This window comes from Bubalus bubalis, chromosome 19 (assembly GCF_019923935.1).
Source record: "Bubalus bubalis isolate 160015118507 breed Murrah chromosome 19, NDDB_SH_1, whole genome shotgun sequence".
In the NCBI taxonomy this organism is placed as follows: domain Eukaryota; kingdom Metazoa; phylum Chordata; class Mammalia; order Artiodactyla; family Bovidae; genus Bubalus; species Bubalus bubalis.
The window spans coordinates 33,073,100-33,207,747 of record NC_059175.1 but is presented as its reverse complement, the minus strand read 5'-3'; the positions used below and the strand labels follow the sequence as shown (position 1 = coordinate 33,207,747).

General features: G+C 39.1%; 1 protein-coding gene and 1 non-coding gene across 3 annotated transcripts; both read right to left on the bottom strand.

Moving 5' to 3' along the window:
* Positions 1–13,322: 13,322 nt before the first annotated feature.
* On the bottom strand, positions 13,323–90,514 carry C6 (complement C6). 2 transcript variants are annotated; one of them, XM_006076392.4, is made up of 18 exons: positions 90,348–90,514; positions 83,090–83,252; positions 80,939–81,095; positions 79,452–79,596; positions 72,301–72,442; positions 67,443–67,581; positions 61,997–62,197; positions 55,200–55,440; positions 49,768–49,890; positions 44,399–44,565; positions 42,772–42,997; positions 41,179–41,350; positions 40,496–40,607; positions 36,147–36,279; positions 35,034–35,222; positions 29,518–29,608; positions 23,047–23,288; positions 13,323–13,876 (listed from the first exon to the last, which is right to left on the bottom strand). In XM_006076392.4, exons 2-18 carry the CDS (start codon positions 83,230–83,232, stop codon positions 13,701–13,703), a joined length of 2,799 nt encoding a protein of 932 aa, XP_006076454.4. In that variant the 5' UTR covers positions 83,233–83,252; positions 90,348–90,514; the 3' UTR covers positions 13,323–13,700. The 2 variants fall into 2 exon arrangements, with proteins under 2 accessions (XP_006076454.4, XP_006076456.4); XM_006076394.4 differs by lacking the exon at positions 90,348–90,514 and adding an exon at positions 89,890–90,027.
* On the bottom strand, positions 83,632–83,703 carry TRNAY-GUA. The gene has a single exon. It is a non-coding gene; the product is annotated as a tRNA-Tyr (tRNA).
* Positions 90,515–134,648: the final 44,134 nt, after the last annotated feature.

Below are 134,648 nucleotides of genomic sequence, written 5' to 3'. Positions count from 1 at the left end.
TGGAGGAGGAAATGGTAAACCACTCCAGTACTCTTGCCTGGAAAATCCCATGAGAAGAGAAGCCTGGTGGGCTACAGTCCATGGGGTTGCAAAAGAGTCAGCACTGAGCACATACACATGAGAGGTTTTGACTTAGCTCTTTAGCCTGCCACCCTATGAAGTTTCAGTTGGCAGATGCATTGAGGGAGAGACTTACTCAGTGCTGAAGTCCGTAAATCTCCGTTTTTGTCACTCCTAGTCTATAGGACTGCCAAAAGTCCTGCCGGCTGTTCTTTACCTCATCTGTGACTCTTTTCCAGGAACCAGCCTGGATTTTCAGCCTTTAGAAGTGCTGATGTTCCTATATAGGTACATGTGCTGTGCTGTGCTATGCTTAATCTCTCAGTTGTGTCTCACTATTTGTGACTCCATGGACTGCAGCCCACCAGGCTTCTCTGTCCATGGGGATTCTCCAAGCACGAATATTGGAGGGGGTTGCCATGCCCTCCTCCAGGGAATCTTCCCAACCCAGGGATTGAACCCAGGTCTCCCACACTGCAGGTGGATTCTTTACTGTCTGTGCCACCAAGGAAGCCCAAGAACACTGGAGTGGGTGGCCTATCCATTCTCCAGGGGATCTTTCCAACCCAGGGATCAAACTCAGGTCTCCTGCATTGTAGGCAGATTCTTTACCAGCTGAGCTACCAGGGAAACTCCATATAGGTACATGCTCCCATATAAAATGTGTTAAGAAGTTGCCAGGGTGATCTCATCACTTCCTCAAGGGTTCCTGACTCCTACTTGGTCTTTTCTTCCCAGATCTTGTGCTCCCAAGCACTGGGAGACTGCAAGAAATCCCTCTGCTTTTCTAAGACTCAGCTTAATGTTTTAACCTCCTGTTTCACATCTCTGGAATGTCAGTATTTTGAGAGAGAAAGTGGCCAAATGCCTCAAGCCATTTACTTCTCCATTATCACTCCATTCTGCACAACCAAATGATCCCACACTTCTTTGTGCCCCAGAATTGGCCCACTGCCTGTCTTTGCCCTGATTCTTGGTCTGTAGTAGATGCTGAGAATCAGCATGTATCCCCAGCATGTGAATGTGAAGTCGCTCAGTCGTGTCCGACTCTTTGCGGCCCCATGGACTGTAGCCCACCAGGCTCCTCCATCCATGGATTTCTCCAGGCAAGAGTACTGGAGTGGGTTGCCATTTCCTTCTCCAGGGGATCTTCCCAACCCAGGGATCGAACCCGGGTCTCCTGCATTGTAGGCAGACGCTTTACCATCTGAGCCACCAGAGAACTCCATGTGTCCCCAGGGGCAGAGGCAAATCACCAGCTCACCTCTTGAAAGTCCCTTTTCTGAAATGTTATCCCCTTTAGTCCTTGTTGCTTCTTCTATAGCCTTTTACGCCTTAATAGATACACTTAAAAATATGTCTGGCTTTTCTTTTTGTTTTAGCAGCATGTTGGCCTCCAACCTGCTTAAAAGCAGAAGTCAAATTAGCCTCACTTCTTGGAAAGGTCCCCGACCCTTTCTCAGCTCAGGGTCTTTGCTTGGGCTGTTCTCCACGTCTTCTCTACTCTCCCTCAGACTTCACATGCTCTATGGCTTCTTCCACCTTTTTGGTTCTCATTGCAGTTTGTAATACTGTAACTTACTTACTAGTAATTAATAATTTATTGTTTGTTTCTTCCATAATAATTTATGTTCCATGAGAATAAGAAGCATGCTTGTCCCTAATAATGCTTTTAGTAAACTCTCAATTGAATGAATAAATACTAAAATGAATTAGTGGATGAATAATTCAAAAAAGAAAATTGGGCTTAATTCTCTTAGGGAAATTATTTACTTACATGTTGCTGGTAGATGACTTATACTTTTATATATATATATATATTTTGCTGGTAGATGACTTATACTTTTATATTTCTAATCCCCTTCTAATCCATTTTCTTTATTTCTCTTATGCTTTTACTTCTATTCAAGTAAGTGTATCACTTGCTGTATCAATAGCTCTCTGCTATGTATTTTGAAGTTTACTAAGAAGACTTTTAGCTTAGCTCCTTTCCTCATGTATATCACTATCAATTTTAGTAGACTACTAATAAAATTTATAATATCTCTTTATACATGACACTGAAGCATATAGTAAATATTCAGTATATTATTATTGTTGTTGTTGTTATTTAAACAAGTACCCTAGGTTAAGTATGCTTAAAGTGTCACCTGAGAACTAAGTCTTGCTGGTTTTCATGGGACAAGGAGCTTGTAACAGAATGCATGTAAACTTTAGTACTAATTACACTGCTTACTTTATCCTACCTTTCTTTTTGGTAGCAAGACTTTATGGATAAAGGAAGCAGTTTGCTGCTTTGCATTTTGGTGCTAGCCCATTATCTTTCTGGAGACCATAACAGATAATTCACAGATAAGCATTTTGAGTAGCACTACTTGAGTCAGTTTTGGTACAGGTGATCTTGGCACCAGCTTTTGAGTTGGAGGATAAATTGCCTACCCTTTGACATGGCACATTCTTCTTTCATCCCAGCTTGTCATTTTACTCTCTGCCATTTTTCTCTCCTTATTTTTCCTCCATTCCTTGCTATTTTAGAGCCATACACATTCTAGAGGTAATAGGTAGAAATGAAATATTTCCCTTGACCACTGGGTATCGATTTTACAGATTCCTAAGATTAAAGCTAGAGTCAGCCAGCAAGGCCAGCCAAAGCAGAGGACTTGAGTACAATGCTTGAAGGAACCAACTTTCAGAAAATGCTGGCCATGTGATCTTATTGCCACATGATCTTACTGGCACAAGCCTAGGAATGCTGTGGAAGCCTTGAAGAGGGTGTGAGAGAGTGGGTGAGGGATAGGGTTTGGATTAGCGCCAGTGTCCAGGGACTCAGAGCAGGTAGGGAGTATGATTCCTGTTATATAATAAATTGTCCGCCTCAGCCTAGATCTGAAACAGTTTTGCTGATTGGGTTTCTAATTGAGTGTGTGCTTTTATCTGTTGTGGACATTCTAGTGCAGTAACTCTGGGTGGGACTTGGGAATCAATCTTTTTAAAAAGCTCTCTAAATGGTTTTGATGATTGCTAGGTTTGGGAACCCCTGTTAGTAGATTTCTTATTGCTGTAACAGTGTCTCCACTTTCTGAGGGAGTTATCATTACTCTGATTCATGCCCTCACATTCTTGTAACTCAATGGAAATTTTGAAGCTTTGCTGAGACATTGTACTATTGTATTAGGTATGGTAACCAATCTCAAGGAAATTGCACCTCTCCCTCCATCTCTCTTTCTTCCAGAGGGCTAGTGTCCAAGCTGCTTTACTCTGCATGACCTTGCCTTCTGATCACAGTTGATTGGTCTACACGTAACCATCTTACTGAAGCAAGATTAATGAGAGTCTTCCTGGGGGTTTTAACTTGAGATGCAGAGAGCCAAGATTTATCCACTCATTTCCTGAAAATCTGGATGTCATGTTTTCTACTATGCGATACAGCTCATCTGTGGAGATAGAGAATAAGGCAGAATGCATAAAGAAACTCAAATATGAGATAAGGAGACAGTCCTGATTATATTCAAATGTGAGTATTTTGGAAGGTTTTAACATCTCTGGTCCCATGTTATGGGGTCAGAAACAAAGAGGACAGGATATCCTTACTATTTGCAGGAATGATATTGGTCTTCTACTTTGTGAAATGATTTCTCTTTAATTAAAAAAAAAAAGCTTCCAAGTTTATGGAGAACTCTGAATCTCTTATGGCTAATGATGTTTGGAGTACACCAGATGTGGCAGACAGAATCATGTCTCCCCAAAGATGTCTATGTCCTGATCTCCAGAACCTGTGACTGTGTGGCCTTACATGCACAAAGGGACTTTGCTGATGTTATTAAATTAAGGATGATGAAATAGAGAGATGACTCTGGACTATCAGGGTGGGGTCAGTGTATTCACAAAGGTTCTGATACGAGAAAGTGGGAAGAGAAAAGAGAGAAGGAGGAAGACGTGATGACAGAAGCAGAGGTAGGAGTGATGAAATTTCTAGGTTCAAATGTGGTGGAAGAGAACCATGTGCCAAGGAAAGCAGACAATCTCTAGGGGCTAGAAATGACAAGGAAAGGGATTTGCTCCTAGGGTCACAAGAAAGAATCAGGACTGTGATCATTAACAGTCTGTGTGGAATGATCAGTGGCCATCAGCCCTTAAGTGCAGTCAAGAGTCCTAAATGATTCTTGTTAATAATTTAATAGAATCCAGCTTTTTTCTTGTTGTTGGTTGTTTTTCTGATATGTTCTCATCCTGGTCTCAATAAATTTGACTGTTTGAGGTAATTCATATAAGCAGAATCATACAATATTTACTTCACTTAGCATAATGTCTTCAAAGTTAACCCAGCATATGTCAGAATTTCCTTCTTTTTAAAATATGAATAATATTCTCTTGTATGTATATATATGCTTTGTTCATTCATTCATCCATTGATGGACAATTGTAGAACCCACATCTTAATGGGAAAGAGTAAAAAATTTGCAGCCATCTCTATTATTATCTCTACAATAACCACAGTGTAATTATAAAGATCAACAAATTTAACATTGTTACAGTACCCTTGTTCCTTGAGTCCTTGAGTTAGACTGGGCAGGTTTGAAATCTGTCTCTTGTCTCTGCTTTCTACAAGGTATAGACTTTTGGCAAGTAATTCTGGCCTCTGATCTTTAGTCTCCTCATCTCTAAATGAGGCCAATAATACCTATGTCTTAGGGGGCTGTGAAGCCTAATAAACTATCATGATTCTGGCACCCAGTAGTGGCTTAGAAAGCTTTAGGTTTCCCTTTGACCTTCATAGGATTAAACATACCGCTGAGTGCTCAGGAGGCCTACAATTAGTTATTGGCTGGTTGGAAAGCTTTAGAGGCAACTTCAGTTTTCCCAAAAATGATGAAATTCATTATATGCTTAAACTGTTGCCTTATGAGTTTCCATTTCTGAAGGTTCATCTTTCTTTATCACATGCAAGTTTAGTATCATCAACCAAGAGATAGAATTCTCTATTTTTAAAAAATAATTTATGTCATTTAAAAGAAAAATGTATTACCAATCTAACGTGTTAATACAATGTATTAACATCATGAAGGTACAAACCTCAAGAACTTGACTAATTTCTGAATCAGGATACCTTTGGCTAATGTAGCAGAGCAACAACTCAAAAATAGGTTATGCTACAGAGAAATTGTTATAACAGGAAGACCAGAAACATGGATACTCCAGAATTAGGTAAACCAGTAGATCAATGATTTCACAAGGGTCCACAAAGGGTTCTTTCTATGTCTCTAGTGGAGTCTCTTCCATATGTTGGCCTGGACCACAAATGTAAACCTCCTCATGATGGCAAGATGGCTGCAGCAGTTTCGAGCATCACATTCAGACATGGAAACATTCAGAAGAGACCATCCTTCTTGAGAGCTCTTTCGGAATGAGAAACTCCTTCTAAGAAGCCCTCCAGAAGATGCCCCTCATCTCCCATTCATCAGATTTGCATGGCCCGTACATGTCCAAACCACTTTGGGAGGGGAGTGCAACCCTGTAGATTGACTTAAACCAATTGTAGTTTACTTCTTGGGTCTAGTGTTGGGGCTGGTACCAACCTCTTCTGAAATACTGGCCATTGGCCGGGAGCTGAATAAATTGGTGGGGGAGGAGCAGTAAATACTACCTGCTACAGTATACTAGTTAGATTGTGTTATAACCAAACATTAGAAACTAGAATAAAAAAATCCATTTGGTACATTTGCATCATTAGCAAATGCCTGACGTTCTTTAGAAAGCAGTTTTGATAAGCAATTGGCATGAAACATAATAAGAATGATTTGGTAATCAAGAAAAATGAAGTAGATTTAATTAACTTTGAAATGCTTTTTAAAGTAATAAATGTTTCTAAGATTCTAAAAATTTTCCCAAATATAATAAAGAGATTGTTAAAAGTGTGTTCACCATTTTTGCATTTGCATTTATGTTTCTTCATAGTCCTAGCCAGTAAACTCTCAATGGGAGGATTTATTTTCTTTTAACTTTAATTTTCCACTAATCCATTTCTCTATAAAATGAGGGATGCAATTATGAATGTATTTAAGAACTAAGCATAATCACTCCTCTTCACTAATTTTAATTTGTTCTGTATTTTTTTTCCCAATCATATTAGTGATTATAGGCTCTGTTCAGACCAAAAGCAATTTCTATTTACTCAGTAATGCCCATAGGAACTGAGTGTTCTAGATGTAATCTGGGCAAGTGAAAGAGATCAGCTTCCTATGTCATCATGTCATCTGTTACAGTTAGGATCAAACAGGTAGTAACAATGTAACAAGTATACCACCCCCACATCTCGGAAAGGTTTATATTTCGCTCATGCCATATACCCACAGAAGTTTGACGAGGTATAGAGGACTCTGCTCGTGCTAGTGAATCAAGTTGATAGAGCAGCTACCATTTCAAATGTGCCACAAAGGAGTGTTGGGAGGTCTTCATGCCAGCAATTCCTTGTTTTGTCCAGAAGCTACACACATACTTCTGGTCACATTTTATTTGACAGAATCAATTACATGGCACCCCAACACGTGGGGGCTAAGAAGTATGTTCCTACAAGGTCCCTGGGAGATGGAGAGCCAGCAACAATGGTGAGCAGTATTTTTGACAATGGCAAAGATGTACCAGTGTGAATCATTGCCTTTCAGTAGAAGGGGAGACATGCCCTAAAGGAACATTAGTCTTCAGTAGTTATAACCAAAATGGAAATGCTTCAGTTAGGGTGTGCTCTATACCCTAGTGTTACTACAAATACAGATTCATAAAGGACAACAGAATCTCACCTCATGAACTGGAAGTGTGGTATGGCTTTTCCCTCACATTAAGGGTCATATTTTAGGTAAAATGTAGCCTTTTTCAAAATCTACTCTGTCACTGCATACTGGTAGGGTTCAGTTCAGTTCAGTCACTCAGTCGTGTCTGACTCTTTGCGACCCCATGAATCGCAGCACGCCAGGCCTCCCTGTCCATCACCAACTCCCGGAGTTCACTCAGACTCACGTCCATCGAGTCAGTGATGCCATCCAGCCATCTCATGCTCTGTCGTCCCCGTCTCCTCCTGCCCCCAATACTGGTAGGGTGGTATCAAGCAAATAATCTTGGAGGGTATTTCCAGCTGCCCAGTCTAACTTCCTCTTCACTTTCTAATCGTGGGTCTTCTGTCCACATTGCTTTTGATATCATAGATAGTTAGATTTTTGACTTCAAACATTGAGCCATCTCCATTTATATGGTATGAAACATGATTCATTCTAAAGAGAACTTAAAAAACCTTTACTGCTGGTGTTGCTCATTGTGGTCATGCCTGCATGAGCACAGTGAACAAGCACATTTCATCAGCTTAGTCTGAATACTTAGTTGGAGTATTCTGCCCATTTCTCTCCCCTGAACAATCTAAGTAAGCCCACGGGCTCTTTAATAAATCACAATTCAATGGAAAGAATGGCAATAGATGAAGGGTCTCATATGGAAGGAAATAAAGGGAGAAGTCCAGCTACTCTCATCCACTGGTGTTAAATGATAATAATAATAGTATTTGAGTAGGTGAATGCACATTGCATCCCAGGCTCTTTAGTAGTTGTGTGTATTATATGTTCTAGCCTATTCTCAGAACAAATAGAGAGTTGGCTGGTATTTTCCTGTTTTTACATGAGGAAAGAATCTTAGATGTTTGTTCAAGTTCAAACAGCTGTTCAGTGTCTTCAACTGTAATAAAACTTTGGAATTTAGATTTTATTTTATTGATGTTATCCTTCTAATTTTAAAATAGTTTTATATATTATATAATGCTGATTTAAATACACCTTTAAAATCTCCACAGGGTACTGTAAGTACCTCCAAAATCTTTGCACAATTATAGGTCTAACCCTTGTGACTTGGCAGGTATTCAGACAATGCTTATGAATGAATGAATGCATCCGTGTGAGGCTCACATGTCTACCCTAGCTGAAGACTACCATGTGTGCAAATCTAGACCAGACGAGCTGTCTGACCTCCAAGGCCAATTTGCTATCAGTTTTCTATACAAGCAGAATCAGTTATCTGTTTTTTCTACTTAGGTTGAAAAGAACATTTTAAGAACAATTTTCATGATTGATTATATATAAAAATTCATGCTGAGTAATATATTTAATGAATAATAGCAGCAAACGTGTGAGCATAACAGATCAATATGAAAATAATTTATTAAGTGTAAATTATTTGTACTATAAATTCTAAACATTTGCAATAAGCTTGTGCTACTTTCATGATTGGAATAAAAAGAAAAAAGATTAAAAAATACATGCTGATTCTAGAAAATCTAGGAAATGCAGAAAGATATAAATAAGAAAATAAAAATAATTCCAAATTCCAGAGATTTGTTCTCTCAATCATTCTTTCTAAGGACATGTGGACACACAAAACTTACACAACTGTAAGCATACATAGTATTGCAGCCTGATTTTTCACTTTATTATGTCCTTTAAAATCTTTTTAAAAGATGCTTGTCAGTGGTCTCATACTGTTCTAGCGTATGGAAGGTGCATGATTTATTATTGCACATTTAGGCTCTGTCAATTTTTTGCGATTATAAATAATGTTGTGATGAACATCTTTCTATATAAATCTCTGTGAGCATGATTTTCAGTGCACCGTCCTTCCCTTGGAGTCCCTTGATTGGTGACGCACACCTCTACTAACTGATATTAGACATGTGGGGCTGAAGCTGTGTAGCTAGAACTTGTCAAGAAGACAAATAGTGTATCAGTGTCTCACACTCATAAAATAAAATGGTTACAACCATAATTTCTGCAGACCATTTATTTGGCTAACAGCTAGATGCTTCATTGATTCCATACACAAAGTATCCCTAAAGAATGAAGGTGACCTTGGAGACAGCCAGCCATCCAGAATTCAATTAATCCAGCCTCAGGATATTTGGTGCCCAGCACCGACCAGACCCAGCATGATCTGTTAGATCCTTGTTACTCAGAATTAGAATGTAGGAAGGGATATGGGTTCTGTTTAGTTGTGGGTGCTCTTCAGGAGAACAGAATAGCTTAAATTTTAACTCCTAAGGAATGTTGGTTGTGGGAGTTGTAGGCCTTTGTAGAAAGAGTAACAATGTAGTCTAAAATTTACTGAGCTTTACTGAAGATTACCAAAAAGAGGAAGTATTTGGTTAAGCTTGAATGTCACCACACCAGAGGACTGGAAAAAATCATAGTCTTAGAACTCTGCTTCTAGGACATTTGAGATTTATAGCATGTCTATTTATAAAGTTCTTTAAACTGAGGTCCCATTTATTTTGTAGAATCAACAAAAAATTAAAATCCATATAAAAAATGGACTTGAGTTGGTTTCCAATTGCTTAAGCTACCAGTATGAGTGCTTAGCATTCATCTCTAGCCTAAGAGGATAAAGCTTTTACCTTTAATCTAGAATTTATTTAATCTTCTAGGACAGCACTGGAGAGTCTAGGTCCAAACTCCAGGTATTTAATATGTCTCAGTTTTGCTCTTTGCTTCAGGTGACAATTTTATCACTAGCTTTTAACACTTATTGTACTAAATTGCTATATTAATATTAATGTCAGGGTGTGAAAAATTCAACTGGTAAGTGGTATGCAAATTAGCCTAATGCAAACTTTAATGGATTCATGCACTCAAAAAATCCTTTGAAACAAAGGTAACTAAAGTGATAAAAAAAAACCAACTAATCACCATTAAAAGGGAATATTACTACAAGTATAAGAACAAAATACTTTCAAGCAAGCAAGCTTGACTGATTTTAATCAAACAATATGAATGTAATAGCTGGTATAAACCTTTGATTATATTATGGGGTATAAATAGGAAATATTTTTTTCCCCCCAGTCAGGGTGCTCTGGATTGAATTGTGTCTGCAGTAAAAGACAAGTTGAAGTCCAAACACCTAGCACTTGCAAACAGAACCTTATTTAGAAGTAGTGTCTTCACAGATGTAATACAGTTAAGGTGAGGTCATTGCTAAGTCGCTTCAGTCGTGTCCGACTCTGTGCGACCCCATAGACGGCAGCCCACCAGGCTCCCCCGTCCCTGGGATTCTCTAGGCAAGAACGCTGGAGTGGGTTGCCATTTCCTTCTCCAATGCAGGAAAGTGAAAAGTGAAAGTGAAGTCGCTCAGTCGTGTCCGACTCTTAGCGACCCCATGGACTGCAGCCTACCAGGCTCCTCTGTCCATGAGATTTTCCAAGCAAGAGTACTGGAGTGGGGTGCATTGCCTTCTCCAGGTGAGGTCATTAGAGGGGGCCTAATCCAACAAGATTGCTGTCCTCATAAGGTAATGCACATTTAGGCAGACAGATATGCACAGAAGGAAGGCAATGAAGAGGGCCATGAGATGATGGAAGCGAAGACTAGAGTGATGCATCTACAAACCAAGGAATGGGCAGTATTTCTGGCAAATGCTAAAAGCCAGAGGAAGCAGGGAAGAGTTCTCTCCCATAAGCTTCAGAAGGAACATGGTCTGGTGGACAGACTGATTTTGGATTTCTAGCCCCCTTGGTCTGTGAGACAATGTATTTTCATTGTTCTAAGCTGCCCAGTTTGCAGTGCTTTGCTATGGTAGCTCCAGCAAGCTAGCAATAGTCATAGTTTTCCTCTATGCTCTGCCAAACCCCATTCTTCTCTTGCCTCAATTAAGTCTGAGACAGGTCACATAGATTTCTGGTCAGTTACTATTTTTAAGTCAGTCCAGTTTACATTTCTAATCTCAGATCCAATTTATATCTCATCTCCTTCCCTGCCTCCAGTATCAGCCAGGCCTGTTGGTCAGAGGACTCGGAGTAGGGAAGGGATGAGAATGGTTCTTGCAAATTTCCCACCCCTCTTAGAAGTGATGGGCAGAGGCATGTCTCATTCTAGGACATCCTTGTCTCCTGCATCTGTTGGATCTGGTTCTCTGCTGTTGGAAGGAAGTGGACTCTGAAAGATGGCAGAAGCTTCTTGATACAACAGTCAGTGATGGGGCATGCCCTCTGGACTTGTTCTTACTAAATCTGACTCTATGATATTGGTGGCCCCTGTGCTTCCTTGGGGTGGTGTTTTGCTTTACTCTTACCCGTGCTGTCTCCCAGAACTTTCTGTGAGAGAGGCAGCTATGCTTCCTTTTGGTGTTCCCAATAGGTTCATGTCCAAGACACAGGGTGGCCTCAGAGTTCCTGCCTTTCTTCTTCTCTGTGCTCCTTCCTATGGAGCCATGTAACTCACCAAAGTCCTCCATTCCTTCTCTATGCCTTGGGATTGAGGTGAAGAAAGGGCTGCACCCATCTTTTTTCCCAGTCATGCCACACCACTCCCTTGTCACTATGGAAACAATTCAGGCCATTTTGTCAACACCCTGCCTCCCACCTGCCCTGGGCAGCAAGAGGTCTTGGGCTCATGTAAGACAGAATTGCTCTGGTGTGGATCCATACCTTCCAGAAACTCCTCCAGCAACCTGCTCACCAGCAGTAGTTCTAAGATTCCACAGCCTCCAGCCAGTGAGGGTGGCATCACATATCCTGGATATGGGTGCCCTGACAAGTGATTCTATCAAGGCTTTGGTTGCCTGGCCTCAGGGGATACTTAGAGCACCTCCCTCCCCCTCACCAAGGGGAAGAAAAGGACTTTGGGGAGGTAATAGGATCTTCACTATGAGCACTGCCTCCCTGTGCCTGCAGAGCCCCATAGCCCCCCCGCCCCCTGTCACCCCCAGTCCTGCTGTACAGCCTGGAAAGGTGTGGTGCTGGTGTGAGAGCTGGTAGAGCAGAGCCAAGTCAGTCCTGAGCAAAGTTTCCGGACTCATTTGTTGGTGTCTCTCCTTTGAATGTGGGACTATTTAATGCCTAAACTTTGCCTTCATTCTGGCATCTTGGGATTGCTGAGGGCACAAAACTTACAAGAGTAGCCTGTGCCAATTTGGTAGTGAGAAGGGAGTGGGGCTGCATGATGGGAAAATATGGGTCACTGACTCCTGGACAAAGATCAGTTCCCACTCAATTGCCATTATACCAGGAAAATGGGTTTTCTGTTTCTAGGCTTTTCCCTTCCTCATACTTATCCTTTGATATTGCAAGATGTTTTAGAGATTTTTTTTTTTAAGATTTGGGATTTTTTTTTTTTTTGGCTGTGCTGCTCAGCATGTGAAATCTTAGTTACCTGACCAGGGATTGAACCTGTGCCCCCTGCAGTGGGGATGCAGAGTCCTAGTCACTGGACCACCAGGGAACTCTATAAGATGTTTTAGGTTTTGGCTGAGATCTTAATGAGATGGAGGAGGAGTGCCGTTTAATGTGTAAGCCTAATAAGAGTGCTGCTGGATGGCTGTGACTCATAGCCCCTTCCATTAGGTGAGCATCCCAGTGAAATTTAGAGGAAGGGAATCTGCTTCCACTCACCTGCTTGGAGACTGACTGGCTCAAGTTGGGATCAATTACTTTAGTAACTGGATTAGCTACTTGATGGCTCCACTTCTGGACTGAAAGTTCTCAAAATGTGATCATCATCAGCACTACCACCTGAAAAGTTGGTCGGAATACGGATTCTCAGGCCCCACCCCAGACCTATTGAACCAGGAACTGGGGGTGGCTTGTAGGCATCTGTGTTAAAAAGTGCTCCAAGTGACTCCAACACACCCTCATGCTGGAGAGCCACTGCTCCAAAGATGTTTCTCTTCTCCAATTCAAAATGACACCCTAGCCTCTCTAAGAAATGGGTGTCTATTTGGTAGGGCATAGTATGATAGATATGACTTACCTTAAGAATTATTCTTTTGAAATTTTCTGATGATTTTTCCATCCATCACACACTTTTAGTTTAAAAGCTTTCTGATGCACTTTAGCTGAAGCAAAAAGAGTCTCCTAAGAAGGAGGAAACTTCAGGAATTTAACTACTTTAAGCAAGGCAATTTCCACGTGAATTCAGTTGTCCTTACTATGATGCTTATTAACTATGGAATATTTCCTCACATAAGATGAGGTTTAAGAATGGGACTCACTTTTCCCTGTATTGTCTTCTCCATAAGAATCATCACCATCAAACACACTATATGTTTTGTATGCTTCTATTATGTTCTGTGTGTCTTCCTCCACAAGAACGTGAGTGTCATGAAGACCAGGGCTTTTGTCTGTTTTATTCAGTGCTGGTTCCCCAGAGCCCTAAATAGTGCTAGGTTTGTTACAGACATTCCCAATTATTTATTGAATGAGTGCATGAAAGTTGGGTTTCAAGAATGTGTTGGACAAGTTGTTTAGATTTCTATGTTTATTGATTCATTGAAGAAAATTATGGTTCTTATTCTGATTTCTACTTGTCAGTATGCTTAATACCGCAGGCATCATAAGGTCGTCAGAAGTCCAATCATTTCAGTGTGACATGAACTGAAGAATTTACTAGATTGATGTGGAAGTTATTACCTAGAGATATGCTACAGAGCTGCATGGATGGGAACTGGTCCAGGGAAAAGACACGAGAGAGGCAGGGAGAATTATTGTGTGAAACTAACACCTAAGGATTTTTGTCAGTAACTCCTGAATGTGCCAGTCTGCTGTTTATTCAACAGTGTCCTTTTGTAGGGGTTATTGGGTGGGGGGCAGTAACTCTGTTTTATGGGTAATTGTGTTAGGGCTAACACCTCCCAGAATGCAGTATTTCCATTTCCCTTTTGGCACATTTTACAGCTCCCACTTCACATATGTTCATTGTTTTCCCGCTCACTGATGATCCTATTCGGACGCAGAAGAGTTGGTCTCTGCCCTTGGTGCACTGGGAGGGTAACAGGCAGACACACTTGGAGGTGGTGGCTGCAAGGAGAGAGACAGTGTGACTCTATAGTGCTTTAGGATTTGATCTTATGGCAACCCACTCCAGTACTCTTGCCTGGAAAATCCCATGGACGGAGGGGCCTGGTAGGCTGCAGTCCATGGGGTTGCTAGGAGTTGGACACGACTGAGCGACTTCACTTGCACTTTTCACTTTCATGCATTGGAGAAGGAAATGGCAACCCACTCCAGTGTTCTTGCCTGGAGAATCCCAGGGACGGGGGAGCCTGGTGGGCTGCCGTCTATGGGGTCACACAGAGTCGGACATGACTGAAGTGACTTAGCAGCAGCAGTAGCAGCAGACTCCTCCCCAGAGCAGCAAGAACTTTGGTGGCAGTGAGTGAGAATGTGGGCACAAAGGCACTGACTCAAAAGACCCAACTGCGGTTGAATGGAGCCATCTGGATGTAAGCGAGGAGAGGCTGCTGGTAAGTCAGTAAGATGTAGGAGCCGGGCTACCTCTGATACCTTCCTCTCCCTCACTAGCCACATCCAGTCAGCTGCTCAGTTCAGTTCAGTCACTCAGTCGGGTCCGACTCTTTGCGACCCCATAAATCAAAGCATGCCAGGCCTCCCTGTCCTTCACCAACTCCTGGAGTCCACCCAAACTCATGTGCATAGAGCCGGTGATGCCATCCAGCCATCTCATCCTCTGTCATCCCCTTCTCCTTCTGCCCGCAATCCCTCCCAGCATCAGGGTCTTTTCCAATGAGTCAACTCTTTGCATGAGGTGGCCAAAGTATTGGAGTTTCAGCTTTAACATCAGTCTTTCAATGAACACCCAGGACTGATCTCCTTTAGGATGGACTGGTTAGATCTCCTTGCAGTCCAAGGGACTCTCAGGAGTTTTCTCCAACACCACAGTTCAAAAGAATCAGTTCTTCGGTGCTCAGCTTTCTTCACTGTCCAACTTTTGCATCCATACATGGCCACTGGAAAAACCATAGCCTTGACTAGACGGACCTTTGTTGGCTAAGTAATGTCTCTGCTTTTTAATATGCTGTCTAGGTTGGTCATAATTTTTCTTCTAAGGAGTAAGCATCTTTTAATTTCATGGCTGCAATCACCATCTGCAGTGATTTTGGAGCCCCCAAAAATAAAGTCTGACACTGTTTCCACTGTTTCCCCATCTATTTGCCATGAAGTGATGGGACCAGATGCCATGATCTTAGTTTTCTGAATGTTGAGCTTTAAGCCCACTTTTTCACTCTCCTCTTTCACTTTCATCAAGAGGCTCTTTAGTTCTTCACTTTCTGCCATAAGGGTGGTGTCATCTGCATATCTGAGGTTATTGATATTTCTCCTGGAAATCTTGATTCCAGCCTGTGCTTCATCCAGCCCAGCATTTCTCATGATGTACTCTGCATATAGGTTAAATAAGCAGGGTGACAATATACAGCCTTGATGTACTCCTTTCCCGATTTGGAACCAGTCTGTAGTTCCACGTCCAGTACTACCTGTTGCTTCCTGACATGCATACAGGTTTCTCAAGAGGCAGGTCAGGTGGTCTGGTATTCCCATCTCTTTCAGAAGTTTCCACAGTTTATTGTGATCCACACAGTCAAAGGCTTTGGTATAATCAATAAAGCAGAAATAGATGTTTTTCTGGAAGTCTCTTGCTTTTTCGATGATCCAGTGGATGTTGGTAATTTGATCTCTGGTTCCTCTGCCTTTTCTAAAACCAGCTTCAACATCTGGAAGTTCACGGTTCATGTATTGCTGAAGCCTGGCTTGGAGAATGTTGAGTATTACTTTACTAGCGTGTGAGATGAGTGCAATTGTGCGGTAGTTTGAGCAATCTTTGGCATTGTCTTTCTTTGGGATTGGAATGAAAACTGACCTTTTCCAATCCTGTGGCCACTACTGAGTTTTCCAAATTTGTTGGTATATTTTCTACCTCCTGTCAATCCATTTCCACGATGTCTTCAAACTGTCCTTCATGTTCTCTTCTCATTGGCGCCACCTCGGAACACTTATATCACTTATTGAGCATGCATGACGAAACCACAGAATATACCAAGTGCTTTGCATGCTTTATTTCATTTAACCCTCACATTGAACATATGAACTACAAGGTATCATACTAACTCTACAAACGAAGTCAGCTCAGAGAGGTTAAGTGGTTTGCCCATGGTCCCACAATTTAGTAAGTGGTAGAGGCAGGTTTTAAATCTTAAATGACTTATAGGGCTGCCTTCTTATAATTCTGTACCACATTTTTTATTTCTTCCTAGAATATTCCTAGGTTATGACTGGCAATCTGGATTTTAATAAGCAGTGAAATTGGGTGATACTTTTCTCAGGCTTGGCTTCAAAACCACCCCATCACTTCATAATTCATATAAATCTTATATTCATGAAAGAGTTTTAAAATGACCATTTGGGGTAAAGTTACCAAAGCCAAGTATATTAAATCATTTTAGAGTAAAGGGATATAGGCTCATTTAATCAAAGTTCAAGGTCTTCCACCATTTGGCCTCAATATCCCTTTGCAGCAGATATTCTCTGCTTTCTTCATCCCAGATAGAGTGACTCTCACTCTGTTTCCCAATAAGGACCCCAAGGGTGGTCCAGTTTTTGTCCATTGCCCATCCTATTCCCTTCTTTTGCCAGACTGGTATGCTCTTTCCAATATTCCCGCACATGTCCAATGCCTATAAGCCTTACCTCCTCCATGAAGCATTGTATAGCCACATATCCCCCACCAAGGTTTTGTATAACTAAATTTTAATGGTGTAAATTTCTCAGTACTACATCTGACATTTTTATAATTTTTTGTTAATTAGCTTCCCTGGTGGCTTGGATGGTAAAGAATCTGCCTGCCATGCAGGAGATTGGGGTTCAATCCCTGGATTGGGTAGACTCCCCTGGAGAAAGCTAGCTTTTCATATGTCTTTCTCCCAAGATTGTTACAACTGCTTTGTGAGAGAGCAGTAACCACAACTCATCCTTATGTTTGTCCCAACCAGCTCTTAACAAGGTGCTCAATTAATTCTGCTTCATCAATCGGTTTCAATTCTGAACTTGGGGTGCAGGTATAAGTATTCAAAAAGACAAGTATTTGATGGATTTGGGATAATCTATGTTGCCAAAATATCTGAGTCAGACTGAGAAACAGTCTGTAGCTTCTTTTGGGCAAATATCATCTCTTTCTCATGTATCTCAACTGATGGGAGAAAACAGCAAAAGGAAATGGGGAGATTTCATAAGCACATAAACTTCCTGTCCATGGTAGGAAGCATTTCTTGAAAAGACATGAATTTCCCTTTTACCTTCTTTGTCAACCAGCTAGAGAAGATTTTAGTTGGGGACAGTCTTGTTTGTTATTGGAAACTCTAGGATTTGGTAAAGAACAGGAGACAGCTCTACCTCTAGAGAGGATGTCAGGTCCCCAGGCTTGTGGAAAGGCCATGGTCACCACTCCTGCAGTACGGTTATAACCTAAGTGCTCTTAGCAAGATGATTTTCAGGTTACCAGCATGAAAAGGCCCTTCCTGCCACCTCCAACAGTCGGTTTTCATGCTTCCATCCTAACGAAACCCTTCCAGGCGATAAGATATTTCTCTCTCTTATAGCTCTTATCACATACTGTCTTGCATTAAAGTTATTCATGTAATTATTGTGAAATTTTGGGGCTTCCCTCGTGGCTTAGTGGTAAAGAATCTACATGCTAAGTGAGTTTGATCCCTGGGTTGGGAAGATCTCCTGGAGAAGGAAATGGCAACCCACTCCAGTACTCTTGCCTGGAAAATCCCATGGACAGAGAAGCCTGGTGGGCTACAGTCCATGGGGTCACAAAAAGTTGGACACGACTTGATGACTAAACAACAACACTGTGGAATGTTACTCCAACTGTGAACAATTTGAGGATATAAAGATCCTTTATCACCATACCCCTCACCTTACTTTGAACAATGACTTTAGCATAGGGGATACTAAAAGGATGTTTATTGAATACATTTTCCCCTCTTGGTAGATATTTTTGAAATTTAGACAAAACATTTAATGCCACAAAATTAGACTCCTTGGGAAGGCTCTTGTGTTCCAACTTTTGAAAAGTGAATTTCATGTTACTTTGAAGTTCCACTTTAAACTTTTTCTCATTTCATTTTAGATAGAAAAGGAAAAGGGTAGCAAAGTACACAGTGTAATCAAGAACACAATTTAATCAAGATGACATTGAATTCAACTCAAAATTAATAATACCCCAGCCTGTCATGAGTAGATTGAGTATGAAATACGTTTTTTTGTTTCCTCTTTTCATAAATGCTGTAGTTCATACTTTTGTTCTGGAGTGCCACATGAACAGATATCTCTGTGACACTGACTTTTGCTCACTAGGTAAAGAAGGCTGGCACAGGCAGATCATATCTTTAGAGGGGGAAAATGCTTTCAGTTTTTGGACTGTATGTAGGATCAAAGGATATTTTAAATGACTTAACTCTCTTATTAAGTAAGGTTCATGCTTTATTTTTACTACCCCAAGACATTCTGCTAACTTGACCAATATTTGTTAAGTATTCAAACTTTATATTTCTGTGAAATGAAAATAATTCCTGCCATATCAATAAACAAGAAATGTCACAGCCATTGGGCTTTCCTGGTGGCTGAGCAGGTAAAGAATCTGCTTGCAATGCAGGAGACCTGAGTTTGATCCCTGGGTTGGGAAGTTCCCCTGAAGGGGAATATGGCAACCCACTTCAGTATTCTTGCCTGGAGAATCCCCATGGACAGAGGAGCCTGGTAGGTTACAGTCCATGGGGTCGCAAAGAGTCAGGCATGACTGAATGACTTAATCACAGTCATAGCCATCAGCGATTTCTGGCTTCCAAATGTGAACGAGGCCTCCCAAAACTGAGATCTAGCAGATGCTGCCACCACCTGCGGTGATTGCTGAGGAGCTGGGGAAATGCAAGAAGCAGCCATCTGCCACTCCTTAAGGTGAACAAGGAAGGAAACAGGCTCGGCTCCAGATAGCTGAGGTGCATATGAAAGGAATGAGTTCAGTGAGCCGAGAGGCTTACATCTTCCCATACAAAGAATGCTAAATTCCTTAACTTGGTATCTGATCTTTAATGTTCAGAGGGCCTGCTCCCTTTGTTGCAAACTTGTATATAGCCTGACTCCCCCTCCCACATCCTTGGAGCAGTTTTCTCAGAGCTACTGAGATCCTGTCTCCCGGGCTCAGGCTCATGGTCCTAGATGTTCCCACCAAATAAAATAACTCTCTACTTTCAGATTGTGACTACAGTTTTAGTTGACTGCTCTCTTTTAAAGACAAGCTTAGGATCCTGGTGGCTTAGATATATGTAAGGGTCACAAAGAGTTGGACCTAACCTAGGGGCTAAGCATGCACACGCTAAGCAAAGGGCTAAAAATAAAGATATATTTTGACTAAATCATAAGTCATGTATTGTTACTCAGCCAAATGTGGAAAGAATAATTTGTAGGAAAAGAAAAAGGGGGGGAAAAAAAAGAAACTCTTTGAAACAGAGGAGTTCCATGAAGACCTTTCTCCATGATAAACAAGGAAAATAGATGTTAACACTAAACACATCCCCAAATACCTGTGCTACCTACTGCGGTACAGACAGGCACCATTTGTCCTTCCTGCTGTCCAAGCCCTTTTATTTTTTGTATGTATTTTTGCAATAATGTTCTTACATTATAATTTTTAGAGAAAAAGTTTTATGTTTTAAATCCAAATTTTAAATAAATACATAGTTGTATAGTACTTTCAGCTCTTGTCTACCACAAATTATTGTCTCTGAGAGAGATGTCAGTTAGGTAATGGTGTTGGTCAGGCAACAAAAAAATGAATAGTAATGTTTACCTACATGATGATTGAACAATGATTAGAGTCAAGCAATGTAAGTATTTAGGCCTGGTTTTCCGTCTCCTACGTGAAATTGGAATGCTCAAACTAATCGTACTCATCTCACACGCTGGTAAAGTAATGCTCAAAATTCTCCAGGCCAGGCTTCAGCAATATGTGAACTTCCAGATGTTCAAGCTGGTTTTAGAAAAGGCAGAGGAACCAGAGATCAAATTGCCAACATTCGCTGGATCATCAAAAAAGCAAGAGACTTCCAGAAAAACATCTGTTTCTGCTTTATTGACTATGCCAAAGCCTTTGACTGTGTGGATCACAATAAACTGTGGAAAATTCTGAAAGAGAGGGGAATACCAGATCACCTGACCTGCCTCTTGAGAAACCTGTATGCAGGTCAGGAAGTAACAGTTAGAACTGGAAATGGAACAACAGACTGGTTCCAAATAGGAAAAGGAGTACATCAAGGCTGTATATTGTCACCCTCTTACTTAACTTATATGCAGAGTACATCATGAGAAACGCTGGGCTGAATGAAGCACAAATTGGAATCAAGATTGCCGGGAGAAATATCAATAACCTCAGATATGCAGATAGCACCACTTTTATGGCAGAAAGTGAAGAACTAAAGAGCCTCTTGATGAAGGTGAAAGAGGAGAGTGAAAAAGTTGGCTTAAAGCTCAACATTCAGAAAATGAAGATCATGGCATCTGGTCCCATCATTTCATGGCAAACAGATGGGGAAACAGTGGAAACAGTGGCTGACTTTATTTTGGGGGGCTCCAAACTCACTGCAGATGCTGATTGCAGCCATGGAATTAAAAGACATTTACTCCTTGGAAGGAAAGTTATGACCAATCTAGACAGCATATTAAAAAGCAGAGACATTACTTAGCCAACAAAGGTCCATCTAGTCAAGACTATGGTTTTTCCAGTAGTCATGTACGGATGTGAGAGTTGGACTGTGAAGAAAGCTGAGTGCCGAAGAATTGATGCTTTTGAACTGTGGCATTGGAGAAGACTCTTGAGAGTCCCCTGGACTGCAAGGAGATCCAACCAGTCCATCCTAAAGGAAATCGGTCCTGGGTGTTCATTGGAGGGACTGATGTTGGGGCTGAAACTCCAATATTTTGGCCACCTAATACAAAGAGCTGACTTATTTGAACAGACCCTGATTTGGGGAAAGATTGAAGGCAGGAGGAAAAGGGGATGGAGGATGAGGTGGTTGGATGGCATCACCGACTCAATGGACATGAGTTTGGGTAAACTCCAGGAGTTAATGATGGACAGGGAGGCCTGGCGTGCTGTGGTCCATGGGGTCGCAAAGATTCGGACACGACTAAGCGACTGAACTGAACAGATGTGAAATTGCCTTATTCAGGGCACAAGGTGAGAAGCCCCAGAGAGTGACCTGCTGAGTAGCCACCAGCAGATGGCCTGTTGGCTGTGCCAGTCATGGTGACCCTCTGTCATGGATTCCATCCTGCCACCTGTCAAGGGAGCTGGACCTTGATAATCAGCTTTAAGTGGATTGAGAAAAGCCTGGATTTGGTTTATAACACCTCTCCCTTTTCCCAGGACTGACTCAAAGAACTGGGTTGAAAAGTGAAAGAGAAGTCAAGGGTAATAATAAGGTTTTTATCTTTGTTTTTGCAAAACTAAAGTGGCTTCAGCAGAAGGTAGATGTTAACGATTCAGTAAGTTCCCGTTGCTTACTTTATGCCTCCATTTCAGATGATTTTTTGAAGATGGGCCAGAGGGAAATCTAGCTGCCTATTTGAGTTCTGTTAAGTCCTAATCCTCAACCCATATTTATGTATTATATGAAACTCAGTTGAACTATTTCAGGTTCCAATTTCACCTTAGCACAATTGCACTGCTGTGAAGTTTCTGCTTTTAAGCAATTCACAAATGAAATGCCAATAGGCAATACACTGAAAGAAAATAGAAATGTAATACTACTTTTTAAGTAACAAATAGGCAGAGATATAAACGGGTAATAGCTCCAAGGTTTGGTGAGGGTGTGGAAGGCAGTCTTTATCACACACTGTAAATATGAATATAATATGATAAAGACATTTCTAGAAAGCAAGTTGATACATAGCATCAACAATGACTTTCTATTTTAAAATAGTATTTATCTAGAAACATTCCATTTAAGTATAATCTAAGGATAGAATCTTAGAGTATAAATTTACCTGTGATAGATTTGTCTATCACAGCACTGTTTCTAACAGCAAAATCTGGGGAAAAACCTAAATATCAAATTGAAGATTGATTAAGTAAAATCACAAAATGCCCATATAAGCTTTTGCAGACATTGAAAATTATGTGGGAGAATAATATATAATGATATGGAAATAGTTTCATGATATATCAAAGTGAAAAAAACAGCAATATATAAAATAAGATGCAGTATATGATCCTATTTTTTTCAAACATGTAATGTAATCAATGCCATCCCTGAGGTGTGTGAGGCTCCAGGGAATTTTTTAATGGGGTGTTTCTTTTATATAAAGGACTGAAGTCATTCTAAATTAGTGTCAACTCCTTACTAGCATTCCGATCTCAAGCAATTTTGAGAAAGACTACCCTGCTGGCCAGTGGCTCACCAGGCTGCTCTCTGGGAATGAGGGTCTAGCTCTGAGCCGGGGAGGACTCTGTAGGTAGAGTCCCAGAGCTTCTTGGGACATCACACCTAATGAGGAGAGAAGCAGTAGAGGATAGAAGAATGTCCCACAAGAGGGGAACAGGGCTTGGGCTCACAAGGGATCTCATGTGGGTTCAAGGCATCCTGCCTGTGGAACCTCACCAGCATGGGCTGATCCCAGCCACTACAAAGGGATTTCAAAACACTTGAGGCAGATGCTTCTGGTAGTTGGTATTGGTGAGGAACCCAGTCCAGGGCACTCTATCTATGCTTGCCCAAGCTGGTTCCATCTGCCAGAGGAAACTTAGACAGATTGATAAAAGCCCTCCAAAGGGTGGGGAAGAGGGGTACTGAAGCATGAGATCAGGATGGGTGTTCTTACTTGGGGACAATGGGTGGGTCTGATTATGTATGTACAGAAAAAGACTGGAAAGATTTACATCAAAGTTGTTAAAGTAGTTATTTCTAATTGTGGGTAGGTTGGGTTCTAATTTTCCCTTCTATTTAAATCATTTCCTAACACTTTTTTTTATAATGAAAAAGAATTAGTTTTGATTAAGGAAAGGTTATTTATAAGAAACAATGTATAAATACAAATAAGATGTACTAGCTGAGATGAAGGTTAAGTGATAGCTTTTCTAGTATTACCACTGGATTACCACTGGAGCTTACCTGAACATTTTTCCCAGTCATAGCAGGTGTCATAGTCACAGGATTCATTCTTTGTGCTACTGGATGAAAGTTTTATCCTTTCCAGGCCCCATTTTAACTGTGGACCCTCTTCGCATGAACCAGTATGTAGAAAATGGAGTTGCTGATTATTTAAACATTTCTCAGCCAAAAGCGTACAAGCAGAGGAAGTAAAGTGATGGCTGGATGTTGTATCAAGCACACAGATTTCTTCTGAATAATGGCTGTACGGGAGAGAAAAGCAAGCATTTATACATGAAGACTAGAAAAGATGGTGTGTAGCCAACTCATATGTTAGCTTACCACCTAGTTCTGTACCCCCTACTCTCTTCCCCCCAGTTTTTCTTCTTTCAGTCTCTCATTTAATCTTGCATGCTCTGGGATTCATTGGCCTAAAAAAAAATTTCATTTTAAGCTTGTTACTACTCACAACTGCCTTCAAATTAAAGTCTGAATTCGTTAATTCTGATAATCAAAATCTTCCGTATTTTGAATTCATTCAATCAACTTTCCTTTCTAGAATCAGTTTCCCATCCTCCTTAATCCCTTTTTATTACCTGACAATTGTATTGAGCATTTTCTAGACTGACAAGATTATTCTTCCTTTGCTACCATCCCATGCCCTGCTCAATCCATGTTGCACTGTCTCCCCTCTCCGGCTGTCTATGTCCAGATCAATTCTTGGCTACATTAATCCTGATCAACCTAGCCTATTTTAGTCTGCACTTCCCCTGAACTCAATTACAACACCAAAGTCTTATACATAATTATATAGCATTGCAAGTGTGTTTGTATTGTGACTAAGAGCATGAGTTTTTAGGTCAATCTCTGAATAACTCACTAAATCTAAGTAAAGAGATGGGTCCTGCTAACAAGAAGATAGCCATAGTCTTTCTCTTGCTGAGAGGACAAGAACTTGATTACTCCAAACCTGAGTTTCTTCTCTGATGTCAACTTTAGAGTTAAAAATCAGTGCACCAGTGTGTAAATTTGTTTCCAGGAACTGAAGTCCAGAGAGAGAACAAAAAGCCACTTTCTAAGTTCAGAGAACTTAAGCTGCGGGGCCAGTCACTCTCACAAACACCTTTGATGGCACCTATCAAAGAGGACTGAGGAGTATAGGAAGAGGCTGGAGAGGGAGGGCTGAGCTGAAATTCAGACAGTTTAGAGGAGTCTGTACTCTCATAGTCTGGTATTGCAAAGACAAAGAAAGAAGTTCCCTCTGGGTTACATGGACAATGTGAATGTTGTGAGTTCTCACTAGAAGGCCATCTTCTGGGTGAGGAGACCCCAGCAGCAGGTGGCTCATACAAGGTGGACCACTTGTGGTTGATTCTTAGGAAGGTAGACAGAGCCAACTTTGGGCTGAATTACAACAGTGGAATGTTACAGAAAAAGTCCCTGTAGTGTTCTCATAAATAAATAAATAAACAAAGTGTCCCTACAAGCATTTGTTTACTTGGAACTCAGAAGAATGTGAGAGGCAATCAGTGTTAAAGCTGAAAAAAAACCTGGGTGCAAAGAAATAGAAGAAAAATTCAAAGGTAGCAATTATGAACTGCTGCTGCTGCTGTTTAGTCACCAAGTTGTGTCTGACCCTTTGTGACTCCATGAACTGTAGCCCAGCAGGCTCCTTGTCCATGGGATTTTCCAGGCAAGAGTACTGCAGTGGGTTGCCATTCCCCTCTTCAGGGGATCTTCTTGACCCAGGGATCGAACCTGTGCCTCCTGCATTGGCAGGTGAATTCTTTATCACTGAGCCACCTGGGAAGCCCCAACAATTATGTACATAGACAGAAAAAGAGACACAGATGTATAGAACAGTCTTTTGGACTCTTTTAGGAGAGGGTGAGGGTGGGATGATTTGAGAGAATGGCATTTAAACATGTATAATATCATATGTGAAATGAATCGCCAGTCCAGGTTCGATGCATGATACAGGATGCTTGGGGCTGGTGCACTGGGATGACCCAGAGGGATGGTATGGGGAGGGAGGTGGGAGGGGGGTTCAGGATGGGGAACACGTGTACACCCGTGGCAGATTCATGTTGATGTATGGCAAAACCAATACAATATTGTAAAGTAATTAGCCTCCAGTTAAAATAAATAAATTTATATTAAAAAAATAAAAAATAAAGATGAAAATTGTCCTAGAACAGCCTGCATTGTTTAAAATATATAAAAAGTGAAATATCACAACTGGACACAGTCTGTTGACTTCCTATTTCACCATTTATTCATTCTCTTCCTCAGTAACTTAACTCTAATTTTATTCACCATGTAGGACCACCCAAGACAGACAGGTCATGGTGGAGAGTTTTGACAAAATGTGGTCCACTGGAGAAAGGAATGGCAAATCACTTCAGTACTATAGCCTTAAGAACCTCATGAACAGTATGAAAAGGCAAAAAGATAGGACACTAAAAGATATGGGTGCAATATGCTACTGGAGATCAGTGGAGAAGTAACTCCAGAAAGAATGAAGGGAAGGAGCCAAAGCAAAAACAACACCCAGTTGTGGATGTGACTGGTGATAGAAGCAAGATCTGATGCTGTAAAGAGCAATACTGCATAGGAACCTGGAATGTTAGGTCCATGAATCAAGGCAAATTGGAAGTGGTCAAACAGGAGATGGCAAGAGTGAATGTTGACATTCTAAAGGAATCAGCAAACTAAAATGGACTGGAATGGGTGAATTTAACTCAGATGACCATTATATCTACTAGTGTCGGCAGGAATCCCTTAGAAGAAATGGAGTAGCCATCATGGTCAACAAAAGAGTCCAAAATGCAGTACTTGGATACAATCTCAAAAACGACAGAATGATCTCTGTTCATTTCTATGGCAAACCATTCAATTCACGGTAATCCAAGTCTATGCCTGGACCAGTAACGCTGAAGAAGCTGAAGTTGAACAGTTCTATGAAGACCTACAAGACCTTTTAGAATTAACACCCCCAAAAGATGTCCTTTTCATTATAGGGGACTGGAATGCAAAAGTAGGAAGTCAGGAAACACCTGGAGTAACAGGCAAATTTGGCCTTGGAGTACAGAATGAAGCAGGGCAAAGGCTAATAAAGTTTTGCCAAGAGAACGCACTGGTCATAGCAAACATCCTCTTCCAACAACACAAGAGAAGCCTCTACACATGGACATCACCAGATGGCCAACACTGAAATCAGATTGATTATATTCTTTGCAGCCAAAGATGCAAACAGATGTATAGAGAAGCTCTATACAGTCAGCAAAAATAAGACCAGGAGCTGACTGTGGCTCAGATCATGAGCTCCTTATTACCAAATTCAGACTTAAATTGAAGAAGTAGGGAAAATCATAGACCATTCAGGTATGACCTAAATCAAATCCCTCATGATTATACAGTGGAAGTGAGAAATAGATTTAAGGGACTAGATTTGATAGACAGAATGCCTAATGAACTATGGATGGAGGTTCGTGACATTGTACAGGAGACAGGGATCAAGACCATCCCAAGAAAAAGAAATGCAAAAAAGCAAAATGGCTGTCTGAGGAGGCCTTACAAATAGCTGTGAAAAGAGAAGCAAAAAGCAAAGGAGAGAAGGAAAGATAAACCCATTTGAAGGCAGAGTTCCAAAGAATAACAAGTAGAGATAAGAAAGTCTTCCTCAGTGATCAGTGCAAAGAAATAGAAGAAAATAATAGAATGGCAAAGACTAGAGATCTCTTTAAGATGATTAGAGATTCCAAGGGAAACTTTCATGCAAAGATGGGCTCAATAAAGGACAGAAATAGTATGGACGTAACAGAAGCAGAAGATATTAAGAAGAGGTGGCAAGAATACACAGAAGAAATGTACAAAAAAGATCTTCATGACCCAGATAATCACGATGGTGTGATTACTCACCTAGAGTCAGACATCCTGGAATGTGAAGTCAAGTGGGCCTTAGGAAGCATCACTACGAACAAAGCTAGGGGAGGTGAGGAATTCCAGTTGAGCTATTTCAAATCTTAAAAGATGATGCTGTGAAAGTGCTACACTCAATATGCCAGCAAATTTGGAAAACTCAGCAGTGGCCACAGAACTAGAAAAGGTCAGTTTTCATTCCAATCCCAAAGAAAGGAAATGCCAAAGAATGCTTAAACACCGCACAATTGCACTCATCTAGTACTCTAATAAAGTCATACTCAAAATTCTCCAAGCCAGGCTTCAGCAATACGTGAACTGTGAAATTCCAGATGTTCAAGCTGGTTTTAGAAAAGGCAGAGGAACCAAGATCAAATTGCCAACATTCCCTGGATCATGGAAAAAGCAAGAGAGTTCCAGAAAAAACATCTATTTCTGCTTTATTGACTATGTTAAAGCCTTTGACTGTGTGGATCACAATATCTGTGGAAAATTCTGAAAGAGTTGGGAATACCAGACCACCTGACCTGCCTCTTGAGAAATCTGTATGCAGGTCAGGAAGCAACAGTTAGAACTGGACATGGAACAACAGACTGGTTCCAAATAGGAAAAGGAGTACATCAAGGCTGTATATTGTCACCCTGCTTATTTAACTTACATGCAGAGTACATCATGAGAAACGCTGGGCTGGATGAACCACAAGCTGGAATCAAGATTGCCAGGAGAAATATCAATAACCTCAGATATGCAGATGACACCACCCTTATGGCAGAAAGTGAAGAAGAACTAAAGAGCCTCTTGAAGGTGAAAGAAGAGAGTGAAAAAGTTGGCTTAAAGCTCAACATTCAGAAAATGAAGATCATGGCATCTGGTCCCATCATTTCATGGCAAATAGATGGGGAAACAGTGGAAACAGTGGCTGACTTTATTTTGGGGGGCTCCAAACTCACTGCAGATGGTGACTGCAGCCATGAAATTAAAAGACGCTTACTCCTTGGAAGGAAAGTTATGACCAACCTAGACAGCATATTAAAAAGCAGATACATTACTTAGCCAACAAAGGTCCATCTAATCAAGGCTATGGTTTTTCCAATAATCATGTATGGATGTGAGAGTTGGTGTATAAAGAAAGCTGAGTGCCAAAGAATTGATGCTTTTGAACTGTGGTGTTGGAGAAGACTCTCGAGAGTCCCTTGGACTGCAAAGAGATCCAACCAGTCCATCCTAAAGGAGATCAGTCCTGGGTGTTCATTGGAAGGACTGATGCTGAAGCTGAAACTCCAATACTTTGGCCACCTGATGCGAACAGCTGGCTCACTGGAAAAGACCCTGATGCTGGGAAAGATTGAGGGCAGGAGGAGAAGGGGACGTCAGAGGATGAGATGGTTGGATGGCATCACCGACTCGATGGACATGAGTTTGAGTAAATTCTGGGAGTTGGTGATGGACAGGGAGGCCTGTTGTGCCGTGGTCCATGGGGTCACAAAGTGTCGGACATGACTAAGAGACTGAACTGAACTGAACTGAACAGAATTTTATTGAAAAAATGCTTTTGCTTCTAGCCAATGATTTTGATTCTAGGCATTTCATTGCCTCCCTTGCAGGGCCACATGGCCATGTGAACAAGAAAAGAGTAGTGAAATGGAAGCCATGATGAATCCCCCAGGAACACTTCTTAAAAAGAGAGCATGTGTCCATTTCTGGTCTTCCTTCTATTGTAATCCAGCAGAGAAATCTTGGACCATGGTATAACTTCAAGAATGTCAGAATAGACAACTTTAATAAAAAGAAATAAAGTATCAGCTATACCTCAATAAAAAATAAAGTATGAATATTAGATTAAAAAAAAGCATAGCAGAACAGACAGCAGGAAGGAGCTCCAGTTCTATCTGAAAGAAAAGAATCACCAGACCATCCCTAGACTGCCTTCCCCATGAATTTATTTTGTAAGATAGAGAAACAAAATTTTCCTTAAGCGAGTCTTACTTTGGATTTTACTCCCATGAATGTAGTCCTGACATTAATAAGCACTCTCAACACTCCTGGGTTTGTTTATGTAGAAAAAGGCAATTATAACAACAGAGAGTCATGGCAGCCATATCAGGATATATCATTTTTCTTTATGCTCTCTGCCAACATGTGAAAGGATAAACTAACAAAGAGATGTGTGTGTATGTGTGTGTTCATGTGTGTGTGAAGTCCATGCTCACACCTCTTTCTCTACTCTAACCTCTTGGAGTCACAACTTTGCCCCTATACTTAGTGGGGAGAAGAAGGCTTTGAGATAATTGTGTCTGATGCTTTAAACAGGATAGAAATGTCTTTATCACCAGAATGAAACTGTTTTAGTACAAAAGCTATGCAAACTTAGGGAACAAGGCTGAGAGATAATTAAGAATGCTTGCTACTCAATGGGGAAGGAAGAATTCAACAGAGCACAGGGGGTATCAGTTATATTAAAAATTAATATGCTTTGTATTCATGCTTTAAGAAGCCCGGCTCCTTCATGAAGTTGGTTACACTAGACTGGTTTTCTCAGTTCCTAAGGTCAGTCCAGAGAGTATCTCTTACCCACAGTCTTCTTCTGGAGACATGCAAATGCATTCAGATCCCAACTGTTTTTGTCCTGGTTGACAGTGACCCCTTAAGCCTGTCAGGACATCTGAAACAAAAGAAAATGAAGAAAAGAACAGTTCACAGCATGGATTTCAAGTGGTAAGTTTGAATTTAGGAGAAAAGGCTATGGTGAAATGTTCTCACTTATCTCCTAGAGTTAGAGCACTCATTTTAGCTTTTTCACATCTGTTGTTATGAAATAGTCCATCTGAAAAGCCCTTTCTAGCCCTTGTGAGCTGTCACGTTTCCAACCTAAAACTGCTATTAAGTTCAAGAAAATGCAACTGGTGAAATTTTTGTTCGTTTTTTCAAATATTTGTCGAACGACTATGATTTACCAGCACTGTGATCGATTCTGAAGATAGTGAGTTGAGCAAAATTTGACCCAGATCCCTTGCTCTCAGAAATTCTAGTCTTGTGGGCAGACAGACATTAATCAAACAAACACACTCTACACATAGAATTTCTGCTGTTATTAGTGCTATTAAAGAGAAAGCATATAATCAAGAAAATTGATGTAGCTAGGAAGGTTATGAACGGTAAAATGGGAAGAGAACAGGGAGTATGATGGAGGCAAAGGAAATAGCAGACATGAAAGTGCTCAAAAGACAGAGAACATTTGACTTTCTTGGAATTGAAAGAAAGCCGGGGAAACAAGGGCAAGCAACAAGAAATGGCCAGAGAGATGGCTGTGCGGTGAACTGTGTAGGGTCATAAAGGGCTTTTGAAGGATTTTTGTCTTATTTCATAAGCAGTGGTAAATCTCTGATAGGTTTTAGCAGGGGGTGATGCGACAAAATCAGGTCTGGATTTGGAAAAGAATTTAATTCTGGCTTCTGTGTAGAGAATGCATTTGGAGAGGCATGGAGGTCAAGACAGTAGACGATTTATGAGGTTATTATTGGGAAGATCCTCTGGAGAAGGGAAAAGGCTACCCACTCCAGTATTCTGGCCTGGGGAATTCCATGGACTGTACAGTCCATGGGGTCGAAAAGAATCTGACATGACTGAGCAACTTTCACTTTCACTATAGTAGTTTGGGTGAAAGAGAATGGTCATTTGGATCAAAGTGCCAGAGGTGGAAATGGAGAGAAGTGGGTGAACCTGAGACATTTCAAGCATGTAAAATGCATGAGATTGCATATTGTGGGTAGGTTATGAGAAATGTCAAGTATAATTCTTAGATTTCTGGTTTGCATAAGAGAATAGATGTTGGTGCCTAAACTGAAATAGTAAATATTAGAAAAAGATAGTGGTAGGGAGGCAAGGGTGATGACTCAGGAATTCCTCTCTGCAAATGCTGAATCTGTGATCTCTTTAAGACAGCCAAACAAAACAGATGTATAGAAATTTGGATACTCAGGCCTAAAGCTCAGTGGAGAAGTCTGTGGGAAAGATTTAAATTTGTTATTAGCCTACGGAGGGATCATTGAGGTAGAAGCTAAACGAGATGGCATTGTGTGTTGGAAGCAGGGAAAGAATGCATCTGCAGAAGAAGGTCAGCTCTGTCGAATGTTGCTGAGAGACCAAAGCAGATGAGGACCGAAATATTGTCCATTAATTTTAGCAATATGGATATCAGTGTCAACAATTGTGCAAATGGATTTTAGGGGATAATGAAAAGCCAGACCTTTCTTATACGAATAATCAGTGGAGAAATGGACAGCTCCCAAATGCAGCTATTTATCCCTGCCCGATATTCTAGGTACTAGGATGTGATGGTGGGAAAAAAGAAGTAGAAAAATGAAGACAGCAGTTATCCTCTTTTTCCATGAATCTAAGCAATAGTGGAAAAAGAGACATTAATCAAATAATCATAGTGATGAGTTTATAATTAAAAGCTGAGATAGATATTTGGAAGAAATATGATTTCAGGAGACCATATCAGCAAAAAACAGAAACTGAGAAAGGTAAGGAAGATTTATAAGGAAATGATGCTTGTGCTAAGATGAGCAATTGAATACTGAATATGAGGAAGAGAGATTAAAGTAGAATGAAGAACACGGGTATATTATGTGCTGAATGCTGTGTTTAGTTGCTCAGTCATGTCCAGCTCTTTGTGACTCCATGGACTGTAGCCTACAGTCTCCTCTGTCCATGAGGATTCTCCAGAATACTGGAGTGGGTTGCCTTGCCCTCCTCCAGGGGAACTTCCCAACCCAGGGATCGAAACCAGGTCTTCCACATTCCATGCGAATTATATATCTGCGTTGCAGTAGGTATATTATATGGAAGGGGAAATCTTGGTTATCTTCGCTTATGTTGAGGCTCACCCAAAGAAGCTTTAGTTTTGAATTAAATATGGAGCTGACATCCTGAGCCTCCTGGATGAAACACACGTCCCTAGACTGGATTTGATTAATCTGGCATCCATATGGTCACAGTGGCCTCTGAAGCAAGTAACTGACAAAGGAGGGAAGTAGAAAGGTACATCAGGCAGGAGGTTTGGTAGGGAAACAGGTTTATGTTAGAGGCAAAAATAAAGATTTTAAAAATTGGTACATTTTCTTCTTTGCTGCTATGCATTTCCATTCCCTACTATTCTCCTCTTTTAGGACCCTCATTCTATCTGGTGAAATTTGGCTCAGAGCTTTCATGAACATGGAGACCTATATAACTGCTGCTAAGTTCTCAGATACTAAGATTTCCATTGACATGGGTTTGTTTTTCTTTGGTGTCTTGTGTGGCTATGCCTCTTTGGCTTTTGTAAATAAATCCACACTTCCTCAGGTCAAGGAGGGACTCTAAGTTATACATTTCCAAAGAGCATCAGTTTTCAAGCACACAGAGCTTTGCTCCCTGCCTACCAGTTTGACGTCATCAGTGAACACATACAAGGACTCTTTGCTCCCTCACTAAGTGTCAGGTGGAAGCCAGAACTGGTCCTCAGCTGCTCATACTTTCTGCCCTGCACAATTTGTGAGCAACCTGGAAATGAAAACATTGCAATCTTTAAAGAGTGATGAGGGCAAGGGGATCTTTGGAGGTGTTAATTTCTTAGAGGAAGGGATAAAAATGACAGGGGAGGTGTACGGCATCTCATTTCTTCAGGAAGCAAAATTCTTTTTCACATTAAAAGAATTAAAAGTCTTTCTGGTCAACCAATGACCTGGACACCTCTATATCACACATCTCCTGCCACATTGAGAGGAAAGAGGTTCAGTTTTATTGATGACTTTCTTTTTCTGTGACTCCTTTCATTGATCTTTCTGCCAACGTTGTCAGAGAGAAAGTAGATGAGATGGAGTATTTCTTTCTTTTATCTCGATGTAGAGCATTTCATTATCTCTCAGTTTGAATTATAATTGCAATTTCTTTTAAAAACATGGAGGGGTGTGTGTATGTGTATACATATGCTGTTATTTGTATAAAGAGAAGGATCTACCTAAGATGCCCAGAGAATCTTAATTTTGTAAACTGTGTGGTCCCCAAACACATTTATCTCTCTGATGTGTATGATCAAGAATCAAGTGAAGCTAAGCCACAATACCAACCTGAAGTTCTCACAGATTTCCATATGATCTCTTCATCAATAGTTTTAAGGTTATATAACAGTTGAAAAGTGAAAGTCACTCAGTTGTGTTCAACTCTTTGTGACTCCATGGACTGTTGCCCACCAGGCTCCTCTGTCCATGGGATTCTCCAGGCAAGAATACTGGAGTGGGCTGCCATTTCCTTCTCCAGGGGATTTTCCCAACCCAGGGACTGAACCCAGGTCTCTTGCATTGCAGGCAGATTCCTTACCGTCTGAGCCACCAGGGAAACCCATGTAAGAGATTAAGTTTCCCCTTTTCCTTCAGACATTATAAAAGCACAGAACAGGATAAAGAAAACAAGGTAGCAGAGAGCTTGAGGAATTAGCAGAGCTGCTTGTTCGACCCAAACTGTCTGGTTTTGGGTCTAATTTAACCTCTCTTTGCCTTTAGTTTTTTCATAGGCAAAATAGGCCCAATCATATCTGAGCTCAGATAAACCCTCCAGGATTCTCTGATTAAAAATGAGACATAACTTGAACAAGCATGTTGAGAAATTTGGAAGATATGAAACAGAGGAAGCTCCCTTCCTTTTCCTCCAAGTAACCAACACGCCAGACTAATGGGAGTTCTCAGCCCCTCCTGCCAGCTGCCTGTCAGAAACTGAACTTCCGGGTTTATATGTTCCTCTCTTTCACAGCTTCAATCTTCAGCATTCACTAGTCCAGTTATAGACTTACCAAGAGTCAGTTTTATTTGTTTCCAAGTCTGTTTATGCCAATTCCTATTGTAATTGTGTAAGTTGATTAAATATATCAACTTACATAACATATCAAACTGACATATAAGTTGATAAATATATCAACTGATAAAATGAAGGAGAAAAATTATTTTTATAAAAACTAAGTCAAAAACATTGAGTAATTTAAAATGGTTTGCAAAAATGTTTTTCTGAATTAATTGTGGATGAAACTACTGTAAAAGATTAAGGAAAACAATACATATAAAAATGTTAAAGCATTTTCTAGTCAAATTTGCTGCAAAAGTTGCCTTTAAGCCTTCAACTCTCTTCAAAACAGTAATTCTCAACTTTGGCTGTATCCAGATTAACTCGGAAAGTTTTTATATAAACACAAATACTGGCCCTCCTAGCTCAATGACATCAGAATCAGGGAAAGGGACTTAAGCAGAGGTGTTTTTTAAAGAGGTGCCCTACTTGGAGTTTAAAAACTTATTTTTTTTAGAGAAATTGATATGGGATAGCAAAATTGCTATCTATGGGATAGCAAAAGATGAATTAGGTATTTGTTTTATTCAAGAAAGAAATCTTGGAACTCAAATCGGGAGACCCTTTAGGAAATAAGAGGTTGGTCCTATGTTAGAAAATTGGGAAATATTTGCATATTTCTATCTTCTAAATTAAAAATAATAGGCTCCCAGTACCTCAGCAGTAAAGAATCCACGTGCAATGCAGGGACTGTAGGAGATGTGGGTATGATCCCTGGGTCGAGAAGATCCCTGGAGGAGGAAATGGCAACCCACTCCAGTCTTCTTGCATCTCCCCATGGATGGAGGAGCCTGGTGGGCTACGGTCCAGGGAGTTGCAAAAAGTCAGACAGGACTGAAGCAACTCACCAAACAAGCAAATAAGTTAAAATAAAATATTTAATTAATTAAAAAGCAGTGTGTATTATTTTTTTTGTCACTCTCCACTTGAACTAAAATTTCAGTTAACTCTCAATTCTGATCTTGTTATATGAGAGCACTTGTGCTCTATCAAAATATTGAAGTATTAGATTGGAAAATAAAATTGATCTCACTCTCCAAGATTTGAAAGTATCCACTTGACCAATAGCTACTTATGTGTTGCCTGAGCTCGTCATCGATACAAGGTGAAATACAACTCAGCCCATCATAAGCAACAGCATCTCTGTGGATGCTACACAGATAATCTCAAAGGACACCACCCTAGCAGACCCCAGGATCCTGAGCTGTTACCTTTTTCACAGCTGAGTGAGTCCGAAATGGGTGGTGTCCAGGAATCCCCACTGCATGTGTACCTCGATGGCCCATTGACAACCAAACCTCTGGGACAGGTTAGCTTAATGGAGTCACCAATTTTATATAATGTCTGAAATGGTGACAGCGTCAGTCCTTCTGGCACTATTGGCTTGAGGCACTCTGTCCCTGCAGAGAGAAAAACATTTCAGATGCTTTTGGTGGAGCAGAACACTCAAGGGATACAGGCAGATTTTGTGCATTCCAAGAAATGATTTTAATGTGTTTGACCACATTGGTTCAGTGTTAATGCTGCCTTTTGAGCAGAAAAACGGGGGGTTGAGGATCCTGGGCTTCCACCGAGAAACTGCCTTTAGTTCCATTAATGGAAGAACTTGCTACGGAAACGATTTCAGATACTCGTAACTTTCACTACATCACTGGGACATTTTCAAGAAATAATCTTTTTCACTCTTCTCCCCAGTGAGTTTTCCCAAAAGCAGGTGGCTGTACTATGGGTGACACAGAGGCAGAATGTTCTAATTGATACTGATTTCAACTTTGTGTCATGGTATTCAATAATAACTCTTTGGAGTCCCCATCTGAACCTTGTTTGAATCACATTTTGCCTCTGATGAAGCATGGGTATGTGTGGAGCCTACAGACCCTTGCTCTCTTTTCCAGCAAAGCATGCCAATGTGCTCCAAGGAGAAAACCGCATTTCACATGATATGCTCTCTCTGACACATAAGAGTTAAGCATCATTTCCCTGGGACCAAGTTAAGCATCATTTCCCTGTACCAAGCTTGCATCTCTTGGTACACTGGGCCAGGCTGATGTCGGTGGTTGGATGCAGTTAGCAAAATTCCCCAATTTCTTTTTAAGCACAAGCCTCACAGTCCGGCTAACACGCAGGGGCGAGAACTAAAATATGAAGACAGTTTGAAATCTAACTTTAGCAGACGAATCCTATTTTCTGTTTCAGTAAATCTTTTCACCAGAGTTACTGAAAAATGGTAAAATGTACTAATCTAAGGGTGTGACTTTGCTTTATTTATTTTGGGCACGTTCATTCTTTAGCAGAGTCACATAGAGGGTCTGCCCAGTTCTCACGTTGGCATTCCACGTCTCCTTGCCTCCAGCTCCTGTCTGGTAAGCATCTGAAGTACTGGTATCCAACAGCTTTGAATCCAGTAAAGCATAAAATTTCAACTTCTTCTCCAACTGAGTACTGTTTCTTTTCATTCTAGAATTAAAACCAAAATCAGCGCATTACTAATGTGATGAATGGTATCTTCAAACACCTCAGGGCTCTCCTAGATCTTTTCTTTTCCTTCATTCCTGTATCTACTCAGAGTCTGCTAAATTTATACTTTCAAATATCTCTCAAAGTTCACTCCTTTCCTTTGCCATCATCACTGCCTTTGCTCACAGTACATGTTATCTCTTCAACTCGATCCCTGGATCAGGGAGATCCCCTGGAGAAGGAAATGGCAAACCACTCCAGTATTCTTGCCTGGAGAATCCCATGGACAGAGGAGCCTGGTGGGCTACAGTCCACAGGGTCGCAAAGAGTCGGACACGACTGAGCAACTTCACTCACCACAACTATCTACCTATCTAACAACTAACTAGTCCCTCTTCTAATCCTTCTTCCATATTGCTACTTTAAATTGATTACTATATATATATATATATATATATTTACTTAATAACTTACTCCCCTCTGTATATGTGTTGGCTTACTATTGCAAGAATAAGAAAACTATATACTATCCTGTAGTGGCTATAAATTGAATAAGTAATGTATTCTACATATGTAGCAAATATATGCAATTGCTATGGTAACAAATTGACTACAAATCATTTGAAAGTGTTCCTAATAACCTATTGGGCATTGCATATTTTCCCAGTTAATGTATAAATAAAGTGCAATTATTGGCATGTGGGAGTTCATGAAAAGATTTTAAGATAATGTGGGTTTTATATTCTTAACCTGGAATATGAAACTTAACCCACTTCCCCATCCTCACCTCTTGCCATTTCCTCCCATAGAACCTATGCTCTAGGAAAACAAAAGCATCAAGGCATCTACCATTCTTTGCACATAATAGTCTCTTTCATGCCTCCATATCTTTATTAGTTGTTTCCTCTATCCTCAACATCTTGTCTCTTCCATTGTCCCGAGACCCAGCTCAAGTAGAATTTCCTGTGTGGGAAATCTCTTTCATTTACCAGTTTCATCACATGTATCATCCTTTCGGTTTTGGAGAGAAACTTGCACAAAGTTCTATTTTATGTTGATCACATTTATCAGCCCCATCCCTAGGCTTAAGCTTGTATAAGCTCTATTTTATGTTTATCACATTTATCAGCCCCACACCTATGCCTGAGTGGTATTTCTTCTACCAGATCTCTGCCTCACAAATCTTCATGTGTCAGTCACTCAGTTGAGACCGATTCTTTGCAACGCCATGGAGTCTAGCCCGCCAAGCCCCTCTGTCTATGGGATTCTCCAGGCAAGAATACTGGTGTAAGTTGCCATTCCTTTCTCCAGGATATCTTCCTGACCCAGGGATCAAACCCTGGTCTCCTGCATTGGAAGCAGATTCTTTATCATCTGAGCCTTACACAGGGCTTGATAACTATGCTGAATAAAATGAAAACCACTCTCCTTTTTAGGAAGACAGTAATGTAACGGTCTCTCCTTACTGAATGGGAGGCAAGTACAAAGGACTGACTAGGAAGTTATTCTCTGAGAACTGAAGATGGGAATTTTGAGGGACGTGAAAGTTCAATTATCAACCTTTGTTACTACGTGGCCATGTGATTCAACTTGTCTCCCAGAAGATGATTAATTTTCTGAATACAAAAAGAGTATCCCATCATTGGTTATTACAGATATGGCTGTGTTTCCAAGGGGAATGGCATGATGACTAGTATTAATGATCTGGGTATTTTATTCAAAGGCTGCACATTTTCCCTCACAATCATTCTGAAATAAGTTATTGTCACAAGCTTCTGCTTCATTTCTCTTATGAAGCTATTACCTATAAGTATATGCTGCAGCCATCAAGCTTTGGTCAACACACCTGCTAGACCGACTTAGCAAGGGCCTTACCCAGAGTTGCTGTCACTCGCCTCTGGGGTAAGTGCCTTTGGTCACTAAACAGATACCTTCACGTGCAGTGGCACGATTGTGTAGCCTGGAATGAGGCGTATCTGCCTTTGACTCCATAAAAGGGGCATTTTGCTACTTGGAATTCTAGAAGGTGCTCATTAGGAAAGTCAAAATTGTCTTACTTTTGAGCAAAAACTATTGTTAGGTAGGAATTAGGCCTTTAATAAAGAGTAAATTGAAACAAGGAGTGAACTTATTCGTAGAAATGGAAACACATATTCTAATTTTGTGAACAGTCATTAGAATAATGAATCACTGTTTAAACCTTTTGTGTGTTTTTAAAATTAGAACGTCAATCATTTTAACACTTTATGTAAGCAACTGACGCAAACAGATTAAAAATTATTTAGAAATCTGGATGTGACAAAGTGTAATTTTGAGGATAATGTTGGAAAGGGCAAGGATTGGCAAACTATTTCTGTAAGGGGCCTTGAGAGTCAACGACAGGCCAGGTAGCGTCTGTCACCTTCTGCCACTGTTGCACAAAAAAGTCATAGTCATTATGTAAACAAAGGAATGTAGTTGTGTTCCAAAAAACTTCACTTGAAAAAGGAAGAAAAGGGCCTCTCTGGTGGCTCAGTGGTAAAGAATCCACCTGCCAATGCAAGGGACACGTTTCGACCCCTGGTCCAGGAAGATCCCACATGCCTTGGAGCAACTAAGCCTGTGCACCACAGCTATTGAGCCTGAGCTCTAAAGCCTGGAAGCCACAACTACTGAAACCTGCTCACTCTAGAGCTTGTGGCTCAACAAGAGACACCATGGCAATGAGAAGGAAGGGTAAGCCCTGCTTGCTGCAACTAGAGAAAAAAATGGAGCAGCAACAAAGACTCAGCACAGCCAAACATGACTAAATAAATACTGAAAAAGAAAAGAAAAAGAAAAACAGAGGGCAGACTAGATTTGGCCCTTGGGTATAGTTTGCTGATCCCTGTCCTAAAGGATTTGTTCCCCAAGTGTGGCTCCCCCAACTAGCAGCACCAGTATTACACGAGATCTTGCTTGTTATGGAAGTTTCTGGGCCTTGCTCAAGACTTTGGAGTTTGAGAATCTCTGGTTCTCCAGTAAGGACTAATAAACGTTCAGTTCAGTTCAGTCACTCAGTCATGTCCAACTCTTTGTGACCCCGTGGACTGCAGCACGCCAGGCTTCCCTGTCCATCACCAGCTCCTGGAACTTGCTCAAACTCATGTCCATCGAGGTGGTGATGCCATCCTCTCCTCCTCCTGCCTTCAATCTTTTCCAGCATCAGGGTCTTTTCTCATGATTCAGCTCTTCACATTAGGTGGCCAAAGACATTACTCCACTCCAAAATATTTCTCCCCCTTCACACCTCTAGGCCTAGCACCTTATACATGAACAGAAGATGAATGAACAGGGAAGATATATTAGTGCAGACACTGTTCTGTGGCTATTTATTTGCTGGCTTTGGACAATCGAAGGTTATTGCTCTTTAATCATAAATATGACACAGTTGGAAACAGATTAAAGGCTTTATTGGGTTTAAGAAAGGTAAAATTTCTTTTAAAAATGTAAAATTGATTAAGGCACATGTCTCCTGTGATCAATTTAAGTATTATGTATCTCCTGAAAATTTATATCTAAAGTCACAGAACTGTCTAACAAAAAAATTATTTTTAATCATAGAAACATACAGTGGTTTAAAGAAAAAAGATAAAAGGTAATAAAACTTTGATTGCTTAAGAGTTCTATAGGTATTTAGCCTAATAAATCATTATAGGCTCAACACTGCCTATGTTATAGTCAAACTAGTTTGTTTCCCTGATAATGTGCCTTAGATAGGGGGCTAGTTTGTTCAGATTCAGAAATAAACAGTCAGATCTTATTTGTAGACTCTTAGAGAAGTCATCCGGGGAAGGTAATGGTAACCCACTCCAGTATTCTTGCCTTGAGAATCCCAGGGACGGGGGAGCCTGGTGGGGTGCCGTCTATGGGGTCACACAGAGTCGGACACGACTGAAGCAACTTAGCAGCAGCAGCAGCAGAGAAGTCATCCAATCCATTCTCCACTCACATAAATATGTCATCAGCACACGAGTTAGTGCCAAGGAGCACAAAAGACCCTGCCATCCTTTGGTCTAACAGCTAGGTATGAGGACGTCTTCAGGGAATTCAAGAGGGGAAGTATATTACCTTTTTTACCTTTTAAGTCAATAGGTTATTAAACTAAGAAAAAAATAACTCCACATAAAAGAAAATGCATGCTTCCTAAGTTCTCCTTTTAGGATTCCAAACCTAAAGTGAAGGTCAGGATGCTTACCCGAATAAATCCATTTTCTGGAGGGGCTGGTTGAGGACACCCTGAATCTGATTCTAATTCAGGGAGATCAGTTTCTTTCATGTCCTCATCATCACTGATGCATGGTTGTCCACTAGAAGGGAAAAAAAAAGACGTGCACAATAAAATAAATATGTACACATACTTAAATGTCTATGTATATACATATATGGATGCATATATATATATATACACATTATGTATGTATGTGTGTGTATATATATACTTTAGAGCATGCTAAGTTGCTTTAATTGTGTCTGACTCTTTGCAACCCCATGGACTGTAGCCCATCATGTTCCTCTGTTCATGGGATTTCCCAGGCAAGAATACTGGGGTGGGTTGCCATGACCTCCTCCAGGGAATCTTCCTGACCCAGAGATAGAACCTGTGTCTCTTATGTCTCCTGCATTGGCAGGTGGGTTCTTTGCCACTAGCACCACCTGGGAAGCCTATATATATATATATATATATAAAACAGATAAAAAAGAGAGAAAATATTAGAGAGGAAAAAGGGTAGTAGCATATCTAACACCTCACTGATATGTTGGAATAGGTAAAATTCTAAGTATTTCTTCACTTAGCAATAAGAAAATAAATATTGCAAGTCTCTAGCAGCGGGGATGGGGGCTGCCCACTCTCTCCGGTGCCCGTCTTCCCATCCTTACTCGTTCTGCATTATGGAGAACGTGCAGTGCTCCTCTTGCCGCCTCTCCCCCTCACAGCGTTTTCCTCCTTGCTGAGGGGCAGGGTTGTTGCATTCGCGAGTTCTCGATCTCCTATAAGTAGCATCACACGAGCTCCAGGAGGACCAGCAGCCCCAGTTCCCGTCCACAGCATCTGGAAGACAGGGACATCCACCCACCGATCTCAGTGCAGCCCAGAGAACTGGGGCTTTGAAGCCAGGCCAACTTGGTTGCCTTGCATTTTAGCTGGGGGATCCTTTGCAGCATATCATAGACTTGTTGTCAGGATTAGAAGAAATTCTCTGTGTAAAGTGGCTGATACATCATCTGTTTTTACTTTCCTGTTCCCACAGGGAGAATAAAATGGCAACAGCTCTGAATAATTTTCAACTATCAGCAATGTGTCACACAGTACATATATGCATACATCTATGTATACATGGAGAAGGCAGTGGCACCCCACTCCAGTACTCTTGCCTGGAAAATCCCATGGACGGAGGAGCCTGGTAGGCTGTAGTCCATGGGGTCGCTGAGGGTCGGACACTACTGAGCGACTTCACTTTCACTTTTCACTTTCACGCATTGGAGAAGGAAATGGCAACCCACTCCAGTGTTCTTGCCTGGAGAATCTCAGGGACGGGGGAGCCTGGTGGGCTGCCGTCTATGGGATCGCACAGAGTTGGACACGACTGAAGTGACTTAGCAGCAATGTATACATATTAACATCTTCTGAAAAGTATATATATCTATCTAATATATATATATTAAAATACATTTCTAAAGGTAAGAGACTATATTCTTACTCCCATGACACATCCTCTTTCTAAAGAGGATTAGAGGTAGCTATGAATATATCTTAGTCCAGTATGAAAATTTTGATTGTGGCTTAATTTGTCCCTTATTACAAGCCATCCTTATTCTACATTATAATGCATAAGAGACTCATAACATCAGTATCATATAGTTTACTTTATAGTATGTTTTTAAATTTTATTTACCTTATGTTATAGGCATTGTGCTGTTTATTTCATATTCATATGTTGTTGTTGTTTAGTCACTTCAGTTGTGTCTGATTCTGTGTGACCTGATGGACTGTAGCCCATCAGGCTCCTCTGTCCATGGGATTCTCCAGGCAAGAATACTGGAGTGGGGTGCCATTTCCTTCTCCAGGGGATTTTTCTGACTCAAGGATCAAACCTACTTCTCTTATGTCTCCTGCATTGCCAGCTGGGTTCTTTACCACTAGCACCACCTGGGAAGCCCAACTACATAAACACACATATATAGCTTTCGAGTGTATAGTGGCCTTATCCACATTTTATGGAAAACAGATTGAGGCACAGAGAGGTTTGGTGGCTTTTCCAAGGTCACACAGCTGATAGGTTACAGCTGAGATTGACATCAAACTGTTTGACTTTTGAGTCTAATTTTCTCCAGGCCTAATTTCCTTGTGAATTTGCATAAGGTGGAAATTGCAAGGACAAGTTTTGTTTGTTTTGCTGTTTTCATCAACCAACGCAGAATACCTTGGGGAGGGGAAAGCTTCCTGCCCCCTAGTAAGTTACTGACACTTACTAGATTTGTAATCCGGGGACCGTCTCTCACAGTTCTCGCCATAGGTGCCGCTCTGGCAAACACACAGACATTCGGTCCCTGAGAGCACGGGGCGGCCATTGTTAGGGCATCGAGCACACTGGCAAGGGTCAAACTTGGCTGCATACTCTTGAAAAGCTCTCCTGAGGTTGTTCCGTCTTGTCACTGCACAGGGGATGTTTCTGACCAGGTCCGTGATGGGAGCAAGCTAAGAGCAGATGGGAGGGGGAAGCTCTAGTCAGAGTTACCTCTTTGGCACATGTTGACATCACCACCCAGTTCTCATGGAATCAGAGGCAAGACCTGGGCAATCGTATGCTTCAAAGAGATTATTGTAGAATACGGCATATCTGTCTATTGAACCAGTAGAGAAAAGCCCTCTCCATGAGGGAAGGGGAGGGCAGGGAGCTTCTTCCCTTCTATCCTGGGTAGAGCAGCAGTCTTCAAGATTAGCTGGCTTCCACTGTCCTTAAAGTACAGCAAGTGTAATGTACTTAGAGTTTACTTTCCCTGCGCTTCTACTATGGAGGAAGCCTCAGATGAGGTGTCACTTATGAGAATCTTACTTATTAAGCATCAACGTCTGGAGATAAGTGACTAAGAGTCAGGCAGCTCAGGAATGTTTTGGTGAAACATCAACAAGTTTGACTCAAGCACAAAGATCTGGGAAGAGTGAAGTCTGTGTTCTTTGTTTTTCCAGGGACAATACTATTGGCTTTTGGTGAACCAGGTGAAAAAATGTGGAGAGAGAACACAAAGAAATGAACTTGCTGGTAGAATTAATAGAAGAATTACAATAACAAATATGGGGGCTAACACAAAAATCAAGGCTCATCAACATTTTAAAACCCCAGAGGAATGACTCTCTATGCAGTGTATGACTCACAAGCGCCCAGATGGATGTCTGGACCACATTTTCCTACCATAACCTGTAGAATTCCAAATATCTTCACACTGCATGTAAATCATCCTACTTTCATGATGATTGAATTCCTTTATTTTCATTTGAATGAAATGAGCAGAATAGCTCCTTCAGTGGCTTTAAAAAATGTGCTTATATTCCAGGCAAAACTGGCTTAAGTGGCATATGACTGATTTGTGGACAAAGTATTTCAGACATAATAAAAAACACCCTTTAATGTAATTACAACAAATATAAGACTGGTAAATTTAATCAATGGTGATAGAAACAGAATTTCAAATGGATCTAAAATCTCATATATCCCACAGAGCTATAAATGAAGATTTAGGAGTGCTCATCAACTAAAGAATTGCAAGAAAAATACAGAAATCAAATGTATTATATACATGGGAAGATAAAGAGCCCTACTCTAGGCAAGTTTAGGCAGTTTTATGCACCAAATTTCCTCTTTTGGTATTTTATGTATGCTATGAATTCTAAATGCTTAACTACAGAATGCTTGTTCGAACAGCAAAAACAAGAGATGTGTAATTCAATGTTTTTTAAAAAGGTATATTGTGCATGCACACCAAAGAAACACATTTCTTTTATCATCTGAGAAGAAAATGGAAAAGGAATTGTGTGATACATAGTTTGGGCTGCCAGACAACAGTTTTAGCTCTTACCCATAATGCTTTTCAATCTTACCGCAAAGTCGATCACAGAAGGATTTTCCTTCACTGATTCTAACCAGTCAGAAAATACCCTCTCTTCCGGAACCGAGCTCCCTTTCTCCCAAGCCAAAGCCGCCGCATACGCACTCCTCCCACCTTGAACCAGCGATATGGATTTCTCTGATCCCTGCATAAAGGAACCTGCAAGGTATTTCAGGAAAATGACTTGTTTAATTTTATTGCAAATTCAAACTTGAAAGTAAAGCCTATTTGCACAGGAAAAAGGAGCAGATGGCAGAACCTTGTAGCTCCATTAAGTCAGCTAAGTGAAAGCTCTGGAACACACCTCCTGTCCCTAGAGGGAGTTTAATAATAGAAATGATAACCATAGTGCTAACAGCTACCATTTATTAAGCAACTCGTGTATGTCGGGCACTCTACTCTCATTATTCATGTAATTCTCAAAACAATCCTGAGAAGTAGGTGTTATAATAAACATGGACTTTGAAGCCAGAAGTAATTTGGCCTGGAACACGTGGTTACTAAGGAGAGAGAAGGGGTGGGATACAGACTTAATCCAAGGCCTAAGGACTCTGCCTCCTGCTCTTTGATGCCAAACCTCCCACTTTTGACTTATATAAGCATATGTCTTGGGCCCCAGAATAACATAAATCACATGGTTTCTGACACCCATTCAGGGGACCACCATGCCATAATTGACTACAATTACAGAAAAAGGTGATAGAATGCTTTTAAGCTTAAAGATAGGAGTAAAAGTACAACTAACCAAAGGGAAAAATTAAACATAGGAGTTGGCACAATGTTGCTTTAGAGATAATGCATTTACTGTATATAGCAAAGATCTTTTACATACATTTTCAGGACAATTCCTATTAACTAATAGTGTCTTTAATATGAGTGTGTGTGCGTGCTCAGTTGTGTCTGACTCTGCGACCCCATGGACTCTAGCCTGCCAGGCTCCTCTGTTGATAGAAGTTTCCAGTCAAGAATACTGGAGTGGGTTGCCATTTCCTTCTCGAGGGGATCTTCCTGACCCAGGGATCAAACCTGAGGCTCATTTCCTGAGGCTCTTGCATTGGCATGTGGATTTTTACCACTACACCACCTGGGAAGCCCAGCTGGGTGATAAGAAATTGTAATGAGAAAATGAAATGGTAAAGAGGTTAGTGATATGGGTAATAGTTAATGGCATTGATTTGATGTCTGTTCTGGAGTTTCAGTAAAGTTCAGCCATGCCCCTATTTAGAAATTCTGCAGTGAGGGAGACTAGGATGATTAAAACAATGGATGAAATACTCTCTCTATGGAAAAACTATGGTCTTTTTCAAAGTGAGCTGCTTAAGAGGGATATAGGAAGAACATTTTAGAAGGTGTTTTTTTTTTTTTTTTGCATTTATTTTTCTTGTGAAATATGAGAGAAATCATTGTTTGCCAATATATCAAATACCTATTGACAGTGATTCTGACTTGCTAGATTGATATCATATATGTCATAAGTGGAATGACACTATGGTAAGAGTTATACATGATAAGCTTGGAATCTTAAAGAAAGAACTAGAGTTAAGTCTATTTATTATTCTATTAAGTACTATGAACAGAATGCTTACAAGTGAATAAATGGCTTAAAAAGATTCCAGAAAGAAAATTCAGACTGAAGATGATACCTATAGTGCAAACATAAGCAAAACAGCTAGAAGGAAGAATAGATATTTCTCTTTCTTATGCAAGCTTCTCATTGTCACAACATGAGTTTGACACCAAAGCTGCCTCAAAACATATCAAAAGTTTCAAGCAGATTTATGAAGTATTATCACTATGGTATGATATCAGAACCAGGGGTTTCCTAGTGGTTCAGAGGTGAAGAGTACACTGCAAGGCAGGATAGTTGGGTTCGACTCCTGGGTTGGAAAGATCCCCTGGAGAAAGAAATGGCAACCCACTCAAGTATTCTTGCCTGGAAAACCCCATAGACAGAGGAACCTGGTGGGCTGTAGTCCATGGGGTGACAGAAGAGTTAAACTTGACTAAGAGACTCAATGACAGCTATGATGAGCAAGATAATGAAAAATTCTATTCTATATAGACTATCTTTTGAAACTAGCTCAGGGTTAGAAATAGACATATCTATATTCTTAAGTGTGCTTTTAGTAAACAACATAAATACGTCTTTGTTTTTAGGCAAATTGTCATTGTGATTGATCAATGTTAGTTGACAATGTTCTATAAACCAGGCACTAAAAACTTGGGTTGGAGAGTTGACACAATTCAGGAATATTAGGGATGTGTAAGCTGGGTAGGATGGATGGTTGGGTTGATTATTTGGTTTGGATTCTACTGCAATAGTCTCTGGTTTTGCAGTGTCTTCCTGTTACGAGTTCATTTTGGACATTTTCTCATCTCTATGTTGGATGGATTTTACAGTTGAGTAGTTTTTATTCATTGAGTACTCAAGAATGAACATTTCCAGAATGCTCTCAGGTTTTGAGATATCTTTCTGTTATGTTTACATATGAACACATTTTCTTTTCTGTTTTAGAAGTTTGTGAACATTCCTCTCTTGTCTTAGCATTGCATTTTGTGAATAAGTCTGACGCCAGCCAGATTTTGTTGTTGTTCTACAGGGAAATTATTTTTTCAGCTAAGGTACTTGAATTCATTTTAAAAATCTTTGAATTTAGTTAATTAGCTAGAATTTGCCTTGAAATTGCATATTTGAACCATATTTCTGATACAATTAATCAAGACAAATTTCATCCTTTCTTTCAGGGACATGTTCATATATTTACTATTTATTAAAATAGTTTTTCTCTTTCATTTCTTGGGCTCACTATTTCAGGAACACTAATTCCCATATATTAAATTATATTTGTCATTTTATTTCCATTAGATATTCTTTAATAATGGTTAATATCTGAATTTTTCTGCATTTATTATGAATTACTTTAGATCTTTGTTTTATTAATTTTACTTTCAGACAATTATATCTTGAATTTGCAGTGTCTATTTATAACTATAATGGTGATTCTTTTCAATATTTGTGTCCTTGTACCTTAGTTTTGAAATCTTCCTTTTCAGTTAATTCTTATACTTAATATTTTCAAACTCTGAGCTTTTGATTTATTGAATTCTCATTCTTATTAAGTTATTCTATTGCAAGACAAACTGGTATAGAATCTGTATATTCTCTGGTTTACATTACAAGGTTGATTGCGTACTGCTCTTTTTTTGGCTGTAATACAAATGTGTAGTTATCAAATCAGCTCTCATTTTGCTTATACTCAACATGGGCATCCACATGTAAACCATCAATAGCCTCTGATACTTAAAACTATCTACTTATTATTATAAGTAGCTTGGCTACTTATAATACTGGGTGACCTTGGCTGTCCCCCAGTGACAATATAAGCTTCATATTTTGGGAGTTTCTGTGATTCCCTTTGTTCTGAGCAGAAGTAGTCATCAGTCAGAAAAAATAAGGGAATGAGAGAATTTTACACAGAGAAGGAGTTATTTATAATGACAAGGCACAGTCGAGAGCATGACTTATTTAGGAAAGAGAGGCAGAAACTTAGCTAGGCAGAAAGTGAGGCAGGAACTTATCTTCAAGGCTATGTGAAGCCATGACATGTTTAAGTCCTGAGTGTTTCATGATAAGATTTACCTTGGAGAATATTCCTCTCACAGAAAATGTGTAGCATAAGGCAAGACCAGAGGCAAAGGGACCAGTTGGGAGACCTCTGTGGTAATCCAAGTTGGAAATGATGAATGGAAGGCATGTGCATGGAAATGAGGAACTGGGGAGAACTGGGAGAAATATTAAGAAGGAGGAATGACTGCTTACTGCTTGTAGAGGCAAGAAAGAGGGAGGGAGAAATCAAAGGTAGCACTCAGGTTTCTCACTTGGTTGTCTGAGCGTTTTTAATGTATTACTTTTAGAGCTTCCGTGCATGCGTCTGACTCGTTGCGACCTCATGGACTGTAGCCTTCTAGGCTCCTCTGTCCATAGGTTTCCCAGGCAAGAATTCTGGAGTGGGTTGTCATTTCCTTCTCCATAGGAGGTTCCTGACCGAGGGATCAAACCTGTGTCTCTTGCATTGGCAGGCAGATTCTTTACCACTGAGCCATCTGGGAATCCCCCTTCTTAGAACTTACCAGTCTTTTTTTTTTTTTTTAATTGAAATATAGTTGATATACAATTTTGTGCTAGTTTCTAGTGTACAACAAAATTATTGTTTTATATATATATTAAATATATATATATGTAAATATTGGAGTAGGAAATGGCAACCCACTCCAGTATTTTTGCCTAGAAAATTCCATGGACAAAGGAGCCTGGTGGGCTACAGTCCATGGGGTTGCAAAGAATCAGACACAACTGAACACACATATGTAAATGTATATATATATTTTTTCATAGTTTTTTCCATTATGGTTTAGTATAAGATATGGAATGTAGTTTCTTGTGCTGTGCAGTAGGACCTTGTTGTTTAGCTATTTTATCTATAGTAGTTTAGGTCTTTCCTGGTGGCTCAGATGATAAAGAGTCCACCTGAAATGCAGGAGACCCAGGTTCGATCCCTAAGTTGGGAAGATCTCTTGGAGGAGAAAATGGTAAGCCACTCCAGTATTCTTGCCTGGAGAATCCCAAGGGCAGAGGCGCCTGTTGGACAGACGAGCTACAGTCAATTGAGTCACAAAGAGTCAGATACAACGGAGTGGCTAGGCACACATGTACACATAGACTAGTTTATATCTTCTAGTCCAAAACTCCTAATTTATCCCTACCTCCACTTCCCATTTGATAATCATCAGTTTGTTTTCTATGTCCATGAGTCTGTTTCTGTTTTGTAAATAAGTCCATTTGTATCTTAGTTTAGATTCCACATATAAATGATATCATATGTTATTTGTCTTTGTCTGACTTCACTTAGTATGATAATCTCTAGGTCCATCCATGTTGATGCAAATGGCATTATTTCACTCTTTTTTATGGCTGAGCAGTATTTCATTGTATGGGTGTACTACATCTTCTGTATTTTTAATGGTTGTCTCTATATATCCTTACTTTGTAAACTCCTTGAATGGAAGACCTAGTTCATGTCTGTCCTTACTTTACGTCTAGTACTGGGTTTGGCCCATAGGAAGAATCAATAAATGTGCATTCAGACAACCTAAATAGGAGATAAAGAAAATACTAACCCTGTCCCGTTTTGAGTAGCACCAATATTTGATTTGCTCCCTCCATACCACACACAGGACTCTGAGGCAGATAAATGAAACGAATGAAATAGAAAAGCAGTGCAGTTACAGCCAAGTGCGATATGGTGCTTAAGTTATGGCCAGTCGGAACCCACTAGGTAACTGCTAGGAGAGTGCTGTTACCTTCGTATTTCTCTGACAGTTTGTTAGTGGTGCACCGGTGTTCCACTTTTGTTTTTTTAACAAAAAGGAAGCGTTTCTTTGTTTCAATCCGGATGCAGTTTTTGGCTTCTTCCTTTGTTAAACCTGGGAAATAAAGGACAAGAAAAAAACCTTGAGAATGCACCCTGGAGAATTCAGAGAAGAGCATGAGACTCTGAGCACTCGGGAAGGTACAGGTACTCTGTACCAGCATCCAGCTCCTCTGCTTCCCGTGAGCTCGAATGATTAAGGCTTTTACTACAAAGGCGGTTCTTCACAGGCCATGGGACATCCTGAAGAGCAGAAGCATTTATGAGTCCCTGCCATCCTCCCTGTGGGGATCATGTTGGCCTCTCCGTGTTGCCTGCACACAGTAAACCTCTAAGCTTGACCACGCTGTTGGCCACTGCCCCTGTACAGCAAATCAGGAGATGAACACCTGCTCTGTTTGGTGCCCCATCGTCAGGGGCACTGTTCTTTGAGGGCCACAGCTGATCCTGTGGGGACTGAGTCCGCTTCACTTCTTCCTCTGTTCACCACCTCAAGTGTAAATCTCGTTGGTCACCTCTCCTTCTCTGAACACTCATTCCCGTACTCATCTAAGCTTCCTCTCCCTGACTTGGCTGTTCACTCTATCTCCAAAACCCTTTGGTTTTGTCTCAGAAACTGACTTCCTGACTCATGAACTCTTCAGTGTCCTCCGGGACTGTTCACTCTTTCTGTTTATCTTAATTCAAGCCCATACTTGATACGTTTTCCCTGTTGTTTTCAAGGGAAGTTGATGCTGCCTGGTTCCTAGGCTCTTTAGGAGTGGGAGCGGGGCTTGATACCTTCCTAGTTTCCCAGGACTGCTTGCACAGGATGACACACCACAGTTGTATAAGTCTTGTAAAAACCCTCATGCTCCAAGACTCAGAGTATCCAGTTCTAATACCTTTGGTCCTCATTGTCCTGATCTTTTGCCAAACTTTCTCATTTGTTGAGGATTTTGGTATCTGAATCAGTCTTTCTTGCCCTAATGCTGGTCCATTATTCTTTTTTTTTAAATTTTTTATTATTTATTTATTTATTATTATTATTATTACTTTACAATATTGTATTGGTTTTGCCATACATCAACATGCATCCGCCACGGGTGTACACGTGTTCCCCATTATTCTTAAGGACTTCAAAAATTGGTGGAGGATGTCAGGGATTGAGTGGGACAGAGGCAGGGAAACAGGTCTGGCTGTTTGGAGGCTGACTTGGTATTGCCTCTCTGGGGTAGTTTGAGAACTGTTTCCTTTTTTTTTTTTAAACAGCTTCCCAAGTCACCTGACCTGGTACGTGAAACACCAAAATTAGAATCCAATTTTTTTGCTGTTTAGTTTAAAATTGCCTTGCAAAATACAAGTACATAAGAGATAGAGCTGTTAGGTGAACTATTAAGCACCTTAAAGCAAAGTAGTTTATCAAATACTGATTCTTAGGGTTGCAGGTTACAAGAGGCAGGGAAGAGTGTTATCAGAGCCAGAGGCACCACGTGAGTGTGTGATGCTAGAATATAAACCTGAGTGTGCGGCTCACCAAGGAATGAAGCTGAGTAGAAGCGGATGAGGCTTCCTACTTTGTAGTTCTTTCAATAGTTTGACACATTCAAAGAGATAAATCAAAGATTGGGAGTAAAAAAAGTCTTGGTTTGAGGCCCTCGTGTGTACCTGGCATTTTAATTTCTAACAAAAAAGATGGCTGTTTGGATTAGGCTGAATAAATATGACTCATTCTTCTTCTGGTGGCATTGTTCTTATAAATGGGTCAGTCAAGTGTTTGGGCCGTGTGAGGAATTTAATGGTCCCCTAACCCTTTCTTATTCTTTCATTAGATTTCTATGATTTATTTTAAATGATTTTTTGAAGTGTACCATTTTTAAAGTCTTTATTGAATTTGTTAGAATGTTGCTTCTGGGTTTTTTGTTTTGGTTTGATTTTCTGGCCTTGAGGCATGTAGGATCTTAACTCCCTGACCAGAGATCAAACTTATATCCTCTGCATTGGCAGGCAGAGTCTTAACCACTGGACCGCCGGGCAAGTCCCTAGCTTCTATGACTTATAAGTGAAAATTAAATTGCATGTGACCAATTTATTAACTATAGCATAATTAATGAACTATAAACCTCGTTAATTTCAGTTTCTGATGGTTACAGGGGAATCCTTCAAGATTTGAATGACGAATCTCTCTTGTGAGCCGTGGTATTGGTCACACGGTGTTGAAAATGTCAAGGCTTTATCAGTGAATTTCTGTACCAGCCTTTTCTTCCCCACAAGATGCCCTGTAGCTTACGTCTGACCCTATCCACACTGACAAAGGAGTTGCTTGATGCTGAAGCATTTGCAGTCTCAAACCTGAGTTTGATGTGGCACAGGAATGAGTATTCTGGAAATGTCTTCAGCTACTCTGACTGGGCAAAGATCAACAGTGTCAATCAAAAATGTCATACTGATAAACAGTGGGGTGAATAGTTTTTATTTTTCAATCAGAGCAGAACATGACTTCCCAGCAAAAGAAATTTAAAATTACCATGTTGTATAACATGATATTTTAATTGTTTACTGTTTTCTCTGTGTCCCTGAAGTTCTTTTTACCTTGCACACTGGAGCAAGGTCAACTTTTTATTCAAGGTTTTAAATTGACCATGGAACACTGCAGAAGAGAGGAATACATCAAGAGATGCAAATAAAAAGCAATTTAATTTTGTTTTATTCTTCTTGCACTAGAGAAAGTACTCTGAGGTATTCGAGTCATTTTTTTTTTTTTAATTAATGACTAGGGATATAACTCTTATTGAATAAAGCAAATAAAACTAAGCCTAAACTCTAGCTCTACATTGTGGCAAACGGAGTAAGGGGAAAAGAACTAAAAAGGGGAAAAGGGAGGAGGCCGAAATATGGATTCATCCACATGAGATGAAACATATGAGAGTGGCAAAAACATTCATCCCTATGAGAGTGGGCAAAGACAGAAAAGCACATCCACTGGAGAATTCCATTTTAATGAGATTTTTTTCTAAGTGTGTTTCATCTTAAACCACAGTTAAAATTAAGTGCCAATATTATTATTGTGACTCAGAGAAGTATATATATATATACACACATATATATGCACATATTTCATGACTATAAGATTATATATTACATATAAAATATGGGAATGTCTTATATACATATATGTAAATGTTATATATATATGTGTAGTGTTTGTATGTGTACATAGGTGTATATGGTTATATGTTTCCAGTTTTATATGACACCTCAGACTCTCTTTCTCTTATTATGTATATCTGTGTGTCTAAAGTCTCTACCTTTATTTAAAGAGAAAGAGATGGAAAGTGAGAGTGTTTCAGGAAGAAAGTACAGCTCATCACTCTTCATTTTAGTTATGGGGCTTCAACTATTAAAATCCTGGATAGTTGATTAAAGATTCACATAGTTCTTGAACTGACCTGAACTCTAAGCCTTGAGCAGCTTTGCTGTAAATGCATGATGAGTATAGCTTATCGAGGGAGAAATTATTCTCTGGGCTACAGCATCAGTGACCAGAATAATTTCGTCCCTAGGCTGAGACGAGACCAAGACAAGGGCCAGAGACTTCCCCCAATCATTTTTGCTCAGCTTTAAGGTTGATGCTGTTCTCAATGGCAAAGACATCCAATTCAGCGAGCAAACATTACTCCAGTAGAAAGGATAACTGTAATGAAATGTAAGAGGCAATGTGGAAAGCCCATTGCAGTGTAAATCTCTGGGATTTCAGTGAACTCTGTCAGGCAAAAAATTTTGAAGACCTTCTTACTGAAAATCCTTTTCAAAGACATACATCCTATCTCCTCTCTTAAAAAGCAGATCATGATGGACATCTGCTCATTTAAAGTTAGGAAAGACTCAGGGAACCCACGTTAAATATAACTATTTGCCATTATGAGATATAAGAATAGAGGGACTGAAATTCTACTGACCCCAGGGTTGGCTTGGTGTCTTTTAAAATAAATTCCTGATTTCTTTTGTAGAAGAGTCAAATGATCAAGAATTCTGATTTATTTAGGAGAATTGGACACTTGGATTCTGGTTATTACATAGCTCCTAATCATGTTTTAAAGATAGAAGCATCACAAGGATGCTGTGTCATTTCACACTGAAGCCTGAAAACAAATTTATAAAAAGGTACTTAAGCTCTAATAGAAATGAATATTGGTGACTGAGGGACTTCACTTTCCCTTTTCACTTTCATGCACTGGAGAAGGAAATGGCAACCCACTCCAGTGTTCTTGACTGGAGAATCCCAGGGACGGGGGAGCCTGGTGTGCTGCCGTCTCTGGGGTCGCACAGAGTCGGACACGACTGAAATGACTTAGCAGCAGCAGCAGCAGCAGCAGCAAGATAATAGTTAAGAAATCAAAAGTTATTTTTTAAACCAAGATTTATATTATTATTTTATATGTAAGCAGAAAATATCACAGATTATATCCCTAGATATAAAATTGCAACTTTTCCTCAAAGAAAAGTGCCTCCCATCTGGTTTCAAGTTTCGCCACCAGTAGGGGCCTGTCTGGCTCATATTAACTTAGTCCCTTGTCAAGTTATTAATTGCTTTTCATCTTTTGTCCTTGGCTTTTAGTTAAAAGCATTAAAAGAAAAAGACTAGGTCCAGTCTTTAGGACTCAGTGCTTTCATTGCCTAGGGGCCCAGGTTCAATCTCTGTTGGGGGAACTGAAATTCCACAAGCCATGTAGCAAAAAAAAAAAAGTGTCAGTGGATTTGTTGTAATTACAATTTTATAAAATTTCTATAAGTAAATTATTTTTTAGAGTTTAGTTCCAAGACAATTTTGTTTTCCTAGGTGATAGCATGTATCTATCTCTCTTTAGTTTACCACTACTAGGCAAAATCCCACGGACGGAGGAGCCTGATGGGCCGCAGTCCATGGGGTCGCTAAGCGTTGGATAAGATTCAGCGACTTCACTTTCACTTTTCACTTTCATGCACTGGAGAAGGAAATGGCAACCCACTCCAGTGTTCTTGCCCGGAGAATCCCAGGGATGGGGGAGCCTCATGGGCTGCCGTCTATGGGGTTGCACAGAGTCGGACACGACTGAAGCGACTTAGCAGCAGCAGCAGGCAGTTTATGATGTTCTTAAATGTCAGGAAATTCTGGGACAAATCTGATGCCCAAGGAGGTTAAGCCTATTTATTTCTCCTTCTTCGTTTGGCCTGAATTTTCTATTTTTATTTTCTTGAGTACGTACATTTTCGTTGTTCTACATATCATTTTGGAAATAAAGCACGGTCAAAATAAAGTCAATAAAGAACTGAAAGGATAGAGTAAGAGAAAAATACAATACACAGTATCTTATCAGTTAAAAATAAGTGTTGAAGAAATCGAACCTGAGTTCTTTAGTTCCTCCTTGCTAAACTGATAGAGGAGGTCGTACACGCCTCCCAGGGAGCCAGAGGTGAAATAGTGAGTCCCGAAGTCATCAAAGATCCGGCTGTATAGAGCAGAGTTGTATTCTAGAGGCAGATGGTTAAGTGCTTTCAAGAAGACATCAGAAAGCTGCAGATCTTTAGTTTTCATTGTGAAGTTTAAGACTTTTATGACTTTATGGATCCTAATAAAACTGGAAGCCTAAATGAAAGAGAAGAAAGAAGTGAAAAAAAAAAAAGATGATTAAAGGTAATGAAAGCTTGAGGTATCAAACATTAAATGTTTATCATCAGCTTCATTGTACCCATAGTATTATAATTGTTAACTGTCCATTGAATGTTCCCACATACAAAATGATAATTTTCATCTTATTTTTCCAGAACCTTTTCCATCAGTTCAGTTTCCTTAGATATCCAAAATGCTAAACAGATAAGCTGACCTCAATCATGTAAATTGTGTGACGGAGGGATATGCTGTCTACCAAAAAGAAATCAAGGATCAAAAAAGTCAATCTTGCTTTTTTGATGGTCAATCATGGGTGCACCCATACTGCATTTTTATTTAGAAAGTCTTGCTAATGCAAATAATTGAAAAAATATTGTATACATTTTCAGCTGGAAGTTACACAATGAGATTCAAGTTGTAGCTTTGTCCACCAGCTGGGGAAAGCATGTCAATTCTCTGGGTCTCAGTTATCCGGGCAAAGTCACCTGTGCACAGCCTTCATCTGTGACACTTCACAGATGCTATGACTCAAAATTACTTAGGTGGTAAAATTAAGCAAAATTGTTTATATCCTCTGTCCTATATCCACAAACAGAACTATTTGTTTGGAGGTTCTTTTTTTCTTTAATCATCTCTTGTTATGTCAGGTTAATTTAGGATTATGTGGTTGGTAGCTGCCCCAAATTTCATTCCACTAAATTGTCCTTTTCCATAGACACTGAGTTTTATGAGTATATCCACATATACTGTTGTTTTAAAAAATTTTAGATATTGTAACTGATTTCTTGAAAGTGAAAGTGGAGAGTGAAAAAGTTGGCTTAAAGCTCCACATTCAGAAAACGAAGATCATGGCATCCGGTCCCATCACTTCATGGGAAATAGATGGGGAAACAGTGGAAACAGAGGCTGACTTTATTTTTGGGGGCTCCAAAATCACTGCAGATGGTGACTGCAGCCATGAAATTAAAAGACGCTTACTCCTTGGAAGGAAAGTTATGACCAACCTAGATAGCATATTGAAAAGCAGAGACATTACTTTGCCAACAAAGGTCCGTCTAGTCAAGGCTATGGTTTTTCCTGTGGTCATGTATGGATGTGCGAGTGGGACTGTGAAGAAGGCTGAGCGCCGAAGAATTGATGCTTTTGAACTGTGGTGTTGGAGAAGATTCTTGAGAGTCCCTTGGACTGCAAGGAGATCCAACCAGTCCATTCTGAAGGAGATCAGCCCTGGGATTTCTTTGGAGGGAATGATGCTGAAGCTGAAACTCCAGTACTTTGGCCACCTCTTGCGAAGAGTTGACTCATTGGAAAAGACTCTGATGCTTGGAGGGATTTGGGGCAGGAGGAGAAGGGGACGACAGAGGATGAGATGGCTGGATGGCATCACTGACTCGATGGACGTGGGTCTGGGTGAACTCCGGGAGTTGGTGATGGACAGGGAGGCCTGGCGTGCTGCGATTCATAGGGTCGCAAAGAGTGGGACACAACTGAACGACTGAACTGAACTGAACTGAACTGAATGTTTAAGTAATAAAAAGAGAGGGGTATATTTTAGCCAAAAATCTGTATTAGTTAAATTGTTAAACCTGTTATTATTATGGCTGCAAATTATTAAACAGCTAACTTCCCATGTGCTATAATTATGACACAAAATGACTATTAACACAGAAGGGAAAAAAAAAAAACAAAAAACGCCACAAAGCTTGAGGAAGAGGCAACATTCATTCCCCTCTGTTTTCCTCTTACTTTTCCTCCCTCCTCCCCTCCCTTTCTCTTTGCTCCCTTCTTCTCTTCAATACGTGTTTCTCTGAGCTATCTCAGAGGCAGTGGACACAAATATGAGCAAGGCAGAAAAAATTCATGCCTTTGTGGAGCTTATATTTTAAGTGTCCATTAACTGTAAGTTTAATACTTGAGTTTTGTCATGGAGGTGTGGCTTTGGAAAGGTAGAGGGACATTGTGCTCTTAGGAAGAAGCACTCTTACTCCCTGAATATATGAAATGCCTGTTTGGTTATGCGCATTGAAATAGGCTGTTCAAAATTTTCAGGTCACTTTAAAAACAAAATTGTAGGACATACAAGCAAAATTTTGGTAACTCAGCTTAGCACAAACATCTCCCTGGTGCTCCATTTGTCAGTTTCTGATGGCTAGAACTGGCTATTTTGGACTAAAAAATTACATGACAGCAAGGTATTAACTATGTATGGTCTATTTCAACATTTTGTGAGATCTTGCATTATTTTAACCATCTTTTTGTTGGTTCAGTTTTGTAAAGCAATTCAAAAACGCACTGAATCCTACTCAGATAACTGGTGTTTTAACTTTGAAACAGACTATCTGACCAACCAATGTTTAGTCAGATCTATGCTTGACAAAATAAAGCATTGAGCACCGCTGAAGGGCTTGAAATGATTTTTAAGCTTGTGGGACCTTGTTTTCAGTATTTGAAGATTAAGAGAGGTTGCAGAAGCATTTTCTATTTAACCTGAGATATCCTGATTCTGTTCAGATCTAATCAAAGATGTTGGGTTGAATCATACAAAGTTGCCAATCTTGTAAGTCAAAAATGGTTGAATATCAGCAATTTCATATGTTTGAACCTGATACTGTGAATAGTCTGAAATGTTTCCACTTTGAGGCAGATATTAGAGGATCAAATAAAAGCTGTTTACCTACAGATAAGAGTTTTGTAAGTATTCTCTAGCGCGTTAGAGACATTTAAAAACCAATTCTGAAAAGCAAATCTTAATATTGAAAGTGAAAGTGAAGTCACTCAGTCTTGTCCGACTCTTTGCAACCCTATGGACTGTAGGCTACCAGGCTTCTCCGTCCATGGATTTTCCAGGCAAGAGTTCTGGAGTGGGTTGCCTTTTCCTTCTCCAGGTTATCTTCCCAACCCAGGGATCGAATCCAGGTCTCCCGCATTGTGGGCAGACACTTTACCCTCTGAGCCACCAGGAAAGCTGGTATATATATGTGTCTGTGTAGATACACACACACACACACGCACACACACACACACGTGGCTCATTCAATAAAAGAAACCAGCCTGCAATGCAGGAGACCCGACTTTAATCCCAGGGTTGGGAAGATTCCTTGGCGAAAGGAATGGATATCCACTTCAGTATTCTTGCCTGGCAAATTTCATGAACAGAGGAGCCCGGTGGGCTACAGTCCATGGGATCACAAATAGTTGGACACGACTAAGTGACTACAACACACACACACACAGGTATTTCAACACCTCCATTTCTCTCCTCATCTTTGATTATATTTTTGGGCAGTCATTTCCAATCCTGAATATGATATTAGAGCAAGCTGGAGGACTTAAAAAAAAAAAAAAAAGCCAGAATCACACACCCAATCCCAGATAGTCTGAATCAGTAAATTAAAAGAAGGACCTAGGGAGATGTATTTTTACTTCCTGGTAATTCTGACACTAACTTGTCTTAAGAATATAATTTGGTTAAGTGTGAGGGGCATGATATAATCCATGATATAACCCATAATCCATTCAGAAGTGAACTAACAGGGGCTCCCCTGGTGGCTCAGTGGTAAAGAATCTGCCTGCCAGTGCAGGAGAAATGGGTTTGATCCCTGATCTGGGAAGATCCCACATGCCGTGGAGCAACTAAGCCCGTGTACCCAAGTCCATGCTCCTCAACAAGAGAAGCCACTGTAGTGAGAAGCCTGCACACCGTGACTAGAGAGTAGCCCCCACTTGCTACTATTAGAGGAAAGCCTGTGTCACAACGAAGGCCCAGCACAGACAAAAATAAATAAATAAAAAATTTTTTAAGTAGGCTACCAGTCTTTGTTATAAAAGGAAACTGTTTTGTTCTTTTTTTACATGCTCATATCACTAGAGCTATACTCTTTTCAGACTTTGATGAAAATAAGCAAGAAGCTTGAAATAGAATGTGGTAGATGTGAATAGTGGGCAAAAATTAGAAAATTGATTTCAATTCCCAATTCTGGCGTTTACTCATTTTACAAGCACGAGAGTCACTTAGCTTCTTGTACTTGAGTATAGTGCCTGATGCAGGGTAGGTCTGTGATGGATGTCAGTTGAATTAAAAATAAATATATGGACTTCAATCTACTTATCTGCAAAATGATGTTAAAAATATCTACCATTACTTGTTAAATAGTAAAGAAGGCTGAGTGCCAAAGAATTGATATTTTTGAACTGTGGTATTGGAAAAGACTCTTGAGAGTCCCTTGGACAGCAAGGAGATCAAACCAGTCAATCCGAAAAGAAATCAACCCTGAATATTCACTGGAAGGACTGATGCTGAAACTCCAATACTTTGGCCACCTAATGCTGACTCATTGGAAAAGACTCTGATGCTGGAAAAGATGGAACGTGGGAGGAGAAGGGGACAATAGAGGATGAGATGGTCAGATGGCATCACCGACTCAATGAACATGACTTTCAGCAAGCTCCAGTAGATGGTGATGGACAGGAAAGCCTGGCATGCTGCAGTCCATGGGGTCACAAAGAGTTGGACATGACTGAGTGAACAACAACATTACCTCTTGGGGTTATTTTGAAGACAGATGAAATGCTTGGAAAAATTATCTGTAAAGTATTATAAGTACTCATTTTACATAAGTATATGAGTGAATTAATAAAAAATATGAGTGGCACTATGGTAGAAACACAAAGAACAATAAAATGGTGCCCTCCAGTGCTGGTCCCTTTGGTTCTGACATTGATACTTTGGTCTATTCTTTTCACATCTCCCATCAAGTTCTAGGATTCAGGACTCAATCTTGCCATATGTCTCTTTGGAAAGAATAAATCCTACTTAGAGTGGTGGTTGTAATGAGAAATAGATACTATTTTAAAAGACACTTGTAAATGTCTAAAAATGCCTAATAGAAATATATCCCCTAAATCACTTAAGAGTTGGAATACATATCTAGAAGATTTTACAAGCAAACAAAGGAAAAAGGAAGATATGAGGAAAGATTAACCAATGAAGATGCAGTTTTATGTATTGAAAAGTTCCATTAATTCCTGGCAAGATTAGTAGATAAAGTCCAATGCTTAGAGTATTAAAAATTGCAAATTTCCAGAGAGAGAACAAAAGAAAGAAGATCAGCTTACATGTAATTTTTCCTATGTAACAATAGAAATTAGAAGATAGTAGAATAACATCCACCAGCTATCAAGAAAATAAGACTGTGTTCCAAGATTCCTTTATCCATCAAGATATTTTGCATCTTTATTGTTCAATGAAAAGGTAGACATTTGTATATATATAAGGATTTAGGGAATATACTTTGCATGTATCCTACCTAAAGAAAACACTGAAAATATGGCAATTGCATGAGAACAGGATCTCAAGAAAGGGAAGATGAAAGAAGAAGTGGTAATGAGCATGTATATGGGATATCAGTTCAGTTCAGTCGCTCAGTCGTGTCCGACTCTTTGCGACCCCATGAATCGCAGCACGCCAGGCCTCCCTGTCCATCACCAACTCCTGGAGTTCACTCAGACTCACATCCATCGAGTCAGTGATGCCATCCAGCCATCTCATCCTCTGTCGTCCCCTTCTCCTCCTGCCCCCAATCCCTCCCAGCGTCAGAGTCTTTTCCAATGAGTCAACTCATGAGGTGGCCAAAGTACTAGACCTATATAAAATATATACTCATACACACATACATAGAATTACACAAATACAAAATACATATTCTGAACTGGAATTTATCAGTATTATGTGAGGAATTGTTAATAGGGAAGATGGGATCCAGAATAAATTACTAATGAACATATATAATATAAAAAAGAATACAAAACAATCCCTAGGAATAGCTTGGACTACAAAGATTTTGAACTATCTCAATAAAACTGGAGGCTTTGGAGGCTTGTGGTGGTAGTGGTGGGGAAAGAAAGAAGCAAGTATGTTTGGAGATTGTGGGAATGGAATGCGGGGAGTAGAAAAATGATTAATCCTTTGGTGGAGGCTATATATTACTTTATGGAATAAAAGAAAAACATTGGTTTAATTATGTGCATTAACCAGAGAAAGGTAAGTACCAGCAGAATTTAAAAGTTTAGTAGAACTTCCAAAATGACCAAAAAAAGTAAGAAGAAATGTAAAGGAACAAGAAACTAGCAACAAAGTTAAATGAGTGAAATACATTAAAGAGGGAAGGAAGGATTAAATATTTCATGAAAGATACTAAATAGAAGTTGGCTGAATTTCTCCAGCAAAGACCCTAGACTGTCAGATTATGTTTAAAAAAAGCAACATTCTGTTTCATGTGGTTTATAAGAAAAGCACTTAAAAAAATAAGACAAAATAGCAAGAACACAAACACAGCCAAATGCTTGCAAAAAAGGCATTATTATCTCTATAACTTTTGAAGTGGGCTATAACAACAAAAAAGTAAGTCTGCTTAAATCTATGTTAGAAATCCTACTATTTGATATTAAAATGATCTCCTTCTCCTTGCACGATTGCTGGAATTGGTGTTATTTTTCAGGAGAAATTAAGAAGATCAAGAACCACTTTTATTACCTTTTTGTGGGAGGCTTGAATGGCTTGTTTGAAGGCAGAAGAATGGGAGCTGCTTTGACTTCTCTTTGAGGAATAGAAAATTGGTACATGATAAGAGCTCGTTGCTAGGCCAGAACCTAAGACTTCTTGATCTTTATTATCTTCAAGAGAAATTAAATCGTCATAGAAAGCTGTTTCCAAATCATCTTCTTTAGTTTGCACCTGGAGGAAAATCCGCAAGAAATAAAACGTAATTTAGGAAACTAGAGCTATTTGTGAACACCTAATGCAATGATCATTCATTCATTGATGCATTGAGTAAACAGTTATTGTGGACCCGTTTTCCTAGAGAACAAGAAATAGTATTAGTCTGCGTCTTCAGGAAGTTAATAGTTTAGTGAGGGAGAGAGACAATCAGACACTCAATGAGAGTAGCATTATGTTGCCAAGGGGATTCCCACAAATATCTATAAAATTCAGAGAGGCAATACTAGGGAAGTTACCACCAAGGAAATGACTCCCAAACTGAGATTTAGTGAGGTGACAAGAACACAGACCTATGTTTAGTCTGCCTGTGAATTTGATGCTCTTTGCAAGCTAATTGAAGGTATCTTTCAGGAAATTGAGACCTAGAAAAGTGGAGGGCATATCTTGTCCTACTCTGCTCTGGCTCCATCCTGAACCCCTCAGCCTTATTCATATACTGGGCATTAGCACTTCACTGGCCAAGTGTGCAAGACAGAGAACAAATCACCAATAATCCATTGGTTCTGTCTGGTAGGTGGTGATCGGTTTTCATCTGATCGGGTCTGAGAAGAAGAGAAACAGCAGCCAGTGAAACTTGAATTATGAGTACTTGATGAATTTTCCAAGCACAAGGTAAACCCTTGCTATGGTTATGCTAGTAAGAAGAGAAGATTGGACAAATTTTTAAAAGTTGCAAAGTTGATTGATTGAAGAGTACCTCTTTATGTTAAAAATGCTTGTTTTGTTGGTAATGAAAAAAACTCTTGTTTTAAATTATTTAATATTAAAATGCACTGTGAGGCAAACCACATGTCATAGTTAAATAGCTTGCACAATTAGTCAAGGGAAGAAATAACCCAGCTGCAAGAGAGTCTTGCTCAACAGTAAAATACAGTCAAAAGTTCAGGATTCCTTTGAGACATTGCAGTGCATGCTAGTTAGCTTTTAAAATGTCCACAATGAAGCGCATCCATTAACAACAAAGCAATACAACCATAATTAAATGTAGTTGCTGACATTTCTTTAATATTTGTTTAAAAACCTCGGCTACAAATATTTAGTTTTATAAATTAACCCTCATGTAAGAAGAGATGTGTCGACTTAAAGAAAAAATATATTTGCATGTAAAGTAAGGACATTGGGTATCCTGGGAAGAAGCTCAGAGAAAATCTGACCATGTATGTTAGCTTGGTGAGAAGGCAAATTTATCGCTGAGCAGTGCTGAAAAATTGAACTGGGAAACTGGGGCCAGGCCTCGTATATTCTGATAAAGCATTTGAATTGACTTCTAAAGGCAAGATTTTGCATCTAATAAGTTCTTTAACAATATTAATTGAAGGATTGAAAAACTGGGGATGCCACAGATTGTTTTGCAAAGATCATGTTAACTATAGCTAAAGTAGAGGCAAGGAGAGCAGTTTAAAAAACTGTTGCAAAAAAGTCAGTTGAAACAGAATGGCTAGGTCCAGGGCAACATTGGTTGGGTAGAGACAAAGTGGTGGATTTGAAAGATATTTAGGAGGTAAATCAACAGAAGTTGTTGACCAAGTAGAGGTGAATGTGTGTGTGTTCATGTGCGTGTGCTTGTGTGTGTGGGGGCCCCAGGCATGGGGAGAGAGAGAAAGAAATAATGAATGGGAATGCTGTTCCATGAACAGGAATATGGAAAGCCAAGACAATTTCGAAAGGAGGAAGATGAGTTCTTTTCATAATGTGTAAAGAACAGCTGGCTAGCTCTGATTAGCTTCATCTTCCTAGCTTTTCCCAGAAAGAGATGTTAAGCAAACTCTGGGAAAAAGGTTTTAATCCCCATTTTATATCTTATTTCTAGCCCATCCTGACTATCTGTGGATCTTGTGGGCTGATGACTCCTAGAGCTTGAAATGTGTCGACATTTTCACTTTTGTGTCTGAAGAAAGGAGCTGGGTTTGTAGAGAGGGGTAGAAAACAGTTGAGAGAGGCTGGGGGAGCGGACAGGATGGGTGACACTTGGTTGCTTGTGATGTGAGGGTTAGAGACAGAGCCTAAAGTTCCGAATTTCACAAGGGATTTAGAGAGGCTTTGGGGCACTGCAGACCTTTGAAGTCTTTCGGGCTTTAGGATGCAGCAAGAAAAGGTCAGTGTATTGGTAAGAATCAAAAAGACTAGTGATAACTGTGCTCTGTACTTCGCTGGTGACAGCAAGTACTTAGTGTCTAGCCAGTAGCAAGCAGCAACTCCTAAGAAAAGAGATAAGATGTCCTGAGATAGTGATACAACTCTGGGGACTGGTGCAGGGGTAGTACCATGACAGAGCTCTGCATTTAGCACTTGGGAGATCCCTGAGGGGCAGGATTCTTCCTACCGTCTTCCATTCTGACTTCCTGTCCAACTGCCTTCCATTCAGCAGCCTTCTCTAGTCTTTGTGTACCAGCCAGCTCATGATTTCCATTGTCTCAATATGCTCTGATACTGTAGAAGAATGGAAGTCAGATGCCTGCTGAATTTCTCTTCCTCTGCTGTTTTCAGTGAGGAATAGCTTAGATTTGCACAGATGCCTGTTAACGGCATGAACAAAGTAATACAGGGGTCAGTGGAAAGTAAGCTACTGTAAGGAAAGTAAGTGACCTCGGCTCTGGTCATTTCCATATCTTTGAAGAAATATAACCATGACCTTCCTCAGCAGTTGAATATTATCTAAAACTCAATGACATATAGATAGAGAGTAACTCAGGCAGCTTCTTAAGGTTGAACGAGTTTCAGAACTACATGGATAACGAAAAGAATCTACTTCCTTCTGAATGAGGAATTTCAGACTGTATTTCCTGCTGAAACTTGGCATGCAGGCTTGGGTTACTAAGTTACACAGGTAGATCCAGTATTCTGCTGGTAAACGTTTAAAAACCAATTGTCTGAGAGGGGAAAACAAACAAACAAACCTGTGATTTAATACAACAGCATTGGCCTTTCTCTTGCTGTATATATATTCCTACTATGCTGATTTCAAGCTAACTACCTATGTGATACTCCTGAATTCAAACTTGGAAAAAGATGCACAGTAGCAAATTATTATTTTTAGTGGGGTGGTGGGGAAACTAATGGTTTATAACAATTAGCAAGGACTGCCAATTGGCATTGATGGTTAAGTGTTGTGTTCTGCAAATTATTACGTAGTACTTTTATGATACAATAAATGTAAGTAACTTCAAGAGCATAGATTCATGGTCAAATGTGCCAAAATAATTGAGAAGTGATATATTTTGAGTAATTATCATGTGTTTTTAATATCTTTATTTAATCTTAATTTAAGATCATATATTTACTATCTAATAATGGTCATGTTTAATAATCAGCTTACAAAAGTCCTGAAAATTTAACAGTTGGCTTTTGTAAGCTGGAAAAGCTGGGTCTAGCACATCATTGGGAGAAGGAAATGGCAACCCACTCCAGTATCCTTGCCTGGAGAATCCCAGGGATGGGGGAGCCTGGTGGGTTGCCGTCTATGGGGTGGCACAGAGTCGGGCACCACTGAAGCGACTTAGCAGCAGCAGCAGCAGCAGCGCATCATTGGTGAGCTTCACAGGTGATACCTTTTAAATGACAGTTTATGACAGGTACTCAGACCTGGCACTTGTTGCAGAGTCATTAATATCTTTCTTGATACTTTACTATCAAGGTCTCATCTGGCACAAATTCTAATTCCACTGTGCCATGTACTTGCTGCATTACTCTGAGAAAGTTTCTAACTTCAATGATCTTAAATCTATTATTAATAAGAGGAACATAAAGTAAATTTCTCTTTCTGGGAAGGTTGTTATGGCACTTGAGTAAAACTCATAGTATTATTTAAGAGTAAAGTGTTAACTCTGCCCATATGTGTTATCATGTGTTGAGCCAAGGTTTTTTACTTGTAAAACTGTATAAAAGAGATGCTTGCTGAGAGTATAGGCAGTATTTTTTTGGGGGGGTTATTTATTTTGATGGATTGGTTGTTTAGGAGCTAGAAACCTTCCTTCAACATAACAATAATGTATATAAACGTTTGGGTTTTAGCTCCGTCTAGAAAGCCTACATCTTAAGAATAGAATACATCTTCCATCATTGACAGAATTTTTGATGCTATCTTTTCTTTGGAAATATGTCTCTTCTGAGTTCTTTTTCAGCATTCCAGCAAGGCCTTTTCTACCTCCCTTGGTGGTAGTGAATCCTCTGGGGTTAGCATCTTCTGGATCTGTGGGGAGAGAGCGAGTATTTTCTTTACCTGGTCAGGGTCACTTGTAACTCTTGTCACATTTACTTCCAGGCAGAGGTGGGACTTCTCAAGTCTCCCCAAAGGAGTTTGAACTTGGCAGTTGGATTCCAAGGATATTTCTCCACATCCATTAATATGTATTAGATGGTTTTTAAGTTGAGTTTGTCAAATTGGAAAATGACTGTATTTATATGAATATAATCTTTTTTTTAAAGGATCGAATGACTTACTGAATACATATTATCTGAAAAGTGGTCTCAGAAATCATTAGATTTTCTGAAATTCTCTCTAGCATGTCAAATTTGTATGCATGGATACAACAATTAAAGTCGTGTCTTTCCTGTTTGCCTTATCATAAATGAGAAGAAACAAACTGTTTACTATAGTTCGGCAAGTATGGAGTACTTATCATGTGTAAGGCACTGGGCTAGATTCTAAGAATATATAATACACTGTCCCTTATCACTCAGAAAAATGAAAAGAAAACTAAACCAACTAGTAAAATGGGATGGAAGGTAAGTAGAATTACCCCCATTATGCTTAAATTCATCTGGATTTTTTAGATGTGTTTTATGTCTAAATTTTGTGGTTATCTGAGAGAACTATGGTAGAGGATTCTGAATATACCAAGTCATTTATCTGAGTTGGGACCTATTATAGCTATTTGTTCATGGGAGAAAGCATGGACTCCAGAATTTGGAAAAGTTGTGCTTAAATCTTGAACCCAGTTACTTGATAGATGTATAAGTTTGGGCAAATTAGTTTCCTTGTTTTCCATCTGTGAATTAAGGATGAAAACACTGACATTACTGAGCTGTGGAAGGAATAAATGTCAGCACATGATAATGATGATGATGCCAGCACATGATAGTGATGAAGAATGCTCATTACCTTTTTATTCTGTCCCTTCCTTCATGACTCTTTTTTCATTGAAATTTAGCTTATAATCACCATTGACACTTGGAATGCCCTCAAGATAGGCTGTCGTACCTCGAAGTTGACATTTTCTAGATTGGCCGGAACACGGTATGGATTACTTGCTCTACTGCTTTTGACAGTTCTACACACTCCTCCGGTGAAAGAGTTATCAAGGACTTCTCCTCTGGGCTCTCCTGCCAGGAAATGAAACCTAGAAACAGAGTAATTTTTAAGAATTCAATAGATGTAAAGCAGTCTTTAAAATTTATTGTATTTATATGAAAGAAATTCTTCTCGTAGGCATTTTTTGACTCTTGACAAATGGCTTGAAGGAAAGCCCATGTTTTCCAGTTTATGGTGAGGTATCCAAAAAGATCTGGAAGTCAAAACTCAACCCCTCTGGCTCTGTTAGGTTCTCTATATTCCACTTATTTAATTGTTCCAAGCTTTCACTATGAAATAAAATTTAGGTTTATAATTATTTCATGACTTACAAAACCAACACAAACTTTGGAAGCAGATTATGAAATAAATTACTACATAATTTATGCCATTCTGGATCCACTCTCTTTACTATCATATAGTAAAAGAATTCTTATAAAGAGCTAATAATGAAATAGTAATAGCAATATTTTAATAGAATTGTAATCTATTATTGTTTTTACTAGTAAGTATAATGATATTTAAAATCTGTTTAATAAATGCTTACATAATGTTTACTGTGTCTAGTACTGTTTGATCTGTATTTGATATTAATATTATGTTTAATTAATATAGGTACAATTATTATACCCATTTTACAAATGAAGAAATTGAAGCACAGAGAGATTAATTAGCTTAGTACAAATCAAGTATTTAATAAACTGTTTTGTGGTAGATAAGAACTTCTCCACAATGCTAAATGTTTTCCAAGTTCTTATAGATATTAATATCTGTTAAATTAATTTTTAAAAAAAGTTTTTTGTCAAAAATTTAGTATTGCTGAATCACATATGATGAGATAATGCGTGCATGCTCAGTTGCTTCAGTCATGTCTGACTCTTTGTGACCCACCACAAAGACCCACCACCTGGTGTGACTGTAGCCCACCAGGCTCCTCTTCGCATGGAATTCTCCAGGCAAGAATTCTGGAGTGGGTTACCATGCCCTCCTCCAAGGGATCTTCTCAACCCAGGGATTGAACCCACATCTCCTGCGTCCTCTGCCTTGCAGGTGGATTCTTTACCACTGAGCCACCAGGGAAACCAATGATGAGATAATAGAAAATACCCATAATGGCATCTGCTGCCCATTTCTTGGACAGAGCTCCCAAAACCCGTTTAATTTACGTAGTAAGAGCTCTAAGAGCATCTTTTTTTCTAATATTTGGTCTTTGACCCCAGTTTTTGACACAAGGCTTCTAACCCCTTGGAATTTCTTGAGTGATAGAAGTGTCTTTTGTTCCAATGAGGTGATTCTTTGTGGGCTCCTAGATGGGTGCTGGTCACAAGAAAGATTATGCCATGATTCAAAGCTTAGAATTTTTATCCCTACCTTCCATTCTCCAGACAGGGGAAAGGGGCTGAAAATAGAGGTAATGATGGATTACGCCTATGTAATGAAGACTCTGTAAACATCCCAAAAGTATGGGGTTCAGAGAGCTTCCAGGTCGGTGAGCACACGGAGGTGCAGTGAGTGGTACCCAAGCAAGGCATGGAAGCTCATGCCCCTTCCACATCCTTGCCGTACCTCTCTCTCCCAATAGGATGTTCATCTGTATCCTTTATCATATTCTTTCATAGCAAACTGGTAAATTTAAGTAAATTGTTTTACTGGTTTGTATGAGTAGCTCTTGCAAATTAATCAAACCCAAGGAGGAGTTTATGGGACTCTTCGATGTGACAGAAGCACATATGCGAACCTGAACTTGCAATCAGTATCTGACATTCTGGGGGAGTGGTGGCAGTCTTGCAGGACTGAGCCCTTAATCTAGGGAATCTAATACTATCTTCAGGTAGCTAAGGTCAAAATTCAGTTAAATTGTGGGACAGTCAGCTGGTGTCACAGACAATTGCTTGGTGGGGGGAACCCCCTGCCTATGTCTGGCATCAAAACTGTTGTGGTGTGGCAATGGTGTGAGAATAAAAGATGTACATAATAGGAAAACCCACATGTCAATCAGATCTCAGTTAAACTGATAAAAAAAGAATGATTCTTACCTTTCCTGTAAGATATATTCTCATCCATATTTGAGTTTGTATCAGTGGGCATTTGAGAGAGGAAGAGGAGCTGGTCTGGGAAAAACTTTCCAAAGTACTTAAATTAGCATGACTAACACAGGTGTTTAGGACTCATTTTCTGATTTAAGAGGGGTCAATGAGGAAAAAGGAGAAGGCAGTGGCACCCCACTCCAGTACTCTTGCCTGGAAAATCCCATGGACGGAGGAGCCTCATAGGCTGCAGTCCATGGGGTCGCTAAGAGTCGGGCACGACTGAGCGACTTCACTTTCACTTTTCACTTTCATGCGTTGGAGAAGGAAATGGCAACCCACTCCAGTGTTCTTGCCTGGAGAATCCCAGGGACGGGGGAGCCTGGTGGGCTGCCGTCTATGGTGTCACACAGAGTCAGACACGACTGAAGCGACTTAGCCGCAGCAGCAGCAATGAGGAAAAAACAACTGATGATCTTATACTGCCTTATACAGTGTACTTATAAGTTCATCACAAACAAGAAAGGGCTTGAGAAAAGTGGCTCCCAGGTCATGAGGAATCTCTCTGATGGTAGTCACTGCTGGCAGAGGCTGAAGATAGGACTTCTGTGGAGGTGGCTCTGTTAGGGCACCCCAAGGAGACTTTTAGAAGTGAAGTCAGCTATGGAGCAGTTTTCGGCTCTATTTTCTCTGCTCGCCTCTGTGGTATTTAAGTTGCTTTTAAACATTTTGGTGTCTCAAACACATGGTGGCTTTTAATATGTTAGGTTTCTAAAGTGTTTTATCTAATTTGACGTTAATGTTATATTTTATAACTTTTTGAATTTCATTAGAATTTCTGTATATAAATATGCACGTGTGTTTGTGTATTTATTTCTATGTGTGTGTGTGTGCGTCTGTGTGCATTTGTACCTTGTCTGAACCCGAGAGAACAAAAACAGCACACTATTATTGCCTGATTCTTGCTTCAGATTTCAGACCTGGTGACTGATGCTGACAAAGTAGCAATGTTGGAATGTCTTGTTAAATTCTTTATTGGAAAGTTGCCATTTAAAAGTGAAGGACAGTCACTCAGGAAGCTTTTTTGGGGTAGAAATGTGTTGGAGAGAAGCAGCGATTTTAAGGCCAGAAAATTAGAGATTCCAGTAAGCAGCTCTCAGAACTCTCGATCCCTGGGGAGGCGAGGAGAGGACTGGCTGTCCCTGAGCCAGCGGGTTTTGCTCATTTCTGAGAATCCTTGGGACAACAGCTCTGGTTGGCAGAGTCCCACATGGTCCTTCTGCCAAAGTACACATAGCATGTGGTCTTTCCCATCTGTAACTCGAGAGTCTAGATCAACTGAACAAGAGGTGAGTTTGTAATGTTACCCAGAATCAATCAGAACACTGGAAAATGGTATTATCAGTGGGAGTTTTTGGCTGAGCTTTTCTTCCAAAGAAAAGAAAAAAAGGAAACCATTTCTGTACCTTGATAAGAAGATGCTATGAAACACTCTTGTTGAAATAACTCTAATTAGGAGTTCTCAGGACAACCTCAAATCAGTTTGTAGCCATCCAACTTAGAGATGGGGAAATTACAGCTGAGAGATGTTCACTTACTTGGTCATAATATTGTGAATTAATGCAGAAGTAGGTGGTGGCTCAGACGGTAAAGAATCTGCCTGCAATCCGGGAGACCCGGATTCAATCCCTGGGTCAGGAAGATCCCCTGGAGAAGGGAATGGCTACTCACTCCAGTATTCTTGCCTGGAGAATCCCATGGACAGAGGAGCCTGGCGGGCTAAAGTCCATGGAGTTGTAAAGAGTCAGGACACAACTGAGCGACTAACACTTTCAGGTCTAGAACAGGGCTCCTCTTAGTTCCAGATTAATGACTGTTCCACTTACTGCTATACTTGAGTTTGGTTCTACAGCTGCTAGTTTTCATTCTAATCAAATGAGGTTGTATTTGCAACTGCTGCTCTTTGTCTTTAGTGCCTCAAGATTTCTTTTTATGCAAGTCGGGCAGTACAAGTAAAGACTTTAAAAATCTCACTACAAAGCAATAAAAGCCTGTATAATACTATTTGCTTTCTGGCCAAAAACTGAAGGGAGAATTATTTATCATGAGAACAGGAGAGTACAAGAAATTACCTTTACTGGTTTTTCTTATGCTTTCAACTAAGGCTTAGCTCCTGTTTTCTTTTCTTTTTCTGCTTGTTTTTTTTTTTTTTTTTTTAAATAGGATTGTAATAGGGAAATATTGTGAATAAGTTTTAGAGGATCAAAGCACAATGGTGATTTTTAAAATACCTGTCATTGAATGATGCTTAAAAACCATTTGAGAAATGGAATATTTCCTGCCGTATCAGTAAACAAAGGATGTCACAGTCATGAGCAATTGCAGCTACCACCAATGGTGAACTGGTGAGCCCTGAGGGAACTCAGGAAGGAAGGAATACCTGCCATCAGACTTTAAACAAACTATGTTTATGAAGTACTCGTAGCATTGTCTGCTACGCCCTAAATGTGGAAATGCTAAACTGAAATTATCATTTTAATTTATTAAATAGCTAAAAATTAAAAATAATTATTTTTATCATTAAGCCTGGCAGCCAAGTATCAGGGACAGATAGGACTAGTGGGAGGAGTAAGAGGTTAATGAGGAATGTGGACAGTGGTGGGTCTCACTGCTTCATTGCTGCTTCCAGCTCTGGTTTTGAAATGGTTTTACTTCCCAAACAATAAAAAGATGTTACATACCCCATGCCCATCAACTGTACACTAGGAATGGGATCATGGCTCCGTGAACATACTGTTTTTTTTCTCCCACAATTCCTTTCATCTGAATTGTCTCCACAATCATTTTCTCCATTGCATTCCAACTTGCTGGCAATGCAGCGACCTGGTCAAGAAATAGTAATATTGACAAGTAATGGTCATTTAAGAGAGTATTGATTTGAAACGTGATTACTTTAAATTTCAAGGGAAGGTAGAGGGCCAGTTTTCATTATTTTTGATAGGCAATAAGGAAATGGAATAACAAACATATTTTCTCTTCTTGTTTAGGATTGCAAGAGTCTGGATAGAATTTGTCACTCTTGAGCTGATTGTCTTAAAGAAATAACTCTAGAATCCCATTCCCACTACAGTGAGCTTGCTGCAGAAATCATGTTCTGTAGGAGAAAATTAACAACAGGCTCAGAATTTTGTTTTAATTCAGCATAATAGACTCAAGGTCACTGCTTTTATTTTTAAAAAACTATAGTTTCACACACACGTCTACTGGTACACATAACAATGTGACTTAATGTCTAAAATTTTATATTGAGAGAAAGAAGCTGGACACAGACGAGTCATGCCATCTGAGTCTTTTATCTCATGTTCAAGAACAAGAAGGATTAAAAGAAAAAAAAAAAGAACAAGAAGGATTAACTAGAAACAGGAAACAAGGAACTTTTGGGGTTTATGGAGATTTTCTGTACCTTGATCGGGGGTTATTTATGTGGGTGTATATATTTGTCAAAATCAAATTGCACACTTACTATCAGTATATTTTACTATAAATAATTATTTTGAAAAGTGAAAAAAAAAAGTGAAAGTGTAAGTCACTAAGTTGTATCTGACTCTGCAACTCCATGGACTGTAGCCCTCTAGGCTCCTCTGGAGTTTTCTAGGCAAGAATACTGGAGTAGGTTACCAATCCTTTCTCCAGTGGTTATTCCTGACCCAGGGATAGAACCTGTGTCTCCTGCATTGCATGCAGATTCTTTACTGTCTGAGTCACCAGGGAAGCCCCTACTTTACTATACATTATTAAATATTTTATTGTAGATATTCACTATATATGATTACTGTTATAATTACCATTAATAAGAGTTTCACTACATACAATTTACTATATCTATTTTTTGGACACATTAAATTCCTGGATACCACAGTGTTAGATAGCAATTTATGTGAATGAGTTTAGAAAATAGTACCAACTCAGATAATTTCCTTTCATTTAAAACTTGCTGAATTTCATAATGATCCTAGGAAACAGTGTGTGCCTGTATATTACTGAAATTGAAACACTCTGTCTACAATGACAGATAGCCTGTCTCCTGCTCCTCAGTCTCTTGCATATAATCAGGAATGCTGGCATCTGTACCATTATGTACAAGTCTCATCAACAGTGATTGAATGTTTTACTCAGGAATATCTTGTCTGGAAAATTCCATGGATAGAGGAGCCTGGTGGGCTATACAGTCCATGGGGTTGCAACGAGTCAGACATGACTGAGCGACTGAGCACCCTCACGCATACACACACATCTCATTACCTATCTTAAATTGTCATCAACATTTCAATACAGCTATGAGTGACTATTTTGATCAACTGAAGTGCTTGAGGAAATTAGATATTTTGTTGAATTTTTTTTTTTTTTTTTTTACTAATAAAGAGTTCCCCAGAAAGCACTTAGTTTCAACTTTTGGGGGGTTAATAATCTTAATGGATCATAGAAAAAGCAAGAGAATTCCAGAAAAAAAGTCTACTTCTGCTTTATTGATTAGGCCAAAGTATGTGACTGTGTAGATCACAACAAACTGTGGAAAATTCTTCAAGAGATGGGAATACCAGACCACCTGACCTGCCTCCTGAGAAATCTGTATGCAGGTCAGGAAGCAACAGTTAGAACTGGACATGGAACAACAGACTGGTTCCAAATAGGGAAAGGAGTACGTCCAGGCTGTATATTGTCACCCTGCTTATTTAACTTATATGCAGAGTACATCATGCACAACGCCGGACTGGATGAAGCACAAGCTGGGATAAAGATTGATGGGAGGAATAACCATAACTTCAGATATGCAAATGACACTACCCTTATGGCAGAAAGTGAAGAGGAACTAAAAAGCCTCTTGATGAAAGTAAGTGAAAGAGGAGAGTGAAAAAGCTGGCTTAAAACTCAGCATTCAAAAAACTAAGATCATGGCCTCCAGTCCCATCACTTCATGGCAAATAGATGGGGAAACAATGGAAACAGTGACAGACTTTATTTTCTTGGACTCCAAAATCACTGCAGATGGTGACTGCAGCCATGAAATTAAAAGACATTTGCTCCTTGGAAGAAAAGCTATGACCAACCTAGACAGCATATTCAAAAGCAGAGACATTACTTTGTCAACAAAGGCCCATCTAGTCAAAGCTATAGTTTTCCAGTGGTCATGTATGGATGTGAGAGTTGGACTATAAAGAAAGCTGAGCACCAGAGAATTGATGCTTTTGAACTGTGGTGTTGGAGAAGACTTGGGAATCCTTTGGACTGCAAGGAGATCAAACCAATCCATCCTAAAGAAAATCAGCCCTGAATATTCATTGGAAGGACTGATGAAGCTGAAACTCCAATACTTTGGCCACCTGATGTGAAGAATTGGCGCATTGGAAAAGACCCTGATGCTGGGAAAGATTGAAGGAGGGAGGAGAAGGGGACGATAGAGGATGAGATGGTTGAATGGCATCACTGATTCAGGATATGAGTTTGAGCAAGCTCTGGGAGTTGGTGATGGACAGGGAAGCCTGGCATGCTGCAATCCATGGGGTCACAAAGAGTCGGACACGACTGAGCAACTGAACTGAGCTGAAGAATTGTCAGTAAGAAGGTGGAATGTAATGAAAGTAATTAAATCATCCTTTGATTATTCAAAATTTTACGACAAGACACTTATTATAGGTATGAGCATCATAATCACACAAGACTGAAAATATAGAGGGAATTGAATTCCTGTTGGTCCTAAGATATAACCTGAAAGATACACTGTTTTTAAAAATAACACATCTCTGGTTTTTCTTGTTTGCTTTTCTTAGAGCAGTGCAGAATGGGTAATTTAGTTTGAAATAGAGATGCTTTACCTAAAGGAGAAACAAATGACACATCTCACAGTTTTTAAAAGTTTTGAACCTAGTACTCATAAACTTGAACAAGAGCTGATTTTTTATATTTTTACACTAAAACTCCCATTTTATCAGATGGAGGTAGGGATACACATGCAAGGTACAATTCTCATTAACTTAGGTTTGTGATCAGGGTACCAGATATGTAAGAAAGTCTATTCATTTGATGCTTCTGTAATGGAGCAGGACCCTGTGGGGCTTTCCCAGCTGGCCTTCTCTCGTATCCTCTGCTTTAGCTCCTCTCTGAAGTACCTACTGAATATATATATATATATATATATATATATATATATATATACACATACACACATTTGATGCACATGTCCTGAGTTGTTTCAAAGGTGTGAAAACCCCCTACCAAATGGAAGATGTTAACCTCTTTATGACCATGAACACATAGCCCCAGGCCTCCTGGAGCCTAAGGACTGATAAAGTTAACCTCTGTGACACAACCCTGTTACCTCATCACCAGCCAGTCAGAGAACTGTGCATGAGCTGATCACATATCCTGTGACCCCCTTCCCTTACCTGGCTTTTAAAAATGCTTTACTGAAATGTTTTAGGGAGCTCAGGGGTTTTTAGGGCTTGAACCACCCATCTCCTTGTATGGCTCTGCAGTTAACCTTTCTGTGTTCCAAACTCTGACATTTTGCTTTGTTTGACTTCACTGTGAACTTGTGCTAACAATTTTAGGGATATTATAGAGTCTCTGTTAACAAGGGTGGGCTTCCCTGGTGGCTCAGTGATAAAGAATTCACCTGCTAATTCAGGAGACTCAGGTTTGATCCGTGGGTCGGCAAGATCCCCTGCAGAAGGAAATGGCAACTTGCTCCTGCATTCTTTCTGGGAAAATCCTACAGACAGAAGAGCCTGGCAGGCTATAGTTCACGGGTTGCACAGAGTTGGACGTGACTTAGTGACTAAACAGCAACAACAACATTAGCAAGGGTAGGGATGAAAGCAGGAGGACTTCTCTTGAGCGAAGTTTAGGAATGGGTGGCAGTGTGAAATAGGACTGATGGGACACTGTTGAGAATGGTTCCAGGTCATGGAAACACAGTGGAATAACTAAAGAAGGAATGGCAGAGGTGAAGGGACATTTCAATAGTACAGAATTTGTAGAAGTCAGCTTGCTTTAGCCAACACATGCATGTATGTATTTACACCTGGAATTATGTAGTCATTTAGAATTATATATGATTTTCCTATTTACTTGAATTGATTTATGTTATTACATGGTATATTATTTTTATAACCAGTTGTAAATTCTCATCTCTGTGTTAAGGTTAGGACTTTGAGAGGAGTTGGCATAGTGCATGGGGATTTGCCTCATGGGTACTTCTCAAAGATCCATGTATACATTAAAGGGATAGTTTGAGAGAATAGCATTGAAACATGTATATTACCATATGTAAAATAGATGACCAGTGCAAGTTCGATGCATGAAGCAGGGCACTCAAAGCCAGTGCTCTGAGACAACCCAGAGGGGTGGGGTGGGGAGGGAGATGGGAGGAGGGTTCAGAATGGAGGGACACAGTGCACCCATGGAAAATATTTTAAAAACTAAACAAAACAAAAAAATACAATTAGCCTTGGAAGATTCTGAAGAGCAATCATGAGAGTAGAAAGGAAAGATAGAGATTTTTTTCTGTTGTTAACTGATCCAAATATCATCCTGATATTTGTCAGGATGACTTACATCATCCTGATATGTCAGACAAATAATGGTCCATCCAATCTTTTATTCCTTTGAGAGTGGCATTAGTGGATGTTTTTAGGAGAGTACAGTGGTATATCATCTTCAGTGGAATATTCAACAACCAAGAGCCCATGGCATTACCCAGTCAGAATGGATGCCAACCATATTTGTACCAGAGATTAACTAGTTAATGGTTGGATCCTGGGAAGATCTAGGAATTTCTGATGAAGGGATCTGGACAGTAGGGCAGAGGTCACTAAGAGAGCTCAGGGTAGCAGCTGCTTATCAACCATTACAGATGCATTTCAATAGTTCAGTTTATATCACTAGCTATGGACGTATTACTGATGAAGTAGAGATTGCTGTGCCTATACCAGTAACTTTCCTGAAATCACTCATTTTGAACTGATAGCACATGGATATATCTAAACACTTCTCAGACTTGTGGATATTTTTGACATAAACAAACTCTTTCATAATAAATTTCATAGATTTATCATCTATTGAATATAAGAATTCTCCCTGGTAATCTGTTCTAGAAACTACCCTTCAAGCTTCAAATTGATGTGCATCAGTTTTAAACTTTTATCTTAATATTCTGAATATAGTGCTTAGGTCTGTATCCCCTTAGCCATTGCCATTAAGGTTTTTCTCATATTCCCTGTTTTGTCAATATGTGACATGACCTTATTTATAAACTGAAATTCAGAAACTTTTTCTCTCATAGTTCTGGAGTGCAGAAGTCTAAACAAGATGTCTGCAGGGCCATGCTCCCTCCAAAACTCTGGGAAGATCCTTCTTGCCTCTTGTTAGCTTCCAGTTGGTTGTTGGTTGCTCAGTTGCTCAGTCACATCTGACTCCTTGAGGCCCGATGGACTGCAGCCGGCCAGTCTTCTCTGTTCATAGAATTTTCCCAGCAAGAATACTGGAGTGAGTTGCCATTTCCTCCTCCAGGGGATCTTCCCCACTCAGGAATCGAACTCACATCTCTTGTGTCTCTGGCATTGGCAGGTGGTTTCTTTACCACTAAGGTCACCTGGGAAGCCCCTTATTTACATAGGCATAATGTATATCTCCCTACCCATGTCTCACCCTTACATTCCGTTCTGGGGATGAGGTACAGAGAGAAAACCCTGGAACCAGCCTTCCTGTCTGACTTTCAGAAAAGATTGGTAAAGCTGAAGGCAGGAAGCAAAGAGTAAGAGAAGAGAAGCATTATGTCCAAGTCTGGGGTCAGTTTTCTATGGGAATTTGAAATCTGCCATCTAGTTCTACTTTTCAGTGTATTTTAGAGTACGCAAATAATTTGGATTTTATTCATCAGAACTCTAATTTTATTTTAACTAAAATTGACTATTTATACAAGAAATCAGTGAACTATGGCCCATGGACAAAAACTGACTTGCTACTTGCTCTTGTAAATAAAATTCTATTGGAACATAGTCATGTTCATTTGTTGAATATACTGTCTATTGTATACTGCCAAGTCATGGCAGCTTTGATGCCACGATTCCAGAGCTGAATAGTTGCTACATAGACTGTATGGCCTGCAAAGCCTAAAATATTCACCACCTGGACTTCTCCTGAAAAAGTTTGCAGAAATCTGACCTATATGGTTCAACATGCTGAGCTTTGGAAAGCTATTAATTAGCAAGAGAATACATAGATTAAGTAGTATATTCAAGGTTTGATTATAATCTAACAATACTTAAATATCAAAATGTATGAATCTGTATGAGAATTGAACTTGAAGGGAATGTTGCCATTGTTTAAATCATTTGCAGCCTCCTCTTTTGTGATTATCTTTGGAATCATTCAATGGACCGTACCAGAAAATTTGTTACATCATCTCTAACCATCCCCTTTACATAATATCTTAGCATTAACATCCTTATCTTAATAAACCATATTAAAATTTTAAAATGCATCACTCCTTTTCAATTGCTTATTTCAGTTGTGCTTATTAATAGCCAATTTTTAAAAGTATCTGCTTCCTCCTCTGTTTCCTCCTCCTCATTCTCTTCCTCCTGTTTCATAACAGTGTAGGAACCTGGGAACTTTTCTTGATGAGCAAAGGAATCAGGTAAGTGGTCAAGATGATTATAGCCTGAAAGCTGTAATTTTACACATGAATAGTACGTAATTGGTAGCATAACATCCCTGTCTCCCTAGGCTTAAAATATGGTGGGACTTTTCTATTATGACTTTCACTGGGAGTCAATTGGAATAACTTTAGTCATTTTTAGTGAAGACTGAAGATTTTTCAAAAGTACATTACCACTGTCACAGCGGAATTTATTCTTGCAGTCAATCTCCTCAATTTTGCAGAGCTTGGATGGAGTGCATGGCTGAAAGGTCATGAGAGGCTCCGTACATGGTTGTCCTCCAAACTGACTGGGGCGCAAGATGGACCTAACCTTGAACTAAAAGGAAAGGAGAGAAAGGTGAATACCTCTGAGGCTGGACCTAACCTTGAACTAAAAGGGGAGGAGAGAAAGGTGAATACCTCTGAGGCTGGGTCAAAGCCAGAAAGTATCTAAGAAAACTGGGCTTCTCAGTCACAGTAGTGATTTTTCCTATAGTGGCATTTCCTAAATTACTAATGATTTTTTTCCAATTTCATTATTGTGTTTTCTTAGGGAAGTCAGTACTTTTGGGGTCTCATTTTTCCAACCTGTAAAACGAGGAAGTGGGACAACAAATTTCTGAAGATTTCTAACTCTGAAATCATAGGATTCTAAATTGAATCAAAATCAAACACACAAATATTTACTGAGCATGTCCTGAGTGCAATAAATCTTCCAGGTCGTAACAGTAGCCCTTTTATTCCTCAAAGATAGTATGAAGTGATAAATGTGAAAGGATTGATGGGGGAGGGCTTTTGTATGAGGAAGTCACTGTGGAAACCAAGGCTGGCACGTTTTCCACACTATGAAAGGTTTTAAATGGTCAGTAGTAAATCAAAGAGTCAGGGAAGGATAGAAATAGAATAGGATTCAAAAGTACTGACTTTAAAGTCAGAAAAATCCAAGTTCAATATGTAGCTTTCTATTCATTAGTGATGTGTGCTTGGGTAAATTACTTAACTCCTAATGAGCTATAATGTCCTCATCTGTAAAATGGGTAGAAAAACAATGTGATGTGAAGTTTGAATAGGATGATGTGTGCAAAGGAACCTAAACGGCCTCTGTGAGGTAGTGGGTGCTTTCCTAGTACTGGGTCAATTCCTTTTACTTCCCTAATGTCTGAATGCTTAGCACCTACCCTGACTGGGATTCACGTGGGCCAGTGCCCTACCTGGAATGAACTTGAGGTAGGTAAATATTGCAGCTGGGAACAATAAACAAATCGAGGGACTTTCCCTTAGCAGGGGCAGTTAAAGAAAGGGCAAGGAGTCATTTTAATTAATGTACCTCATTTCTGTCTGATTTTAAAACTTGGACTGAATTGCCCATTTTTTAGCACCTGTTTTTGCTTTGTGAGCTCTCACAGGGCAGAGGCAGTAGAAATCAGATCTGGTTGAGTGCAATACCAATCCTCGGGGTTTGGGGGGGGGTGGCAGGCAGAACTTTTTTTCGGTATTCACATGCCAATAAAGCATGTCAAATGAATCCTGCCTCCCCCTAAAATATTTCCCTCAGTGGAAGCTGGGACAATTTATTTCCAGAAATTAAAGTAATTCATCATTTCTATGATTGTTGAGTTTGTCAGGGAATTCGAGAATTTATGATTCTGATTTCCTGAATATACCCACATTTCACTTACCCGTTTTTGAACACAAGGGTCGCAGTCTGACCAGGGTCCATAATCTCCCAGGCGGCAATTGATAGGGCAAGTTTGCCAGTTACACTCTCTGGACTCCTGCTTGGTACAAAGCTGGCCACAAAAGTTTTCAAAATAGTACTTATCTGTAACAATCCGTCTATAATAAGGAGGAGAAAGCTGCTTAGAATGAGTGTCTTTACTGTGGCTCAAGCCCCATAAGAAAAATATTCATTGAGCATCAATTACAGTGAATAAAAGGAAAGAGGTTTTCATGGAAAATCAAGCAGTCCACCATATGTACAGTTTTTACCACTTAATGGAACTCAGGACTGGGTCCATAATTTGTGGGGCACAAAGCAAAATAAAAGTGGGAGGGGGGCAACATGTTCAAAGAAGGCTAAGCACCAAAGAATTGATGCTTTCAAACTGTGGTGCTAGACAACTCTTAAGAGTCCCTTGGACTGCAAATAGATCAAACCAGTCAATCCTAAAAGATATCAATCATGAATATTCATTAGAAAGACTGAGGCTGAAAGTGAAGCTCCAATACTTTGGCCACCTAAATGTGAAGAGCCAACTCATTGGAAAAGACCCTGATGCTGGGAAAGATTGAAGGTAGGAGGAGAAGATGACAGAGGATGAGATGTTTTGATGGCATCACCGACTCAGTGGACATGAATTTGAACAAACTCTGGGAGATAGTGAAGCACAGGGAAACCTGGCGGACTACTGTTCATGGGGTTGCAAAGAATCAGACATGATTGAGCGACTGAACAGCAACACATATTCATAAATTCTTAAGAATTTCCAAAGAGAGGAGGCAGAGCATGAAGCCAAACCACAGCCCTTCTCAGAGTACGATCCTGTGTGAATGCATAGGCTACACGTCTATGAAGCCTGCCATGATGGAATTCCTGGGAGAGACTGGAAGAAAAAGAAAGAAGAAAGTTTCTGCAAATTGCTTAAAAGATGACAATGCAATGTGGTAAGTACAATGATTGAGATAGAGCCAGAGCTCTGTGGGGCTAAAGATGAAAGGAGAAAGTGACATGAGAGATACATTTTGAAAAATCCATGTGAGTTTTCCAGGCAACAAAGGGAAGGGCGTTCAGAGGAAACAGCTTGTGCACAGATCAGCAGGGAAGGAGTATGATATGTCCGTGGAGGAGTCTGTGGGATGGACCTGAGAAAAGCATAATCGAGAGGGATGAACTTTTATTATGGTACTTTATTTGGTAGGCAGTAGTAAGCTACTCCAGTACTCTTGCCTGGAAAATCCCATGGACCGAGGAGCCTGGCAGGCTACAGTCCATGGGGTCGCTAAGAGTCAGACATGACTGAGTGACATAGCAGCAGCAGTGAGCTACTAAGGGACTCTTGAGTAGGGAAGTATTACGAACAAATCTGTTCTTACGTCTGGACTAGATGGTTTATAGAGGCCATCAGGTGGTGATTTTAATGAGACTCACACTACATATGTAAAAATAGTTTTCTAAAAAGTTCCATAACAGTTAAAAACACATTAAGTATATGCCTTTTTTCTTCCAAGTCACGTGAGCGTCTTCATGGAACAGAAATATCTAACAGATTTAAAGAAACTGTGGGGGAGGAATAATCTGAATTAATGAAAAGACTGAATTATTAAATGTTATCAAGTAAAACACAGTTTTCTTGCCTTCTTGTCCATGCCAACAATCAAGCTAATAGCTAGCAGTGCTGCTCAATTGAAGTCCTGTTAGACTCAGTTTAATGAGTAGAAAATTCTCTATAATTAACTCACTAACTGTAGGCAAGCAGAGTTATGTGCTGATTGAAAAAAAAAAAAAGCCCAAGTAGTGATTCTAAGTAAATTAAATAGTCAACTGAAAATATTGCACAGATTCTTAATTGAATTTCTTTAAAATGCTTCAATTTTATGGAGAGAACAAAAGTATACTCCACTTTAACCTTATGTGGAAAAGACATCAAATTCCATCCAAATTCATGAGTTCTTTTTAAAATTAAAAAAATTTTTGCAGATTATACTCTGCAAAAATTATACTTGCAGATATATTTTCTTTCCCATTGCTTAGTGTGGCACTTTTTGATTTTGCTAATTCTGTCCTTGAGGTTTCCCAGGGCACATAGAAAAGCTACAAAGCCCACACCCACCTCTCTCTGGTCTGGGTTCCAGAATTGCAGGTTTTTGAGCAGCTGGACCACTGAGTCCATGGGTAATGATCACAGAAACAGGCTTGGCTCTTGTCAATCAGAGCACTCAGCAGGATAAAATACAAGACAGAGTGTCTGGCCATGCCTGGAGGGCCTCCAGATCCTGAAAAGAAATGATGTAATACATATCAAACATTCATGGGGTAAAACTTAACAAATCATTCTCGGTTACAGCCTCAAATATGATCTTTGAAAACATCTTGCCTTCCTTAAGTCAACACGTATAAATTCACAGCCTTATGAGTATAAATCCTATTTCTAAAGATTTTTAGGGTGGACATTCCCATAGTTCAAAATCCCAGTACTAGTTAAGTTTCTCTGAACTGTGAGTGATAGGCTACAAGACAAAGTGAAAGTGAAGTCGCTCAGTTGTGTCCAACTCTTTGCGACCCTATGGACGGTAACCTATCAGGCTCCATGGTCCATGGGATTTTCCAGGCAAGAATACTGGAGTGGGCTGCCATTTCCTTCTCCAGGAGATCTTCCCAACCCAGGGATCGAACCCGGGTCTCCTGCATTACAGACAGATGCTTTACCGTCTGAGCCACTAGGGAAGCCCAAGTGGCTCACAAGACTAAGAGTCAGTACCAAATCCCAGTCATCTTACCACTCAACATCTATCACATTGGCTGGGTAAGGAACAGGCATCAGTAAGTGTTCACTGAATGAAGGTATATCATAATGTACAATTAGTATGGTGTAGTTCAAACCCAGTCAGGAAAGTCAACCTTCTTTTAAGCAGTGAAACTTAAAAAAAAAAAGAAATCTATGTAGAACTCCAATACAGAATAAAAATGAAGCTGCCACTGGCCAGCCAGGCTGAAGTCAGTGGGAATAAACTAGTCTCCAATTCCCTAAACCAGCCCTAAGATGTATGTAATCCAGTGTGAAAACCAAGCATGATCCTTCAGTTCTCATGTTGTTAAACTTAGGACATTACCAGCACTGTGTAGAAGAAATTCTAAATGATGTTGCTAATTTAAATAAAGACAAAATTCTACAAAGAGGAGATCGTATCACTTAGAAGAATGAAAACAAACCCTGTAAAGGAAAAAAAGCAATCAAAGTGTGTAGTAAATATTTGTATCACATTCCATTCCCAAATGGAATTTTTTATATGATCTTACACTTTTTGAGATAATTACTTATTTTGTGCAGACAGTACCCTCAAGTATTACCTAGTACTTCCTTTCAGTTTTTCATACCTTTCTGGGACTGGGGAAGGACTTTGGAACCTTTCTTTCTGAAGCTCTGTTTAGTTTCCTGGCATCTTGGTATTAATAGCTTGCTAAAGATTTCATTGTCCCATTATCTCTACTTTTAGACTCAGAGAAGTTAGAGCTGGAAAGGGTCTTTGAAACCTTTAGGTTAAACTCCCTCATTTTAGGGATGATGAGGCTAAGGCTTTAGCAGGTACGTAAGGTTGAAGCTACATAACAAGTAAGCCCAAGATTCCACATTCTTAGATGAGATGTATCCCTTCATTTGATTTCTAGTAATACTAATCTACATGCTTGGAAATTCACCACCCAGACCACAAGAGGGTTTGCTCAGATGTGGCTAAATGCCAGAGAAAACTTGGACCAGTGGTTCCCCATGTGCTGTGGAGCCTTGAGGATCTGTGAGTTAATGGATGGAGTTAGCAAAACCATACTTGCCCCCTAATACTGCCATTTTGATTTTTGTATCTCTAACAAAACATGCACTCAATATGCCAGCAAATTTGGAAAACTCAGCAGTGGCCACAGGACTGGAAAAGGCCAATTCTCATTCCAATCTCAAAGAAGAGCAATGTCAAAGAATGTTCAAACTACAACACAATTGCACTCATGTCACATGCTAGCAAGGTAATGCTCAAAATTCTCCAAGCTAGGTGTCAACAGTTATCAGTATCAGTTCAGTTGCTCAGTCGTGTCTGACTCCTCCCTGTCCATCACCAACTCCTGGAGTTTACCCAAATTCATGTCCATTGAGTTGGTGATGCCATCCAACCATCTCATCCTCTGTTGTCCCCTTCTCCTCCTGCCTTCAATCTTTCCCAGCATCAGGGTCTTTTCAAATGAGTCAGTTCTTTACATCAGGTGGCCAAAGTATTGGAGTTTCAGCTTCAACATCACTCCCTCCAATGAATATTCAGGACTGATTTCATTTAGGATGGACTGGTTGGATCTCCTTGCAGGCTAAGGGACTCTCAAGAGTCTTCTCCAACACCACAGTTCAAAAGCATCAATTCTTCGGTGCTCAGCTTTCTTTATAGTCCAATTCCCACATCCATACATGACTACTGGAAAAACCATAGCTTTGACTAGATGGACCTTTCTTAGAAAAGTCAAGTCTCTGCATTTTAATATGCTGTCTAGGTTGGTCATAGCTTTTCTTCCAAAGAGCAAGCCTCTTAATTTCATCGCTGCAGTCACCATCTGCAGTGATTTTGGAGCCCAAGAAAATGAAGTCTGTCACTGTTTCCACTGTTTCCGCATCTATTTCCCATGAAGTGATGGGACTGGATGCATGATCTTAGTTTTCTGAATGTTGAGCATTAAGCCAACTTTTTCACTCTCCACTTTCACTTTCATCAAGAGGCTTTTTAATTCTTCTTCACTTTCTGCCATAAGGGTGGTGTCATCTGCATATCTGAGGTTATTGATATTTCTCCTGGCAATCTTGATGCCAGCTTGTGCTTCATCCAGCCCAGCGTTTCTCATGATGTACGCTGCATATAAGTTAAATAAGCAGGATGACAATATACACCCTTGACATACTCCTTTTCCTATTTAGAACCAGTCTGTTGTTCCATGTCCAGTTCTAACTGTTGCTTCTTGACCTGCATACAGATTTTTCAAGAGGTGGGTCAGGTGGTCTGGTATTCCCATCTCTTCAACTGTACATGAACCAAGAACTTCCAGATGTACAAGCTGGATTTAGAAAAGGCAGAGGAACCAGAGATCAAACTGCTAACATCCATTGTATCATAGAAAAAGCAAGAGAATTCAAGAGAAACATATACTTTTGCTTCACTGACTATGCTAAAGCCATGGACTGTGTGGATCACAACAAACTCTGTTGAAAATTCTTAAAGAGATGGGAATAACAGACCACCTTACCTGCCTCCTGAGAAACCTATCTGTAGATTAAGAAGCAACAGTTAGAACTGGACATGGAACAACAAACTGGTTCCTAATAGGGAAAGGAGTAAGTCAATGCTGTATATTGTCACCCTGTTTATTTAACTTCTATGCAGAGTACATCATGCAAAATGCCAGGCTGGATGAAGCTCAACTTGGAAGCTGGAATCAAGATTATTGGGAGAAATATCAATAACCTCAGGTAGGCAGATGATACCACTCTAATGACAGAAAATGAAGAGGAACTAAAGAGCCTCTTGATGAAGGTGAAAGAGGAGAGTAAAAGAGCTGGCTTAAAGCTCAACATTCAAAAAACTAAGATCATGGCATCTGGTCCATTAACCTCATGGCAAATAGATGGGGGAAAAAAAGTGGAAACAGTGACAGGCTTTATTTTCTTGGGCTCCAAAGTCACTGTGGATGGTTACTGAAGCCATGAAATTAAAAGACGCTTACTCCTTGGAAGGAAAGCTGTAACTAACCTGACTGTGTTAAAAAGCAGAGACATTACTTTGCCAACAAATGTCTATCTAGTCAAAGCTGTGGTTTTTCCAGTAGACAGGTACCAATGTTAGAGTTGTACCATAAAGAAGGCTGAGTGCTGAAGAACTGATGCTCTTGAACTGTGATGCTGAAGAAGACTCTTGAGAATCCCTTGGACTGCAAAGACAGCCAACCAGTCAGTCCTAAAGGAAATCAGTCCTGATATTCATTGGCAGGATTGATGAATTTTCAGCTGAAGCTGAAGCTCCAATACTTTGGCCACTTGATAAGAAGAGCTGACTCATTGGAAAAGACCCTGATGCTGGGAAAGATTGAGGGTGGGAGGAGAAGAGGGTAACAGAGGATGAAATGATTGGATGACATCATCGACTCAATGGACATGAGTTTGAGCAAACTGGGAGACACTGAAAGACAGGGAAGCCTGGCTTGTGTGTACTCCATGGTGTTACCAAGAGCCAGACATGACAGAGGGATTGAACAACAACAACAATTTCCGGTATACAGCAAAGTGATTCAGTTATATATATTTATATATGTATATGTATATGTATGTGTGTGTGTATATATATATATATATACTGGTGCTGGTTTAGACACTAAGTTGTGTCTAACTCTTACAACACCATGTACTATAGCCTGCCAGGCTCCTCTGTTCGTGGGATTCTCCAGGCAAGAATACTGGAGTGGGATGCCATTTCCTACTCCAGGGGATCTTTCCAACCCAGGACTAGAACCTGGGTCTCCTGCATCGCAAGCAGATTCTTAACTGACTTAGCTATGAAAGAAAGAAAGATAGTGAAGTTGCTCAGTCGTGTCCAACTCTTTGCGATCCCATGGACAGTGGCTTGCACCAGGCTCCTCCGTCCATGGGATTTTCTAGGCAAGAGTACTGGAGTGGGTTGCCATTTCCTCCTCCAGGGAATCTTCCCGACCCAAGGATTGAACCCGGGTCTCCCGCATTGTAGACAGACGCTTTACCATCTGAGCCACAAGGGTTAGAGATTAGCTAAGGGTTATAGACTTAGCTATGAGGGTAGCCCAAATATATATATAAATAAACTGGATGTATGGTTTCCTGTGCTATGCAGTAGGATCTTGTTTATTTCCTTTGTATATAGTAGTTTGTATCTGCTAACTCGAAACTCCTAATTTATCCCTCTCCTACCCTTTTCCCCTTTGGGTAACCATAAATTTGCTTTCTATGAGTCTTTCTTCTAAATAAGTTCACTTGTATCATATTGTATATTGCCCATATCATATGGCATTTGTCTTTCTAACTTACATCACTTAGTATGTCAGTCAGTAAACATTTTCAAATTGTCCTACAAGCTCAGAGAAAAATCCTAGAATAAAAGCAACAAAATCCACTGACATGTGGCTGAATATGTCCTTTAATTTGAAATGGAATTGACACCTATTTGAGTATTCATTGAATGAGATATAAAGAAACAGAATTCATTATCACTGTCTGAGGAGGGTAGACAGAAACTGAAGATGCTTTTCATGATTTTTATCCAAACTTTAAAAAAAATATATTTTTAATTGGAGGATAGTTACTTTACAGTATTGACCTGGTTTCTGCCATACATCAACATGAATCAGCCATAGGATACATGTAAGTTGCTACACTCATAGGCTGTTTCAATCATAAAAACAAGAGACTCCTTTAAAGACCACTGAACTTGCCTGCCAATTTTAGTTCTCTCAGTCATGTCTGACACTTTGCGACCCCATGGACTGTAGTCTTTCAGGCTCTTTTGTCCACAGGGATTCTCCAGGCAAGAGTACTGGAATGGGTTTTCATGCCCTTCTCCAGGGGATCGTCCCAACCCAGGGATGGAATTCAGGTCTCCCACATTGCAGGCAGATTCTTTACCATCTGAGCCACTAGGGTAGCCCAATTTTAGTTCACTGGTACTTAACTCACCTTTTCTGGTTTTCTTCAGCAATACAGAACCATAGACTTTGGGATAAGAGTGTCCAGAAATTAGGCAGGGTTCAAACCAAATACATAGTATGAGTTCTATATGCTACACATCAGACCCAAGCTGAGATTGAATGATTTTCTACTGGCTTTCTACCAGCTGCTAAGGGCCCTGAGGCTTCTAAACAATATGAAGTTTTCTTATTAATCACTAGACCGACCACATCCCATCCCCCACCCCCAAATTGGGACCTTCTCAAGCAGGAACTGTTTCAGCAAGGAAGGAGACCTAAACAGAGGGGTTTTTCCTGTTGTTTATTTATTTGATCTTTTTCTTATTAAATTTTGAAGAGATAGATATGTTCCAGAATAACTCAGTTGTAAAGAAAATAAATTCTTATGTTGTGGGATCAGCATGTAAATGATCGGGCAAAATTGAATTACAAAAGATTACTAGTTCTCAATTCTCAGCAGACACTCTGTTTTAACTTCCAAAAGCTTGAAAAGTATAGGTGGATATTATTCCTCTTCTCATAAAACTGCAATAACAGAATCCATATAAAATATTCTAATCTCATATTTGGCTATACTATTCTGAGACAATTTGGAAGATGCTATAAATGAAGATGATAACGCCAAAGATTCTTATTTGAGGAGATGCTAATAAAATAGCTAATCAGTAGCTTCTCCTTTTATAACATTTTATTGTTATAAGGAAAAGTTGTCTTATGTTAAAATAATTCTCATTCAAATAAAGATAATTATTTCTTTTATTTTTTTATTATCATAGCCCAGCATCTAATATCAAAGCATTCCTTATTTATCGATTTTTAACATCTGTAGACATTTTGGAGATATCTAAAATTTCATGCAGGCATTATGCCCACTACCACACAATTTTCATATAAACATGGAACAAAAAAATTTTCAGTGAGTCGACAAATATAGTTAAGAAAAATTTTCCACTGCAGTAGCATGGTAGAAGAGCAGCAGTTCTGGAAGTTTTCTCATTGCCAACCCTCTTGAACTCTAAAAATGAGCAGTTCCATTGAACCATTGAAGATGGCTATGTGAGCATGTGGAGAATTCTATTATAGAGTGAAATCCATTTTATTCTCATCTATCAGCTTCCCATGTCCTTGACTCACATGAATGATTTGTTCCTAAGGCAGTTCAGCACATCTTACCTGACAGGTTCAGAAGATGTTCTAGTCCGACCCTAAGTTCAAGTTCTTCCTTTCCATCTTCTTGTAAATGTCTTGAATCTCTTATTTTTTATTTTTTCCTTCTGCCCATGCCCTAGAAGCTCAAGAAGTTGTATTTACCACTGCTGGTGCTGTCTGGGGAGCCCAGGCACATGACTAGTCTTTGGCTAAAAGGTATGTTTGCTTTACTTTTAAATGTAGTTTATCTCATAGAAAAACTTGATTCACCAAGGCAGCTCTCCGGAAGGACACTTCTTTAAGAAATATGAACCTTTTGGTTCTTTTGAGGTTTAAGCAAAATAGTTACATCTTACTTTAAAAGGAAGGTAAAAGACTGTAATCTGTTATGTATTTTCATGCATGAAAGGTCAAGTTTGTTGGAAGCATGATCTACGATTTTGAAATCTTAAAATTACAAATGAAATCATTATGTCACTTACCTTAAACAAAGACTGTGGTATCCAGTTTGTGGTATCCAGAAAACTAATCTGCAGATGGCTAAGGAAACAATAGGTACTCACAGTGAAAAGGGTTTATAGAATAATCCAAACAAATCTTTTTTCCCCTTTGCTAGCTGACACAAGGTCATGTCCCAGAGATCTAACAACACTTAGAGCACTGTCAGAACAAACATTCCGTGGGAAATCTGGACTTTGGATATGATTACTTCAATCAGCAGTAAACCTGAAACTTTTTTTTTTCTTTGTTACGTTTTTAAAAATTTATTTTTATATGGAGGAAAATTGCTTTACAATGTAGTGTTGACTTCTGTCTTACATAAGTACACATATGTCCCCAACTCTCTTGAACCTCCCTCTCAGCCTCTAACTCATCCTACCCTTCCAGGTTGTCACAGAGTACTGGGTTGAGCTCCCTGTATTATACAGTAATTTGCCACTATCTCTAGCTATCTATTTTACATATGGTAATGTGTGGAATATCACTCAGCCATAAAAAGGAATGAATCTGAGTTACTTCTGTAGAGGTGGATTAACCTAGAGCTTGTTATACAGAGTGAAGTAAGTTAGAAAGAGAAAAACAAATATCATATATTAACACATATATATATGAAATCTAGAAAAATAGTACTGATGAACCTATTTACAGGGCACGAATAGAGATACAGACATAGAGAACAAACTTGTGAACACAGTGGGGGAAAGACAGGGTGGGATGAATTGAGAGAGTAGCATTGAAACAACTCTGCAACAACCCTGTATCTCTTAAGAGTGAGATATTACACAGGGTCCTGCTTAATGGGTACTGCTACTGAAGATTAAAGAAATCTCTGTCTCCATTTTAAAAAACTGTCAGAATAAATTGCTTAAAATTGCCTTCTCCTTTAGCAATGTGTCCATTTAATTAAAAAATATATAGATTTTTTCTGATTATGTAATATTTATTGAGAAAGATTTAGAAAATGTGAAAAGCATGAAGAGGAAAAGCAAAATCATTTTTCATAAACAGATAAAACTATTCATAGTTGGACTACATACTCCATATATAATGTACTTCAATCATATAATGTTCAGACACATATATGTGTCTCTCCACGTACACATATGCAAAAAAGCATATATATATAATTTTGTGACAGTATACATTTTTAAAAATATTTAAATGGCACAGAATTTATCATATTCCATGATTTACAGAACCATATCATCATTGGTCTGTGCAAGATCTTTTATTTAATTTCACTATCTTCCCCCATGATTTGGTTTCATTTCTTTTCCCAGATTAGTTATATCTTAGTATATTTCATGTTTGTCCTTACATATGGTTATTTAGATATATGTGTTTATACCCTAAAAACACAAAGTCTCATTTTCTATGAGTATTTTTTTGATTACACAAATGGTATTTTGCTAAAAGTTTTATTTGATTTCTTACTTTTTTCATTCAACTTTATGCTTCTGAGCCTTATTCAGTGTATGTCTATTGGAACACAGACATTCACTGTATGGACTACCTTTTATTTTCCCACTCTCTTAGCTCTTTTGTTGCCCTCATCTCCCTGCAATTATAAACACAATGTACTCTTTCCTTGAGAACCTTTGAGAAAAATTCCAAGAGACTTCCAGGTTGCTCTTCAGAAAAACTATACGTGTTTAAACTCTTACTAGGTCCATCTAGTCAAGGCTATGGTTTTTCCAGTAGTCATGTATGGGTGTGAGAGTTGGACTGTGAAGAAAGCTGAGTGCCGAAGAATTCATGCTTTTGAACTGTGGTGTTGGAAAAGACTCTTGAGAGTCCCTTGGACTGCAAGGAGATCCCATCAGTCCATCCTAAAGGAGATCAGCCCTGGGATTTCTTTGGAAGGAATGATGCTAAAGCTGAAACTCCAATACTTTGGGCACCTCATGCGAAGAGTTGACTCATTGGAAAAGACTCATCTGATGCTGGGAGGGATTGGGGGCAGGAGGAGAAGGGGACAACAGAGGATGAGATGGCTGGATGGCATCACTGACTCGATGGACGTGAGTCTGAGTGAACTCTGGGAGTTGGTGATGGACAGGGAGGCCTGGCATGCTGCGATTCATGGGGTCGCAAAGAGTCGGACACGACTGAGCAACTGAACTGAACTGAACTGAGCAGCCTATGACGACTTCTTACTAGCATTTTTTGTTTGTTGAGTGTTGTTTAAGTAGCATGTCAGTGATCAATAGTGAACTTCAGCCTTCCATTCTCACCCGACATACTGGCTTGCTATCTGTACAGATGTGCCCCATACATTCTAGATATTAGTGTCTTGTAAGATACGAATTTTACAGTCTCTCAGTCTGTCACTTATCTATTAGTTTTATCTATGGTATTTTTGATTGATGAGAGATTTTTAATTTTAATGTCATCTAATTTGTCTATTTTCCTCTGATAATTTTTGCTTTGGATAGTTTTTCTTTTGTTAAAGAAATTATTTTAAGAAATCTGAAGTCATAGATATAGTCCTAAATTTTCTTCAGAATCCTATAGTTTTATATTTTAGATATCCTCCTTAGTTCTCTACGGTTACACTATGTTTTTATAAATGGTATGAGGTAAAATAAAGTAAATGAAACAAAAAACCTTGTAGCTAATCTCATAGCTAGTGCAAAAATATTGAAATTTTTCTTCCTAAGGCCAGAAAAGAGACAAGATGCCTGTTATCACCATTTTTATTCTGTACTGCACCGGAAATTTTATCCAGTGCAATCAGGAAAGAAAAAAAAGTATCACATTGAAAAGAAAGTAAAGTAAATTGAATTATAGACAGAATGATAGTGTACATAGAAAATCCAAAAGGAGTTACAGATATAGACTAGAATTAATAAATGAATTTAGTAAGGTTAATGGATACAAGTTTATTATCAAAAAAATATTTCTATATCCAAGCAAAACCAAGCAAAATATTTAATCTGGAAAGATTTAAAATAACAGTGGTCAAGTGGGTTCTTTACATCTAATGACAATTATGATTCTATGAAAGGTTCACAATATATTAATAGCTTGATATTTGCTAATATGAGTATTTGCTAAGGTGAAGTGAAACAAAATAGTGTAATAGGAAAAGAGAAAACTAGTGGAGAGAAAAAATGTGGAGATATAAATTGCTTTACTGTCGATTAAACAAATCACTTTACTTCATTGAAGCTGTTTCCTCATTTGTAAAATAAACGTTTCTCTAAATTTTTTTTAACAGTATAAAGTGTCTTTAAAAATAAATTATATCCTCAATATGGAAAGCAGCTAAAACAAATATTCTTCAGAAAAATTAAATTTTCACCAAGTGGTGGGAGTGATTACCTCAGTAGTATAAAGATTCGTAGGAGCACAGCAGAGAGCCAGTACTCCAAGATACCATGCTTTAACGTGCATTCTAGTAACTTGCTGCTGCTACTGCTGCTAAGTCACTTCAGTCGTGTCCGACTCTGTCCGAGCCCAGAGACGGCAGCCCACCAGGCTCCATCGTCCCTGGGATTCTCCAGGCAAGAACACTGGAGTGGGTTGCCATTTCCTTCTCCAATGCATGAAAGTGAAAGTGAAAGTGAAGTCGCTCAGTCGTGTCTGACTTTTAGTGACCCCATGGACTGCAGCCTACCAGGCTCCTCCATCCATGGGATTTTCTAGGCAAGAGTACTGGAGTGGGGTGCCATTGCCTTCTCCGATCTAGTAACCTACCCAAGACCAAAGCAAGTCAGACCCAGAATACAAGTCTGTCTTCTTTCTTCTATATTGTATTGAGACTCTAAAGACTGAAAATTTAAGCTAAGAAGAAAGGAAAAGTGGTGTACTGCACGCCAGTGTTGAGGACACTTGGGGCTGGTGTAGCAATTTCAACCATGAGGATCTGAGACAATAAAGAAGAGAGAAAATATTTTATGCCTGGGTAAGAAAATATATCCTTTGTGTGTGAGTACTTCTTTTTCTAGTTGGTTCTTTGAGGGCCTAAAATTAAATGCATTTTCCCTAAGGTATTGTGTTTGGACTTAAGGGAAAATGCTAAAAGTCAGACCCTGGAGAGATAAGAGTCCAGACTCAGTAGAATGAGGCTAGATAGAGCTATTAATTAATGTGTGCTATAAGAAAGATAGAGAAGTAAAAATATTGTGTGTCATGGTACAGGAAGAACACAGGTTGAAAGAACTGAAGGCTGTATAGAGGAATTCTTGAGAGAAGGTGCAAATATCTATGATGCAAGAGTGACCTGGCATCAAAGGAGAATTTAGCATCTTTTCAATGATGTATTTGGATTCTCTATCTTGTGTTCTAGTGGGTGGTTAAATGGCATATCCCACTCAGGGTCCTTTTCTAGAGCAGGGATTGGAAAACTAAAGCCAGTGAGACAATTCTAGCCTGATGCCTATTTTGTAAATAAGGTTTTATTGGAATAAAGTCACACAATTAGTCATTGTCTGTGGCTGCTTTTGTACTACAACAATAGGGTTGAGAAGTCTCAACAGAGACTATATAGCATGCAAAGCCAAAAATATTTATTATCTGGCCCTCTACAGAAAAAGTTTTCTGAATCCTACAACACCAAAGGGAAAGATTTCTAGTCTGATCAATACAACCACTATGTCCATTTGGCTTTGAGAAGTAGTAGTAGTGTTACTTCAGTCTAATAATTGGGTGTTGTTTCAGAGCTAGGAACTGAATGCTTGTGTACAATTATGTTCAGGTCTACCTCTGGGTGAGAACACGAGTACTCTCTAAATGATATTTGGATGCATGCTGCTGAGAAATGAAGCATACTATGAAGTTCATCAGAGCTCTCTAAGCAATTGCAGACTTTATAAAGTGTTGGCTGGTGACATGAAATACCTTTTCGCACAAAATGCTCCATATTTTCATAATGTAGAAATTTGCGAGTGAGCTTAAATTTGACTGACCAGTAAAAAAGGCTTTAATTGTAGAGAACAGAAGGGTGTGGGAGGAACTTAGAGCCAGGACATGGAAACTTAAGAGGGAGCAATTATCGTTTTTCCAGAAGGAGAATGTGTATTGTTAAAAATCTTTATTCCTCTCTTAATGATGATAGATTCACAACCAAATGGTATTTTCTGCCAAGAAAATAACCCCACACATAAGATAATGAACAGTGGGAGCAGCTGACTCTCTGAAGGCTTTTTCATATGTTAAATATTCACATGCCAACTTATCATTATAGCAAAAATACTGTAATTCCTCATTAGCGCCAAGACTAATGACCCTGTCTATTTCACAAGCCCTTTAGAGTGTTCTTTGTCAGTCAATGTGTGAGTCGATAAAGTGAAATGCAAATTAAATTATTTCACATGGAGAATCATAGATAAAAAGTCTCAAGTGGAGAAAATATGTTTGCTTTGGACCGCAGGCTACTATGATCTTTTTCTCTTTCCCTTTACTACGAAAATTATTAGAATAGTCTAAATTCACCGCATTTAATTTCTTACCATCTACTCCTTATCAACTTCACTGTTTGAAATTGTCATAAATACAACCATCCTACAAGAACAATGACTATCAGTAACTTCCTAATTGCCAAACTGATCACCACTTTTCAATTCTCTATTGGCTCCTGGACCTGGTCAGTCAGTTCAGTCACTTAGTCGTGTCCAACTCTTGCAATCCCATGGATTGCAGCATGCCAGGCCTCCCTGTCCATCACCAACTTACAGAGCTTTCTCAAACTCATGTCCATTGAGTCGGTGATACCATTCAACAATTTCATTCCATGTCCAGGTACAAGATGTATTGTACCTATTGGACATGGTACAATACATATTTTCCTCAGGAAATTCCTCTTTTCTCTTTTTATGATTCTCTTCCTACCCCCATCTGGTATTCTATCTTCAGTCTCTTTTCTTTTGTAAGGTATTTTATCAACAGCCTCAGATACACAGATGATACTACTCTAATGCCAGAAAGTGACAAGGAACTAAAGAGCCTCTTGCTGAGGGTGAAGGAGGAGAGTGGAAAAGCTGCCTTAAAACTCAACATTTAAAAAACTAAGATCATGGCATCTGATCCCATCACTTCATGGCAAACAGAAGGGGAAAAAATGGAAGCAGTGACAGATTTTCTCTTCTTGGGCTCCAAAATCACCAAGGATGGTGACTGTAGCAATGAAATTAAAAGACACTTGCATCTGGGAAGGAAAGCTATGATAAACCTAGACAGCATATTAAAGGTCAAAGCTATGGTCTTTTCAGTAGTCATGAATGGATGAACACCCAGGACTGATCTCCTTTAGGATGGACTGGTTGGATCTCCTTGCAGTCCAAGGTACCCTTAAGGGTCTTCTTCAACACCACAGTTCAAAAGCATCAATTCTTTGGCGCTCAGCTTTCTTCACGGTCCAACTCTCACATCCATATATGACTACTGGAAAAACCATAGCCTTGACTAGATGGACTTTTGTTGGCAAAGTAATGTCTCTGTGTTTTAATATACTATCTAGGTTGGTCATAACTTTCCTTCCTAGGATAAGCATCTTTTAATTTCATGGCTGCAATCACCATCTGCAGTGATTTTGGAGCCCCCCAAAATAAAGTCTGACACTGTTTCCACTGTTTCCCCATCTATTTCCCATGAAGTGATGGGACCGGATGCCATGATCTTCGTTTTCTGAATGTTGAGCTTTAAGCCAACTTTTTCACTCTCCTCTTTCACTTTCATCAAGAGGCTCTTTAGTTCTTCTTCACTTTCTGCCATAAGGGTGGTATCATCTGCATATCTGAGGTTATAGATATTTCTCCCAGCAATCTTGATTCCAGCTTGTGCTTCTTCCAGCCCAGCATTTCTCATGATGTACGCTGCATATAAGTTAAATATGCAGAGTGACAATATACAGCCTTGATGTACTCCTTTTCCTATTTGGAACCAGTCTGTCGTTCCATGTCCAGTTCGAACTGTTGCTTCCTGACCTGCATACAGGTTTCTCAAGAGGCAGGTCAGGTGGTCTGGTATTCCCATCTCTTTCAGAATTTTTCACAGTTTATTGTGATCCACACAGTCAAAGGCGTTGGCATAGTCAATAAAGCAGAAATAGATGTTTTTCTGAAACTCTCTTGCTTTTTCCATGATCCAGCGGATGTTGGCAATTTGATCTCTGGTTCCTCTGCCTTTTCTAAAACTAGCTTGAACATCTGGAAGTTCATAGTTCACGTATTGCTGAAGCCTGGCTTGGAGAATTTTGAGCATTACTTTACTAGCATGTGAAATGGGTGCAATCATACGGTAGTTTGAGCATTCTTTGACATTTCTTTTCTTTGGGATTGGAATGGAAACGGACCTTTTCCAGTCCTGTGACCACTGCTGAGTTTTCCAAATTTTCTGGCATATTGAGTATAGAACTTCCACAGCATCATTTTCTAGGGTTTGAAATAGCTTAACTGGAATTCCATCACCTCCACTAGCTTTGTTTGTAGTGATGCTTCCTAAGGCCCACTTGACTTCACAATCCAGGATGTCCAGCTCTAGGTGAATGATCACACCATTGTGATTATTGGGTTGTGAAGCTAGGTTCTAACTCCTGTAACTCTCTCTTGTCTATGCACTTTTCCACCTCTTCACCTAGTCTACAGTTACAGCTCCCCCTCCAGCCATGATGAACTCACACCTTGAAGAACTTATCAGTGGTTTAATTTGTCTCTAGCCTTTGGACTCTTCCTGTAATTCCTTTTGAACTACTTTGCTAGAGTAGTTCAGAAGCTCAGCTCAGTTCTATAGCTCACCTCCCAATGGCACAAACTATGCAAAATCTCAGTGTCGCTCTTTTTCAAAAGGCTGTTGGATTAGGAAGAGAGTCCCAACACCTAATTTTTTTAAGCCCGGAGCAATTTGACCCTACATTAGCTCTTTAGACGTATTTCTCTTCTTCCATTTGTATATACCGTCATCCAGCTAGATTGGAAAATTTGCTGTTCCTCGAAATGAGATATAATTTCTCCTGCCATTGTATTTCTTTCTTGGAACTCTCCCCCCTCAATTCCAAATTCTGAATTATTAGTGTATTTTGCATCTGTTCTTCTGAGGCCAATCCACATTTATTTCCTTCTTAAACTTTGTAGAAATTAACAAATCAGCTAAATATTTGCTAAAAATGGCTTACTTTTCCCCCTAGGGTTGTATGGAAAGAAAAAGCTAGAAATTGGATAGCTTTCTTCAGGTAGCACCATGTAGGATTAACCTGTAAGACAGAAGGAAAGAGGCCAAGAAAAAAAGGCCATTCAAAGTTCAAGTGTGACTGTTAAAAGAGGTGAGTGGGCTGTATTGAACACTGCTTATCTTCAGGGTTGTGAGTAGCTAATGAGTGAAGCAATAAAAGCAACAGAGATGTGAGGTCCTTGAGATAGTTCTGATGATGTGCTTTGAGGGAACATTTTTATTCTGATACTGAGGCTGTGGAAAAATACTGAAAAGTTAATAACGATCACTGATGTGATCCTCTAGGCTTAGGGCAATAGATAAAAGCATGCAGCAAAGAATAAGTCCAAGTAAGAGATCAGTGAGGTTTTGGCTAGGTTTGAGCCTTCAAGGCAAAGGAAGGAACCTAGCTTCATGACCCAATAATCACGATGGTGTGATCATTCACCTAGAGCCAGACATCCTAGAATGCAAAGTCAAGTGGGCCTTAGGAAGCATCACTATGAACAAAGCTAGTGGAGGTGATGGAATTCCAGTTGAGCTATTTCAAATCCTAAAAGATGATGCTGTGAAAGTGCTATACTCAATATGCCAGATTTTGTTGGGGCAAATCAACATCTCCAGTTTTTAACAACAGGCTAAAAGTCAATGAGAAATAGAGCACATCCTCTCTTCACAATTTGCATCACACAAATAAATACCCATTTTCTTCAAGATCTTTAAGGAAGGAATTATTTTAGTTAAGTATTTGGAAGTCTAACAGGGCATGAACAGGATATATATAGCATCTTTACCAGAGCAGTGCAATACAGCAAAAGTAGAAAGGAAAAGAAAGAAATGGGATGAATTGAAGTGTTTAGAGAGGTGTTATGTAGCTGTCTGAGTCCATCAATTACCAGCGTTGTGGTGCGACTAGCTTTGTGGTTCTTATGATTGCAAAATACCCTTTAACAGTAACCATCGGTAAACTTTGAAAAAATACAAATTTATTACTTACAGAAACTGGAAATTTTACAGCATACCTGGAACCACACAGTGAAGTCTTGGGTAGAGAGAGGGTGCAAGAGTGAGTGAACAAGCACCAGGGGTTCTTCTTTTATTGGGGTCAAGGGTGGAGGTCTAAGGTTCCCCAGGCTCACTCTTATTGGTGAATTTAAAACCCAAGAGCGGGAATTTAAAGCTTGAGAAGAGAAAAATAGTGGCCCAAAACAAAGGAGCCTCAGTGGAGAAGGTGGCCTGACTCTTTATCTAGTCATGTGACTGCATTGTGTTTATTCGAGATAGCTGTGTTTGCAGTGAATGCCTTGGCAATCAAAGCTTAAGTCAAGCACCTGGATTACAAAAAAAAAAAAAGGAACACCCTCCTTCCCCCGTAACTGTCAAGGGTTGCACTACGGGAAGTCACTTTTAAAAATAACTAAACTCTGGTGCATATTTGTATTTTTTAATAAATGATGACAAAGGACAGTCTTACAGCGACAAAATATTCAACTTCGGTTGACATGGTATAGTATGTGATGCAAAGACAAAGAAGTTTCTTGATTTCATGATTTTTTTCAAACACTTATGAAAATGAGACTGATCGCTTAACTGTGTTTATTCTTTCTATGACCCAATAAAAAGCCACTGTTTCTTACCAATATATTAAAATTTGATTTTAAGAGTGTTGATAATGAATTCAAACTACTTCCAAACCTATCCTCAATTTGGAAATATTTAAAAAAAACTGTTTCTCAGTTCATTTTGAAAATACCCCTGGAGTGCCACCTATATATTAGTGAATGAATTCAACCCTGAATATAATTGTGGCTAAAATAGATATTGCTCTCATGAGCTTACTTATAGTATATTAGGCAAAACATATAAAAAATAAGCACACACATAAAGTGTATAACTTTTGAAATAATAACTTTAAAACTGTTTAAATATGAAGAGTGCTATAAAAATAATAGGTTGCTAGGAGAAAGTATAAAGGATTTGGAGGTCAGAAAAGGATGAAGGATGAACATTTGAGCTAAGCTGTGTTAGATGAATGTGTGTGTGTGTGTGTGCTAAGTCCCTTCAGTAGTGTCCAACTTTTTGCAACCCCATGGACTGTAAACTGCCAGGTTCCTCTGTCCATGGGGATTTCCAGGCAAGAACACTGGAGTGGGTTGCCCTTTCTTCCTCCAAGGGATCTTCATGACCCAGGGATCAAACCTGCCTCACCTATATCTCCTGCATTGAAGGTGGATTCTTTACCGTTTGAGCCATCCGGGAAGCATTTCTTAATACCAACACCCACGAAACTGCCTTTATCCTAATCCCAGGCATTTACACTATAGTCTTAATGTAACCTATATAACACACTGTTACAGTTGTTGCTTTAAATTATACATTTATGATAGGGATGACATTGTTCTCAAGAGGATGAAAATGGCTGAGATGATGAAAAATTCTTGGCTATTACAATAGTCTGTAAAAATTCACCCAACAGAACCTTATTCCTTAGGATTTAATTTCACTTGCTGGGTTTCTTGGGTAGCACATGAGTGGTAATGACATTGGATTCGAGGAAGATATACAAAATATAAGATGAGTGCTAAGAAATTGTGGTGAGTAAATGGCTTCTTTTCTTCAATTATGTGATTTATCTCAACGCATATTTGCAAGAAGTGGTCTTCATGTCTTTTGGCTGCCATTGGATCATTGATTGATCCTCAGTGTCTCTGTGTATGACTTGGGCTTGAGAATTAAATAAAAATTATTTTCAGTTTATTTTATTGAATTCAATAAAAGTTATTTAACATGTCAAGAACTAAAAAGACAAAAACACCAACAATATTCAAATAAATATCTAACAGTTCTTTGTTGTCTCATGTCAAGTAAAAATTAAAAGTTGATTTCACTAAAAATAATTTTTAAGAAATTTAATATTTAAGTTCAGTTCAGTTCAGTCACTCAGTTGTGTCCAACTCTTTGCAACCCCATGAACTGCAGCACGCCAGGCCTCCCTGTTCATCACCAACTCCTGGAGTTTACCCAAACCTATGTCCATTGAGTTGGTGATGCCATCCAACCATCTCATCCTCTGTTGTCCCCTTCTCCTCCTGCCCTCAATCTTTCCCAACATCAGGGTCTTTTCAAATGAGTCAGCTCTTCACATCAGATGGCCAAAGTATTTGAGTTTCAGCTTCATCGTCAGTCCTTCCAGTGAACACCCAGGACTGATCTCCTTTAGGATGGACTGGTTGGATCTCCTTGTAGTCCAAGGGACTCTCAAGAGTCTTCTCCAACACCACAGTTCAAAAGCATCCATTCTTTGGTGCTCAGCTTTCTTTATAGTCTAACTCTCACATCTATATATGACCACTGGAAAAACCATAGCCTTGACTAAATGGACCTTTGTTCACAAATGTCATATTACTTTTTTCAAAAATGTATTGCTTTGAGAGGTCTTATTACTGTGTATTATATACCTTGCTAATTTGCTGTTATATTTTTTTTACAACTTTCAGAACTAAATAAATTACATTAAAATTTACTTAGCAGTAATTATGCAGTTATGGGTTTCCCAGGTGGTGCTAGTGGTAAACAACCTGTCTGCCAATGTAGGAGATGCAAGTTCAATTCAGTTCAGTCGCTGAGTCATGTCCAACTCTTTGTGACCCCATGGACTGCAGCATGCCAGCCTTCCCTGTCCATCACCAACTCCCAGAGCCTGCTCAAACTCATGTCCATCGAGTTGGAGAGACCCAGGATTAATCCCTGGGTCGGGAACATCCCCTGGAGAAGAGCATTGCAACCCACTCCAGTATTCTTGCCTGGAGAGTCCTATGGACAGAGGAGCCTGCAGAGCTACAGTTCATATGGTTGCAAAGAGTTGGACATGAGGGCAGTGACTTAGCAAGCATGCATTTATGCAGTTATAAAGTTAGGTTACGTGATGTCGCTTTTAAATTTTTTAACATAACTTTTAAGTTAAAAATTCAGTCATTCTAAACACTATACTAAACAAAAATAACAAACTTTAGATTGTTGTTTTTGTACATAAAGCAGATATATGTACAACATATAAACAGGTGTACCATATATGTCAAGTATTAAAATTTTATTGCAGGAGTTGAGGGAATGACTAGGCAAAAAGTGTCTAAATAGACTTCAGAGGGGCAATAAGGAAAACAAAGGTTGGAAAACTGATTTAAGCTAATGTATATATTTTAAAGAAATTAAGAGGGAAAAAAACCACTATTTGTGTGTATCTCCAATGCTCTCCATCTCACGTGTTAAGATCTGTTTTTCTAAACCTGAAGTTAGGTATCTTGAGTGAGGTGAATTGGTGCTTCTTAGTCCTTTTCCTCCACAGGGTTCTGCGGAAAATGGGCTGTCTTCAGAATTCTTCTCTGTGTGACTCTTAGCATATAGCTTCCTCTGTTCTAAGTCAGGTACTATCCTTCCATCTGTTTTTTGTTTTCTACAAGATGTTAAGATGTTATGTCTTCTGAGCTCTCCTCTATTCTCCCCATCCTTTTGAATTTGCAACATTTTACTTCTTTCCCGTTATAAAGAAAAATTGATGAAGTTTAAGTCCATATGGCCAATTGAAGTTCAGTAGAATTTCACGTAGCCTTTCAAGTGAGAATACATTTAATCTCTTAATCGTATGCATTTAACCAGATAATTTCCCTGTTCTTCTCCTCATCCTAAGAAATTTTAACGTGTGTAAATCCTTTTGAATTTCTATCACAAATTAAGCTTTCAATATGTTTTGAATACAGATATAATGAATACAATTTATGAGAATGTAAAGGGAAAGATTTGCATTCAGCCTGAAGCTGAACTTGCCCCAGGTACTATTGTAATAAATAAAGGCATTGCATTTTATGGTTTCATCTGGAGTTGGCATTTATGAATTAATAGTTATTGTTACCCCACTGGGTACTGAGGAGATATATGTTAGGTGAGGCAGGAAAACAAAGAGAGTAGCAGAGAATTAATTACAAAACTGTGATGATTTTATTATTTTAGAGTGACTAGATGGTTGAATGAAACTGTGCTTGATTAAACATGCTTTTTCTGCTCTTCTCTCTAGTGATACTAAAGGGGATCCATGAGGAATACAGCTACACAACAGGCTCGGTGGATGAGCAATCCCAGGTGCCAGGTTACCAAGTGAAACTTTCAAGACGCAAGGATATGATAAAAATATGAAACCCTTCAGGAAAAGAGATCTCAAAATATGTTTTCTTGGCACCATGGAATATGCCAAACTGAACTTTTGCATGATTACATTGACTCAGTCTTTGCTAACAGGTAAAGTGAAGTGCAATGCTCAGCTGCCTCAGTCATGTCCAACTCTTTGCAACCCTATGGACTGTACCCCGCCAGGATCCTTGTCCCTGGTGTTCTCCAGGCAAGAATACTGGAGTGGGTTGCCATGTCCTCCTCTGGGGGATCTTCCCAACTCAGGAATTGAACCCGTGTCTCCTGCATTGCAGTCAGATTCTTATCCGTTGAGCCACTATGGAAGCCCAAAGTGAAGTAGTCTATTTGAATGAAAACAGTGTTCCCCTAGGTTTCAATGCATAGAAGACAACAAAGAAGACAACAAAGATAAGTTCCATTGTAGGAACTTCACAGTTTATTTAACCAGTCTACTTACTTAAAAAAAAAATTTATTGAAGTGTGATTGATACAAAAAGTTGTATGTATTTAATGTATACAACCTGAAGAGTTTGGAGATAAGTATACACTATTACCACAATCTATGCCATAAACATATCCATCATTTCCAAAGGTTTCTTTCCATCCTCTTTATAAGAATACTTAACATAAGATCTACCCCCTTAACAAAAATTTTTAAGTATACTATACAGTATTGTTGGAGAAGGCAATGGCACCCCACTCCAGTACTCTTGCCTGGAAAATCCCATGGATGAAGGAGCCTGGTAGGCTACAGTCCATGGGATCGTTAAGAGTCGAACGCACAACTGAGTGACTTCACTTTCACTTTCATGCATTGGAGAAGGAAATGACAACCCACTCTAGTGTTCTTGTCTGGAGAATCCCAGGGACGGGGGAGCCTAGTGGGCTGCCGTCTATGGGGTCTCACAGAGTCGGACACAACTGAAGTGACTTAGCAGCAGCAGTGGCATACAGTATTGTTAACGACAAGCACTATGGTGTAGAGTAGATCTCTAGGATTTATTCATCTTGCACAACTGAAAGTTTGCACCCTTTGACTAAGAGCTCCCATTACCCACTCCCCATAGTCCCTGGCAACCACCCTTCTCCTCTCTGCGTCTAGGAGTTGTATCCAGTGTACTGTTGATCCAAGTATATTTATAAAATTTAGAAAAGCTAATAACTAATACAGTACTTCTATCTAATTTTGTTATATTGTTTATGACATGAACAGTTTACATTTTTCACATTTCAATACTGTTAATTGTTTCAATACTATCCTTTATGGCCTTTTTTCTCTCCAGTGTAGAATCCAGCCCCGAATCTTGTTTCCTTTAGTTTCATTGCTTCTTTTAATATAACAAGAGATGCCTAAATTTTCATTGTCATTTGTGGCATTAATTAATTTGAGGAATAAAGACCAGCTAATTTTAGAATTTTTCTCACTTTGGATTTGTCTAAAAGTACCACACCTGAAGATAGATAGCATCAGATGATTTCTGAATCTCAAGCTACCATTGCATTTGAGACTAAGTGCAATTTGGAAATGTTTGAGTTTGCTAATATATAGTTAAGATTTATGTCTTAAATTTTAATTTAAGATTAATAAATTTTATTTATTAAATAATTTATTAATATAATTAATAGGATATTAGTTGGATTTAATTTGCTTATATACATTTAAGATTTATGTCTCTATGTTCATGAGAAAGACTGGCCTGTAATTTTCCTTTCTTCTAATGTATTGGTCAAATGTCAGTAATAAGATTATATTGGCCATGTTAAACAAATTTTTTTTGTAAATAATGTGACAGAGTTTAAGATTAATGTTATTTAAAATTATTTGCAAGTAAGTCCAATACGGACCTAAGTTTTGGAGATGTAAAGAATTTGATAAAAACATAATATCTATTTAATCAAAATAGACTATGCAAATTATCTATTTCTTTTCTTGTGTTTTGATATTTTTGTTTTTTAAGAATTTGTCCATTTCTCTTTTTGTTTCTATTTTTTGGCATAAAGTTGTTCAAAATATGCCTGTATGGTAATTTTAGATTCTGCAGGCTCTCTAATAATGTCTTTTATTATTCCTAATGCTAGCATTTTGTTATTAATAATTATTTTCTCTCAGTATTATTAAGTTTTCTCAATTGTATTAGTCTTTTCAAAGCTCCAGTTTTTGGTCTTATTAATTTTCTCTTTAGCATTCTTGTTTTCTGTTTTATCACCTTCTGCCCTTTATCATTTTCTTTTCATTTCGTTTGGGTTTAATTTTTTAAGTTTTAATAAACTTGTATTATTTGTTTTCAGTTTTTTCATCCTAAACACATACATTTAAGGTTTTAAATTTACCTTTACACATTGATTTCATTTTATTCTACAAGATTTGATATGTTGCATTTGCTTTTCAAGTTAATTTTTTTTTAATTTTCCGTTTTTATTACATCTTCCATCCATAGATAATTTAGAACTGTATCACTTCATTTCCAAACATTTTAGAATACACATACATAGATAAGTACCGCTGTTATTTGAGAGTATATTTATATATTTCCGTCCCTTTGAATTTCTGAGGCTTGTGATTTGATCCAATGAGTGATTGTGCGTGTGTGTGCCTGCTCAGTCACTTGGTGCTGTCTGACCCTTTGCGACCCCATGGACTTTAGCCCGCCAGGCTTTTATCTACCAACATATGACAAATGTTTCACATACACTTGAAAAATGTATATGAAAAATTTTGTAATCTTTTACCTATTCCAATTTAGTCAAATTTATTAATAGCATTCTTCAAATCTTTTGCATCTTTACTGAATTTTGGTTGCTTGTCCTATAAGTTACTATTGAGCAGTGGATTAAAATCTTCCATATTATTGCCTATCCCTTGAATTCTGGCTATCTTAGAAGTCTACTAGCTTTTGGCTCCCGAGGACTAAGAGACTTCAGAAAGCTCTAATCTCCCACTTTTTGTTAATACTCTAGCCCATATCATAAGTCAGACAAATCTTTAAAAGGAAAAGTGACCGAGAATTTCTTTTACCACAGTGGATTTTCCTTTGCTCAGTCTTCTTGATTGCTAAAGTATTTCTTGTCTTGCTTATTCTTTTTAATTTTAGCTTTTAGAATTTTTTTAAGAGTTTGGTCTGATGGGAAGTACTGTGCCAGAGAGAAAAATCAAAAGTCACACCTGTTTATTTCCTAACTGGCAAAGTAAACTTCATGTTCTGTAGAAATTTGGAAAGTCAGAAAAGTAAAGAGAAAAATGTAAAAATCATCCAACATTTTCACCTGGTTAATTCCTACTCATCTTTCTGCTTGCAACCTCGATTAACTCCTTCAGAGTCTAATCAGCCCTTATTCATATTAAATTAGATACTATTCAAAGCACTTAGTTAACACTTTCCACAGTGTGTTATCATAGATTTATTTTTATATTTATTTTATTAGCATTCAATTATTAGTGACAGTGTGGTAAGGACCATATTTCTGCTCCTCTCTGTAAATAGTATCTATCATAGCCTAGAACATAGCAGATACTTGATATTAATAAAATATGCTTTTCTACCAGCCTTATTTCTTTGTGTGTGTATATTTTAAATTAATATTCTGTCATGCGTATCATTTTGTCTGCATTTTTATATTTTTAAAATTCATTTGACACTATCGTAAATATTTATCTATATGAAAATTTTCTTCTAATGCTAGCTCAGTCACCAATTTTGACCTTGGAATGTAAATTAACATTTTTAGGGTTCAGTTATCTCATCTTAAATAAGGAAATGATAATTGCTCTAACTACTCTTTCTGATAGTTGTCAAAAGTAAATGAAACCACAGATCTGTAAGGAGATGGTGGCATAAAAGATACTGGATATGAAGTAAACAATGATGTCAAACTGCTGTTACCACTGTTATTTGATGTATGGTCTACAAAAAGTGTAACTGGACTATCTGATTTGAGAGATGCTCACCTCAGATCTCTAAAGAAGGTGTAACTGTTTCTACTGACATCATAGATAGAGAAGCTCTTCACCGGTAGAACATTCACATCATGGCAGAGGGATGAGCATCAAAGGCCAATAATGTAAGAAAAGAGTATAGAGCTATTCTTGTTACAGAAAAGTAGTCAATTAACTTTTTGTAGTGCACTTTAGAGGGAGGCAAGCACATCTGCAGAAATGTGATAAATACTCAGTTGTTTCTAAGTAAGTGCATGAGCAAAAATAAATCAGTGCATTTTTTTAATAAAGGATGGGAAGGAAAAAGAGCTCTCCCATCTTAAAGATTTGAAAGAACACTGTGAAAGAAACAGCAATATCCAGGTGAGACCAGATCATTTTGTCTAGCTATGCTAGATCATCATCTTCTGCTGCTGGTGCTAAGTCGCTTCAGTTGTGTCCGACTCTGTGTGACCCCGTAGACGGCAGCCCACCAGGCTCCCCCATCCCTGGGATTCTCCAGGCAAGAACACTGGAGTGGGTTGCCATTTCCTTCTCCAATGCATGAAAGTGAAAAGTGAAAGTGAAGTCGCTCAGTCATGTCCGACTCTTACCGACCCCATGGACTGCAGCCCACCAGGCTCCTCCGTCCATGGGATTTTACAGGCAAGAGTACTAGAGTGGGTTGCCATTGCCTTCTCCGAGATTATCATCAGGTGATACAATAATGTTACCTGTGTATACATTTACAGTTTACTTAGCTTTTTCACTAAATTAATTTGTTATTTGATTCTGGTTATACTAAGCATGGGCTTCCCTGGTGCCCTAGTGGTAAAGAGTCTGTCTGCAATGCAGGAGACCCAGGTTTGATCCCTGGGTTGGGAAGATCCCCTGGAGGAGGGCATAGCAACCCACTCCAGTATTCTTCCCTGGAGAATCCTCATGGACAGAGGAGCCTGGTGGGCTACAGTCCATGGGGTTGCACAGAGTTGGACACGCCGAAATGACTAAGCAGCAGCAGCAGCATTAGCAGCATACTATGCATGTGGTAATGTTATCAAACATTGCTTCAGTAATTTCCAGAAATATTTCTGTCTCTTGATAAATCCCTGAAAGTAAATTAAACCTTCAAGTATTCCTATATATGATACCTGGATGGATAGACTTAGCTTAACCAATAGAGATAAGGTTTTGGTAGCCAGAGTTTACAAAACCAGGTAAACAGTATAGAATGCTCTTCCATAAAGATGATTCTTCCTGGGTGAGCATAACATTATTTCTTTTAAAGGATAAAGTAGAAAGCACTGTATATTATAATGGCAAGGTATTGATATTGATGTGATCCAAAGTAACTAGATTCCTTGTCTTAATAATAGAAATTCCATTTTCTCGTGTTCAGGGAAAAATTCTAGTATTTTCCCATGAATGAAACTTTGTTATTCTGTTTCTTTGGGTTAGAAAATGTTGCATAACTCAGGGAACTGGGATCATTTCATCAGAGAATTTGACAATAAATATATTTCCCCAAAGCTTGTTCTTTTAAATTCTCTCTGGCAAAGTGGCCATTTAATCAACAGAGTGAGAAAATAGAGATTTAGTCTAGGGCTTAATTAACTAAGACTGAATGTAGGAGCTGGAAGAAACTGAAACATTCATTAGTCTGTGGTTTCTCCAATTTAAAAAATAATTGTTAGTGATTAATGAAGCAATCTCTTACCTTTTCCATTCCATTTCTGGAAACAGAAACACAGAAAATCTTCTGCTCTGAGATTGCTGTTCTAAGGTGATTCCATTTGTTAAAGATGCCAAGGGAACACAATTACTTATGTTCATTAATTACTAGATAAATCAAATCAACTTGATAACCATGAGAAATTAAGAAAGTTATGAGGAACCAAGAATGCCAAAGTGGTAAAATATGGAGGGACATTTGAAATTGTGAGTTATTCAGAATAACTCACAGTTTATTGCTACTTGTTGCTATAATAAATCTTTATTAATGGAACTCTATTAATTTGGAGTTTGGGATGATTTGAAATCTTGGCTGAGACTTGTCCTTTCATTCATTAGGAAGATAAAGTTTGCAAAGCAAGTTAGTAGTCATGCAATGAAGATAATATTTTGAAAGCCCAGGTCCTCTGCTGCCCTCCTTTTAAAATAAATAATAAATGTCACTGTTACAGTTTTTAAATTTTCCCCTGAAGAAGAGGAAGATACAAGGACAGGCCTTTCACACATGAAGCAGAAGTAATAAAACCCTAAGACCATGGGAAAAAAAGAGAAGAGATGAAGAATTCAAGGGAGTAATGGCAAGAGGTGAATCATGAGCAGTGATGTGTTGGTAAATGTTTTCCATTGCATTTGCCAATTTCTGTTCTGTAAATACTTTATGGAAAATTTCAAGCTACCAATCTGATTTCATTGAATGGGAAGCTGGGAAGATACATTACACATAAATAACCTCAAGGGCATAGATATTAGTGAAGTATATTTTATTAGAAAAATGCTAATAAAATTAGTAAAGATGTATTAGAATTATTAGAACAGGATGAGTTGGGTATTTATTACCTTTGTTCTTGATATAATTAATTTAAACTTAAGTTTGTATGATTTTATTTAAAATGATGTCCATGTTTAACAGCTGCCTAGCAACATCCCTGAAAATACAACAGTCAACTTTCATGAGCTGGTATAAGCTGCCTCCAGTATACCACTGGATCTTGGCTACACTCTCTCTCCCAAAACTGAGATCCTGGGAGATAACAAAACATATCCAAATACATTTTGGGAAATCCAAATACATTTTGGGAAATCCAAAAATGTTGAATCTTGAACTTTGATTCCTAGGATTCTGAAGAGATTATACAGATCTTTCAGGGAAGTCCCAGTTCAGAATGATGTCATGAATAATATGGTGGGGGACATAAAAGCAGTGATGTTCTTGGAGGAACTGAATGCATCAGGAATAATTTTCTCAATGCCTGAGAGCCTGTTTGTGGTGTCCAGAGGTTTCTGTGTGACTATATAGTGTGATGAGAAAAGGTTGAGAAAACTGAAAGAACAAAAGAGGCCTTGACTAGATGTTATGACAGGAACACATATTTCATAACGGTTGTTAGGGTAAAGCATCAAAAGAACAGATGGAAAGTGGTTCCAGATGATTACCTGCTGAAGATGCTTAGCAATGGGTTAAGACAAAGTGTATCCTGGTGGCAGCCAGCAAGATGTGGAAGGGCAGTTTCTGGATCATTGACCCCACCCCACCACCTCTATGAATATTTGGATGAATCTTGAAATGGTGAAGGCAGAATAGAAGCCCTATAACAGAGCATAAACAGTTTTGATAAGGAGTTTAAATTTTGAGCTACTGAGTACTTACCTTAAACAATACTACTAATGGAAAGGTTTAGCGTATTGAATTTAGTCATTGAATTAGGGGCAGGAAGGCAAGAAGAACTCATAGACGATAAAGTTACATTTTTGAGGTACATCTGCTTCTGGCAGGTAAACTTCAATTCCACTATAGTCAGCACCCATTGTTAAGGAAAATGTTTCTTTACAAGTCATTTCTCAAAGATCTGTCTATAAATTATGTATTTAAAGTAATAAATTTTAAATACAAAATAGAAAATTTGGTTTCATTCCCAAATAAATTTCTGGCCAAGATTTTCCTTTACATTTCAGTTTTATGTTTGTAAAAGCTTTAAAAAATCTCATGCTTATGCTTTCTGTCACCTCCAAAGCAATGTGTCTAAAATCCGAACTTCTTAGTCTCCATTTTTTCCCCACCAACTGATTTCACAACTAATTCTTCCTTATCTAATAGTGGTGCCATGCTTGTTCTGATTCTCTTGACTTAGAACTTTGATACAACTGTTTATTTCTTCCTTTCATGAGATCTATATATTCTCTCAGTCAACATGCCCTTTCAATTCTGCCTTCCTGGTGACTCATCTCTTTATTCCTTTCAGTTCCTCATGTCTTAATGGTGAGCCAGGTCCCTTTCATCTAGTGTTTAAATAACTCTGGTAGCATCTTAGCTGTTCTCTACCTTCAGTCTCTGCTCTTCCTTCATCCTTCTAAAAATAATGCTGTTGTGATCTTCCCGCTGACCCTTTTCATCACCCTGCTCTTAATCCTCTGCTGCTCTCGTCATGTCTTACGTTAGTCTAAGAGCTCAGTGTGGCAGTCACTGCCTTCCATCAGCCAGTTTGTTGTTTTAAACAGAGCACTGCAATTCTTTCCTATCACAAATTGTTTTTATGGCTAACAAGTTGCCTTTTTGTTCTACTCATCTACCTCCTATGTTTTCCTGGAGGTTCAAACGGTAAAGACATCGCCTGCAATGCAAGAGGCGCTTGTTCAATCCCTGGGTCAGGAAGGACCCCTGGAGAAGAGAATGGCAACCCACTCCAGTGTTCTTGCCTGGAGAATTCCATGGACAGAGGAACATGGCAGGCTACAGTCCATGAGGCTGCAAAGAGTCGGATAGGACTGAGCACCTCCTATGACCAATTTCTCTAGCTTTCTCTGTCTTCCTAAAATTCTCTTACTTCTACTAATGAAAAGCGTACATTCTCTCACAGTCACCTCCTCTTGTAAACTATCCTCCCTTCTCCAGCTCTCAGGAAGAAGTCCCACTTGGAATATCTGTAACATTTCAGTATGTGTCATACAAAATGACACTTGATTAGAGATTTTTTTTAAAACTGTCCATTATTTGTCTCATCTATCAAGCTAGACTGAAAAGTACTTAAGAACAAAGCTTAGGTCTTCTCCTTCTTATATATTTTCCATAATACTTAGAATAATCTTGGGCATATATACTGATATTCTGAAAAATTACTGGAAAAGCAAATGATAACTAATTTATTAATGAACCAATAAATATCCATTAAGCAAATTGTCAGAGAAAGCAATGGCAACCCACTCCAATACTCTTGCCTAGAAAATCCCATAAATGGAGGAGCCTGGTAGGCTGTAGTCCATGGGGTCGCCAAGAGTCCAACACGACTGAGCGACTTCACTTTCACTTTTCACTTTCATGCATTGGAGAAGGAAATGGCAATCCACTCCAGTGTTCTTGCCTGGAGAATCCCAGGGACGGGGGAGCCTGGTAGGCTGCCAGACTTGGTTATTGTGATAAGCATTTAAGTAATAAAATTTTATTTCTTTAAGGATATTTTATTAATTGAAACTGTCCTTTCTTGTACAAGTCTAAATTGAGAGAGTTAACTGAACAACTTTCACTTATATATGCAAATGGAAAATTTTTAAAAGAAAAATCTAAAAACATGCTATAAATTACTAAATGGTTTATAATTGTAGTTCCATTTTGGTCAATATGCTTGATTTTATCCTAGGAAAATAAAAATACTGATCACTATCAACCTATCAACTATCTCTCAAGTTATTTTAGGATATAGGATTAGATATCGACCAGTTTGTTCATTCACTTATTCAGCAAAGGTAAACCAGACACCTGTTGTGTGTCAAACATGGGTCTATGACTTACCTATGTGGCAACATAGATATGATCCCTTCTTTCGCAAAGCTTAGAATTTTTCAAGAAGATAAACAGTAAACATTCTTGAAAAAACAAATCAAAATACTTTAGAAGCAGTGGAGGAGTATGGGGGAAGAGCAAATTCTGGAGTTATGCTACTTGAGTTTGATACTGGACAGGTTCAAGGCTTTCTAACTGTGATGCTGGCAAATGCCTTAACCTTATCAAGCCTTACTTTCTTCACTTGTAAACTGGGAATAAATTTGGTCATCATGAAAGTAAAATTTGAAAAATGTAATTTGCTAGAGCTTAGAGGGCTCTCTAAAGTACTGACAATTAAGTTGAATAGATACATTTGGAATTTTAATAACAATCACTAACAGGGTAAAAAGAAGTGCAGGGCAGGGCGACAGTGGAGGGGCAGAGAGTCAGGGACGTCTTCCTTACGAAGTGAGAAAAGGAGAGACTTAAATGATGGGATTGGAGGTGGAATTAATGTACCAGAAGACAGAATTTACAAAAAGAACAAGAGTTATGATCTGGAAGAAGAACAGAAGGAGTCAGGAAAGCAGGAGAGGAAGAAAAACACTAAGTTCTATTCCCTGACCTTCTTTGAAAGTTAGTGAGTAGCAGCTATGACCAGGGGAAGGTCAGGAGAGGGCCTGGTTCTATTAAGGACAGGGGATAATGAAGCTGTTAAGGCCATAAGAGGGCTTGTTTAAAATGGGAAATATTTAACCTAAAACACATGAAGGACTCATCTTTGAGTACCATGTATCAATGAGTGACGGAAAAGGAAGTTAGGATTCAGGCAAACAACTAGACTAAGTGTTGTTTAAAAAATATATGAAATGGCTTTTATGTTGATACGTCTTATGATTTAAGGGTACATTGTTTTTCTATTTTTTGTAGGTTTATAGGCATTACACATAACTCTTCATTTGATGATCCATTATGTAAAAAAAATTCTTGTCCTTGGCCCTTTTAAGCTGGTATCATGTTTCATAATAATGCATTAGGTTTTAAAGTAAAATTTCTTTAGTTTCTTTATATATTTTTTTGAAACTTCTTTTTGTTTTATAAAGCTCTTTTGGGAACAACAGGACTAGTTACTGAATTAGACCATTATTATTTAGTATTTCCTATCTGGAGTGTGGGTGTAGCAATAGCTATGTAGGGCCAGCCATATCCCCTTAGCTCTGCACACCAAAGCCTTCTTAATGAATTTTCTACTACTTTCTTTTGGAGGGCTTTTTCTAACCCTGGGAAAACTCAGCCTATGCAAAAGGCAAGGCAGAAATGCCCCAGAAAATCTATGCTGCTGGAGTAGCCTTCCACCTTGGACAGTTGGAGGAGTTGATAGAAAGATACTCTAACTTTCTCTACTCTCGTTTGGGATAATCCCAAGATGTGTTCCACATTGTTTTCTAGAGATCCAAGGTGGAATTAAGTCACATTTGTTCACAGTGCTAACAAGGTGTCCAGATGATATTGACCTAATTCCTTACTCTGTTTCATTCTCAATTGCCCTACCAATGTTTCTTGGGATCACCTCCCAAGTAAATTATGTGCACTTCCTTCCTTGTCACTGGATCTGCTTCTGAGAGAACACAATCTAAATTGGTGGGGAAATAAAAACTATAAAAAGATGCTTTTGATCTCAATATAGTAAAGATAGAGTTTTATCATAAATATGCAAAAACAATGTTATAAATATGAAAGTTCTAAACCAAAGGACTTTCAGGTCCTCTCCATATTTCATGCTCTTTTCTTTCTCTCAGATAACAGCAGTAATAGCAAAAACTGAAGTTTGTAGAATTTTTTAAATTAGATGATAATGAAGTTAGTATATGCTAGGCCATTTTTTAAACATTTGACACATAAAATTCCCTTAATTCTCATAATATCCTCGTAGTGTTCCATCAAGTAGATGTATTGTAATGATTGGTATACCATCATTCTAATTTTAAAGAAGTAGAGTTACAAAGTGAACTACATCAGAAAAAGAGAAGCAAATATCATATATTGATGCATATATACCCAATCTAGAAAAATGGTATGCTGCTACTGCTAAGTCAATTCAGTCGTGTCTGACTCTGTGTGACCCCATAGACAGAAGCCCATTAGGCTCCCCCATCCCTGGGATTCTCCAGGCAAGAACACTGGAGTGGGTTGCCATTTCCTTCTCCAATGCATGAAAGTGAAAAGTGAAAGTGAAGTCGCTCATTCGTGTTCGACCTTCAGTGACCCCATGGACTGTAGCCTACCAGGCTCCTCCATCCATGGGATTTTCCAGGCAAGAGTACTGGAGTGGGGTGCCATTGCCTTCTCTGAGAAAAATGGTATAGATGATCTTATTTTCAAAACAGAAATAGGTAAAACATATAGACATAGAGAACAAATGTATGGACACAAATTGGGGCAGTGGGTAAGATAAACTGGGAGACTGGGATTGACATATATACACTATTAATACTTTATATAAAATAGATAACAAATGAAAATTTACTGTATAGTACAGGGAACTCTGCTTAATGCTCTGTGGTGACCTATGTTCTGTGGTGATCTAGTGAAAGCTGCTCAGTTCAGTTCAGTTCAGTTCAGTCACTCAGTCATGTCCGACTCTTTGCGACCCCATGAATCGCAGTACACCAGCCCTCCCTGTCTATCACAAACTCCCAGAGTTCACTCAGACTCATGTCCATAGAGTCAGTGATGCCATCCAGCCATCTCATCCTCTGCTGTCCCCTTCTCCTCCTGCCCCCAATCCCTCCCAGCATCAGAGTCTTTTCCAATGAGTCAACTCTTCGCATGAGGTGGCCAAAGTACTGGAGTTTCAGCTTCAGCATCATTCCCTTCAAAGAAATCCCAGGGCTGATCTCCTTCAGAATGGACTGGTTGGATCTCCTTGCAGTCCAAGGGACTCTAAAGAGTCTTCTCCAACACCACAGTTCAAAAGCATCAGCCTTCTTCACAGTCCAACTCTCACATCCATACATGACCACTGGAAAGCTGCTCAGTCATGTCCAACTCTTTGCGAACCCATGGACTATACAGTCCATGTAATTCTCCAGGCCAGAACACTGGAATAGGTAGCCTTTACCTTCTCAGGGGATCTTCCCAACCCAGAGATCAAACCCAGGTTTCCTGCATTGCAGGCAGATTCTTTACCAGCTGAGCCACAAGGGAGGCCCGTGGTGACCTAAATGGGAAGGAAATACAACAAAGAGGGGATATATGTATGCACGTAGCTGATTAACTTCGCTGTACAGCAAGAAACTAACACAATATTGTAAGCAACTATACTCTGATAAAAATTAATTAAAAAAGGAAGTAAAGTGAGAAGTTGAATTTCTTGCCCGGAATCATAATACTAAAATGTCAGAATAACTCAAGCAGTGAGATTCCAAAATGTATGCTCGTAAACACCATGCTATGAAACCTCTGTGCAACCGACCGTGCCTGTAACCATCCCCTCAATAATCTCTTGTCAACCATGACTCCAACATTATTGTCCTATTCATACCTGTTTATAACCTTCAGAAATACCAACCATCTGTCCCCTTGGATTCTCTTCTTAGATGAGAGCAAAGCCAAAGCCAAAGCACTTCAAACCAGATATATTAGAAATCAGACAAATGATTTTTACCTCCAAATCTAATTCTCTTCTACATACCAAATTTTAGTTAGTTTTGCTAACATTTAACCAGTGCAAACACAAACATATTGAGGATATTACCTTCTATTTCTATTATATGAGCTTTAATTATGAATTAACGTTGATTTGTTTTCAGATGTTTTTCTACATCTAATGCAATGATCATGTGGTTCTCTCCTTTATTCTATTAAAATGGTGAATCACCTTGACTGATATTTTTAATGCAATGTAGTTGATGTACAATATTATATTATATTATTATTATAATAACTAATATTATATTAGTTTCAGGTGCAGTATCTAGTGATTTGACATTTGCATACAAGAAATGATCACCACAATAAATCCAGAAACCATCTGTTCCCATGAAAAATTATTACAATATTATTGACCATATTCCTTATGCTGTATATTACCTCCCTTGGCTTATTTATTTATAACTGGAGGTTTGTACCTCTTAGTTTCCTTAATCTGTTTCACCCCTCCTCTCACCTCTCTCCTCCCATGGCAATTACCTACTTGTTCTTTTTATCCATGAGTTTCTTTCCATTTTGCTTTGTTTGTGTGTTTTTTCAAGATTCAACGTGTAAGGGATATCACTTATTTCTCTTTCCCTGTCTGATTTATTTCATTCAGCATAATACCTTCTAGGTCTATTCATGGTATTGCAAATGCCAAAATTTCTATGTTTTGGCTACTGCAAATAATACTGCTATGTACATGGAGTGCATATATTTTCAAATAATGTTTTTGTTTTCTTTGTGTGTGTGTGTTTGTGTGCTCAGTCACTTAGTCATGTTTGACTCTTTGTGACCCCATGGACTGCAGCTTATTAGGCTCCTCTGTCCATAGGATTCTCCAGGCAAGAATACTGGAGTGGGTAGCCATTCCCTTCTCCAGGGGATCTTCCCAACCCAGGGATGGAATCCATATCTCTTATGTCTCCTGCACTGGCAGGTAGATTCTTGACCACTAGTGCCACCTGTTTTCTTGATTCGCACTTATTTAGCTACATGTGCAGAGCGGATCTCTTTTTCACCTTGTAGCCAACAACTTTCAACCAGGGGCTGATTATCTTTAGCCAAGGTCAACAGAAGCATTTAATATATGGATCTGGCTTTTTTGGCATTTTGCCCTATTTAACAGTACACTCCACAATGGGCAATTTCCACTCCTGCTCACACCCAGGCTTGGGGTGGGTGGGCAACCTGAAGTTATGCTCTCTGACAGAAAAACCACCAACATATGGATCTCAGCTTCCCAATCCTTAAAATTAGCTGGAAGGTTTAAGTGACTTCTAAGAACTATTTTAGAGTTGTTGTCTATCCATAAATGGCCCTGGTACTCCACTCAGCACACATTTTAATCACTTAACTTGTACCAAGTTATATTCGAGACTCCGTGATAAAAAAATAAAAGGACTTGTCTCTACTTATTGGTAGCCATGATAGATTGTATTACTAATGAGCAAATAATAATAAAAATAATAAAAGTGGACCCACTTTCCCATTCCACCGCTCTGTATAAGGAGGATACCTCCCTGACCTGTTCATATTCATGTCCCATTCAAGAGGAGGTCACTGAGGGGATGTGATCACTAGTTAATCTATGAGCAGGATCCAGGCAATCAGAGGCCCCTCACCCTCCTTTTTCATCCCTGAAATGTGCTTTCTGTGCATTGTTCCTACAGTGGGAACCATTTTCAAGGATGCAGTCTTGTGGGAGCAGTCTGTTGTTGAGAGACCACCTGGATGATATATGTGACTGAACCCAGTGAAGGCCTTTATGTAAGCTCTTAAGATGCTGATGGGCAGGTATGGAGACTGACTCCTCTTGCAGCCACCTATAGCAAGCCTCCTATGTAAGTTCCCTCGCTTATTAATCCTGACATCTACTGATCTGGAGTGGTCTGCCTCTTTCCTCAGTCTCTTCTTGTTCTCCAGGTACAGGGGCCACTTAGTATACCCACATCAGTGGAATGTGAACTGACCTAAAGTACACAGGCTTCAAGTATCATCCATTATATCCAAAGAGAACCACTGCCCTCTAGCTGGACCCCAGAATAAGAGAGCATGGAGCATTTCTGACTCAGTCAGATGACCCCGGTGAGTCCAGCCAAGCCACAGTCAACTAGAAATAAATATTTACTGTTGTAAATCATGAAGTTTTGTGTTTGTTTCTGGCTGCAGCAGAAACTGGCTAATACACTAGTTTATAATCTAGTAGGGAGAAAGATCACCTTCCCATAAATAATTTTAACCTAATATGAAAAGATTTTTCTATATTTATAGCCTTTAAAGATCTTAATCTGGACTGGTTTACTACATTAGTTGATTTAATTCCTCTGATTATACTATTATGCTTTTCTTCTGCTTGATACCTGAAGAACCTGAAACTCAAAAAAGAAGCATTACTTGCTTCAAATTCCCCACTTAGAGTGGGAGGAGCTTTGTTTCAAATCTGGGACCTCTGAGTTTTGAATTCAAACTCTGGGTTCCTATTATATATTATCTTTCTGCCTCTGGCATAAGTATTTTAGCTGTTATGTATTCAATTAGATTTATACATGCAGGCTCTTAGAGAAACTAACAATGGCTGATTTGGCTCAAAAGAAATTTATTTTAAAGAGACTTGAATAGCTCAATTAAGCAGTGAACAGACTGAACTATCAAGCCCAGAGCAGCCTGAATCAGTCCTCTGAATCACCTCCAGAACCCTGTTTTTGCTGCCATGCTCCAGATGCAGTAGATAGGGCCTGGTGAACTCTGCTGGCCTGATATCTCTGGACTCCCAACTCTGCTTCCTCAACTCTGGGAGACTGCCAGTCTTCACTTGAGTTTTCCTGTCTGTCTTGAGGCCAGAATATCCTGGCTGTAAACTGGGACCACCTCATTTACTTTTCCTCTCTCAGTGATCATGCTCCTACCTTGCCTGGAATCCAAAATCTGAAGGTCTATTGTTTTGTTTAGTTTGTCTGTTTTTCACTTGTTTCACATAGTCCTTGTTACTCCTTCTGGGCCCCAAGCTGAATGTAATTGTGATTGTGCAAACAATCTGTGTTATTATCTTTAACAACAACAATGAAAAGTGTGTGTTTTAAAAGTATATTGTTGCTGTTTCTCCAAAGCTGTAATTAAATTGATGTGCTTCTTGACGGTGTTTTAGATTTATGAAAATCCATTGTATGCAGCAGTGAAAAAATATATTTGATGACTAAGCCCAAAGGCAATGTGTGTAAGAATTTTCACATTTTTATTATCTAAGCATAGACCCTCACCGTCACCCTTAACAGTGGCAGGATGGGGAAATTTCACACAGTTGGCTTTATTTGAAAAATGCTTCTAGGGATGCAAATAAGTCTCTGTATATATTACATAAAATAGAAAGAAGAGCTGTATGACTTCTGTCTTTCTCTCAACCAGTAAAATAGAGTTTTTGAAAACTACATAAATTTATAGCCTTAATTTCTTTATTTTAAAATTTTTATTGAAATATAGTTGATTTGCAATGTTCTATTTCTTTCAGGTGTATAGTGAAATGATTCAGGTATATATTCATTCTTTTTTAGATTGTTTTCCATTATAGGTTAAGATAACTAGTACAGTTCCCAGTGCTATATAGTAGGTCCTTGTTAGTTATCTATTTTATATATAGTAGTGTGTATATTTTAATCCCCAACTCCTAATTTATTCCTCCCCTCCCTTCCCCATAAGTTTTTTTTTCTATGTCTGTGAGTCTGTTTTGTATATAAGTTCATTTATATCATTTTCTTAGATTCCACATTTAAGTGATATCATATGTTTGTCTTTCTCTGTCTGACTTACTTGACTTATTATGATAATCTCTAATCCATTCATGTTGCTGCAAATGACTTTATTTCACTCTTTCTTATTAGCTTCAATTCTTAAGTTTAGTTAAGATATTACTTATAGATTGTATCTCTAGCCTCATTATATATCTACCAAGAGCAGACAACCTTGATTACTCCATTCACTGCATCTTTAAAATTATTTTGATCATTGTCTGATGAATCAGAGATTATCACTGAATATTTTAGCTCAGTATAAAGGTTAAGAATTTCCCTTGGTAAGACAATCATAACATAGTGTTGGAATAGACTTTATTCAATTTAATAATGTTAAATTTTTAAGAATTTTTGACTAAGAGCTGCAATCTAGAAAGAAAGTTATGTAGGGAGTAAACAATGAGGAGACCTGTCATGGGCTTATGTAATTTCTGCTACTTTGGATTCTCAGTGACAGCATCTTAGTGTCCTAGAATACTTTTACAACAGAGTAGACAATATAGAAAGAATGAAAGAAAGTCGCTCAGTCATGCCTGACTCTTTGCAACTCCATGGATTATACAGTCCCATGGAATTCTCCAGGCCAGAATACTTGAGTGGGTAGCCTTTTCCTTCTCCAGGGGATCTTCCCAACCCAAGGATCAAACCCAGGTCTTCTGCATTGCAGGTGGATTTTTTCCCAGCTGAGCCACCAGGGAAGCCCAAGAATACTGGAGTGGGTAGCCTATCTCTTCTCCAGCAGGTCTTCCCAACCCAGGAACAGAATCAGAGTCTCCTGCATTGCAGGCAGATTCTTTATGAACTGAGCTATCAGGGCAGCCCATAGAAAGACTGGATTATTTCAAATTTTACAGAAAATTGGGGGACCATTTAGAGTTTCATCACATAGATGTTTGCCCCCCTGGTTATCTACACCATTTTTCCAGAGAAGGGATGCTTTGAGGGGCTTATGAAGTTATGCTTAACAAAGAACTGATGTGTTGAGATGATCCTAAAGGATATACTTTCAGTATTTCACACTCTTGGAAGAAGGGAAGTTGGACTCTTTGGTCTACAAGTAACAGAAACAATGGCTACTCAGAGGAAATTGCATATGATGGGACAAGAACATTGATTCTCATGGATCCAAAGAGAACCACTGCCCTCTAGCTGGACCCCAGAATAAGAGAACATGGAGCATTTCATAAATGTGCATGAATCCAGTGCACATTTCCACTTCTAATGGCAACCCACTCCAGTATTCTTGCCTGGAAAATCCCATGGACAGAGTAGCCTGACAGGCTACAGTTTATGGAGTCTCAGAGTCTGACACAACTTAGCAACTGAGTCCAGCTATCATATGTGTTCTCATATGTCTGCTGACTGATTTCCCCTGTGTTCAGTCTATGAAGAGGAAGGCAGCATTCTATAACTGAACTCATATGATACAAGTCACCCAAAGGCAAGGACAGATTGGCAGTCCCAAGTCTTAATTCCCAGAAGAGAGAATCTCAAATCCCAAGTCTTAATTCCCAGAAAAGAGAATGTGAGTAGCCATCTTGGTCAGGAGCTCACTTGTGGTCCCGTGGGGGATTGCATTACTGTCAAGAGCTCATCCTTTCAGATTATTATCTATAGAGGGAGTAGTTCCTGAAGGAAAGATCATTGTGAAGAAAATGTCTCTGTGCCTATGAATTGAAATGTATTAATGGAAAGGGAAGAGAAGGGTTATATTATCAATTTGAAAAGCTAATGTCATGAGGCTGCTATGCAGTAAAAATAAATAATCTGTTAAATTTGATTTGGGGCTAAGAATCTGACAGTTCTATAAAGTCCTCAGACTGGACTGTATTATCAAGTCAGCTAAGGTCATCTCATTTCTCACCCCTTCAGTGACTGAAATCAGAGGGCTTTTCTGCTGATGAAATGTTGTGGTTTGGCAGCAGCTAATCTGTTTATCATTATTGTTGTTTTTGTTTAGTTGCTAAGTCATGTCTGACTCTTTTGCAACCCCATGGATTGTGGTCTGCCAAACTCCTCTGTCCATGGGATTTCCCAAGAATACTGGAGTGGGTTGCCATTTCCTTCTCCAGGGAATCTGTATGTGATACGCTGGAATTTCTCAATCTTGAGTTGAAATTGTCTGGCACTAAGCTTGTCTGGTTTATGCTAAGATATCATGCCTCTAGTGACATTGATAATCTTAGCATACTCCATACCAATCCTTTTTTTCTTGAACTTCTTCACCTGTGAGCTGTTATTAGAGAAACTGAAGACCAACCAATTCCTTGATAAAACAGTACAGGTTTGACAAGTGGGTAAAGGAACAGTTACCTCGTGATGTAGTATCAGCGGAGTTTCCTATACCCCTTCCCTCTCAGACCAGCTTCAATTTTTTTTTTTTCTTTTGGTTGTCTAAATGAGATAGGCTTTCTGGAATTCAAATGAAAGCTTTCATCTTTACCCAACAAATAGTACAGCAGGTAACACTTCACTAACTTTGAATGAGTTTTATACTTTTATGTTGGAGAAGAGAATGGCTACCCATTCCAGTATTCTTGCCTGGAGAATTCCATGGACAGAGGAGCCTGGAAGGCTACAATCCATGGGGTGGCATAGAGTCGGACATGACTGAGCAACTAACGTACAAATATACTTTCATATAAATAAAGTATCTGAGAACAGACTTCTTTAATTGTAAGGAAGAGTTACCACTAAGAAAATCTTAATAGAAGTCACCAATATTGAATGTCCACAAATAGCTACCACCTCCTCTACCCACCTGTCTGCATCTGTGTGCCCATACTCAGCCCTCACTGCTCTTGATGGTCTTAACAGTTTATTCTTCCCATGTAAGGTCAGATTTAACCTGCTCTTGCTTAATCAGGAAGGTTCCTTTGATATATCTACCTTCTTTTTTTGCTAATTATTAAATTCTCTGTTGGATGGCTCCTATCAACACATATACACACTCTCATTTCTCCCAGTTTAAAACCAAAACAAAATAAAGCAATCACTCTCATTTTAACCTCCAGCTACCCTCCCATTACTCTGCTTATGTTTTTGTCAAAACTTGATGTCACCTATTTTTATACATGTTTTTCTCATCATTTAATCTCCTCTTTTTCTTCAACAGATACAATGATTAAAAATAACAAATAAAATACTGTCAGTACACAAACTTTTAAATCAAATTGAAAATTTCACACAGGAAAACATTTTTATATAAACATTAGCATTTTGTTTTCTATAAACCACTATGTTTCCACTTCATTGTAAAACTTAATATGATTTTGAAAAAAAAAAGAAAGAAGAAAAAACCAGAGAGATGGTTCTCAAAAGCAAAAATTTAAATTGCTTTAATTCCCCTGACCACTCTATAACATATTTGTAGTATCATCCAAATCTTGATTGAAAGTTCTTACTAACGTATTAGGGCTTCCCCAGTGCTCAGCAGTAAAGAATCCACCTGCAGTGCAGGAGACATGGGTTCGATCCCTGGATCCGGAGGATTCCCTGGAGAAGAAAATGGCAACCCACTCCAGTATTCTTGCCTGGGAAATCTCATGGACAGAGGAGACTGGAAGGCTACAAAAAGTCAGTTGCAAAGAGTCAGATGTGACTGAAGCGACCGAGCATTTCCACATACACTAATGTATTTCATTAAAAAGAAGAATAAAACAAAATTGAAAACCAGTATTTTTGTATTGCCTTACTGAGTCTAAATGTCCAAAAGAGATTTATGAAGTCAAATTTTATAAATTTCTTTATTCTACATGGAATGGATAAGGATTTTGTCCCTTATTCAATTTTTTTTTTTTTAGTTTCAAGTCCACATTGTAGTAGTTTCATCATTTTATTTAAGTCTTTTATTAGCTAAAATATAAGGTAATTGCATTTAAATGAAAGTGGGGAATTTTCTTTGAAATTATAAGAAAAGCTTCAGGTTAGAAGGCAGATCTGTGCCTTTCCAAATGTTAGACCTGGGAGCCAGTCATTCAAGTGTTCCAAAGATGTTGTTTGGTTGCTCAGTCTTGTCTGACACTTTGCGAACCTATGCACTGCAGCACGCTAGGCTTCCCTGTCCTTCACCATCTCCCAGAGTTTGCTCAAACTTATGTCCATTGAATCGGTGATGCCATCCACCCATCTCATCCTCTGTCATCCCTTCATCCTCCTGCCTTCATTCTTTCACAGCTTCAGGATCTTTTCCATTGAGTTGGCTCTTCACATCCAATGATGTAGCTTGGAAATAATACCACCGACCTAGATGGCTGTTGTGAGGATTAAGATAATGCCAAAGAACTTTCTAACACAAAACTAAAGTATGTTTCAACTAACTGTAATAAAATAGCCAAAACGCAGTTCAAAGCCAAGTAATTATTTCATCTACTTTACTTTCTAGCATAACTCAAACAATTGAGAAATACACAACTAAACCCAACCTCATGGGCTTCCCTTGTGGCTCAGATGGTAAAGAACACACCTGCAATGCGGGAGATCCCTGGGCTCAATCCCTGGGTTGGGAAGATCCCCTGGAGGAGGGCATGGCAACCCACTCCAGTAATCTTGCCTGGAGAATCCCCATGGACAGAGGAGGCTGGCAGGCTACCGTCCACAGGGTCGCAAAGAGTCAGATACCACTGAGTGATTAAGCAAATGCACACACACTAACCCAACCTCACCATAAAGGATTTACAAAAATATTTTTGAAAGCTCACAGAGGTCTATTTACATTAAACAGTTTTAAAGATAGAGACTTATTGGATAGAAGTACAATATCTAAACACAAACAACAAGATTAATCAAGCTGTTCATCAATTTTAGTTCAGTAATAAAGAACTGGATTCTGGGTTACTATCACAGGTGAGAAATTGCATCTTAAAAGCTTAAAAAGAGAAAGAAGGTAATAAATTGATGTTGCCTTTAGGGGATACTGCTCTAATGGACTTGAAGAGGTTAGTTATTTACTTGACTTGAAAAACCATTAAATCAAAGATTTGATGACATTTTAAAAAATATGAATCCAACCTTAGTTCTTATTGGAGGAAACAAATGATAAAAATGCTTACTTGGTCAAGAATGAACTAAATACATGGTTTATTTTACTCTTGGCTTCCCAGGTGGTGCTAGTGGTAAAGAATCTGCTTGTAATACAGGAGTTGCAAGACACTTAGGTTCAATCCCTAATCGCTCCAGTATTCTTGCCTGGAAAATCCCATGAGCAGAGACACCTGGTGGGCTATAGTCCATGGGATCACAAAGAGTCATACATAACTCCTTGGTATATATATGGAATTTTAGTCTCATGTTTACTCCATCATCAGTGTAAACAGTGATGTCTGGGTTCTTAACAGGGTTAACTTTAATTTTAAATCCTATTTTTCAGGTTCGGTAATATTAAACCTTCACAGTTGTCCCAGTTTTGAGCCACTTGGAATCACAGAAAATCTTTTGTTTTCTGAGATATTTTTACTATTTTCCTATAATAAGATGAGCAGTTTCCAGTGCATCACCACCTTATACAAAACCAGCAAACCCTTTGGCACAACTCTTGAAAATTTAAATTATCAATTGCTTACAGCGGGTATTAACTATGATTTTAGGAAAAGGAAGTTTCTGTTTCATAATTAGTTCATTGTATCAGCCTGTGGCTGCTCTGCCTCCCCCCACCCCACCCAAAAAAGAAAAAGTGTTATCCATTCTAATTTCCTAATATCACCCATATGTCATACCTGTACAGAAGGACACCAATGGTTCTCAACAGAGGTACTGTTGGCATCATGATGTGACAGTTCTTCATTAAGCCAGAATGTCTTGTATGCATTGAGAGTTATTTCCTGTTTCTGACCTGTACTCACTAAGTGCCTGGGGCTGTCTCCAGTCATTATGACAATCAGAAACCTCCTCCACACATTTCCAAGGGTTCTCTAGTGAGCAAACTACCCCCAGCCGGAAACTGAAATCTCATAGGAAGAAGAACTGATTTTTTTTTAATGTGTCTGTTTATTATTTACTTATGAATAAGGATTTCTAGGTTATTCACAAATTTCAATCAAAATTTTCTATAGTTTAGTATTTCTGTTGAAAGTAATTCAGGCTAGCATTTTGTTTTTATTCTACTATGAGCTTAATATAAACCCTAAACTCAAGTTGAATACCTTTAAAATTCTCAGTCTGGGCAACTGAAGTGGTTACCAAAGGTAAGCTGATCAGGCATACCTCAAAACCCAACTTTGTGACTCAGTTACATAATACCTTTCAAATTCTGTGTTTCTGACAGGCTTTTGGAATGCATAACATTTGAATTAGAAACATCCCATTGAATGAAATATGCTAAATGCTGTAAAAAGCAAAACACCTTCTTTTGGGGTGACAAGAACTGCTACCAAAAAACGTTCCATCAATATAAGTGAGCAAGCAAATTCTTTCTTTTAACTTTCTTTCTCTTTCCCTCCCTTTCTTCCCTCTTCCCTTCTTTCCCTCCTTTTTTCTTCTTTTGTGCATCCTTCCTTTCAAAATCCTAAAGTATGTTTCACATAACGAATTGAAGAACTAAGGTGGGCAAAGAAGGAGGCAGAAAATACAATCAGAAAATAAAGAGGGATAAAATTGTGGCAAACAACTTCTAGACTACAGCTGTATCAAGGTGGTAGAAGCTGCTTGAAGACATTTAAACTGGAGAGGAGCTCCGGTTTGTACTGTGGGGTGTTAAGACCAGGGAAGAATTTGCCCCCTGAAACTAAGGAAATGTAGTGTGGAAACTTCTAATTCCACATCTTGCTGCCTGCTGCATCCTCACCTCTGTTCTATTGCTTCACTCTTTTTTATGTATTTATTTTAATAAATTTATTTATTTTAATTGGAGGTTAATTACTTTACAATATTGTATTGGTTTTTCCATACATCAACATGAATCTGCCACGGGTATACACATGTTCCCCATCCTGAACCCCCCTCCCACATCCCTCCCCGTACCATCCCTCTGGATCATCCTAGTGCACCAGCCCCAAGCTTCCTGTATCGTGCATCGAACGTGGACTGGCGATTCGTTTCTTATATGATATTATACATGTTTCAATGCCATTCTCCCAAATCATCCTACCCTCTCCCTCTCCCACAGAGTCCAAAAGACTGTTCTATGCATCTGTGTCTCTTTTGCTGTCTCGCATACAGGGTTATCATTACCATCTTTCTAAATTCTATATATATGCGTTAGTATACTGTATTGGTGTTTTTCTTTCTGGCTTACTTCACTCTGTATAATCAGCTCCAGTTTCATCCACCTCATTAGAACTGATTCAAATGTGTTTTTTTTAATGGCTGAGTAATACTCCATTGTGTATATGTACCACAGCTTTCTTATCCATTCCTCTGCTGATGGACATCTAGGTTGCTTCCATGTCCTGGCTATTATAAACTATATAAACTACTTCACTCTTTTGAAGCACTTCCTGGTACTCAGAGAGAGCAGCAAGTTTGAGTTTTCTGGGATAATTTAAAAGATCATTTTTAAGATGGTGTGTGTCTATGGAGAGTGCTTATATAACTCATTTTTCAACTTTGGAACAAATTTCAATCATTTTTAAATATTTTCTTTTTTAGTCATCACCAGAAGCTTGGAAGACATTCTTTGATGTAGGAAAACTGAGATTATTAGAAGTTTTACTCTTCTGAGTACTGTCACCTGTTTTGGAAATGAGCTTCATATGTTACTGCTGTTTGAGTCACTCTGAAAACTGGCATTACAATATCATGAAAAGGCTTATGATGATAAATATGTTTGAACATCCAATAGAAGGTATAAATGTGAAATGACTTAGTCTTATCAACTATCTGAAAGATATTCCTCCAAACAAGGGGCTTTTCTAATAAACTTGATTCCTTATCCATGGACCAGGAAGTAAAATAACCAATTTTATATTTCAAATAATTTTGGCTAATGGCACTTTTCTGGTGGTCCAGGGCTTAAGACCTCACCTTCCAATACAGGGGTGAAGTCTCCTTCCCTGATCAGGGAGCTGGGATCCCACATGCCTCTTGGCTAAAGAACCAAGGTGCAAAACAGAAACAATATTGTGACAAAAATTCAATAAAGACTTTAAAAATGGTCCATATTTTAAAAAAAGCTTTAAAAAATGATTTTGGCTAAGGTGTTGTCATTTGGCCATAATCTGAGGAAGAAAGGAAAATTATTGCAAAAAGAAATGCTGGAGTATAAAGATCATTGTTGCTTTTGTTTTTGTAGTTGGTCTTGGGTTGAAGCATGAAGTCCTTCACAGAGATGTAATTTTGAAGCGACCGAGATGGAGAATTAGCAGAGGAGCAGAAGATGCTTTCATGAAGATGGCTCCCTAACAACTGACCAGGGAAGCACTTATAGTTCTTGCAGTGACCTATAGACCAGGTGACCATGTAATGATAATTTATGGGTCAATGGTCCCACTCACTGTTCCATTTGAAAAGGATAAATGAAAACTTCAGGTAAGTTGGCTGGAAGATGTTTGTCACTTTAAGTTTATTTAACTTTTTAAAAATTCTACACACAAATTTCAAATAATCTATCTGAACAAGGTTTATTCTTTTTAAGGGCATTTGAATTCCTCAAAGTTTACATTCAAATCAAAGGTGAGCTTCACTTAAGATTGGTCTGTGACACCATTTTACCTTATCTATCATCGCTATCGTACCTCCTCTCCCAACTTTCCCTATGGTTTCCCTTCTCCTGGACTTCGAGTCATTTCTCTCTAACATCATGTAGGCACTCAGACCTTGAGTGATAAACCCTGAGTATGTATATAGTGCCCTTATTTTGCAACCTAAAAGATCTGAACTAAGAAATCTTTCTTAATTTCCTCCTCTATCAAAATATCTTGCTTTTCTTTATGGATTTGGATGCAAGCTACCTAATCTTAACCAAACCTGCTAAATTGTTCACTGGAGGTCAATGGGTCAGCATGTCTTTTCTCCAGGTAACATTCCTATGTTTTCATGGCATTCACTTGGAACCATAACACATTAACTCAAATATGGATGAGATTTCCCTGTCTCAGTATCATGGCCCAAATGTATAACACTGGTCTCAACAAGGACTAATGGCAGTAATATACATGGTTCTATTATTCATCTATGTCACTGGAAAACAGTATGGAACGCATGCATTTTCTGTTGTATGGTTGTGAAGTTATGGGGAGGGGCTCAGCAATTGCATTTGTATCCAAGAAAGACAGACCATTCATTTTCCTTTCATAACATGAACCAGAATCAAGTCTTCACAAGCCAATTTTGAATTTGAGGCAGATTATGTTTCCTATATCCTGCCACTATTTTTCTCCCCAGCATGTGCTCCATGAAGATAAGTCCTATGAATAATTATCTGACTGCATAAAACCATTAGGCCAGATTCCAATGAGGCACCACAGCTGTGCTAGGGACCAGATAATAGAAGCACTCAGAGCTTCTCATATCATCTGTCTCTGCCATGAATAGTGTAGTGGAGAGAAGATAGGACCCAAAGTGGAGTGTTCTCAGCTTCCCAAGGGGCTTTGAGACACCAGGTACATGGGAGCCAGCAGATGAGGAGAGCCAAGGGACTGTTCTAGGCTATATATATCCTAAAATCTAGAGCCTGGAACAGTTCTGTCTTTCAGTCTGTCCTTATGCAGATAGGATGCAACCAAGATATTACAGTTAACTTTTGCCTCCAAGATAAAGCCCAAGTATAGGATGAGCTCAATGATTCGGAAGCATATACTCTGAAGTTCTGTCTCTGGTAGTGATTGTGGTAGGTAAAACCAAACCAAATCTTTGGAACATGTGTAATTATTTCCTAAAAAAAGCTTAAAGTTGGCTAAGGTGATGTTGACTGTATTGCCTCCTCTGATCAAACTGTGATGTTTTGTTTATTCAATTAAAGGCTTTCTTTCTCTTTAGGCTTGTTGCCACAACCAAATGGAGATCTCTCAGTCTGCCAAAAAGATGAATCTGGCCTGTTTGCTTATATCCTTGAGGTTAACTTTTTGCTTTCTCTGTCTAATTTTTTAAAAGCTGTCTTAAAGACATGACTCCAGGCTACAGTAGAACCATAGGAAAGTATCAGCAAATCCCACTGAGAAGAGTATGTGAATAGACTCCAGGGTTTGTACCCAAAATGTAAGATTTAATCCAATAGCATTTCTGTCTGAGAGTCAGAATTAGACTATTTTTGAAAGATCTAGGTGTTTTCTTCATAATTAGGTCAAAAATGTTGAGCCTACTCACTGGGAGCCAATTTTTAAAATAAACTAAACACTTCCTATCCAACTCAAAATACAGGTAGAGTCTGGCGAGGTCTATATAACATCAATACATACAGAATAAAAGTGAGCTATTGATTTTTTCTCAGATGATTGTTTTATGAGATATGAACATGTGGGGTGCCTGAACAATGTCCTATCTTAGATTTATGCTGATACCTGCAAAAAGGAAAACACGAGAAAAATCACAGTAAGATGAGAAAGGTCACAGTAAGTTTAGAGGGAAGAGTGAACAAGAGTTAAAGAAGACTTATGCAGGAAGATTTGGTGGTCTCTGGGGCTAAATGAAGAGGAATAACAGAGACTGGTACGCCACCACTGGGCACAAATGTGCTCACTGCAAGGCCTGGCTATTTCCAGAGTTTCTGCTCTGGTTTATCCTTTGTCCACACTAGTCTTGGCAAAAGTTAAAGAAAGACCTAATTTGTAAAAATATTTACCGTTATATATAATGTCAACAATTTCTTAATTTGGAAAAATTTGATGAAACCATCTATAGCAAAAAACAATGGCTCAAGGAATTTCCGAAGCAAGCCATTTTGATGTCAATAAAACATTATTGAGGCAAATGTGAAACTCTCATCCCCTTTGGCTTACTTGTATTAAGACAGATTGCTGTTTGCCTGTCATCCAGGGCTTATCTATATGGACCAATTGAACTGCTTGAGAAGAAAATGTTTTTGTGAATGAGAGAGAAGGGGAGATTTCCAAAGCTTTTCTCTGTTGTATAGCAAATGTTAGCATTTCTTTGGGGAGGAAAATAGCTTCAGTTGCATTTTTTACATTCATCAAAAATTACAATATAATTATCTGAGGATATTCCAATTATTCCTCAGATATTCCAATATCTGAGGATATTCATCTTAGACATAGGAACTGCTTGGGAATTAGAAAGCTGGACTCTAAGCTCTGATGTGCATCTATGTAACTGTAGTAAAGGCTGCTAAGTTTGGGTCTCAGCTTTCATATCTGGAAAATGTAAAGGCTGACTTAGAGGTATTCTAAGATTGATTCCAGTGCTGCAGTCTGGAAATCTATGCTTTTCCCTAAAAGCTCGGAGGAAGAAAACAGGCTCAGAAAAGCAGTGTCTCTAGGACCTGTCTTGTTGATTATGAGTAAGAAAAGGGTAGTCTAGTAGTATGGTTTAGTAATAAAGGAACATTTGTGAACAACTGTATTTTTTAAGGGCTTCCCAGGTGGGCTTCCCTGGTAGCTGAGTTGGTAAAGAAACCTCCTGCAATGCACCAGACTCTGGTTCATTTCCTGGGTCGGGAAGATCCGCTGGAGAAGGGATAGGCTACCTACTCCAGTGTTCTGGGGGTTCCCTGGTGGCTTAGCTGGTAAAGAATCTGCCTGCAATGTGGGAGACCTGGGTTCGATCCCTGGGTTGGAAAGATCCCCTGGAGAAGGGAAAGGCTACCCACTCCAGTATTCTGGCCTGGAGAATTCCACGGACTGTGCAGTCCATGGGGTGACAAAGAATTGGACATGACTGAGTGACTTTCACTTTCACTTTCCCAGGTGGTGCTAGTGGTAAAGAACCCGCTTGCCAATGCAGGAGACGTAAGAAATGGGGGGTTCGATCCCTGGGTCGGGAAGATATCCTGGAGGAGGATATGACAATCCACTCCAGTATTCTTGCCTGGAGAAGCCCATGGACAGAGGGGCCTGGCTGGTTACAGTCCATAGGGTCACAAAGAGCTGGACATGACTCAGAGACAGAACACATGCATGCATATTTTCTAAGCTCACCCCAGTTAGGAATTGCAGTGCAAGTAAAAGCAGACTTGGTAACCATGTGTCTCAGTGTGTACATAGTTAGGGACCTCCCCCAGTGGCCAAAGAAGTGTTAACATATCACCATATGAATTCCAGGAGTTCTGAAGTGGAGAGATTAAAGCTCGTTTCATCAAAACAATACAAGAATTCTGGAGCAGGTGAACAAGATGCAATACAACTGGCAGAGCTCTAGGATTTAGCATCTCAGTAGGCAACGAGATAATGGAACTAAAATACGTCTTTAAAGGCAAGTAGGTCTGTGAAGGACAGAACACATTGGCCTGGCCTCTTTGCCATAAACAAGCTGTGTGACGTAAGGCAAGTCTCTTCACCACTCTGTGTCTCTGTTTGTTTGTCTATAGAAGATGGGATTAGAGTGCATGCATTCCTAACCACTTTCAGTTCTAGATTCTTATGACTCTGTAAGAAGAGATTTAAATGCAGTCAACTACAAATTAATAATGTAAACACTACAGATACATATTTTAAATCCTTAAGGGAATAATTTCTACAAGGACACTCATTTACATATAAATTACTTATAAGCTAATTTAAACTCATAGACTCATACAAGTTTAAATATGAAATAGACCTTAACAACCAGTACTGTTACAAAACTGTGCATTATAGTTACACATAATATGCCCCTTTCCTTGTGAGTTCTTTGAGGCATGAATCATCCTGTGTTTGTTTATATCACTGAAACTTAGACCAGAACAGATATAGAGTAGATACTAGACTAATTAGATAAATTTTTCAGATAAAGAAACAGAAACTCTGAAAAGGCATGCTAAGTTGTCCCAAATCCCACAGGTAGTTAGAATGAGACATTGCTTTTTCTAAGACTCAACCCAAGGAAGGTGTTTTTTACAAAGGCCAAACTGAGATGATTTTGCCCAAAAGTATCATCAGCAATAACATCTATTTCATGTAAAGAGGACTTCTACCCTTACGGCAGAAAGTGAAGAAGAACTAAAAAGCCTCTTGATGAAAGTGAAAGAGAAGAGTGAAAAAGTTGGCTTAAAGCTCAACATTCAGAAAACTAAGATCATGGCATCCAGTCCCATCACTTCATGGGAAATAGATGGGGAAACAGTGGCTAACTTTATTTTTTGGGGCTCCAAAATCACTGCAGATGGTGATTGCAACCATAAAATTAAAAGATGCTTACTCCTTGGAAGGAAAGTTATGACCAACCTAGATAGCATATTAAAAAGCAGAGACATTACTTTGTCAACAAAGGTCCGTCTAGTTAAGGCTATGGTTTTTCCAGTAGTCATGTATGGATGTGAGAGTTGGACTGTGAAGAAGGCTGAGCGCCGAAGAATTGATGCTTTTGAACTGTAGTGTTGGAGAAGACTCTTGAGAGTCCCTTGAGCTGCAAGGAGATCCAACCAGTCCATCCTAAAGGAGATCGGTTCTGGGTGTTCACTGAAAGGACTGATGTTGAAGCTGAAACTCCAGTACTTTGGCCACCTGATGCGAAGAGCTGACTCATTTGAAAAGACCCTGATGCTGGGAAAGATTGAGGGCAGGAGGAGAAGGGGACGACGGAGGATGAGATGGTTGGATGGCATCACCGACCCAATGGACATGGGTTTGGGTGGACTCTGGGAGTTAGTGATGGACAGGGAGGCCTGGCGTGCTGTGGTTCATGGGGTCGCAAAGAGTCGGACATGACTGAGTGACTGAACTGAACTCAACAGAAGGGCTTTAAGGCAGGCCAAATAAAATTTAACAGAGGATAAGCCCTATAATAAATATTCAATAAATAATCATTGACTGATTTAAGCCTGAATCGAGTTACCCATCTTCTTAAAAGAATTAAAATTTTATTTCTGTGCTTAGCTATCGCCAGCATATCCACCTTTATTTCTTCTCTGCCTTTTGTTTATTTCTGCTACTCCTGATGGAGTAGTGTCACAAGCTACTCCAGCAGGAGATGGAGTCTACTCCACACCCTTGAATCTAGCCTAGCCTGTCGCTGCTCTGACCTATAGAGCTTAGTAGGAGTG

Bases quoted from the DNA above. Each gene is read 5' to 3' on its own strand.
- C6 (XM_006076392.4), bottom strand. From the start codon at position 83,232: ATGGCCAGACACTCTGTCTTGTATTTTATCCTGCTGAGTGCTCTGATT. The intron at 42,998-44,398 runs GTAAGATTGAAA...ATCTGCTCTTAG, and splicing joins CTTCTGTGATCGACTTTGCG to CTTGCTCCCATCACGGACCT. The intron at 13,877-23,046 runs GTAAGCTCCAGT...CTCTCCTTGCAG, and splicing joins TGACTGGGAAAAATGTTCAG to CCACCACCTCCAAGTGTGTC.